The following is a 142959-nucleotide window of genomic DNA, read 5'->3' on the forward strand; positions in this document are numbered from 1 at the left end:
CCCGTAATGCAATGGGAACAGTTCTGGCTGGGCAAAATTTCGGCTGAGCATTGTCTTTCAGAGTAATAAGTGCAAGAAAATTGTTAGCTTTGCCTAAACCTTCAGAAAAAAGTTCTATGAATTCTTTTAGCAAGCTAACCACACTGTCTTTTGCATCAAATGCACACTGACAACTCACTTTCCTGAATATTAAAGCCAAACAGATCTAGTGAATAAAGACCAAAGATGGTCTCACAAACGCGTGACTGAAGCACCGTAAAAGTCACTGTTCGCATATGTGAGCGGTACATGACAGGCGAATCTTTGTAGGTTACGTGGTGTGGAGAGGTGTTTGTGCTGCGAGGCGAGTGCAAGATGTTGCTGAATGGACCGGTCGCAAACAAGGGACTCAAATTTATCAGCAGACAGGGCACAGGAATCATGCTGATATAGTATTTGCACTACTTGCTGAAATGATGGATCGGACTGTTTCAAAATCTGTTCTCTGATTCTGACATCAGGTACATTGTACATCATCGCATCATGCAACATAACATCTGAATATAAAGCACCACGAGCCCAGTGGAATTTGAATTTCCTTTTCATACGCTGCAAATATCTTGCCCAATTATCGTGATAAGTTTGTTCTGACCGTTTTTTGCAATTAAAGAACTGATACCTAGTTGCTACCACATTCACCTGTTGATCACAATCTACAACCAGATCGTACAAAAGTTCACTCGGAGTAGCGTTAGAGATCAGTTTATGGGTTAGGATTAACACTGCACTTCCTACTGTTGAAAGAAAATAATGGCTTTCCACAGTACCTGGTACATTGTGAGCGATGATGTGGGCTTCAAACTGTTGCAACCACTCGAGCCATTCCTCCTCTTGTTCACCAACCTGGCGAAAAGGCGGTTTAGCTGTAGGTGGTGGGGTAGGCATGTTGGAAGAGACCTACGCAATAAACAGACAAGGTAAGCAAGAAAAATAAGTGTAAAATCAAAGAAAATTTCTGCAACGCTCACCTGAAGACGCCGATTAGCAAAAGAGACTGTTAAAGCAAGTAAACGCCCCAGAAAAGTAAAAAAAAAGATAGAATTATGGCACCAACAAAACACAAAAGAAAATTCCGTGGCTGTCGGGCACTGGGTTCTTCTTATAACTTGTCTCCAATGTGGGATCCTGCCCAGTCATCAAACATAAGGTGCCTAGGGAGCTGTTTTCTACGATATCTAGACAACATTCAGTTGACAATACTTTGGGTGGCAAGCAAATGGCGACAAGCAAATAATCACTGTCCATCGATATATACAATTTCCATGCAAGCAGATCACCCAAGTTTATAAGTCACTGCTATAGAGTTTATATCTCAGCTAGTCTTCTGCTGTGGCTCTTCTAGTACCCGTCTTCTAGTGCGTCTTCTTGTGCGGCCGAGGCTATCTGGAGTGGCTCTCCTCGCAGGAGAGCTTCTGTAAAGTTTGGAAGGTAGGAGACGAGGTACTGGCAGAAGAAAAGCTGTGAGGACGAGGCGTGAATCGTGCTTGGGTACCGCAGTTGGTAGAGCACCTGCCCGCGATAGGCAAAGGTCCCGAGTTCGAGTCTTCGTCCGGCACACAGTTTTAATCTTCCAGGAAGTTTCAACGCTTCATATTGCTGATATCCATTACAACTTCGACATACTTCCCCACACTCTTTTGTCATGGATGAGGTTAAAACCGCTCTCAGATCACAGGTGGAGGAGCAAACTCCTGATTTGTTTCAAACTGGTTTTGGTGTATGGGTACAACGGTAGCGGAAATGTTTACAAATGCACATTGACTGTCTTTGACGGCAGCATTGTGTAGAGGAGAGTTCACGCTTTTATATGAGCTAATTCTGCTGTTATACGTGCATTGCTATTATCAGAAGGCATACTTTTTGATCTACCCTCTTATGCACTGATGAACTTCGTCACGGACAATACTCTGCATAAAGTGGCACCCATCTTCATGCTCAGACACAACATCCTCCCCCCTTCTTCCCCTCTTTCCTTTTAGGCCTAAGTACTTTCTCCGCTACCACTGGGACTATAAATTTCCCTTTTAATCTAGCTCGTGAAAGCGAAACACATCAGATGTTAATCAAGACGAAAAGACTATTAATATTATCAATACAATGAGTTATTTGTACCCTCTCTTCAAAGAAATCGAGTGGACAGCGAGACTGATAACCACATTGTTAGCCCCCTTTAAAACATAACCGCCATAATCAACAAATAGAACAACGAGCAAGCTTAACACAAAGCAAACTGAAGCATACATAAAGCGTTCGGTAAGGTATCATGCAAGTATTAGCTGATGCTGGCAGTACCACAGTCCTGCAGACCTGATCTCTACTGGTATTTTAGGCAATTACAGTCCAGAACGGCCCCCATCTAAAATGGCTGCCTTAAAATGTCAGAACAACAGTACGATGCTGTCGTCAGTAATGAAATTATTCGGACGTTTTCTGTTGTGGTCTTGAGTCCAAAGGCTGGTCTGATACAGCTCCCCGTACTATTCTATGCAAGCCTTCTCGTCTTCAAATAACCACTGCATCCTACATCCTTCTGCCTCCTTCTGAATATCTTAAGAGGGGACCCTCCATACTGTAAATCACGGATTTTGATGCGCTTCAAATAAGTTGTAGAGGCACGTATCCTGAATATCTGGCTGCCCGGTTTTTTAGCGACGGGCCTTGGTTTTTGAGAAAATCGATTTTGAAGTTCTTTGCGCACTGTGTATAACCGTAACATTACACACAGAAGCAAGTCAGCGTAGCGCAGTGGTAAAGTTTCACTGCTACCGCGGTGGAGGTGCCGTGTTGGAATACTGCTCCCATATGTGTTTTTATGTATACAAGAACCGTCCGGAAAATTTGGTGCTGACGTTCAAAAACGAGTAGACGAATTAACTACAGATATTTAGTCGTGTCCTGCACGAAATCCGGGAAGTTCACTAAACTGGTGTACGAAGAACTTTGGCGCTGTGTAATTCTTCCGTACGTGGCACAGAAAAACTTTTTGTGCATTATCGATTCGTGTAGAGGGCAAACCGATTCCACTTTTTACGATCGTCTATTCACTGATGAAAGGAAACAGAGCACTTGCACCCTAAAAGTGGTCCCACCAAAGTGCACTCCTTATTGTCAGCACTGCGGTGTTATTTGTACCGACAGGTGAAAATCTTCACGAAAATTATTGAGAATGCTCCCGACTTGATGAAAGACAATAGAGAGATCTCTTCTAGGGAAGATTCGATAACATTACATCAGCTAATCCTACATCAATTCAGGGTACCTAATTTTGAAAGCATGATTAGATACTCATGGTACGCATCGAAATTAGCGGATGAAAGAGAAATCCCTTTGAATGCAAAAGAACTGTGTTTCCCGGCATCGCCCATGAAGAAACCGTCCGCCTGCAAGACGGTTGCTTTCATAAAATGCGCGTGGTGCTGCAAAAATTTGTGCTTTGGAAATTCGGTCGATTTTGAAGAAAAAAGTACACGAGCATGATTCAAACACGGTACCTCCAGGTTGGTACCCGTGAGCCTTCACCGCTGCCGTTCTGTTTCACTGCGATGTGGGGCAGGAATTCTTCGTTCGGTCTGCCGCCAGTTGTGTTAGTTCATTTAGCGTTACCCAGGGTGCACCACGTGGAGGCATCTTTAGTAAACCAAAAGGATTTGATTGCCCTCGCAAAGTTTGGTCAACTCTTAATCGCATCAGAACCAACTGTGGGAGATGTGCCGACTCCTTACACAGATGGGGTAAACTTCCTTCGGCCGCTTGCGACTGTGGCGCTGAGAGACAGACGGTCAAACACATCGTGCAGGAATGCCCACTAAGGGCATACGAGGGTGACCCAAGAGGCAATCGACTATTTACTATCTAAGCTGGACGTCTGCTTGTGACTGGTCTTCTGTGAGTGTAACGTTACATTTGGCGGTGTCCTTATATACAAACTGTTATTTATTGCTCTGTTTATACATATGTGATTTTTTTTTAATCGTGTTGTTTCTGTAATTTTTACTGTGATGTTATGAGCCATACGCTAAATAAATAAATAAATTCACCGCTGCGCGACTCCGACTTGCTCAGAATACGTGTAATGTTATGGGTATACAAAGCACGGAAAAAAAACCAAAAAAACAAAAGACGTATAGCCAGGCACTCAGGGAAAGCGCTTCTAAAACGTATTTGAAGCGCATCAAAATCCATGATTTACAGTATGGAGGGTCCCCTTGTTAGAGTTAGTCTCCCTCCACGGCTTTTACGCCCGACTCTTCCCTACAATATAAAATTGGTGATACGGTTATGTCTCAGAATGTATTCTATCATAGATCCCTTTTTCTAGTCAAGTAGTGCGACAAATTTCTTGTCTCCTCAATTCTATTCAGTACCTCTTCACTAGCTACTCGATCTACCCATCTAATCTTCAGCATTCTTCTGTAGTACCACATTTCAAAAGCTTCTGTTTTCTTTTTGTCCAGACTTTATCACCCACGTCTCACCTGCAGACACAGCTACACTGCTGACAAATACCTTCAGAAAAAATTTACTTCTATATTCAATGTTAGCAAGTATATCTTCTTCAGAAACGCTTTTCTTGTTTTCTTGTCATTGCCAGTCTTCCTTTTATATTTTCTAGTTTGCCCATCATCAGTTATTTTGCTGCTCAAGTAGCAAAAACCTGTTACTACACTACTGGCCATTAAAATTGCTACACCACGAAGAGGACGTGCTGCAGACGCGAAATCTAACCGACAGGAAGAAGATGCTGTGATATGCAACTGACTAGCTTTTCAGAGCATTCACACAAGCTTGGCGCCGGTGGCGACACATACAACGTGCTGAAATGAGGAAAGTTTCCAACCGATTTCTCATACACAAACAGCAGCTGACCGGCGTTGCCTGGTGAAACGTTATTGTGATGCCTCGTGTAAGGAGGAGAAATGCGTACTATCAAGTTTCCGACTTTGATAAAGGTCGGATTGTAGCCTATCGCGATTGCGGTTTATCGTATCGCGACATTGCTGCTCGCGTTGGTCGAGATCCAATGATTGTTAGCAGAATATGGAATCGGTGGGTTCAGGAGGGTAATACGGAACGCCGTGCTGGATCCCAACGGCCTCGTATCCCTAGTAGATGACAGGCATCTTATCCGCATGGCTGTAACGGATCGTGCAGCCACGTCTCGATCCCTGAGTCAACACATGGAGACGTTTGCAAGACAACAACCATCTAAACGAACAGTTCGAACGACGTTTGCATCAGCATGGACTGTCAGCTCGGAGACCATGGCTGCGGTTACCCTTGACGCTGCATCACATACAGGAGCGCCTGCGATGGTGTACTCAACGACGAACCTGGGTGCACGAATGACAAAACGTCATTTTTTCGGATTAATTCAGGTTCTGTTTACAGCATCATGATGGTCGCATCCGTGTTTGGCGACATCGCGGTGAACGCACATTGGAGCGTGTATTCATCGCCATGCTGGCGTATCACCGGCGTGATGGTATGGGGTGCCATTGATTATACGTCTCGGTCACCTCTTGTTCGCATTGACGGCACTTTGAACAGTGGACGCTACATTTCAGTTGTGTTACTACCCGTGGCTCTACCATTCATTCGATCCCTGCGAACGTTACATTTCAGCAGGATAATGCACGTCCGCCTGTTGCAGGTCCTGTACGGGCCTTTCTGGATGCAGAAACTGTTCGACTCCTGCCCTGGCCAGCACATTCTTCAGATCTCTCACCAACTGTAAACGTCTGGTCAATGGTGGCCGAGCAACTGGCTCGTCACAATACGCCAGTCACTACTCTTGATGAACTGTGGTATCGTGATTAAGCTACATGGGCAGCTGTACCTGTATACGCCATCCAAGCTCTGTTTGACTCAATGTCCAGGCGTAACAAGGCCGTTATTACGGCCAGAGGTGGTTGTTCTGGGTACTGATTTCTCAGAATCTATGCACCAAAATTGCGTGAAAATGTAATCACACGTCAGTTCTAGTATAATATATTTGTCCAATGAATACCCGTTTATCATCTGCATTTCTTCTTGGTGTAGTAATTGTAATGGCCAGTAGTTTATAATCCCACTCTGGCCTTTCATTCCCATTGATACGGCGTTATTGTAAAACGCGAACATTGGCAAAGTGTTGACGACTAGTTCCCATTGTTGGGCAGCACTAGAAAGAAGGGCGGGGAGATCCGATAGGAGAGGAACGGTTACGCCGTGGAGGAGTTCACTTGGTAAACAAACCCCGACGTTTGACGGGCAGGTCCCGCGCCACGTGGCACCCCCGAGAGGACAGTGGCCCGGGCGTGGACTATTTATCAGCGCGCGGACAGGTGTCTCCGCCGTGATAGATAACGCACCCGCCGCACAAAGCGCGCGCACCTGTCGCATAGAGCGCGCCGCGCACCGACGCACACCACGGGCGCGAGATTTATTCGCAGCAGGCGCCGGGATTCCTGCGGCCGACGGAACGCGCTCCAATTGCGGCACACAGGAGGATCGCTGTCGAAGGAGAGCCGTCTCAAAGAACAGCCGCCACGGGAGCTCTTACCGCGAACAAAGCGCGCCTGGGGGCGCGGGCGGGGCACTGCTCCCGGACACTGGGACGTGAGGCATCGTCCCGGCAGACGCTGAATGCGCGACAGCCCGCATTACTCACCGAGCTCTCACAGAAATCCCGACGTAATCATCAATTCCAATGCAGATCTCCGCTCTCATTCTTCCCTCTCGCTGATAACTTCATAATGCAATCAGATTGCTGCGTCTGTTCCGTACGTACACATTTACGTCCTGCACACTTGGTTTGCCTGCCTTTGAAAGTACATTCAGTATACTGTATGTCTTGCTACGTAGCATTGTAGGGCTCCATAATCACTGCATGGAGTTGTCACTGTAATGCTAATCTCAAGGGCGGATGTAACCTCACCACGAGAAGCGAAATTAAAATGAAATTTTAATTTTTTTGTAAGCTACGCTGAAGTTAAACATAAACGTTTAGAGCCCAGGTCAATAGATTTACTTTCAGTATATCCATTGTGTATGACGAACTGGGACTGTGATTTAAACTGGGGTATTCTCGCCAGCAGCACTAGCACAGCATCTAGCTACACTTGGTCCACAACATGATGTTCTTGTAACACCTCCATCTGATGGTGAGCCTGCAGTGGCTCGAAAACATTTTCATGGTTGAATAAATCGTAAAAAAGCCACTTTTTGCATACTTGTTACCAGATAAATCGCCAAGCAGATTTACTTACATATTCCCCAACCTATCTTACTTTGTGTGCCTGGGATAGCGTACTTCTTACCGTACCAGTGTCTCGTGCTCCCCCCCCCCCCCCCTCCCCCGACTCACCTCTACCATTTCGGATGATTACGAGCGCCAGATATTTAGGGTACGGAGAAACAATTTGAACAAAATTGTAGGGCAGAAAGACAGTAACAAATGAAGGAATTTGAGTATAGGAACTAGTGGTCGCAGTTGAATATTAACGACACAATGTCAGTGTGAAAACGGTGGTCAGTTTGAACACTTGCTACGACATACTTATGTTAATTAAGCGGTGGCAAGTACGAGGGTCACTCCAAAAGAAATGCACACTATTTTTGTAAAACTACAGTTTTCATCCCCATGTGTGAAAGTTTTATGGTGTGTAGATACATCCTTCCTGCTTGTTTTTAAACTTAGTTTAACCTGTTCCTGTGAGTGGCGCCGTCACAGCATGTCTTCAAGGTCGCTGCTACACTTGACTTTCGTCAGAAGCAACGTGCTGTCATAGATTTCCTGTGCTGTGGAAACGAGACAGTGGGAAACATCCACAAGAGGTTGAAAAAGGTGTATGGAAATGCTGCTGTCGATCGCAGTACAGTTAGTCGGTGGGCAAGCAGGTTACGTGATGAAAGCGGGGACGGCAATATTGAGGATTGTCCTCGCAGCGGCAGGCCTCGTACTGCACATACTCCAGACAATGTGCAGAGAGTTAACGAATTGGTGACTGCTGACAGACGCATCACAGTGAACGAATTGCCACGCTACGTTGGGATAGGGGAACAAAGTGTTTGCAGAATACTGCAAGTGTTGGCGTTAAAAAAGGTTTGTGCCAGGTGGGTTCCCAGGATGTTAACAGAGGCTCACAAAGAAACAAGAAAAACGGTATGCAGCGAACTTTTGGAACAGTACGAGAATGGTGGAGATGAATTTCTCGGAAGAATTGTGACAGGTGATGAAACATGGTTCCATCATTTTTCACCAGAGACGAAGAGGCAATCAATGGAGTAGCATCATGCAAATTCACCCAAGAAAAAAAATTCGATGCACACCTTCTGCTGGAAAAGTTATGGCTACGGTGTTTTTCGATTCCGCAGAACTCTTGCATGTGGACATCATGCCAGGTGGAACCACCATAAATTCTGATGCATATGTGATGACACTCAAGAAACTTCAAGCTCGACTGAGTCGTGTTCGACCACATCGGCAAAAGCAGGATGTTTTGCTGTTGCACGACAATGCACGGCCACATGTGAGTCAAAAAAACATGGAAGCGATCACAAAACTCGGATGGACACCACTGAAACACCCGCCTTACAGTTCTGACCTTGCTCCGTGTGACTATCATCTCTTTGGGAAACTGAAAGACTCTCTTCGTGGAACAAGGTTTGAAGATGATGATTCCCTTGTGCAAATTGCCAAACAGTGGCTCCCACCGGTTGGTCCAGAATTTTACCGTGCGGGTATACAGGCGCTGGTTCCAAGATGGCGTAAGGCAGTTGAGAGGGGTCGAAATTATGTGGAGGAATGAAAATATTGTTCCTAAAGGATGTATTTACACACTGTAAAACTTTCAAACATGTAGAATAAAAGATGGATTTTTAAAAAAAAGTGTGCATTTCTTTTGGAGTGACCCTCGTATGTGTACAAGAGCATACACTTTTTGCATTTCCTATAACCATTTTAGGACACAGTGACACGTGAAACGTAGACTTGTGACTGTTTTCATTTCTAAAGAAGCGCTGTATGCTATCTAAGTACCGCACACGTGTATGTGATGCTTTTTTAAGTTTTTCTTGTTCTCTTTCAGACGATTGATTAGTCCAAACATTTTGTTTACATTTTCTGTGAATTGTATTTCATTTTGAGTAAAGACATCCGTAAAGATATCCACAGATTAGGTTTCAATTGCGTTTCTGTAGCGGCGAAAATATACAACCGCTACCCCTAGTCCCTATATTCAAATTCCTTTGTCTGATTCTGTCTTCCTGCCCCTCATTTTTGGCCAAATTGCTCTTACCGCACTCTGTATAAGGGCGATCAAAAAGTTCTCGTTAGAGACAGTGCAGACCGTAATCAGTATACTAATGAGGAAAACTCGCCGTAAGCAGTGAGGCAATCATCCCGTTGGTACACCAGGTTGAAGATACGCTTATGATAAAACACTGTGTCCTGCCACGCATCTTCTTCCGAATAGAATCGCCGAGTCTCCAACGGGTTTTTACGGGACCTAAGGCTTGATAATCGTATGGATAGAGACCAGGACTGTAGGACGGGAACGCTGGTTTCACCCACTTCATTTGGCTGACCTTCCAGATTGATGGGCGCCTTGTGTCGAATCGTGGCCAGCACCGATCTTGGCGCACCATTCCATAACGGTGTTTTTCAACAGGAATGCTGTCCTATCAACAACATAGTATGTGGTGCCTGTGTTTACTTGTTTTATGAGTGTTGTGTTATTTGTGGCTAACATTGTGGTAATAAGGTGATGTCGCTTGGTAGGAGAAGGCTCGAAGAACTTTTATTTTGAGACTCCTCCTCCCCAATGACATCCCGCATAGCGTTTAAAGTATACTGCACACAAGCAGTAATGTATTGCTCGTCTTATTGTGTGCAGACAGAAGTATGTTCTCTTCTCTATTCAAAGCTACAATCAATGAATTTTATATATCAGAAATGTATTATGTTATTTAAGGAATAATGCATTCAAGTAGCAATGAACTATATTCAGTTTCCACTAACAAGCTACAAACATAAGTGTATTCCTCATGTAAAGCTAAAATTCATGTATTCCATGTATGAAGTGCTCAATCAGCATTTAATCTGTATAATCTGTGTAAACATACATTAGCACAAACCATTTCAGATGAGAATACCTCGAGATTGTACCGAGACCTTCTCATCTGAAATAGGTAGAAATACGCCATTATTAACCAAGATGCTACTTAGACTGTATTACACATCCAAATACAGCATATCACTTCCCTCTACACACTACAAATTATTTTCACCACGCTCATTGTGTTACATTTTTTTTATATTTTTCTTTGACATTTGCATTATATAAATTATATTCTCATCAACTAGGTAGTAACATATTATAAGGAACCATTTTAACGAATTTTAAGCATTCAATTCACTGTAAACTCAGAAAAATCTTTACATATAATGTTTTTATTATATAAAAAAGGGATTAATAACTATATACCAATAAGATTGTAACGATGAGAAGTCTTTGCTATTAGATTCAGAAGCATCCGACCCACATTACATTTCAAGGCGGTGGCTTACTCTGTACTGTTAATGAAATAAATAAATAATAAATTCTTCATTTTCCGATGGATGTCTATTGCTGTTTGTCCTTCTGCAGCCAAGAAAAGAATATCAGCACGCTGGTAGGGTTATCAGATTTCCCGGTTTATCTGGGTTCCATCCGGTTTTTAATGCCCTATTTCAACTCGTGGTGGCAAATTTATAAGACAGTAAAAAAAAACTAAATCTTGGACTTTTATGTCAGGTTGTTGTTCAATGATGTCAAATGGCTTCTGGTGGACTGAAATTGAAATTGGCCATATATTGTCAGAGATAAAAGCAGGTTGGTAACATTTCAGTCGATCGTTGAATGTCGTGGCATGTTAATTTGATGGTGTAATTTCGTGAACAGTCGTTCTGGAGATGAGTGTTTTGAACTGGTGAAAATTGTGTAATAAGTTTTTGTAATCCCTGCTCACAATTCAGCTATGGAAAGGATATTTTCGTATTACGTATGCACTAAACTGATGAAAGAAATAGGCTTTCTGTACAGTGTGTAAGTAATTTGTTAAAGATCTCGCTTGTCCTCAATACTATGATAACATCAGATCCAACAAAGAGGTACTTAAGAATGTCGAAAAGGGTGAAATATCTTTTCGCAAAAAAGTAAGCGGTTGTTTTTCACATAAAGATTGTTTGTGATACCCTCCGGTTTTTTCATTTGGGAATGCGGTAAACCTACAGGCTGGTGTGTTTTGGACGCATTTGGTAATAACATCGCCGTTGTCTGAGTCTCCGCATTTATAGCAAGCACGTTAGAAAGACACTAATGCCCCACTGATCCCCTGCCTGCATCTCATTTCTTATACACCCGTATCGAAGTCGCATCGTATTGCAGCTACGCTCACAATCGGAAACTTTTTGACCGTCCCTTACATTAGGACGGTTTCCCGATTTGCCACAGCAGAGAGCGTTTCGCGTCGTCCGCTTTGCCCAGTTGTTGCCATTCTGTTATTGTTACACTCTCGCCCAAAATTCATAGCCCATCGAGTTTTTCAGTTTCGTGGGTGATGAAACGATTTTGAAAAATAATACCTTTATTCTCTAAAAACCAGAGGACAAGATGTAAGTTGATCCTCGCATATTATGTGGGCCAGTTTTATTTTATTTATTTATTTTGTTGTCTGTTTTACTCCATTTCGGAATTAAGATTAATAAAGTAGCATAGCAGCATTATTTGAGAGTGAGATTAAATTATTTGAGCTTCTTCACCAGTTCTCGTCCATATTCGACTGTTTTTGACACTGCAGCTGTAATGTTAAATTACAAAGTAGAGAGTGTATCTGGGTCAGTCGCTTTACTTGATAAGCACAACGTAATTTGAAAGTCATCCATCATCTTCAGGTGGTAAATGGAAGGCACTGATTAATCTGACTAAATTAGTTTCATCTTTTTAAGCAACGAGAAGTGACATTTTATGGGCTGCCGTACTTGTTGATGTAATGAAAACTCTTGAGCCAATGACAGCGCATCTGTCATCGATTTTTTTCGAAATTCTGTATGCCCGTGCATCGTTTGGTGTGGCCCTTCTATGTCATTTTGTTTATATAACCGTTATAAATTCAGCTGCACATGCTTATGTAAAGCAGAGGCACTTTTCTTGAATGTTTCCCCATTTTTGACATTTTTTTTTCTTTCATATCTATGCGCAAATTTTCTGGCACACCTGTGACTGGGTACACGTATTTGCATGTGACATTTAGGCATGTCATGCCGATGTCACTCTGCAATGGAACGAGTCTCGTTTTACTGGTAACCTCGGATTCTTTAAGGAATCGTACTCCCACGTACAAAACAGTTTATAAACGAGTCAGTATATTAAATATTTACTTAAGCATGTATGGCAGAAAAGGTTTGAAATTATGCTTCAGGTTTGTTGGGGTCGCGAAGTGCTCTCATTATGCAACACTGCATGAACACAGTAAGGTAACCAGTGGTTCATTTTAAGAAGAAACTAGTTTTGCACACATCTAAATGTCTGTGACGCTATATCTCCTGAACTATATGTCGTAGGGTGATATAATTTTTGGAGATACATTCAGTGGTACATGCAGATATTGTCTGCAAACTGTGTTGCGAATAGAGTCTGTAGTAGCGAAATAATAAATTAAAACGTCATATCTGTTGCATGAATAGTGAAAACTTAGTAAGCGATAAACTCCTTTCCTTAAAGAAAAGATTTGAAATTATGCGCAAAGTTTGTTGAAAGTCGCTAAGTACTTTCATTCTCAAATACAGGATGAATAAAGTTTGGGTATCTGCTCTCCGTTATGCTGCCACAAGAAAAACACACATTTTTTAACTGTAATACTTGTCTAACTGCACTAAACGTTTAACATAAGATTACACCTCTTACTGAAAAAATTAAATATTTAATTTCGGTCAGTAGTCACGCCGAATGTTGGAAACCAAATTTTGTTGCCGTTAGAAGCCGTTAGACAGGCAACCAGCTACTGGAATTGGGTCCCGGAATAGTCGCTTTCTAATGTTGATCTCTTACATTAAATCTGTTGTTGTTTCATTGGATATACATATTACCAGTTTTACCGTTGGTCTTGAGTAAACAGATTACCCACATTTTAATTAGAATTCAGAATTTTAAATGAAATTACCTCCGGCATTTTTTATCCTAAAAAAGAAACCTTAAGTAGTCAGATATTTTCTTTAGAGAAAGCGTAATGTTCTCAAAAATTGCAACGAATCCAGCGTATTTTTTTAACTTCATACACAGGAAAAAATTCATTGTGAGTCTTAGTTATTGGTAATAAACTCTGGGGCGTTCACGCAGGATCGTAGCCGTCTGACTCGGCCAGAAGCTTGGGTGCGCCAACTGTGATGTCCGGCAAAATGACCTCCCTTGTTTGCACACGCCACTGTGTGACTTATGGCGGAGATACTGATTTGAAGGGGGTAACGATCGGAAGCGGTGTTGGTGCCATTTTCAGTAGGCTCAATGGTTTGGCTAGGTGAACATCGTGCATTTGTTGTGGAGGAGGAAAATCGTAATGATGGTTCTGTGAAAATGCGAGAATGTCACATTCGGTTGGAACATGGCTGACATTATTCTGTTCCTGATGGAAAAACTATTATAGGCTGGGTATGAAACTTAGAAACTTCTAGGTCTACAGTGCAGAGAAAATCTACTGGACGACATCGGACTTTACCAACGCCGGAAAATGTGGTGCGTGTGAGAGTGTCCGTCCAGCAGTCTCCAAACCGTTCAGCACTTAAACTGAAGCTGCCCTGCGATAGTGTTGCAAGAAGAATACTGTGCAGAGATCTTCGCATGCAGCCATGAATTATGTGAGACAGATTTTGAAACTCGCACAGTTGTGTGGAGGAAATTCTTCAGAACATTCCTCTTGGTGCTCTTTTGATTTCTTCTGATGAGGCCCACCGCTACTGTAAATAAATAAAACTCCGCTGCAGGGAACAGAAAGCCCTCAGGAGCCCCGCGAACGACTATATCACATCTATCGTGTGGCTGTTTGGTGCGGCGGTTATTTCAGATCACTACTGTCCTATGATAAAGACCTTCCTCCGACCTAATTCGAACCACTTTGTTAGGGACCATGAAGAGGGAGAAGTGTGGTTCCAACAATATGGAGTCACGACTCACACTTTTCGGCGTCTCTGGAAATTTTGAGGGAACTGTTTCTTGGACGTGTCCTCTCGTTACGAGGAGGGAAACTTAAAAGGACCAGTGTACAAATATCGCACCACACCCCTGGAAGCCCTTAAGCAGGCAGTCACCCACGAAGTGGCTGGCATTCCCCGGAAATGACACGAAGAACTATGGGCAACTCCACGGAAAGGCTTTGTCATTCTGTCAACATTGGAAGACACCATTTGCCGGACGTAATTTTTGAAACGAACTAACGTGAAATGGCACAGTATTTGCTGTTCAAAAGTAAAAGTATTTTCCCTGTATCTCTCTTTGTTTGCTTGTAACTATCTTTGGAAATACGACAGGTCTTTTTGCCGGACCTTGTATATGTTTATACGGTGAAAGTGTATACACATAGCATTAACGACTACAGTGCTGCGTATGCTTTTCAGGTTACGGACTAGAGGGACATGTTGCCAGTTCAAACGCTCCGTTGAGCGATGCACCGCAGGTCCAAATTGGTCAGATTAGCAATGCTTCAGCTTCATTACCTACTGATTACGCTTTACCTTCAAAAATTAATTACGAACTTGGTCTACATACTGGAGCTAAACTTTCAGACAAAGGACTTGACACCATACTTCAAAGTCAGTGGGAACCTCCTGCTGAATACAAAATTTCCATATTCATATCGCAATAAGGAAGGGAAAGTTTAAAAGCGGTATTCGAAACAAAGGGCACTTCAATACATACAAATCATGGTTAGCATTGTCATCGTCACACAAGGATTAGTTTGCAAAGTATCACAGAGGAATGAAGCTAAACACACTACTGATCGTACTCACGACAAAATTCTCTAAGGTCATTAGGAAAAGACGGTGACTTGAAATACCATAGCAAAATGCTGTATCCTCGGGAAGCTTTTGAACGTGATGACAAATTTATAATTTCCCTATATACACTGCTGGTCATTAAAATTGCTACACCACGAAGATCACGTGCTACAGACACAAAATTTAACCGACAGGAAGGAGATGCTGTGATATGCAAATTATCTGCTCTTCAGAGCATTCACACAAGTTTGGCGCCGGTGGCGACACATACAACGTGCTGACATGAGGAAAGTTTCCAACCGATTTCTCATACACAAAAAACAGCAGCTGACCGGCATTGCCCGATGAAACGTTGTTGTGATGCCTCGTGTAGGGAGGAGACATGCGTACCATCACGTTTCCAACTTTGATAAAGGTCGGATTGTGGCTTATCGCGATTGCGGTTTATCGTATCGCGACATTGGTGCTCGCATTGGTCGAGATCAAATGACTGTTAGCAGAATATGGAATCGGTGGGCTCAGGAGGGTAATACGGAACGCCGTGCTGGATCCCAACGGCCTCGTATCACTAGCAGTCTAGATGACAGGTATCTTATCCGCATGGTTGTAACGGATCATGCAGTCATGTCTCGATTCCTGAGTCAACAGATGGGGACGTTTGCAAGACAACAACCATCTGCACGAACAGTTCAACGACGTTTGCAGCAGCATGGACTATCATCTCGGAGACCATGGCTGCGGTTCCCCTTGACGCTGCATCACAGGCAGGAGAGCCTGCAATGGCGTACTCAACGACGAACCTTGGTGCACGAATGGCAAAACGTCATTTTTTGGGAAGAATCCAGGTTCTGTTTACAGCACCATGATGGTCGCATCCGTGTTTGGCGACATCGCGGTGAACGCAAATTGGAAGCGTGCATTCGTCATCGCCATACTGGCGTATCACCCGGCGTGATGGTATGGGGTGCCATTCGTTACACGTCTCGGTCACCTCTTGTTCGCATAGACGGCACTTTGAACAGTGGACATTACATTTCAGATGTGTTACGACCCGTGACTCTACCCTTCATTCGAGCCCTGCGAAACCCTACATTTCAGCAGGATAATGCACGACCGCATGTTACAGGTCCTGTATGGGCTTTTCTGGATACAGAAAATGTTTGACTGCTGCTCTGGCCAGCACATTCCCCAGATCTCTCACCAATTGAAAACGTCTGGTCAATGGTGGCCGAGCAACTGGCTCGTCACAATACGCCAGTCACTACTCTTGATGAACTGTGGTATCGTGTTGAAGCTACATGGGCAGCTGTAGCTGTACACGCCATCCAAGCTCTGTTTGACTCAATTTCCAGGCGTATCAAGGCCGTTATTACGACTGGAGGTGATTGTCCTGGGTACTGATTTCTCAGGATCTATGCACCCAAATTGCGTGAAAATGTAATCACATGTCAGTTCTAGTATAATATATTTGTCCAATGAATACCCGTTTATCATCTGTATTTCTTCCTGGTGTAGCAATTTTAATACACTTCTAGCCATTAAAATTGCTACACCAAGAATATATATATATATATATATATATATATATATATATATATATATATATGAAACTTTCTGAAAATGAAGTGGACACCCACAGAATGAAAAGAGCAAAACGAAACCGAAAAGATTTGTAATTTTCTTTGCAAACCTTTATTTTCTTGGGAGGCAGAACATACCTTGTAGAGAGCATCGTGACGATGACGCTGTTTTCTCAAAATAAATCTAATGTAGATAACATAAAGAAACTGATGAAACTGCGTGTCGAAAAATGTGAAAATACGGCATTAGCGACACAGTACAACACTGATAGCAAAGGAGAACTATTTCTTAGTAAAACTGCACAAAATTACTTGATTGAACGCCTTGGAGAACAAATTGTTATGCAAATACAACCCTAGAAAACGGATTTTACAATGTTGGGATTGATGGCACCAGTAGTCACAAAACTCGGCGACAATTTTTCTGGCATATACACTCCTGGAAATGGAAAAAAGAACACATTGACACCGGTGTGTCAGACCCACCATACTTGCTCCGGACACTGCGAGAGGGCTGTACAAGCAATGATCACACGCACGGCACAGCGGACACACCAGGAACCGCGGTGTTGGCCGTCGAATGGCGCTAGCTGCGCAGCATTTGTGCACCGCCGCCGTCAGTGTCAGCCAGTTTGCCGTGGCATACGGAGCTCCATCGCAGTCTTTAACACTGGTAGCATGCCGCGACAGCGTGGACGTGAACCGTATGTGCAGTTGACGGACTTTGAGTGAGGGCGTATAGTGGGCATGCGGGAGGCCGGGTGGACGTACCGCCGAATTGCTCAACACGTGGGACGTGAGGTCTCCACAGTACATCGATGTTGTCGCCAGTGGTCGGCGGAAGGTGCACGTGCCCGTCGACCTGGGACCGGACCGCAGCGACGCACGGATGCACGCCAAGACCGTAGGATCCTACGCAGTGCCGTAGGGGACCGCACCGCCACTTCCCAGCAAATTAGGGACACTGTTGCTCCTGGGGTATCGGCGAGGACCATTCGCAACCGTCTCCATGAATCTGGGCTACGGTCCCGTACACCGTTAGGCCGTCTTCCGCTCACGCCCCAACATCGTGCAGCCCGCCTCCAGTGGTGTCGCGACAGGCGTGAATGGAGGGACGAATGGAGACGTGTCGTCTTCAGCGATGAGAGTCGCTTCTGCCTTGGTGCCAATGATGGTCGTATGCGTGTTTGGCGCCGTGCAGGTGAGCGCCACAATCAGGACTGCATACGACCGAGGCACACAGGGCCAACACCCGGCATCATGGTGTGGGGAGCGATCTCCTACACTGGCCGTACACCACTGGTGATCGTCGAGGGGACACTGAATAGTGCACGGTACATCCAAACCGTCATCGAACCCATCGTTCTACCATTCCTAGACTGGCAAGGGAACTTGCTGTTCCAACAGGACAATGCACGTCCGCATGTATCCCGTGCAACCCAACGTGCTCTAGAAGGTGTAAGTCAACTACCCTGGCCAGCAAGATCTCCGGATCTGTCCCCCATTGAGCATGTTTGGGACTGGATGAAGCGTCATCTCACGCGGTCTGCACGTCCAGCACGAACGCTGGTCCAACTGAGGCGCCAGGTGGAAATAGCATGGCAAGCCGTTCCACAGGACTACATCCAGCATCTCTACGATCGTCTCCATGGGAGAATAGCAGCCTGCATTGCTGCGAAAGGTGGATATACACTGTACTAGTGCCGACATTGTGCATGCTCTGTTGCCTGTGTCTATGTGCCTGTGGTTCTGTCAGTGTGATCATATGATGTATCTGACCCCAGGAATGTGTCAATAAAGTTTCCCCTTCCTGGGACAATGAATTCACGGTGTTCTTATTTCAATTTCCAGGAGTGTATTTGCCAAGATACGATCAGAGAAGATATCATAGGTTTTATCAGTACACGAGAGCTAGAAAAAAAATTATGTAAATCAACTCCCAAAGTTCACCACAAACGAAAAGTAGGCAAAGGACTTCTAGTGACAGTGATCAACAGGAGTCTGTTGAATACGACAAAGATGGCAATATTTGTGACAAATAGGAAACAGACGAAGAACATAAAGGTCCCTGAATGGCAGGAGTAAAATTAAGTAAAGCTGTGTTAAACTCTCTGCATTGGTATTGCAACAGATGAATGCTCTGTCATGAGTTCCAAGGTTGTGGTAGCAGTCACTATAACGAGGAAAGAATGCAATAATGCTGAACGAAAACCTTGTTTTTTATCATTCTTTAAACCTTTATATTTTCAAGTGCTCTGACATGTAGTTTGTGTAAATATTGCGAAACTCAGGAGAAGGAGGTTAGTGTTTAACGTCCCGTCGACAACGAGGTCATTAGAGACGGAGCACAAGCTCGGATTGGGAAAGGATGTGAAAGGAAATTGGCCGTGCCTTTTCAAAGGAAACATCCCGGCATTTGCCTGAAATGATTTAGGGAAAGAACGGAAAACCTAAATCAGGATGGCTGGAGACGGGTTTGAACTGTCGTCCTCCCGAATGCGAGTTCAGTGTGCTAACCACTGCACCACCTCGCTCGGTAATAAACTTAGCTGGGATGATTACAGAGGTTATCCCTTCACTTATGGCTTCGCGAAAAAGAAATGTACTCGTAAAGCATGTAGGGAACCAGCTAGTGAAACAAGATGAGTAGAAAGGCATCTGTATGTAGACAGAGTTGAAAAAATCGCAGAAATTTTTGCCTAGTAACATAACTGTTCACACCATTAATGAAATATTTGCTCTATGTAGAAGATCTCGTGCAAGTTTCTGAGCTAAATGGCATTTTTTTAAACAATTTACCTAATAGTCAGAAGAGAGTACAACGGAGATTAGGCCTATTGAGACGCTAGAAACGGATGTTCATCTATGCCATGTGTGTAGCTCCGAGTAACGGGTTCAAATAATCTAAATTTTAGTTGGTTGTGATAAATCTGATCCTGAAAATGGTGAGTAAAGTAAACGTATAACTGAAATAATGCAGTATGGACTTAATTTGACGCTTTACTTGTATCTCAACATTTTTGTTGTGCGACTGGCACACCGTACAGAAAGTGCGTCACGTGCTTGTCATAGGAATGCGCAAATGAACCTTTGGTCTTTCTTATCATGTGTTGCAACATCGGTGTAACTAATCGATGTGTCAAGATGCTTGAAGAGGTTTTCAAGATCCTCCTATTTCTCAAGTACCTACTCAATAGTATCTGTTGTTGGTGGTGGGTTTTTACCGAAGGCCAGCCATCTGCTTAAAAAGGTTTGCGATTCGGCGCTCACCTATATAAAGCTAACGGCGCGCCCGACCCGCGCAGTCGCCGCAGCCATGAAGACGCCGCTGGTTCTCGCACTCGTGGCAGCTCTTGTCCTGGTGAGTGCGGCGGCAACGAGCCCGTCATGTCCAACTGTTCTGCAGTCGCTGTCTGTTGAGGACGGCAAATGAAGTGTTTAATGGACAGTTTCTTTTGTCTTAAATCAAACAGTCCTCATATACAATGAAGAGACAAAAAACTAGTTCACCTGCCTAATAACGTGTAGGGCCCACACGAGCAAGCATAAGTGCCGCAACACGTCATGGCATGGACACGACTAATGTCTGAAGTAGTGCTGGAAGGAAATGACACCATGAATCTTGCAGAGCTGTCCATAAATCCGTAAGAGTACGAAGGGGTGAACAGCACGATGCAAGGCATCCCAGATATGCCCAATAATGTTAATGTCTATGGTGTTTGGTGGCCAGCGGAAGTGTTTAAACTCAGGAAAGTTTTCCTGGAGCTGTTCTGTAGCAATCCTGGACGTGTGGGATGTCGCATTGTCCTCCTGAAATTGCCCAAGTTCGTCGGAGTGCACAATGGACATAAATAGATGCAAGTGATCATACTGGATGCTTACGTACGTATCACCAGTTAGAGTCATATGTAGACATATGTAGACATATCACTCCAACTACAAACGCCCCACACCATTACAGGGCCTCCACCAGCTTCAACAGACCCTGCTGACATGCATGGAGTCATGAGGTTGTCTCCATGCCCGTGCAAATCCATCCGCTCGATACAATTTGAAACGAGACTCATCCGACCAGGCAACGTGTATCCAATCATCAACGGTCCAGTGTCGGTGGTGACGGGCCCGGGTGAGGCGAAAAAAACTTGAGTCGTGCAGTCATCAAGGGTCAAGTGTGGGACGTCGACTCCGAAAGCCCATATCAGTGATGGTCCGTTGAGTGGTTCGCATGCTGACACTTGTTGATGGGCCAGCATTGAAATCTGCAGCAATCTGTGAAAGAGTTGCACTTCTGTCACACTGAACGATTATCTTCAGTCGTCGTTGGTCACGTTCTTGCAGTATCTTTTTCCGGCCGTAGCGATGTCCGAGATTTGATGTTTTACAGGATTCCTGATATTCACTGTAAACTCGTGAAATGGTCGTAAGGGGAAGTGCCCATTTCATCGCTATCTCGGAGATGCTGCGTCCCATCGCTCGTGCGCCGAGTATAACACCATGTTCAAACTCACTTAAATCTTGATAACCCGCCATTTCAGCAGCAGTAACCGATCTAACAGCTGCGCCAGGCACTTGTCTCACATTGTCTTTTCGTACTGAACCCACATGAAACAATTAACCGGAAATCCAGAACAGGGAAACATGCTCTTTCGTAATTACTTTCAGACACAACGATTGTACTCTGCATCAGAAGCAAAATGTTTTATTCTTAAAACGTAAAAGCATCTGCATATGTAAAATAGGAAAAAGCCTGAAAAGTATTTTCCTCACTACAACAACACAAAGACGAAGTTTTAAACGTACCAAATATATCATTTAATATATATCAGAATGAGAATCAGAAACTCCGTATGAGCAGGGTATGGAAGGTCTAACGGTAGCGACGACTGCCGTGTCCTCCTCAGACAACAGTCACCACAGGATGCGAATATGGATAGGCGTGTGGTTAGCACACCTCTCTCCGGGCTGTTGTCAGTTTTCGTGACCAGAACCGCTACTTCTCAGCCAAGTAGCTCCTCAAATGGCCTCACAAGGGCTGAGTGCAACAAGCTGGCCAACTGGACCCGGCAGACCTGGACAGTCACACGTTTAAGTTTTAGCCCAACTCCACAGCACTTAGCTTCCATGATCTGATAGGAACTGGTGTCACCACTGCGGCAAGGCCATTGATATAAGAATCAGAGCAACATATTACACTAATCGCCATTAAAATTGCTACACCAAGAAGAGATGCAGATGATAAACGGCTATTCATTGGAGAAATATATTATACTAGAACTGATATGTGATTACATTTTCACGCAATTTGGGTGCATAGATACTGAGAAATCAGTACCCAGAACAACCACCTCTGGCCATAATAACGGCCTTGTTACGCCTGGACATTGAGTCAAACAGAGCTTGGATGGCGTATACAGGTACAGCTGCCCAAGCAGCTTCATCACGATACCACAGTTCATCAAGAGTAGTGACTGTCGTATTGTGACGAGCCAGTTACTCGGTCACCATTGACCAGACGTTTTCAATTGGTGAGAGATCTGAAGAATGTGCTGGCCAGGGCAGGAGTCAAACATTTTCTGTATCTAGAAAGGTCCGTACAGGACCTGCAACATGCGGTCGTTCATTATTCTGCTGAAATGTAGGGATTCGCAGGGCTCGAATGAAGGGTAAAGCCACGGGTCGTAACACATCTGAAATGTAACGTCCACTGTTCAAAGTGCCGTCAATGCGAACAAGACGTGACCGAGACGTGTAACGAATGGCACCGCATACTGTCACGCCGGGTGATACGCCAGTATGGTGATGACGAATACACACTTCCAATGTGCGTTCACCGCTATGTCGCCAAAAACGGATGCGTCCATCATGATGCTGTAAACAGAACCTGGATTCATCCGCAAAATTGACGTTTTACCTTTCGTGCACCCAGGTTCGTCGTTGAGTACACCATCGCAGGCGCTCCTGCCTGTGATGCAGCGTCAAGTGTAACCACAGCCATGATCTCCGAGCTGATAGTCCATGCTGCTGCAAACGTTGTCGAACTGTTCGTTTAGATGGTTGTTGTCTTGCAAACGTCCCCATCTGTTGACTCAGGGATCGAGACGTGGCTGCACGATCCGTTACAGCCATGCGGATAAGATGCCTGTCATCTCGACTGCTAGTGATACGAGGCCGTTGGGATCCAGCACGGCGTTCCGTATTACCCTTCAGAACCCACCGATTCCATTTTCTGCTAACAGTCTTTGGATCTTGAGCAACGCGAGCAGCAATTTCGCGATACGATAAACCGCAATCGCGATAGGCTACAATCCGACCTTTATCAAAGTCGGAAAAGTGATTGTACGCATTTCTGCTCCTTACACGAGGCATCATAACAACGTCTCACCAGGCAACACCGGTCTACTGCTGTTTTTGTATGGGAAATCGGTTGGAAACTTGTGCTCTGACAAAGCTAATCATTTGCATATCACAGCATCTTCTTCCTGTCGGTTAAATTTCGCGTCTGTAGCACGTCATCTTCGTGGTGTAGCAATTTTAATGACCAGTAGTGTAAAAAGCATTGTCGCCAAACAAAGTGCAGTTATGAGCAGTAGCTTCGCACCACGGCGGTACACACTGTTACACAGTTACACACACACAGATATATATGCTGTGTGTATTCTTAGTTCCTTAAATAAGTGCCTGCAAGATGATTTTGGCTGGGTTCCAGCTATTATTCTGATTGCAAACTTTTATTCAATGAACACTATTTTTCCTCACTGATGAATAATCCCAAAATGTGATACCATAAGAAAGTAGCAAGTCAAAACTGGCATAGTAAACTAATTTACTGATACGTTTCCCTCCAAAATTTCCAATAACCCTAACAACGCAAGTAGCTGAACTCAAGTGTTTCAGTAGATCATCAGTCTGCTTCTTCCAGTTCAATCTCTCATCAATGCACACATCCAAAAATTTTGGATTGCATTGCCTAACCTACAGACTTCTGTTGTCGCTCTATATTTATTAATGGTGTTACGCCATTTACTTTAAGAACTGTTTTTCATTAAAATTCAATCAAAGTCAATTTGGAAAGAATCACTTAATAATTTTCTGAAATACATTATTTACAATGTCCTTGGGTGATTCGGTGATTCTTGTTTCTGACTGTGATTACTATACTTGTATCATTACCAAAACGAACTAGCTTTCCACCTTCGTGAATATAGAGCGGCAAGTAATTAATGTATAGTAGTTAGTGGGAAAGGGGTAATAAATTGAAACGACCTATATGATGCGCTAGTTTTTTCACGCGTCTCAGTATTTGGCGTCGTATCTCCTGAAGAATGTATCGTACAATGACATATTTGTGTAGGTATATTTAGTGGTATATGTGAATACTCTTTGCATAATTTGTCGCTAATACAGTCAACAGTAAAGAATTAGTAGCTGAAAAGTCAGCTTCAAGCAATAGTTTCACTGTATGAACAGCGCATATTTAGTATGCGATAATCGTTTTTTTTTTCTTTCTAATGCGCTACCGCTCGTTTCTTGTGTGTGTTTTGTTCAAGTGTGGTTTTCACGAGTACTTTACAATCTCTCAATGTGGAGTTTCGAGGTAAGTGGGTAGGGAGACCTATCAGTGTTAATGTGTGCAACGGAGTGACTCATAAATACCCCCTGTGGCTAGTGTTAGAGCAGATCTTAAAACAATCATCTTGTCAGTAAAAGAAATGAACAAAGGAACAAGGATAAACTGACACCGCCAGGTGCATGGTAGAGGATTCATAACGTTGTACTTAGTAATTGGGTTGGTTGGTTTGTGGGATTAAAGGGAGCAGACTGGTAATTGGGTCTCTGCTCGTTCCATTTATGGATGGTGCACGGGAAGAGTGACTCCTAAAATCGCCCTATGCTTCCTATAGTATGTCATGTGCTTTGGTACGTTCCTAGATTCCTCAATCAATAGTGCTCCATGAAACATTTTAAAGGAAGCTTTCTGGGGACAGCTGCCATCTAAGCTGAAGCATCTACGAGACCAGGTTTTATAGCGTTTTCATGACGCTCTCAATCGAGTAAAACAAACCCTTGACTATTCGGTGAAGCGGGGTGGAGTGGGAGGGGGGAGGACTGATTCCCTACAGTTTATGGCCCTACACTGTTTCCGCCGTTTTCTCTCTGGTGTCCAGCTTGCTTGCATAGTGGCCTCTCATTTAGCTATGCATGAAATTCAACATAGGAAATTGTATTCGAGGTAGTTAAGTATTGGTAATCACTGAAACTGACTCACATTTCATTATTCAGTGGGGATTAATTTATTCCGAATACATCCAATTTTATCTAAGTTTGGAAATAAAGGTCACTTAACAATATGTGTTATAAAGTATTGAACATATTACTGTCTTAAATTCTGGTGTTCTTACCGAAATATTCCACATTTAGAACCAGTAACTATAATGTGCTAATAACTTTTGTAAGTTACAGAAGGCATTGGACCATATCTGCGTCTGATGTGGCGTCAATCTTGAAATCGCTCTCCGTATTATTTCTTCGAATAAATAATATTTCGTCATTTGACTAACTTGGTTTTTGAACAGTCTCCTCTCACAGTATCCCCTCTCAGAGTACCAATTGCCACTGTACTTTCAAACTATCTGCTATGTACAAAAAGGAAAGATTGTTACCAAGATGCTGGTTTGCATGAAGTAATTTCTTGGAACCGTAGCGCAGAAACTACCATTTTCGCCTCAGTTATTTTCCTTTCTTCTGAGCTATTTGCGTTTAATGATGTTTAGGTATATCATGGAAAACAGTGTAGCCTCTTATGAATTAGACCACAATATATTGGAACACTCATAAGTTAGTTAACCGCGAAAGACTCCTAATGAACAACGTGTTTTCACCTGTTACGAACAGACGATGATCACTTTGCGCAGTGAGAGAAAGGATATTGTTTTTGTGGATTATTTGCACGGTGAGAGAGGGAAGATTGTTATTTGTGGATTACCTGCAGTGTCCTGTGCTGACTGATAACTCCTGGGTTGCAGGCCTCCGACGCCAGGAGACTGGAGGCAAATGCACGTCCCAGGAAGCTCCCGTTTTCTGCTGCCAGGAAGGCCCCAGGTAACAACACACTTTTCGCACATAACATGGTTCATACCTTGTCTCGTGCAGTTATCTCTAGACATCTAGATACGCTGCCTCACAGATGATAAAAATTATTTCTGCAAGATTTAATCATATACTTGGAGGCATGTTTGATTATTTCATCGAAGTCGAGGTTTTTAGAGAACTGGCGCTCTGCCTACGGTGATTTATGGAAATCCCAGAAGCCAATAATCTGTTTGGCCAGACGATGATTCGAATACCACTTCTACCTAATACGAGTTCGGTTTTCCAACTACTCCAACACATTTAGATCACAGCACCTATAGAACTCAAATGACTTTCTTTCTTTATGTGAAAAACCATTTCTTGCTCACTGTTTTCAGGGAACAACGTGAAATTTGGAATGATGTCTTCTCCTTATAATTTCAAGGCCTAGTAGTCATTAAATTATCATCCGATAGCTCTGGCCGACCTTAGGCCAGCAGTGTATATATTGTAGTTTCTTATAGGCCTGACCTTGAACTTTACTAAATATTTTACGTTTAACCCGTTTTTATGAAACCAATGTGTGTATTAAACAGGTCAAGAACATGAATTATTTCTTCCCAGACTAAAACATAGCTTCCTCTGCGACCTCGTCGACATGACCGACAGTAACTGTTGTCAGGATTATTCAGAATAAACGGGAATGATAAATTACTGAAAACGCGCTGCATTTGATATCTGTAACTGAGAAAGGAAACTGAATGCGAGAGAACCGGTTGGCTTGCGCGGGAATGCATTAGAAGTAGAGAATAAACGAAAAGACTTAAGGAACGTAAGTTCCAGATTAGAAGAACGAATGACGAGAAATGTGGTACAGCATCACTACGATAAAATAAAGTGGTAACAAATTTTATTTCATTTTACACAATTATAAATAATCATTCTCGATGGTGTTAGAAGTTTTTTATTTAAGAGGACGTACTGGAAAGTCTCTGATTTTTTTATGGGAAAACTCTTAAAAATATTTAAAGAAAACAAATTTTGTTGAAATTCTACAATGTCCTTCATGACTACGAATTTGTTTCTCAACATAGTCACCGTAGCGACGAACACATTTCTATCAACGAGAGGCCTGTTGACCCCGTCAGTGTAGTGTTTGACTTTCATAACGGAACCACAATCTCACGTCTGGTTGCACCACTTCATCACTATCAAAGTGAAGTCCTCTAAGGTGTGTTTTAAGTTTTGCAAACAGAAAAAAATCGGATGAGGTCAAGTCGGAGCTGCAAGGAGGACGATCGATTACAGTGACCCCAAGGCGTCGTCTGTTGCAGATGTCACAGGGTTCTTGTGCGGTCTGGCTTAAGAAGACGGTGCTCCACGTGTGGATGAACTCTTCGAATTTGTATTTCCGTTTTCTGGGTGTCACGTAGTACAGCACTGACATAGTTGCTTTACACACCGCCATGTTACACGCTACAATTCGGAGCCCTCTATCAGTAGTGGGTTGCATCTTGTCAACGAACTAGGAAAGTTCATCGAGCAATAGGCATGACACGCGGTACCTCAACTGATACTGAGAACACAGCAAAAACGTTGGAGTCATTAGTATTTACCGCACTTACTAATAGTAACAAGCTTTTCATTACGTATTAGCAATGCTCTCGGAAACAAAGCAAACAAAGTTATGCTCGCTTAACATCGACAATATCTACATTTTTTTTAAGAAAGTCGAACTGATTACTAGCATATCTTCAGTGTAGATGGATCTAGTGAAGTGGAGCACAGTAAGGCACTCGCGAAAACCAGTGTTCAGATCTACACACATCGAAAAAAGTTTTGCATTACATCCGTTACGAGAGTTCCGGAACCTGTACAGAAAATTGGAATAGAGATCGACATAAACATCATTTCCGCCCTTTTTATTGCTCAAACCACACATTGCATGTTGTACCACCATACAGTGAGACGTTCAGAGGTGGTGGTCCAGATTGCTGTACACACCGATACCTCTAATACCCAGTAACACGTCCTCTTGCATTGATGCATGTCTGTATTCGTCGTGGCATACTATCCACAAGTTCATCAAGACACTGTTGGTTCAGATCGTCCCTCTTCTCAACGGCAGTTCGGCGTAGATCCCTCAGAGTGTTTAGTGGGTCACGCCGTCAGTAAACAGCGCTTTTCAGTTTATCCCAGGCATGTTCGATAGGGTTCATGTCTAGAGAACATGTTGGCCACTAATCGAGCGATGTAGTCATCCTGAATGAAGTCATTCTCATGATGTGCACGATGGGGGCGCGAATTGTCGTCCATGAAGACGAATGCCTCGCTAATATGCTGCCTATAAGGTTGCACTATCTGTCGGAGGATGGCATTCACGTATCGTACAGCCGCTACGGCGGCTTCCATGACCATCAGCAGTGTACGCCGGTCCCACATAGTGCCACCCAAAAAAAAAGCAGGGAACCTCCACTTTGCTGCACTCACTGGACAGTGTGTCTAAGGCGCTCAACCTCACCGGGTTGCCTCCAAACAGGTCTCCGACGATTGTCTGGTTGAAAGCATATGCGACACTCATCGTTGAAGAGAACATGATGCCAATCCTGAGCGGTCCATTCGGTATTTTTTGGACCCTCCTGTACCGCGCTGCATGGAGGCTGCAAAGATGGACCTCGCCCTGGACGTTGGGAGTGTAGTTGAGCATCATGCAGACATTGCACACAGTTTGAGTCGTAACACGACGCCTTATGGCTGCAGAAAAAGTGTTATTCAAGATGGTGGCATTGCTGTCAACGTTCCTCCCAGCCATAATCCGTAGGCAGCGGTCATCCACTGCAAAAGTAGCCCTTGGGAGGCCTGAGCGAGGCATGTCATAGGCAGTTCCTGTCTCTCTGTACCTCCTCCATGTCCGAACAACATCGCTTTGGTTCACTCAAAGATGCCTGGACACTTCCCTTGCTGAGGGTCCTTCATGGAACAAAGTAACAATGCGGACGCGATGTAACTGCGGTGTTGACCATCTAGGCATGGTTGAACTACAGACAACACGAGCCGTGTACCTACTTCCTGGTGGAGTGACTGGAGCTGATCGGCTGTCGAACCCCCTGCGTCTAATAGGCGCTGCTCAGGCATGGTTGCTTACATCTTTGGGAGGGTTTAGTGACATCTCTGAACAGTCAAAGGGACTGTCTCTGTGATACAGTATCAATAGTCAACGTCTATCTTCAGGATTTCTGGGAACGGGGGTGATGCAATATTTTTTTTTATGTGTGTATGAATTACTCTACTTGAATTTAGGAATTATTCAGTAGTTGCACCGCCGAATTCCTTATTTCTCTCTACAGTTATATTCTACCCCCTAAAGCCAATGTGTCTAGTGCAACTTAAACTCGAATTTTCATTCCATCGTCTGTCCAATAATCAAGATCAACTGGCACTGAGAGATGCTTCCGCTGGAGCTGTGGCATCAGATGGGATGAGATAAACTACCATCAAAACTTTTGCCCAATTTTGATAGTTGGTGCCTTAAACTCTAATATTACGATCGTCTTAGTAGCATGGTGGTCACTACTAAAAAATGAAGCAGCTGTGTCCGGTGCCGTTTCGTTGATTAAACCTTCAGTGACACCTTGTCTACATGTACATCTACATGGATACTCGGCAAATCACATTTAAGTGCCTGGCAGAGGGTTCATCGAACCATCTCAACAATTCTCTATTATTCCAATCTCCTATAGCGCGCGGAAAGAATGAACACCTATATATTTCCGTACGAGCTCTGATTTCCCTTATTTTATCACAGTGCTCGTTCCGCCCTATGTAGGTCGGTGTCAACAAAATATATTCGCATTCGGAGGAGAAAGTTGGTGATTGGAATTTCGTGAGATGATTCCGTCGAAACGAGAAACGCCTTTCTTTTAATGATTTCCAGCCCAAATTCTGTATCATTTCTGTGACACTCTCTCCCATATTTCGCGATAATGCAAAACGTGCTGCCTTTCTTTGAACTTTTTCGACGTACTCCGTCAGTCCTACCTAGTAAGGATCACACATCACGCAGCAGTATTCTAAAACAGGAAGGACAAGTGTAATGTAGGCAGTATTCTTAGTAGGTCTGCTGCATTTTCTAAGTGTCCTACTAATAAAACGCAGCCTTTGGTTTGCCTTCCCCAAAACATTTTCTATGTGTTCTTTCCAATTTAAGTTGTCCATAATTGTAATACCTAGGTATTTAGTTGAATTTACGGCTTTTAGATTAGACTGATTTATCGTGTAACCGAAGTTTAACAAATTCCTTTTAGCACTCACGTGGATGACGTCACACTTTTCGTTATTTAGGGTCAATTGCCTCTTTTCGCACCATTCATATATTTTTTCTAAAACTTTTTGCAGTTTGTTTTGATCTTCTGATGACTTTATTAGTCGATAAACGACGGCATCATCTGCAAACAAGCGAAGACGGCAGCTCAGATTGTCTCCCAAATCGTTTATATACACCACTGGCCATTAAAATTGCTACACCAAGAAGAAATGCAGATGATAAACGGGTACTAATTGGAGAAATATATTATACTAGAATTGGCCTGTGATTACATTTTCACGCAATTTGGGTGCATAGATCCTGAGAAATCAGTACCCAGAACAACCACCTCTGGTCGTAATAACGGCCTTGATACGCCTATCCATTGAGTCAAACACAGCCTGGATGGCGTGTACAGGTACAACTGCCATTGCAACTTCAACACGATACCACAGTTCATCAAGAGTAGTGACTGGCGTATTGTGACGAGCCAGTTGCTCGGCCACCATTGACCAGACGTTTTCAATTCGTGAGAGATCTGGAGAATGTGCTGGCCAGGGCAGGAGTCGAACATTTTCTGTATCCTGAAAGGCCCGTACAGGACCTGCAACATGCGGTCGTGCAGTAATGTAGGGTTTCGCAGGGCTCGAATGAGGGGTAGAGCCACGGGTCGTAACACATCTGAAACGTAACGTCCACTGTTCAAAGTGCCGTCAATGCGAACAAGAGGTGACCAGGACGTGAAACCAATGGCACCCCACTCCGGATGATACGCCAGTATGGCGATTACGAATACACGCTTCCAATGTGCGTTCACGGCGATGTCGCAAAACACGGATGCGACCATCAACCGAAAAAATGACGTTTTGCTATTCGTGCACCCAGGTTCGTCGTTGAGTACACCGTCGCAGGCGCTCCTGTCTGTGATGCAGTGTCAAGGGTAACCACAGCCATGGTCTCCGAGCTGATAGTTCATGCTCCTGCAAACGTCGTCGAACTGTTAGTGCAGATGGTTGTTGTCTTGCAGACGTCCCCATCTGTTGACTCAGGGATCGAGACGTGGCTGCACGATCCGTTACAGCCATGAGAATAAGATGTCTATCATCTCGACTGCTACTGGTACGAGGCCGTTGGGATCCAGCACGGTGTTGCGTATTACCCTCCTGAACCCACCGATTCCATATTCTGCTAATAGTCATTGGATCTCAACCAACGCGAGGAGCAATGTCGCGATACGGTAAACCGCAATCGCGATAGGCTACAATCCGACCTTTATCAAAGTCGGAAAGGTGACGGTACGCGTTTCTCCTCCTTACACGAGGCACCACAACAACGTTTCACCAGAAAATCTGCTGTTTGTGTATGCGAAATCGGTTGGAAACTTTCCTCATGTCAGCACATTGTAGGTGTCGCCACCGGCGCCAACCTTGTGTAAATGCTCTGAAAAGCTGATGATTTGCATATCACAGCATCTTCTTCCTGTCGGTTAAATTTCGCATCTGTAGCACGTCATCTTCGTGGTGTAGCAATTCTAAAGGCCAGTAGTGTAGATAGGGAACAGCAAAGGGCCTAAATCACTACCTTGGGGAACGCCTGAAATCACTTCTGTTTTACTCGATGACTTTCCGTCAGTTACTACGAACTGTGACCTCTCTGACAGGAAATCGCAAATGCAGTCACATAACTGAGACGATATTCCATAAGCATTTAATTTTACTACGAGCCGCTTGTGTGGTACGGTGTCAGAAGCCTTACGGAAATCCAGGAAGCTGAAGCCTTTCGAATACGTGCACCGCCTTTAGACGGAAGGGGACATTCACTGTGACGTTCTAGTTTTGATGGTCATGTCACCTTGCATAATGCCGAAGAACGCCGTATTCGTACATGAATAAGGTAGGCGCCTTTGGGATGAGCAGACAGTGACTCAGTCATGCTGATCAACAGCCTTCGCACTGTGATAGTTACTGCATCTGAGATGTAACTTTTAGCTAAGGAAGAGGATAGTTCGCGGAATGCCTTTTCAAACTGATACGTAATGAGAACTAGATTCACTGCATCGACGCTATCAGCAAACTTGGTCTAATCAATTCCAACGTATCGACACACAAAAGTATCAGCTTACTCATTATCAGCCCGTTTGTGACTGCCATGTTCCACATCTTGGGGTACCTCTTGCTCAGTGTCGGTTCATGGCTCAAAACACAAAGCATCTTGACATTTGGATCCCATGATTCTTTCTAGTTTGCACAGTCTTCCATCGCTATACTGTATATCTATTTTTAACTAAATTGGTATCTATTGCATGCCTGTGTGTACAGCGACCATTGAATATTCAGATTTAAAGGAGGACAGCAGGCAGCCGCATAAATCCGTAATTTATTGCAGTTCTAATTTTCACTATATCATAGTCGTCATCGGTTCGTTATCAGAGGATTCATACAGGTACCAAAATGCCAGAGCTTAAAACTGTGACAAATTTCACTAGGCAATACACAGCAGAAACAAAACTCTGCCATGCAAAAGCTAATTTCATTTGCCACCAGTTTACGTTCCGAAATATTGGTAACTTTACATGGCTGAAAAACAACACTGTCATGTGAAACCTAGTTTCATCTCTCACACGTTGGTATCTACTCACGTTGGTATATATTCCTCTGGTAATGCACCGATGATGACCACGCTATAATTGAAAGCTAGATCTGCAATAAATTATGGATTTTTACAACTGACTTTTGTCCTCCTTTAAATTTGATTTATGCATTTGATACCAATGGTACCTTTTGTTGCCGCTTTTATTAGTGCAATGTACTGTCATCTTCAACTTTTGTAGTCCTTTCTTCCTCAGTTGCGTTTAATATTACGGCATATTGATAATTTTTACTTGTGGACCGTCTGACAGCAACTGAATAAAACACAATTTTAGTGCCATACGCGTTTCGCCTTTATTTTCTGGAAGGCATCATCAGTGGCCTGGAATATATACATATGTTAGCTATTTAATTTACATTTTCGTCACTGTGCCTATGGGTTATATACAGTTCTGGTGGTTGGTATTTCCTATTAAGTAGTAATGTTTTGAACTGTACTTATAGGTTGCGTGGACAATTTACATATTACGCTCCTGTTGCAATTTTGGTGTTATTATTCTTCTTATGAATGCCAATTTGCGGTTTCTTCCTACATTCCACAGAACTATGAACTGAACGGTTGTTTCAATGCAGTGTTTTGGTTTCTGTTGCCGACTGTCGAATGTTTTTGCCAAAGATCGAATGTTATTGCCAAACATTCGAGTGCGTGTGTGTGTGTGTGTGTGTGTGTGTGTGTGTGTGTGTGTGTGTGTGTTTGCGTGTGTGTGTGTGTGTGTGTGTGTGTGTGTGTGTGTGTGTGCATGTTTGTGTGCGTGTGTTATGGTGTGGTATATTTTTTTTTTTTACTCTGCTTATGTGTGTGTGTGTGTGTGTGTGTGTGTGTATGTGTATTTTGATGTGGTATAATTAATTTTTTTTGGTGGGCTCTGAGTGTGTGTGTGTGTTTGTGTGTGTGTGTGTGTGTGTGTGTGTGTGTGTGTGTGTGTGTGTGACTGTCCACATGGTGTGGGGAAGAGTTTTTTTGTTTTAAGTTATCATTTCCTTTATTAAGTGTAGTAGGGAGCCTGTGCTAATGTGTGTTTGTTCATTTATCACATGTCTGTTTTCTGCTATGGCTTTCTGGATGTGGAATTTTTCTTGCGTTTGTATAAGATACACAAATGCACATACAAATGCATACACGAACAGATCACAGATACTTCATTAATTACACTCGAAAGTTTGGCAATAACATGCGATCCTTGGCAAAAACATTCGACAGTTGGCAACAGAAACCAAAACACTGCATTGAAACAAACGTTCAGTTCATAGTGCTGTGGTTGTGGGGGAAAAAAAACCGCAAATTGGCATTCATAAGAAGAAGAAGAACAATAACACCAAAATTGCAATAGGAGCGTAATATGTAAGGAATTGTCCACGCAACCTGTAAGTACAGTTCAAAACATTACTACTTAATAGGAAATGCCAACCACCAGAACTGTTTATAATCTATAGGCACAGTGACAAAAATGTAAATTAAATAACTAACAAATGTACATATTCCAGGCCACTGATGATACCTTGCAGAAAATAAAGGCGAAACGCGTTTGGCACTAAAACTGTGTTTTATTCAGTTGCTGTCAGACGGTCTTTAAGTAAAAATTATCAATATACCGTAATAGTCAATGTAGTTTTGACTAATGCCGCACGATATGTACACAAGAGGGTCATTAACCTTTCCGTAGGTGAAGAATTGCTCGCATCATTCCACTGCTCAACTGCCGGCACAAGGCAAAGAATAAAATCTAAATATAGAAAGGAAGACCGATATTTCATAGACACCACGGCACGGTAATGTGGAAGGCAGGTTTATGTAGTTAACTAATCGTGGCAAATCAGTAAATTCCCATGCTACCCAATCGTTGACAATGAATCGAGCACATAATTCTCACAAGACCGAAAGGTAGGGTAAATGTTGATACCCTTCGTCATCATTGTAGTCATTATAGGCTGCAACGTATCATATTGACACAACAAGCAGTACGAAATTGCAGTGCCTGTGTCGTGAAGAAGTTCGATGCGATGTTCCTTCGAACACGTGATGGGTTTAGCCATGAGCCGTGGTCGGGTAGCCGAGATTAAAGCGACCGCGACTGCTCGCGTAAAGCGGGAAATCCGGTTTCGAGTCCCGGACCAGTACAGTTTTTCACTTTTGTCATTCCGTTATACAGCTGGAGGTGGCTCATACTCGCAACTGCTAGTACATTTCAGACAGGTTGCAAGGTATCAGAGTCAGGCTGTGTGCTGTGTACCGCACTGACACTTGCCTTGCCCACACTGAGACTCGGCCTGCCTGCAGGGGGTCGCATTGTTGGAGGCTCCGACGCTGCCGAGGGCCAGTTCCCCTTCCAGGCGGGCCTCATGATCGACGGCTCCGGTTTCTGCGGCGGCTCCCTCATCTCCACCACCGCCGTCCTCACCGCTGCGCACTGCGTCGACGCGTAAGTATACACATTTTTCTTTATTTTTTATATTTTCCTCATGAATATTCTCAGAAATTTTATACTCAAATTAAGGCCTGTGTTTCATACCAGTAGACTTCTCTTGGCCAGGAATGACCACTTTGTTTTGTATAACCTCCTTGCTTCGTCCGTCGTGGGTTACTTTGCTTCGAAGAATTCCTTACTTTCATCTAGATCGTGACCAATTTTGATGTAATGTGTTTCGCTATTCTCATTTCCACTGCTTCTCACTACATTCGTCTTCCTCCAGTTTACTCTCAATCCATTTTCCGCACTCATTAGGCTGTTATTTAGATTCCACAGATTCTGTATTTCTTCTTCACTTTCACCAAGGATAGAAATGGCATCAGCGAATCTTATCACTGATATTCTCATCATCATCATCATCATTTAAGACTGATTATGGCTTTCAGCGTTCAGTCTGGAGCATAATCCCCCTTATAACATTCCTCCACGATCCTCTTTTCAGTGCTAACATTGGTGCCTCTTCTGATGTTAAGCCTATTACTTCAAAATAATTCTTAACCGAATCCAGGTAGCTTCTCCTTGGTCTACCCCGACTCCTCCTACCCTCTACTGCTGAACCCATGAGTCCCTTGGATAACCTTGCTTCTCCCATGCGTGTAACATGACCCCACCATCTAAGCCTGTTCGCCGGCCGGGGTGGCCGAGTGGTTCTAGGCGCTACAGTCTGGAACCGGGCGACCGCTACGGTCGCAGGTTCGAATCCTGCCACGGGCATGGATGTGTGTGATGTCCTTAGGTTAGTTAGGTTTAAGTAGTTCTAAGTTCTAGGGGACTGATGACCTCAGAAGTTGAGTCCCATAGTGCTCAGAGCCACTTGAACCATTTTTTTGCTCAGAGCCATTTGAACCATTTTTAAGCCTGTTCGCCCTGACTGCTACATCTATAGAGTTCATTCCCAGTTTTTCTTTGATTTCCTCATTGTGGACACTCTCCTGCCATTGTTCCCATCTACTAGTACCTTCAATCATCCTAGCTACTTTCATATCCGTAACCTCAACCTTATTGATAAGGTAACCTGAATCCACCCAGCTTTCGCTCCCATACAACAAAGTTGGTCGAAAGATTGAACGGTGCACAGATAACTTAGTCTTGGTACTGAGTTCCTTCTTGCAGAAGAGAGTAGATCGTAGCTGAGCGCTCACTGCATTAGCTTTGCTACACCCCGCTTCCAGTTCTTTCACTACGTTGCCATCCTGTGAGAATATGCATCCTAAGTACTTGAAACCGTCCACCTATTCTAACTTTGTTCCTCCTATTTGGCACTCAATTCGTTTATATCTCTTTCCCACATTACTTTCGTTTTGGAGATGCTAATCTTCATACCATAGTCCTTACATTTCTGATGTAGCTCTGAAATATTACTTTGCAAACTTTCAATCGAATCTGTCATCACAACTAAGTCATCCGCATATGCGAGACTGTTTATTTTGTGTTCACATATCTTAATCTCACCCAGCCAGTCTATTGTTTTCAACATATGATCCATAAATAATATGAAGAGCAGTGGAGACAGGTTGCAGCCTTGTCTTACCCCTGAAACTACTCTGAACCATGAACTCAACTCTAACGTATCTTGACTTCGTTTCAGTATTAGTTCCATTATGGAGCGCCAAGTGAAAACTGCCTCTCTGGCTCTTTTATCTTTCTTAGACCCAAACTGATTGTCATCCAACTGAACCTCATTTTCCTTTGCCCCTCTTCAGCATATTATTGTTGTCAGCAGCTTGAGTACATGAGATGCTAAGCTGATTGTGCGGTAGTTTTCGCCTCTGTCTGCCTTTGCTATCTTTGGAATTGGGTGGGTGATATTTTTTCGGGAGTCTGATGGTACGTTGCCGGTCTCATAGATTCTATACAAACTTGAATAGTCGTTTGGTTGCCATCTCCATAATACTTTTAGAAATTCCGATGATACGCTATCTACCTTTTCTTAACTTCAGGTCTTCCAGACCTATTTTAAATTCCGTCTGTAATATTGGATCCCCTATGTCTTCCTTATCGACTCCAGTTCCTTCTATCACGTCATCAGCTTCGCCCTCCCGTCATAGAGGCCTCCAACGCACTCTTTCCATCTATCCGCTCTCTCCTTTGCATTTAACAGTGGAATTCCAATCGCACCCTTAATGTTACTATCCATGCTTCCATTGGATCCCCTATGTCTTTCTTATCGACTCCAGTTCCTTCTATCACGTCATCAGCTTCGCCCTCCCTTCATAGAGGCCTCCAACGCACTCTTTCCATCTATCCGCTCTCTCCTTTGCATTTAACAGTGGAATTCCAATTGCACCCTTAATGTTACCATCCATGCTTCCAATCTCATGGAAGTTTGTTTTGAATGTTCTATATGTTGAGTAAGTCCTTCCGACGATCGTTTCTTTTTTTAATTTCTTCTCATTTTTGGTAGCCATTTCGCCTTGGCTGCCCTGCATTTCATTGCTAAGTGTTTTATATTGGTATATCGCTGTCTTTCCCTGAACATTTTTGTACTTCGTCCGGTCGTCGTTCTTCCTCTGTTACCCTACGTTTCTTCGGAGATACCTTTGCTACACCTATGTCTGACTGTCCAACTGGACTGCCTTCAGTGACATTACTCATCACAGATCCACGTCATTAGCGAAATGCATCTCATCATTCCTCAGTACTTTAGTATCCCACTTCATGCCATACTGATCTTCTGTACAATTCTGTATCACTGCAGTCTTGATCATTACTAAATTGCGATCTGAGTCCATAGCCGAACGTGGGTATGCCTTAAAATCCAATAACTGATTTCGAAATCTCTGTCTGACCACGAGCGCAGGAAACTTCCCGTGTTTTTTGGTATTTTCCTCTTCTGCTCTTGTGATTCTTGAACAGAGTTATTTGCTATTAACATCTGAAATTTATTACAGAGTTCAAATAATTTTTATCCTCTCTCATCCCACATTCTCCCATAAACCTTCCTTCTATTCATTCCCCAACAATGGCGTTCAAGTCACTCACGAGTACATCACCAGTTGCTCTCTCCCAAACTACTGTGCAAAAGTTCAGCAGTGCATACAGTATCAATTACTGAATGATTTCATCAGGTTACAAAGAAGGGTCTGCCCTTTACATCGTCCCCTAGAGTTATACTACACCAATGCTTGTTAAGCTCAGGCAAAATTGGGACATGACATGAGCACCAACACTTTGCGCACATTATAAATCACTTAGCTCCGGTATAATGCACCCACAACCACGCAGACACTGTTCTGACCATGACTGACACTTGCAAAGTACTGAGAACATTGCGCAGTGTGCCATTTCTGGTCAAATACAACAGGGCAGCCTGTACGCTTGGCTATCATCTAAAATAGTGTTGAAGCTTGTATTTCCATATTTTTGTCCAACACTTCGAGATGATAGGGGGGCGCTGTGCTTCGCTTTTGAAGGATGGAGACTTTTGAAGGATAGTACCAGGGCACTTGTAGGATCAACAGAAATTGGACTGAAGACAGAGCCATGAAACAGGACTTAGGCAACAGCTATGACGTTCACTTCAGTATCTCCATATACACTATTCCGTCGATGGCGCAGTTCGTTTCTGTATCACAGTAAAGGTGGAGTAATCACAATTTTCTGGGTATCTTTCGAGTTTGCATACTATTCTTTTTCATTGTACACTACACTACTTACCTAGATCCGTGGATGCGGCCAGCCACGAATTCTTCTCCTCTGCTAGCCTTTTCATCTCAGAGTAGCAATCTACGTCCTCAATTATTTTCAATCTCTGTCTTCCTCTACAGTTTTACCCTCTACGGCTCGCGTTGGTACCATGGAAATTATTCTCTGATGTCTCAGAAGATGTCTTATCTCTCTTCCCTTCTTCCCGTCAATGTTTTTGCCACATATTCTTTCCTTCGCCGATTCCACGGGGATCCTCTTCATTCCTTACCATATCAGTACATCTAATTTTCAACATTCGTCTGTAGCACAGTTTACAGTATTAAGTCTAAAAGCCTGAGGAATCCTTTCAACATCTATAATACGGAGTACAACGTGTTCCTAAAAAAGCTCTCTTTTCTCATGTATTACTCGTGCTACACGAAAGCGTGAGGCCTACAGTGTATGATGGATGAGAATATGAACTGGAATAAGCTCCGTGTGCCACGATCAAAGTACGTAAAATGTTATGCCACGTTATCCTAAAATTACCCATATCGTTAAATGGCATTTAACGTGTCCATGTCCGTCGCAACAGTACTGCGTTAGAGGTGGCCTAGAGGCAGATGTTAATCCTTAAAACCTCATCGCTCTGTAGCGTCGTTAGGGGAAGTTTCTGGACATGGGTTCATATCCTTAATTTGCTCCTCAGAATATCTCTTGTACTCCTTCGATATTTGTCGGTGTCATTTTGTTACACCGTGTACGTTTCGTACAATGGTCATGAAATTACTAGTAGAGAATTTTGGGTTCATACAGAGGGGTGCGCCGGCCGCCGTGGCCGATCGGTTCTAGGTGCTTCAGTCTGGAACCGCGAGACCGCTAAGGTCGCAGGTTCGACTCCTGCCAAGGGCATGGATGTGTGTAATGTCCTTCGGTTAGTTAGGTTTAAGTAGTTCTAAGTTCTAGGGGACTGATGACCTCAGATGTTAAGCCCCACAGTGCTCAGAGCCATTTTTGAACAGAGGGGTACGGATGATCTTTTCCCACATACAATCCATGAATGGAGTATAAGAGGTGGGAATGTTATTGTACACTACGAGGATTAACCATGAAGTTTTAATTACCATCCGGGAAAAAGTTACGTAATCAATTTTTTGTACGAAAGACAAGGAAGTCTCTGCGCCACAGCACCGTGGAACGCCGCTAGAGAGCCCAAAACTAAATGACGAAGCCCATTGATAAAAAGTAGCACCGTGCAGTTTTCGACAGCAGAGGGAATGACAGAGCTGTGTCAGGTCAGTACAGAAGGTCGAAGAAGTCGTACTACGGGCACGGGGTTTGAATTTGTATCACGACTGCAGACATATACCAGCTAACAAACAAGTATTAATTATGTAGCAATTTTTTCCAAGTTATATTTCACCTTTATGATTAGTCCTCATACGTTCACTCCGTCACGCGTCTTATGATGGCGCGTCGAGTAAAGTGGAGCTGTCCCATTACAATACGTAGGACTGTTTGTCGTTATGAACCTAAGCGTAAACAAATACATAATTAGTGGCTCGTAATCCCGCGGAGAGCAGCGTGCGTGTTCTGACGATGCCACGTTGCAGCGGCAGCTACTTCACGGTGCTGCTGGGCTCGACGTACTCGCGCCCCACCTCAGGAGACAACAGCCAGTCGTTCGCGACGACTGACACCGTCAGGCACAGCGGCTTCTACACGCCAGACGACAACGCTGCCTTCTATGACGTCGGCCTCATCAGGTGGTCGCAGCCCATCACCATCACGGGTGAGTACGCGGGCGCACCTGTTGACGATGCAGCTGCATTATGTGGAATCATCCCAAAGTATTAGTTGCCAAGCATCGAGGCACTGCCTAGGACACAACGAAAATAAAATGTACCTACGAATGACACTGAGTATTGAAAGTTTGTTTGGCCTTTCTTGTACTGAAATACACTCTATCTATCTATCTATCGCTTTCGCCCTTATCCCGCGGTTGCGCAGGGTCTGCGTGCTTAGGTACGGATTTGGCAATGTTAATGGGTTCCTGCCGCCACCCCATACCCCCCCCCCTCCCTCAGAAAGAATGTACCTCAGCTGTCAGCGTCGAGTGTAATCCATGGAATAGTGCAAATGTGTTCAGATGTCTGCGAATCGTGTAATTGAGGCGGGACGCGGGGACCAGCCCGGTATTCACCTAGGGGGATGTGGAAAACCACCTAAAAACCACATCCAGGCTGGCCGGCACACTGGCCCACATCGTTAATCCGCTGGGTGGATTCGATCTGGGGCCGGCGCGCCTACCCGAGACCACAAAGCAGAAAATTAGCGCTAGCGGCTAACCTGGCGGGTACTGAAATACACTCTAAGCAAATAGAAAGGATTCACCGCGAAGCAATTGTCCGATTGGCACGGAAATCGGTAGAGGTGTTGTGCAGACAAACAAATGATTACAGTTTCAGAAAAATTGAATGACTTATTCAAGAGGAAGAGCTTCATAAATTGAGCAAGTCAATATTCCATTAGCCCACCTCTGGTCCTCAATTAGGCATTTATTCGGCTTGGGATTGATTGACAGAGATGTCTGAGTCCATTTCAGGGATGTTGTATCAAATTCTGTCCAACTGACGCGTCAGATCGTAAGGTCCCTGAGCTGGTTGGATGGCTCTGTCCGTAATGTACCAAACGTTGTCTATTGGGAAGATGCTCGGCAACCTATCTGGCCATGTTAGGGTTTGACAGGCACGAAGACAAGCAGTAGAAACTATCGCCGTGTGCGGGTGGACATTACCTAGATGAAATTTAAGGCCGGGATGTCTTGTCTTGAAGTGCTACAAAACAGACTGCAGAATATCGTAAGCGTGCAGCTTTATTGTGCTGGTGCCGTAGACGTCGACCAAAGGGGTCCTGCTATGAAATTAAATCGCACCCCGGACCCTCACACCTGGATATTGCGCCATATAGCGGGCGATAATCAGCTTGGTATCCCCAGGCACGTCTTCGGCCTACATTCTTACTGACTGGAATAGAACTGCCTTCAGTGACGAAATCCCGCTTCGAACTGAGCCCCGACGACCATCGAAGACATGAAACTTCCTGGCAGATTAAAACTGCACGGCGGACCGAGACTCGAAGTTGGGACTTTGCCTTTTGCGGGTAAATGCTCCTCCATCGAGCTACTCAAGTGCCATTCCCACAGCTTTACTTCCGCCAGTACCTCGTCTCCTACCTTCCAAACTTTACACAAGCTCTCCTGTGAACCTAGCAGAACCAGCACTCCTGAAAGAAAGGTTATTGCGGAGACATGGCTTACCCACAGCGTGGGGGATGTTTCCAGAATGAGATTTCCACTCTGCAGCGGAGTGTGCGCTGATATGAAACTTCCTGGCAGAGTAAAACTGTGTGCCAGACCGACACTCGATAGGCGGCACACAGTTTTAATCTGCCAGGAAGTTTCATATCAGCGCACACTCCACTGCTGAGTGGAAATCTCATTCTGGAAACATCCCCCAGCTGTGGCAAAGCCATGTCTCCCCAATGTCCTTTCTTCCACGAGTACCAATTCTGCAAGTTTCGCAAGAGAGCTTCTGTGAAGTTTGGAAGGTAGGACACGAGGTAATCGCGGAAGTAAAGCTGTGAGAACGGCTCGTGAGTCGTGCTTGGGTAGCTCGATGGTAGAGCACTTGCCCGCGAAAAGCAAAGGTCCGAGTTCGAGTCTCGGTCCAGCACACAGTTTTAATCTGCCAGGAAGTTTCATATCAGCGCACACTCCACTGCAGAGTGGAAATCTCATTCATCGAAGGCCTGTCTGGAGATGCCCCAATCACCGGTGGGACAGCTGCCTCACTGTCGCCCGCCATATGGCGCGACAGCCAAGAGTCATGGTCCAGGCTGCGTTTTGATTTCATAGCAGGGCCCCTTTGGTCGACGTCTACGGCACTTTCACAGTACTGTGGTACGTCGACGATATTCTACAGCCTGTTTTGTTGCTCTTCAGGACAAGCCATCCCAGGCTTATATTTCATCTAGATAATCTATTGGACAGAATTTGGGACGATATCCCTCAGGAGGACTTCAAAGAATATCAATCAGTGCCAAATCGAATAACCGCTAGCATAAGTGCCAGAGGTCAACCAGTACGTTAAAGACTTGCTCAATTAGTGAAACTCTTTCTCTTGAATAAATCGTCCAGTTTTTCTGATTGTGTAATCATGTGATGGCTGTACATGTCCATCACATCTACGGATTCGTGATTTCCCTAACTCACTCCAGGCAAATGCCGGGACGGTTCCTCTGAAAGGGCACGGCCGACTTCCTTCCCCATCCTTCCCTAATCCGATGAGACCGATGACCTCGCTGTCTGGTCTCCTTTCCCAAACAACCCCAACCCTCTACGGATTCCCGTACCGTTCGAATAACTCCGTCGTGGTGCATCATTCTTTTTGCCTTAACGTATATTTCACAAGAGAGCGGGAACCTTCACATCTTCGGACTGGACGCATACATCTTCATCCACATTCGTACTCTGCAAATCACTGTGAAGTGCCTCGCAAAGGATACTTCCCATTGTACTATTTGTTAGGGTTTCTTCACGTTCTATCCAAGTAAGGACATCAGGAAGAATAAATGTTAAATGCCGCTGTGCATGTTTTAATTATTCTAATATTTTCCTCACGATACCTACTGCAGCTGTGCATAGGGAGCAATAGTATATTCCTAGATTCACAATTTAAAGTGCCTTTCTCAGGATATAAGAAATATATTCGCGACTGCGAATATTATCAGACTCCAGCTGCACAATGAACTGATAAAGATGAATGCATACATACACGTCTAGCAGACATTATAGAGTACATCTTAAAAACACATGCACTGTAAGATGGTATTTCATGCCACGACAAGGCCACGACAATAATCACAAGTTGGTATGTAGTATGTAATTTACAACAGAGAACTATTTATATACAACTGTTTATACGTGGTAAGAGACACAGCAGAAAATAGATCATTATTTTTAATCGGTTATATTATGTAATAAAATATTTTCATAAAGCTAAATTTCATAAGATGTAGCTCCTTAACGATTGATATTGAAATGTGTCACTTCTCACTAGAAGTAAATTGGTATCCACATTCCTTATAATTCTCTTAATTCCAATGCTTTATCATTATCTGTAAAAAAAGCCCAATATGCACTGAAGTCTAGTAATGTTAAAATTGTTTATATCATATCACATTGGTACATCATCTATAGAATTCTATTGCAACACTCTCATTTATAGATTAATTGTGTCTAATATGTTTGTTATACAGTGATCAGTCTAAGTTAATACTCTACTACGAATATGCGTTTACGTAACAAAATGACAGTATCTGGTGACGTTTAGTAATCAGAGGTATCTTATATTTTAATAGGTGAATGAGAAGCAAACATCACTTCAGGAAACTGAAAACAAATTATTAACATTATAGAAGTCCTTTCTGTGTGTGGAGTTTGTTTAACATCAGAAATGGCGACTACTGAAGTAATAATTGAGCTGGAAGCACAATATTACTACTCTTACTATTCCTGTACAAGCCATTAGTATGTGGCCTAATGGTTGCTCAGTGCAACGGTCGGGAAAAGTATATTTCATTTAATTAAATTGACGAAAGAAACTTAATGTAAATAAAGGTATGAGATTCTCTTTTTACTTGTGAATAATGAAGGACAAAGAATACAGATGTTTTACATAGAAACAATAAGATAATTCTACATGAGCCATTTGGAATATGAGCCACTACCATACAAAGACCTGCTCTACTGGCTAGTAGTGAAAAATACAAATTGCAGAACGCCTTTGATTAATGAAATACTGACTTTCTGAACTGGATTGCTATCGAAAACAGCATGTAAAGAGAATGTAAACTGCACCACATTAATCATAATCACATACCACTCTGCAGTTCGTTCTATTTTATTACCCTTGCAATTTTCCTTTCAAAATTTGGCACACGTAATTCGTAAATTTAGAAAACATTACCTCGTCCTCCAGTACAGACACTTTTTTTTTTTTTTTGTCATCAGTCTACTGACTGGTTTGATGCGGCCCGCCACGAATTCCTTTCCTGTGCTAACCTCTTCATCTCAGAATAGCACTTGCAACCTACTTCCTCAATTATTTGCTTGACGTATTCCAATCCCTGTCTTCCTCTACAGTTTTTGCCCTCTACAGCTCCCTCTAGTACCATGGAAGTCATGCCCTCATGTCTTAGCAGATGTCCTATCATCCTGTCCCTTCTCCTTATCAGTGTTTTCCACATATTTCTTTCCTCTCAGATTCTGCGTAGAACCTCCTCATTCCTTACCTTATCAGTCCACCTAATTTTCAGCATTCGTCTATAGCACCGCATCTCAAATGCTTCGATTCTCTTCTGTTCCGGTTTTCCCACAGTCCATGTTTCACTACCATACAATGTTGTACTCCAGACGTACATCCTCAGAAATTTCTTCCTCAAATTAAGGCCGGTATTTGATATTAGTAGACTTCTCTTGACCAGAAATGCCTTTTTTGCCATAGCGAGTCTGCTTTTGATGTCCTCCTTGTTTCTCCGATTTACTCTCAAACCATACTGCGTACTCATTAGACTGTTCATTCCGTTCAGCAGATCATTTAATTCTTCTTCACTTTCACTCAGGATAGCAATGTCATCAGCGAATCGTATCACTGATATCCTTTCACACATAGGGAAATGTTAGGTACAAAACTCAGTATTACTTCTTGCGTAGAAAAGTTAGGCGGCTTTCATACATCACTCTCCATATTTGTCAGTATAATTCAATGCAGCCCACTCTGATTAGCACATCATATCACTCACAAGCAAAAGCACACATTCAATCTAGAACAGAGTCAAAAGGAAAGGAATGATGGAGGTGGTTTGCTTTTGCTTCGCACTTGTATTCCATGTGAACCTTAGGAGTGCTCTCAGTTACCAATGACTGTGCCCGCTCTTTCCGCAAAGGTCTTGACCAAGACAAACTAGTAGAGCAGAAGCACCAGTAAGTACACGGGAAAATGATCAGTAAGTGGCGCTATGGTAGCAAGGATTGCTTGCGAGTAGAAGATTATGGAAATCGACAAATTATAACAACTTTCAAGGTCTCAGCATAATGAAAGCCCAACCAATCGTACATGTGTATTAGTGAATGCCCACGCAAAATATTTCCCTGTCACTACCGTTAGGCATAAAACAAACAAAGAATTTATGTAGTTAGAGAAACAATTAATTTTTTCAGTGGAAGGCAATATTTAATTTTTTCCTACTTTTGGGAGTCACCGTCATACGGAAATATCTAAATTATGACTTAATCGCCGTTTGACTTGTTTTATTTCCTTTTCGGCAGTATTCCAGCTATTTGTCAAGTGCTTCCTTATTTTCAATAGGGTAGTATGAAGCACATGAGAAATGGCTGCATAGCCAAAATTTCAATAGTGGCTGAAAGGGAACAAATTATCATTTAGATAACATTTCAATAAGTCAACTAGCCTCAGTTATAGTGATTGCTGTTTCCCTGCCTTAAAATTTTGTTATTGAGATTGATAGTCTAACAAAAGCAACGACTAAGGAACGAAATGATGAATTTGAAGTATTAAACGTTCGGCAATACATGATTATTACAGACACTCTGTTGCATTACATTTTTTGACTAGAATCTGTCTGAAAAGTTCGGACGTACACAAAATTACCTATCATCAGCAAGAGCACTCCACTACTTTCTCTTACAAATTTCTTTTGTTGAAAAGGATATGTGCCTATGTGCCTATCTGACTGCTCACCTCAAGTGGATGTTTACAAAAGTATTGTGACAAATAAAAGTTTTCTAACTGTTGCAGTTATAAATGTCTCAGTCTTAGAAGCATTGAACAGGGGTTTGAAATTTGATCCACTGCCTGCATGTATACTCACGAGATCAGATACGATATCCTACCATCTCATCTTCCCTTTCCCGTGAAATAAAGACACTGAAAATTGTTTCCACCACTTGAAATGACTATCGCCTTATCAATGAACACCGTACTTTTGACAGTTAGCACTCAGTAAGCCTGACATAGTATCTTACTGATACTGTGATAGAATGAAGTGGCATAACCACAGAGTATCAGTTATATACAATGCGAATTGTAGCTCTCGATTCAGGAGTAGGGCTATAATACTTATAAAAAATTTGTCTCAGCTAGAATGGAATACTACTAATATCACTTAGATCCATAACAGCTTGGACTGATACAGTTCAGGAAGATTGTATCAGGACAGCGTCAGTGTTAACAGGCTTGCCCGGTTTTGCGAGAGGGCATTAGAGGTAATACTGAAAGGCAGAGACTTGAAGAAGGAGACTGTATACTCGTATATCACGAAAATCTGCTACGAAAGGCCGCTGGACCTGATGGGATACCGTTCAATTTTACGCAGAGTACGCGAAGGAACTTGCCCCCCTTCTTGCAGCGGTGTACCGTAGGTCTCTAGAAGAGCGTAGCGTTCCAAAAGATTGGAAAAGGGCATAGGTCATCCCCGTTTTCAAGAACGGACGTCGAACAGATGTGCAGAACTATAGACCTATATCTCTAACGTCGATCAGTTGTAGAATTTTGTAACACGTATTATGTTCGAGTATAATGAGTTTCTAGAGACTAGAAATCTATTCTTTAGGAATCAGCATGGGTTTCTAAAAGGACGATTGTGTGAAACCCAGCTCGCGCTATTCGTCCACGAGACTCAGAGGGCCATAGACACGGGATCCTATGTAGATGCCGTGTTTCTTGACTTCCGCAAGGCGTTCGATACAGTTCCCCACAGTCATTTAATGAACAAAGTAAGAGCATATGGACTATCCGACCAATTATGTGACTGGATTGAAAAGTTCCTAGATAACAGAACGCAGCATGTCATTTTCAAAGGAGAGAAGTCTTCCGAAGTAAGAGTGATTTCAGGTGTGCCGCAGTGGAGTGTCGTAGTACTGTTGCTATTCACAGTATATATAAATCACCTTGTGAATAACATCGGAAGTTCGTTGAGGCTCTTGCGGATGATGCTGTAGGTTGTAACAATGAAAAATTGTACTGAAATGCTGGAGGATCTGCAACGCATTGACGCATGGTGCAGGGAATGGCAACTGAATCTCAATGTAGACAAGTTTAATGTGCTGCGAATACACAGAAAGAAAGAACCTTTATCATTTAGCTACAATTTAGCTGGTCAGCAACTGGAAGCATTGAATTTCATAAATTATCTGGGAGGAGGCATTTAAAATCAGTACCCGTGGTCTAGGGGTAGCGTCTTTGATTCATAATCAAAACCTTTTCGGTCCCGGGTTCGATCCCCGCCACTGCCTAAATTTTGATAGATAATCAGCATTGGCGGCCGAAGACTTCCGGCATAAGAAGTCTGCCTCATTCTGCCAACGGTCTTGTCAAAGAGGGCGGAGGAGCGGATAGAGGTTCAGGGCACTTTCCTGCCCTAGGGGTGGGAAATTGCCCCTAAAGGCGGAAGAATCAGCAATGATCAACGACATGAGGATGCAGAAGGCAATGGAAACCACTGCATTAAAGACACGTAACGTGTATCCACAGGACATGTGTCCTGTAATTGAAGAAGTGTCATGATGATCTCTCCATTGGCAAAAGATTCCGGAATAGTCCCCCATTCGGATCTCCGGGAGGGGACTGCCAACGGGGAGGTTACCATGAGAAAAAGATTGAATAATCTACGAAAGGATAACGTTCTACGAGTCGGGGGGTAGAATTTCAGAAGCTTGAACGTGGTAGGGAAACTAGAAAATCTGTAAAGGGAAATGCAAAGGCTCAATCTAGATATAGTAAGGGTCGGTGAAGTGAAGTGGATGGAAGACAAGGATTTCTGATCAGATGAGTATCGGGTAATATCAACAGCAGCAGAAAATGGTATAACAGGTGTAGGATTCGTTATGAATAGGAAGGTAGGGCAGAGGGTGTGTTACTGTGAGCAGTTCAGTGGCCGGGTTCTTCTAATCAGAATCGACAGCAGACCAACACCGACAACGATAGTTCAGGTATACATGCCGACGTGGCAAGCTGAAGATGAACAGATACAGAAAGTCTATGAGGATATTGAAAGGGTAATGCAGTGTGTAAAGGGCGACGAAAATCTAATAGTCATGGGCGACTGGAATGCAGTTGTAGGGGAAGGAGTAGAAGAAAAGGTTACAGGAGAATATGGGCTTGGGACAAGGAATGAAAGACGAGAAAGACTAATTGTGTTCTGTAACAAGTGTCAGCTAGTAATAGCGAATACCCTGTTCAAGAATCACAAGAGGAGGAGGTATACTTGGAAAAGGCCGGGATACACGGGAAGATTTCAATTAGATTACATCATGGTCAGACACAGATTCCGAAATCAGATACTGGATTGTAAGACGTACCCAGGAGCAGATATAGACTCAGATCACAATATAGTAGTGATGAAGAGTAGGTTGAAGTTCAAGACTTTAGTCAGGAAGAATCAATACGCAAGGAAGTGGGATACGGAAGTACTAAGGAATGACGAGATACGTTTGAAGTTCTCTAACGATATAGATACAGCAATAAGGAATAGCGCAGTAGGCAGTACAGTTGAGGGGGAATGGACATCTCTAAAAAGGGCCATCACAGAAGTTTGGAAGGAAAACATAGGTACAAAGAAGGTAGCTGCGAAGAAACCATGGGTAACATAAGAAATACTTCAGTTGGTTGATGAAAGGAGGAAGTACAAACATGTTCCGGGAAAATTAGGAATACAGAAATACAAGTCGCTGAGGAATGAAATAAATAGGAAGTGCAGGGAAGCTAAGACGAAAAGGCTGCAGGAAAAATGTGAAGACATAGAAAAAGATATGATTGTCGGAAGGACAGACTCAGCATACAGGAAAGTCAAAACAACCTCTGGTGACATTAAAAGCAACAGTGGTACCATTAACGGGAATTCCACTGTTAAATACAGAGGAGAAAGCAGATAGGTGGAAAGAATACATTGAAAGCCTCTATGAGGCTGAAGATTTGTCTGATGTGATAGAAGAAGAAACATGAGTAGATTTAGAAGAGATAGGGGATCCAGTATTAGAATCAGAATTTAAAAGAGCTTTGGAGGACTTACGGTCAAATAAGGCAGAAGGGATATATAACATTCCATCAGAAGTTCTAAAATCATTGGGGGAAGTGGCAACAAAACGACTATTCACGTTGGTGTGTAGAATATATGAGTCTGACGATATACCATCTGACTTTCGGAGAAGCATCATCCACTCAATTCTGAAGACGGCAAGAGCTGACAAGTGCGAGAATTATCGCACAATCAGCTTAACAGCTCATGCATTGAAGCTGCTTACAAGAATAATATACAGAGGAATGGAAAAGAAAACTGAGAATGCGCTAGGTGACGATCAGTTTGGCTTTAGGAACAGTAAAGGGACGAGAGAGGCAACTCTGACTTTACGGATAATAATGGAAGCAAGGCTAAAGAAAAATAAAGACACTTTCATAGGATTTGTCGACCTGGAAAAAGCGTTCGACAATATAAAATGGTGCAAGCTGTTCGAGATTCTGAAAAAAGTAGGGGTAAGCTATAGGGAGAGACAACAACCAAGAGGGAATAATAAGAGTGGACGATCAAGAACGAAGTGCTCGTATTAAGAAGGGTGTAAGACAAGACAGTAGCCTTTCGCCCCTACTCTTCAATCTGTACATCGAGGAAGCAATGATGGAAATAAAAGAAAGGTTCAGGAGTGGAACTAAAATACAAGGTGAAAGGATATCAATGATACGATTCGCTGATGACATTGCTATCCTGAGTGAAAGTGAAGAAGAATTAAATGATCTGCTGAATGGAATGAACAGTCTAATGAGTACACAGTATGGTTTGAGAGTAAATCGGAGAAACACGAAGGTAATGAGAAGTAGTAGAAATGAGAACGGCGAGAAACTTAACATCAGGATTGATGGTCACGAAGTCAAGGAAGTTAAGGAATTCTGCTACCTAGGCAGTAAAATAACCAATGACGGATGGAGCAAGGAGGACATCAAAAGCAGACTCGCTATGGCAAAAAAGGCATTTCTGGCCAAGAGAAGTCTACTAATATCAAATACCGGCCTTAATTTGAGGAAGAAATTTCTGAGGATGTACGTCTGGAGTACAGCATTGTATGGTAGTGAAACATGGACTGTGGGAAAACCGGAACATAAGAGAATTGAAGCATTTGAGATGTGGTGCAATAGACGAATGTTGAAAATTAGGTGTACTGATAAGGTAAGGAATGAGGAGGTTCTACGCAGAATCGGAGAGGAAAGGAATATGTGGAAAACACTGATAATGAGAAGGGACTGGATGATAGGACATCTGCTAAGACATAAGGGAATGACTTCCATGGTACTAAAGGGAGCTGTAGAGGGCAAAAACTGTAGAGGAAGACAGAGATTGGAATACGTCAAGCAAATAATTGAGGACGTAGGTTGCAAGTGCTACTCTGAGATGAAGAGGTTAGCACAGGAAAGGAATTCGTGGCGGGCCGCATCAAACCAGTCAGTAGCCTGATGGCCAAAAAAAAAAATGGCGTTAGAAGTGATTTAATATGGAAAAGCAGATGCCAGACTGAGATTCATTGGAAGAATCCTAAGGAAATGCAGTCAGAATACAAAGGAAGTAGGTTACAGTACACTTGTTCGCCCACTGCTTGAATACTGCTCACCGGTGTGGGATCCGTTCCAGATAGATTTGATTGAAGAGATAGAGAAGATCCAATGGAGAGCAGCGCGCTTCGTTACAGGAACATTTAGTAATCGCGAAAGCGTTACGGAGATGATAGATAAACTCCAGTGGAGGATTCTGCAAGAGAGACACTCTGTATCTCGATACGGGCTTTTGTTGAAGTTTCGAGAACATACCTTCACCGAGGAGTCAAGCTGTATAGTGCTCCCTCCTATGTATATCTTGAGAAGAGACCATGGGGATAAAATCAGAGAGATTAGAGCCCACACAAAGGCATACCGACAATCTTTCTTTCCACCAACAATACGAGACTGGAATAGAAGGGAGAACCAACAGAGGTACTCAAGGTACCCTCCACCGCACACCGTCAGGGGGCTTGTGGAGTATGGATGTAGATGTATATGTAGAGAAGCAGTTTCAGTCCCTGGTATACAATGTTGTCCAGAATCCCTCCATATTACTCCCTCGAGACAGTGAGTAAGCTTAATTATATGTCGCACAGAGATAGGGTAGGGTAAACATAGTCATGTGTAGGGACTGTGGTTGTTGTGAGCGGACGCAAGGAGAATTGGCCACTCTTCGGGGGCAGGTGGAGGCTTTGTCTGTTAGGCTCATCGAGCTCGAGGCGCAGGCGTCGGCTCGTAGTGGCGTTGGGGCAACTGTGGTGAGACCTATGCCTACTTCGGTGGCCTTGGAATCACATGGAACCCCTGATGTCGCTGCGTCTTCCGGCAGTGAGCATCTTACCGGTCAGCCATCACTCCAGGGTGAATGGCGGACAGTGGTGGGCTCTCGCGTGCCTGGCCGAAAGGCGAAGGTGGGATCTGGCCGCGTGGCAGCTGCCTTACCCCTTTCCAACAGGTACGGGGTGCTTCCTAGTGGTGATGACATCGTTTCCGAGCCACCACAGGATGCCTCGCCTGTTGGGCCAGTGGCCGATTCTCCGGCAAGGTCCCGACAGTCACAGAGGGCGGGCCTATTAGTTATAGGGAGCTCCAACGTTAGGCGGGTTATGGAGCCCCTCAGGAAAATAGCGGGTAGGTCGGGGAAGAATGCCAGTGTGCACTCGGTGTGCTTGCCGGGGGGTCTCGTCCGTAATGTGGAGGAGGCCCTTCCGGCAGCTATTGAACGCACTGGGTGTGACCGGCTGCAGATAGTAGCACATGTCGGAACGAATGACGCCTGCCGCTTGGGTTCTGAGGCCATCCTTGGTTCCTTCCGGCGGCTGGCTGATTTGGTGAAGACAACCAGCATCGCACGCGTAGTGCAAGCTGAGCTTAATATCTGCAGCATAGTGCCCAGAGTCGATCGCGGTCCTCTGGTTTGGAGCCGTGTGGAGGGTCTAAACCAGAGGCTCAGACGACTCTGCGACTATAATGGTTGCAAATTCATCGACCTCCGTTATTGGGTGGAGAACTGTAGGGCCCCCCTAGACAGGTCAGGCGTGCACTACACACCGGAAGCAGCTACTAGGGTAGCAGAGTACGTGTGGCGTGCACACGGGGGTTTTTTAGGTTAGAGGGACCCCCCCTTGGGCGAAACGATAAAATACCTGACGGCTTACCAGAGAGGACATTATCATCGTTGATAAAGAACGTCCGTCCTCAGAGACCAAAAACAGGAAAAGTTAACGTAATATTGATAAACTGCAGGAGTATCCAGGGCAAGGTTCCTGAATTAGTATCTCTTATTGAAGGAAATAGTGCGCATATAGTATTAGGAACGGAAAGTTGGTTAAAACCGGAAGTGAACAGTAACGAAATCCTAGACACAGAATGGAATATATACCGCAAGGATAGGATAAACGCCAATGGTGGAGGAGTATTTATAGCAGTAAAGAATTCAATAATATCCAGTGAAGTTATTAGCGAATGCGAATGTGAAATAATCTGGGTTAAGCTAAGTATCAAAGGTGGGTCAGATATGATAGTCGGATGCTTCTATGGACCGCCTGCATCAGCAACCGTAGTAGTTGAGCGCCTCAGAGAGAACCTGCAGAACGTCGTGAAGAAGTTTCGTGATCATACTATTGTAATAGGGGGAGACTTCAATCTACCAGGTATAGAATGGGATAGTCACACAATCAGAACTGGAGCCAGGGACAGAGACTCTTGTGACATTATCCTGACTGCCTTGTCCGAGAATTACTTCGAGCAGATAGTTAGAGAACCAACTCGTGAAGCTAACGTTTTAGACCTCATAGCAACAAATAGACCGGAACTTTTCGACTCCGTGAATGTAGAAGAGGGTATCAGTGATCATAAGTCAGTGGTTGCATCAATGACTACAAGTGTAATAAGAAATGCCAAGAAAGGAAGGAAAATATATTTGCTTAACAAGAGTGATAGGGCACAAATCGCAGAATATCTGAGTGACCACCAACAAACGTTCATTTCTGAGGAAGAGGATGTGGAACAAAAATGGAAAAAATTCAGAAACATCGTCCAGTACGCCTTAGATAAGTTCGTACCGACTAAGGTCCAAAGCGAGGGGAAAGATCCACCGTGGTATAACAATCATGTACGAAAGGTACTACGGAAACAAAGAAAGCTTCATCATAGGTTTAAGAGTAGTCGAATCATAGCTGATAAGGAAAAGCTGAACGAAGCGAAAAAGAGCGTAAAGAGAGCAATGAGAGAAGCATTCAACGAATTCGAACATAAAACATTGGCAAACAATCTAAACAAGAACCCTAAAAAGTTTTGGTCATATGTAAAATCGGTAAGCGGATCTAAATCCCCTATTCAGTCACTCGTTGACCACGATGGCACCGAAACAGAGGACGACCGAAGAAAGGCAGAAATACTGAATTCAGTGTTCCGAAACTGTTTCACTGCGGAAAATCGTAACACGGTCCCTGACTTCAGCCGTCGCACGGACGCCAAAATGGAAAATATTGAAATAAACGATATCGGAATTGAAAAACAACTGCTATCACTTAGTAGCGGAAAAGCATCCGGACCAGACGAGATACCCTTAAGATTCTACAGTGATTATGCTAAAGAACTTGCCCCCTTTCTATCAGCAATTTATCGTAGATCGCTGGAAGAACGTAAAGTACCTAGCGACTGGAAGAAAGCGCAGGTCGTTCCCATTTTCAAGAAGGGTCATAAATCAGATGCGAATAATTATAGGCCTATTTCGCTTACGTCAATCTGTTGTAGAATAATGGAACATGTTTTGTGTTCTCGTATTATGACGTTCTTAGATAATACAAATCTCCTTCATCATAACCAACATGGATTCCGCAAACAGAGATCATGTGAAACTCAGCTCGCCCTATTTGCCCAAGAAATTCACAGTGCCGTAGACACTGGCGAGCAGATTGATGCCGTATTCCTGGACTTCAGGAAGGCATTTGATACGGTTCCGCACTTACGTTTAATGAAAAAAATACGAGCTTACGGAATATCGGACCAGGTTTGTGATTGGATTCAGGATTTCCTAGAAGAAAGAACACAACATGTCATTCTTAACGGTTCAAAATCTGCAGATGTAGAGGTAATTTCGGGAGTACCGCAAGGAAGCGTGATAGGACCTTTATTGTTTACAATACACATAAATGACTTAGTTGACAACATCGGTAGCTCCGTGAGGCTATTTGCAGATGACACGGTTGTCTACAAGAAAGTAGCAACATCAGAAGACTCGTACGTACTCCAGGAAGACCTGCAGAGGATTAATGCATGGTGCGACAGCTGGCAGCTTTCCCTAAACGTAGATAAATGTAATATAATGCGCATACATAGGGGCAGAAATCCATTCCAGTACGATTATGCCATAGGTGGTAAATCATTGGAAGCGGTAACGACCGTAAAATACTTAGGAGTTACTATCCGGAGCGATCTGAAGTGGAATGATCACATAAAACAAATAGTGGGAAAAGCAGGCGCCAGGTTGAGATTCATAGGAAGAATTCTAAGAAAATGTGACTCATCGACGAAAGAAGTAGCTTACAAAACGCTTGTTCGTCCGATTCTTGAGTATTGCTCATCAGTATGGGACCCTTACCAGGTTGGATTAATAGAAGAGATAGACATGATCCAGCGAAAAGCAGCGCGATTCGTCATGGGGACATTTAGTCAGCGCGAGAGCGTTACGGAGATGCTGAACAAGCTCGAGTGGCGGACACTTCAAGAAAGGCGTTACGCAATACGGAGAGGTTTATTATCGAAATTACGAGAGAGCACATTCCGGGAAGAGATGGGCAACATATTACTACCGCCCACATATATCTCGCGTAATGATCACAACGAAAAGATCCGAGAAATTAGAGCAAATACGGAGACTTACAAGCAGTCGTTCTTCCCACGCACAATTCGTGAATGGAACAGGGAAGGGGGGATCAGATAGTGGTACAATAAGTACCCTCCGCCACACACCGTAAGGTGGCTCGCGGAGTATAGATGTAGATGTAGATCTATGCAGTTATTTTTTCCAACGTTACTTCGATGAATGGACTTTTAACGCATAAGTAACTTCTTCCATGCATCACACAGTAAACGTATGTACAGGCACGATCTGTGTTGCAGTTCGTCTGTTGTAGAGCTGGTTATAAGAAAGTGGTATGATAACTTGTAAAGTTCACCCACAATAATTAGCGACCCATATAAAAGAGCACGCTGGTCGCTGTGGAGCGCTGTGGTGGTGTAGAATTGATACCAGAAGGTCATGTGACCCTCCACCTTGATGTGCCATGGCAGTGAAGCAGTGTGTATGTACCACTCGATTGCATGACATCAGACGAGACGGCGTTGGAATCATTGCAGACTGGCAGAAAGGAGACACCGTGATTGTACATGCCATAATCAAACAGTGAACAAATGTTCCCAATTTGTTTATGTATCAATGCGAAATTTTTAGCAAGTGCTCAAGGAATGATGCGCTAATTGCAGCGATGTAGCATTTCCTAAGATCAATGGTTATAGAAACATCCTAACTGGCAGGGGCTGGTTATTAATGTCAGTAGCAAAAAGTTCCTAGCCCGACTAACATTCTGTTGTCAGTAAATGCAGGTCCATCTCAACCAGTTCTTAAGCAAATACTCTGAAGCAACTCCATGCAACAGACATACGAAGTCGGGAACCTCGCAGAAGGGACTATTGCTCACTCTGGTACCTAAAGCTTCACTGGCAGGGGCTGGTTATTAATGTCAGTAGCAAAAAGTTCCTAGCCCGACTAACATTCTGTTGTCAGTAAATGCAGGTCCATCTCAACCAGTTCTTAAGCAAATACTCTGAAGCAACTCCATGCAACAGACATACGAAGTCGGGAACCTCGCAGAAGGGACTATTGCTCACTCTGGTACCTAAAGCTTCATGTTTTCAATGGGCTAAAAACACATAAACTGGACAGAGGCCGACTGAACTGTTTGGTCCTATCTAATAAAAGTTAATAATACCAAAAGAATCGCTGTTTAAGTCCTGCTGCGTCTACGTTTCTACATCTACATTTATACTCCGCAAGCCACCCAACGGTGTGTGGCGGAGGGCACTTTACGTGCCATTGTCATTACCTCCCTTTCCTGTTCCAGTCGCGTATGGTTCGCGGGAAGAACGACTGCCGTAAAGCCTCCGTGCGCGCTCGTATCTCTCTAATTTTACATTCGTGATCTCCTCGGGAGGTATAAGTAGGGGGAAGCAATATATTCGATACCTCATCCAGAAACGCACCCTCTCGAAACCTGGACAGCAAGCTACACCGCGATGCAGAGCGCCTCTCTTGTAGAGTCTGCCACTTGAGTTTGTTAAACATCTCCGTAACGCTATCACGCTTACCAAATAACCCTGTGACGAAAAGCGCCGCTCTTCTTTGGATCTTCTCTATCTCCTCCGTCAATCCGATCTGGTACGGATCCCACACTGATGAGCAACACTCAAGTATAGGTCGAACGAGTGTTTTGTAAGCCACCTCCTTTGTTGATGGACTACATTTCCTAAGGATTCTCCCAATGAATCTCAACCTGGCACCCGCCTTAGAAACAATTAATTTTACATGACCATTCCACTTCAAATCGTTCGGCACGCATAATCCCAGATATTTTACAGAAGTAACTGCTACCAGTATTTGTTCCGATATCATATAATCATACAATAAACGATCATTCTTTCTATGTATTCGCAATACATTACATTTGTCTATGTTAAGGGTCAGTTGCCACTCCCTGCACCAAGTGCCTATCCGCTGCAGATCTTCCCGCATTTCGCTGCAATTTTCTAATGCTGCAACTTCTTTGTATACTACAGCATCATCCGCGAAAAGCCGCATGGAACTTCTGACACTATTTACTAGGTCATTTACATGTATTGTGAAAAGCAATGTTCCCATAACACTCCCCTGTGGCACGCCAGAGGTTACATTAACGTCTGTAGTGGTCTCTCCATTGAGAACAACATGCTGTGTTCTGTGTAATGTCTATACTCCTATTCCTGTACTGTATTGTGCTTAATTTTGGTGGCATTTATTTATGAGGCTGACCAGATTACGCGATACACAGTGATGGCAGTGATCAGTGTGAAAGAGAAGTAAGTGATTAACATACGGTCAATTGTTACATGGCACTTTTTCTCCAAAACTGTCACAGAACATATTTCATGATGATATATGCCATCCTCTTTGGCCAATATACTAGATATCTTGTGCCGCAGGTAATTGCAGACAGTATTTAGTACTACCAGTGGCTGCCCAGTCAATTGCTTCTTCGCTTCCTTTCATTTATTATGATGAGGTCTTTGTTATTTTTTCTGCAGACCTGAAAGATGGGGCAACATAGAACTTCACTTACGGCCGCTAGGAGAAATGTGTTCCGTGCTGAGAGTTAACTTTCAGTGCAGGCAGTCGAAAGTGGAATTCGCTATATCTGCCAAAAAACAGTATTGGTCGAGAAACAGCGAAGAATCCTTATAAAACAGATAAAAATCGAAGCCAAGTGCAGCCCTTCAGAGGGGGTGCAGCATGAGAATCACCATTTGCCTTGGCAGCCATGCCACGGAAGAACGTTCATTTTACTTCATTGTAACAGGATTTCTGACTGGCTCATAGTGTTTATTTCTGTTGAGGGCACGATTTCTCCTGTGTGTCTTCTTGTATGCCTTTGAATTCATCAACTTCAGAACTTTGCCATACAGTGGGAGAGTTTTTCTGGCTTCCCCATCACACCACAACACCATTGGTTAATAATAGTAGCAAGGTCAGACCTCAGGAATTCTGCTGCTAGGCGTCTGCGAGATTCCTATTTTGCCAGAAATAACTAAGTTTCAGAGTGTTAAGTCAGGGAACAATTATAGGCCACTGATCAAAGAGTAATGATTTGCTGCCAGAGGAGACTATCTTTAGTACAGAAGGATGCCTTCACTTTAGTAGTGAATACACAGAGTGAGCTCGACAGAATTCGCAGTCGTTGCTGTCACTGCCTTCCACCTTCGCACTGCTTGAGTGTACTAAAAATGGTTGCCAATACGGTAGGGGCACGATCTTAGTTAATTGCCATCAGTGGCTAACTGCGCAGTTTTAACATTTCGCAGCCAGTACGTTGCTTCCACCAAGCACATTGCCGATCTTACTGGTGTTCGTATTTGTCTTTCCGGGTTCATTCTCTAAACCAATAACCATTGTTTCAATCATTGACCATATCGACGATTTATTCTCGTAATCATATTTTTATCGTACTCATTAACCTGTACCAAAGTTAGATTCCACAGTTACAATCCCTTGTCCGTTTTTGAAATCTTCGTTTGCTTATCTCAGTGGGTAATTTATTTGTGGATGATTTATGAGCCGGCCGGAGTGGCCGTGCGGTTCTAGGCGCTGCAGTCTGGAACCGAACGACCGCTACGGTCGCAGGTTCGAATCCTGCCGCGGGCATTGATGTGTGTGATGTCCTTAGGTTGGTTAGGTTTAATTAGTTCTAAGTTCTAGTCGACTGATGACCTCAGAAGTTAAGTCGCATAGTGCTCAGAGCCATTTAAACCATTTTTTTGATGATTTATGATAATAAAGATGATTCTGTGCCTATTATAGACAGATGATCCCTTCCCCTCTCATTTATACATACATGACATCAAACTCAGAAGACTAATTGGAATTCGTCAGTCTGCTACATTTTGTTCGATGCAGCTGAACGTCAAGAGCAATCACCTTCTAAGAGCCTGTCATTGGCCTCGAGTCACGTACCAGTACACGTTTTTTGACTAAGGAAATAATTGGGGGAGGGAGCTAACATTATAATAGTAATAACAATAATAATGATTTCATGATTCGCTGATGTGTCACCACCTGTGAACAATGACGTACACCAGTGGGCCAGACGTAAGTAGCTTTCGCATGATATGTCACTGCTTAATAGCATAGATTGACCAAATGTGGACAGCGCATAGAGAGAACTGCTACAATATGATGTGTAAGATATCTGAAAGAAGTACGCGATGAGACGAACAGAAATTACACTTTCATTCTAAGACAATAGTTTCACTGATCTACCGCGATTCATGATAGTTCCCTGGAAACTACAAAAGGGGGGACATGGTTCTTAATAGGGTGTATGATCACCAATGGCAGAAATGAATGTCTGCAACGTGCTCTCACGCTAGTCGTAAGGTTGGTAAGAGGTTCTTCTGGCCGGGCGTTACTTTTCCTCAACCACCACGATTGACAACTGCCGGGCGGTCGTTGGTCCATGTGGAGATGCTGCAGTAGATTGTTCCTGCGTGCAATAAATGAGGATACGTTCATCACTGTCAAATTCAAATGGCTCTGAGCACTATGGGACTTAACATCTGATGTTAACTATTTAAACCTAACTGAAATAAGGACATCACACACATCCATGCCCGAGGCGACCGTAGCAGTGTCGCGGTTCCGGACTGAAGCGCCTAGAATCGCACGGCCACCAAGGCCGGCTCATCACGGTCGACCATGATCGTTTTGGTGGTACAGGTGTTAACGGTGTGGGGATGCATAATGTTGCGTGGGGGTACTGACCTCCAAATCTTTAAACACTGTACATTCCCCAATTTACTTTATTGTGACCCTGTACCCCATCCCCATGTCCGTATTTTCAAGAGTGCAGTCTACCTTGAATTCATTTTTATGAATGACAACGTGCGACCGCGCCGAGCTACGCAGGTTGAGGAGCTCTCAGAAAGAGAAGCTACTCTCTGACTGGACTGGCCTGACCGTTTCCCTCAAGCACGTGTGGGATACATAGGGGAGACACTTTGCAGCATGTCCACATGCACGAACGACAATCCAGCCGTTGTCAGTCGCGCAGATAGAGAAACGGAACGCCCGGTCACGAGACCCCTTTACCAACCTTGTGGCCAGCAAGGGAGCACGTTGAGGAGCATGCACTGCTGTCATCGATTATCACACACGCTATTAATAATGATGTTCCGCCTTTTTAAATATCCAGCGGTCCGTCATGAGTCGCGATGACATCAGTAAATTATTGTATTGGAAAACAAATGTAATATTTGTTCCTCTCATTGCGTATTTCTTTCAGATACTAATAAATGAAAAGCACTAGTTTGCTTTTGTTCTACAATAATACTTTTATTGTGTTAACCTGTTTTTGGCTTACAAGGCCATCTTCAGACATTTACTGAGATCTGTCAGCAAAGAAGTTACAAAGTTTGTGAACAACATTGGAAGAGAAGTTACACGTCTAAATTGAAGCAGAAACATACAGTAAGTAACATCTTTGACAGTCTGATGGTAATAGAATATAAAAAGTAAACTATTTGAACTATAAATAAATAAAAATAAAAACGTATCAGACAGGTAAAAAACTTTAACACAAAGTAGGAACAATATGCCAACATAACAGTTTCTATCAATAAACAAAACTAATAAAATAAAATTAGTGCTTGACAAGCCTACTTCACACATGGAGAGCGGTACACAAAACAATTAAAAGAAAAAAGAATTATCAATGTAACTACAGAATACATATCTTTGAGAGTGTGGCGGTACTGCATTAAAAAAAAGAAAAAAAGAAAAAAAAAAGAAAAAAAAGAAGCTGAGCAATACGCAAATACAAAAGGAGCAAACAGGAAAAAGATTAACATTACACTCAAAACTGTGACTATGTAACAGTTTGCATTAAATAAATGAGCCAAGTAAAATAAAAACAGTGTTTGATGAGACAACTGCAAGAGGTATTAAACATGGAAAGATTAACAGTTACCATTTAGAAGGAACCTTAACAATTGGCATGGATGACGTAGAAAGTTTCAATAAATTAAAAGAACTTAATCAAGACTGGAAAATGGGAATATGTAGGAGCAGACAGTGTGGGAAGTAATTAAACACAGAGATGATTATGTGAAGTTGCAGGTTCGAATCCTGCCTCGGGCATGGATGTGTGTGATGTCCTTAGGTTAGTTAGGTTTAAATAGTTCGAAGTTCTAGGGGACTGATGACCTCAGAAGTTAAGTCCCATAGTGCTCGGAGCCATTTGAACCATTTGATTATATGAAGTTTAGGAAAGGGGAAGTGTTGAGCTGTGTCTTATCATTTAGGATTAGATCAGGACTGTGAGTTAGATGTTTGTTAATTTCCAGGGCTTGCAGCAGGTTGAGTTTATGGCCTTTGCTTGCTAAGTGAAGGACATGGCACTCTGGCTGGTAGTTGTGACCCTCACTCAGTACATGCTCAGCAAGTACGGAGTTAGAATTCTGCAACCTCCAGCTGCGTTCGTGTTCAGCCAGGCTAGTTGATATGCCTCTGCCTAACTGGCCAATGTAAAATTTTTCACGATCAGAAAGGGTAATTTTGTGTACCCACTGTTAGTTAATAGCTGGATGTTATCTTTGCTATTGACAATACACTTACGAATCTTATTGCAACAGTTCTTTCTACGCATTTTATCAGGCTATGTTACTTGGCATTGATACGTCATACGAAAATGACTTTCGCTCTTGAGTTTTGCTCATCTCTGCACTTGTAGAGCATTTGTATCGAGGAATATGAGGTCAGCTCATTGCGCTCCTGGTCCGCAATATTCTCATCCTCAAGTCGAAGCCCCTAGTTCTTCAAATATCTCCTGAATTCCAGAATAAATCTTTCGTTCTGCATTGGAGTGAACGCTGTTCTGAAACTTCATGGCAGATTAAAACTGTATACTGGATCAGAACTCTAAATTTTGAGGTTTGCAGCCACCGTACACACAGCTACAGAGTGAACGGTTTATTCTGGAAATAGTATCCTAGGCCGTGGCTATACTATTTCTCCGAAATACCCTTTATTTGAGGAGTACTAGTCCATTAGGGTACGCAAGAGCACCTCGTTAAGTTTTAAAAGTAGGTCGCAAATACTGGCGGAAGTGAAATTGTGGGGGTTGGTTGAGATTCGTGCTTGGATATGTCAGTCGCTATGAGGACTGTCCGCGAAAGACAAAGTAGCGGATATGTGTTCCGGTCTGGCACGCAGTTTCAATCTGCCAACAAGGTCCGACTATGCAGTTTTATTCGTGACGGTCAGTGCAGCTTCACTTAGTACACACACTAACCACAAATCCATCGTACGAGTCGTGCGAATCGAACTCTTGCTTCTTACATGTTATAGTCAAAGACGCTAACTACTCGGCAGGAAGTAAATAGGCTAAGTCACATTAGAAAGGGGACTGCTGAGAAATGTTGACTACGGAACTCCACATAGAACAACTATCAAATATATTTCGATGTTTATGTCCCTGTAGTTTATACACGAAACTGATGCACTTTGTTTTCCGCAGCAAAGCACACCAGAGCCTAATGACAACTTCTTGGTCTCTTCTCTGCAGATTACGTGACACCGATTAGGCTACCGTCGAAGGCACAGGCCAGCGAGAGCTTCGCCGGCTGGGACGCAATCGTCTCTGGATGGGGCCTCACAAGCAACGGTGAGTATGGAGTGCCAGCTGTAACGCCTGGCGCTACGCTACCACTCAACACTTTTCCACAGTTCTTTTAAAAGACATGATTGTCGCCTTCGATAAAATTATTTATTTATAAAATCCACGACTGTATTTACCAACTTTGGCTAAAACACTAAAACTGGACAGTGCTCTACCTGAAATTGGTCAAAGGATCATATTTCAGGCGTCGACTTTATAAACAACTAATTTAGCAGACGAAGGTAACTATGATATCTTGTAGGTGTTGTGCATTCCTGTGAACATGATTCAGTACCAAATAACCACCTCCCTCAAGCTCTAAGCCTAACTGTATAGTTCTCACGATTTGAAAATATCATTCAGTGTGTCTCATGATAAAGGTACATTCATAGGAGGAGCTTGAACCAGCACTCTTGTAAATAGCTAAACAAAGAGACGTATGTACAGATTCCTTTCATGTAAATGGTCCAATTCACAGTGGAACGGCAGGAGCTTGCACTCCAAGCTGAGAGATGTTAGCTGCTTGTAGGATGTATTAGGTTCGTGCATAGGACCGTAGCGTTTCCGTTTTGCGTGTTAATATTCCGCTTACTATGTGTTTATTTATAGTGTTTACATATTGTCAATTTCAGATAGTGAATGGAGCTGTAGGTGCTAGAAAATGGAGTGCCAAATGGAGAAATTGGAACATTTCCGACATTTTCTTCTCATTGAGTTCAGAAGAGGGGTGACAACAGCGGCGGCAGCCACAAATATTGGCGCCCTTATGAGGATAATACCAATAATTTTGTTCATGCACCACAATTTGATGAGGAGTTTCAGTGCCTAACACTCTCACATTGCAATGATTAACCTTTCCAGACAAATGGAAGGCACTTCATCATTGAATATGAGCTTGGAGACTAAATGTTCTGCCTCAAGTGCTACCTGCATTGTGATGAAAACAGAAAGTGCTATTTTAAACTGTTGCATGAGCTGCAGACAGTGCAGTATGAAATGTTACCACCATCAAAGAATCTTCCCCAGAATTTTCTGTGGTATTCCAAGTTCGTGACTTACATGGACCGCTGATTTTTTTAGGACTGCGTAAGAGACTTTTCCTCACTCTCTTCATGGTTGCATCTGGAACACTTGGTCAACTAGAAGTTTTTTGTTTACAGAGACAACCAGTGTCCGTAAACTGTTGATACCAATGCACAGTGCTCTGGTTGCATGACACTTCTTTTCGATAATTCCTTGTGAATGAAAATTGCATTGTTGTAACACATAAACATCACACATATTCCAACAAAAAAACTGTTTTCGTGCTTTGTCATCATTTTGTCAAGACACCGTCATATCGGCAACAGTGGACACAGTGTAAACCCTGTGATTTTACCATTTTACTCATGAATCAATCATATTTGAACATTTAATATTTTAGAAAATTGTGAACTTTGTAAAAAATGAATAATTTATTACATCTGTACATTACAGATATATGTATCTAAACTGAATGATTACTTTCTCTCTACAGTACCTGTTCAAAATGTCAACAGTCTAGTGATCTCAACAAATTTTATAGCAATGTATCATGAACTGAATCTACCATTACAGGATATTCGCGTAACTCTTTGGCAAATTTTGAGCTCATATCTCTGAACAGTTCCTATAGACATGCTAGAGGGGCAATAACTTACTAATTTGAAACGATTTCCTTTATGAACGGTGTTGAAACGTTGGAACTACGTTGGAGCGCAAGAGACTGTCACCATTTGCCAGTGACGGTACAGGTAAAAGGACCAATAGGACTCTTCTCCTCGAAAACATACGGTCCTACGGTAAATACCCGCACCACACAGTCGCCTTCGCAGAATGAAGTACTACCGTTCGATGTGTGAGAGGTTTTTCCGTTGCTCACATTCTGCAATTCTGCATATTGACATTCCCTTGGAGATGGAAATGGGCTTCGTCTGTCCATGGATATTCATTGTCCACTTCAATGCAAGCAAGAAAGTCCTTAAAGAATGTTTGTAACGCTGGTAGGTCAGCAAAACGGAACTCTGAACATGGGTAATTTTGTATGACTAGCAGTGCCGAATGTTTCGTTGGATTTTATGTACTGTGCTCCAAGGCATTTCCAACGTTGGGCCATAACCTCGTGCACCACATGTTTGGAAATAAACTGCAAAGCTGTGGGCACATCTTTGACTGACATCGGATCAACTGCTTTTTTCCCTCTGTCACATGGACTTGAAGAGAACCTCTCATTTCGAATTTTGTAATCATTTTCTCAAGACTTCAGCAGACATCAGACCAATACCTGTTTTCATGTCCTTGAGTGTCCGGAACTTCTGCCGCGCAACCACTGACGCACAATCACCGTTCTCGTAAAAGAACTTTACCAGCAGCGAGCGGTGCTTCATGGGGACAGCCATGTTGGGCGTCTCGCACGCAAATTGAGCACAAACAGAGGAACGGAATTACAATGAAATCCAGGCCTTCATCTGCTTACAGGCGTTGATAAATATCAACGGGGACAGTTGGAATTGTGTGCCACGACCGCGACTCGAACCCGGGGTTTCCTGCTTACATGAGAGATGCTCTATCCGTCTGAGCCACCGAGGACACAGAGGATAGTGCGGCTGCAGCACCTTATCTCTGGCACGCTTCGCGTGAGACCCACATTCTCAGCTTACTGTCCAGACACTACGTTTGTAGTGACCCTGCCACTACACTCATCAATCACGGCAGTCAATCTTCAGATTCCCGTAAGAGTTCGGGCAATGTGAGTGCATCCGCACTGAAGAAGATCATAGGCCGGAAAGCCTTATCTACACTACTGGCCATTAAAATTGCTACAACACGAAGCTGACGTGCTACAGACGCGAAATTTAACCGACAGGAACAACATGCTGTGATATGCAAATGATTAGCTTTTCAGAGCATTCACACAAGATTGGCGCCGGTGGCGACACCTACAACGTGCTGACATGAGGAAAGTTTCCAACCGATTTCTCATACACATACAGCAGTTGAGCGGCGTTGCCTGGTGAAACGTTGTGATGCCTCGTGTGAGGAGGAGAAATGCGCACCATCACGTTTCCGACTTTGATAAAGGTCGGATTGTAGCCTATCGCGATTGCGGTTTATCATATCGCGACATTGCTGCTCGCGTTGGTCGAGATCCAATGACTGTTAGCAGGATATGGAATCGGTGGGCTCAGGAGGGTAATACGGAACGCCGTACTGGATCCCAACGGCCTCGTATCACTAGCAGTCGAAATGACGGCATCTTATCCGCATGGCTGTAATGGATCGTGCAGCCACGTCTCGATCCCTGAGTCAACAGATGGGGACGTTTGCAAGACAACAACCATCTGTACGAACAGTTCGACGACGTTTGCAGCAGCATGGACTATCATCTCGGAGACCATGGCTGCGGTTACCATTGACGCTGCATCACAGACAGGAGCGCCTGCGATGGTGTACTCAACGGCGAACCTGGGTGCACGAATGACAAAACGTCATTTTCTCGGATGAATCCAGGTCCTGTTTACAGCATCATGGTGGTCGCATCCGTGTTTGGCGACATCGCCGTGAACGCAGATAGGAAGCGTGTATTCGTCATCGCCATACTGGCGTAGCACCCGGCGTGATGGTATGGGGTGCCATTGGTTACACGTCTCGGTCACTTGTTGTTCGCACCGATGGCACTTTGAACAGTGGACGTTACATTTCAGATGTGTTACGACCCGTGGCTCTAGCCTTCATTCGATCTCTGCGAAACCCTACATTTCAGTAGGATAATGCACAACCGCATGTTGCAGGTCCTGTACGGGCCATTCTGGATACAGAAGACGTTCGAATGCTCCCCTGGCCAGCACATTCTCCAGATCTCCCACCAATTGAAAACGTCTGGTCAATGGTGGTTGAGCAACTGGCTCGTCACAATACGCCAATCACTACTCTTGATGAACTGTGGTACCGTATTGAAGCTGCATGGGCAGCTGTACCTGTACATACCATCCAAGATCTGTTTGACTCAATGCCCAGGTGCATCAAGGCCGTTATTACGGTCAGTGGTGGTTGTTCTGGGTTCTGATTTCTCACGATCTATGCACCCAAATTGCGTGAAAATGTAATCACATGTGGGTTCTAGTATAATGTATTTGTCCAATAAATACCCGTTTATCATCTGCATTTCTTCCTGGTGTAGCAATTTTAATGGCCCGTAGTGTACATAGTGTATATGAAAATGGCATCTGTTCTTTCAAACATGTCCGAAAGAACAGATACCATCTTCATATAAACTGAGGAACAGCTGTGTGCCTCGCGTCTATTGGTACACATATTCTAACATTTACAGCCCCGTCTCTTGGTCACATTTTCGTTAGCTTTTTTTCCCCCATGATGTTTCCACTGCTCCTACAGAGATATCATTCTCAGCAGTGGCTCTCTTTCTACAGCGTTTTGAAACTGACTCTAAATAATGAAAAGTGTGAGGTCATTGGTATGAGTGCTAAATGGAATCCGTTAAACTTCGGCTGCACGATAAACCAAACCAAAAGTCGTAAATTCAACCAAATAAGTAGGAATTAAAGTTACGAACAACTTAATTTGGAAAGAACACATAGAAAATATTGTGGCGAAGGCAAACCAAAGACTGCGTTTTATTGACAGAAAGAAAACGTAACAGATTACCAAAGAGACTACCTGCATTACGCTGGTCCGTCCTCTTTTGGAGCACTGCTGGGCGTTCAAGGATCCTTACCAAATAGGATTAACGAAGTACATCAAGATAGTTCATAGAAGAGCAGCACGTTTTGCAGAATGCCGAAATAGAGGAGAGAGTGTCACTGACGTGATACAGGATTTTGGGTGTACTTCATTAAAACAAAGACGTTTTTAGTTGCGCCCGGATCTTCTAACGAAATTTCGATCACCCCCTTCCTGCACCGAATGCGAAAATATTTTGTTGACGCCGACCTACATAGGGAGAAACGATCATCGTCATAAAATAAGGGAAATCGGAGCTCGCAAGGAAAGAGATAGGTGTTCGTTTCTTCCGTGTGCTGTTCGAGACTGGAATAATAGAGAAGGTGGTTCGATGGATCCTCTGCCGGGAACTTAAGTATGATTTGCAGAGTATTAATGTAGATGTAGAACTGTAATTATGGAAATCCTGTACATTGATATTTATATGTCGTGTGATTAAAGATTTTTATTCTTTTGATTTTAAAACCCATGTGTAAAAGGAAACTTCGCGCGAATTTTAGTTGTGGTTAAGGAAAGAAATTCTACAAGTTATCTTGCGGAAATATACCATCACCACTAGGGAAGACGTCAAGCATGAATTGAAGCAGGTGTTCATCAATTATGTTCACGTACTGCACAGTTGTCACGGTGCCGTCGATTACTACGACGAAGCCAAAGTAAATGTCGCGCACAGCATAATACTGAACCCACTGGCCTACACTTGTGGCACAGCGCATGGTTCATGCAGCCAAATTTCTGGATGACAGCGTGTCCAATTACCATCATCTACGTCTACATGTACATAGATAATGAGCAAGCCACCGTAAGGCGCATGGCAGAAGGTAACCTGTACCAGCACTCGTCATTTCCCGTCCTGTTACACTCACAAATCGATCGAGCGAAAAACGACTATACGCATCAGCCCTAATTTCTCGTATCTTATCTTCGTGGTCCTTAAGCGCGATGTATGTTGGCTGGAACAGAATCGTTCGGCAGCCAGCTTCAAATGCCTGTTCTCTAAATTTTTTTAATAGTGTTGCCCGAAAAAAACGCTGCCTTCCCTGCAGTGATTCCCATTTGAGTTCCCGAAGCGTCTCCGTTACACTTACGTTTTGTTCGAACCTACCGGTAACAAATATAGCAGCCCTCCTCCAAACTGTTTCGATGCCTTAATTCAATCCGACCTAGTACGGATCCCAAACACTTGTGCAGCACCCAAGAATAGGTCGCACCAGTGACCTATATGTGGTGCTTCCCTACCATAGTTTTCACACGCTCGTTGCACTCATATCGCTTTGCAGCGTTACGCCCAGATATTTAAACGACTTTGCTGTGTCAAGCTGGACACTAGCAGTACAGTATCCGCATTAAGTTACATTTTTCCACATTTAAGACTAGCAGCTATTCCTCACACTAACTGTAAATTTTGTCTAAGTCGGCTTGTATCTCAATTTCGACACTATACGCACACCACGACCTGGTATAACAAGAAATGTGATTCATCCAACCAGGTGACAATTTTCTGTTGATCCGCCATCCAATATTGATGATTCAGTACCCACTGCAGCCATAATTGACGATGGCATTGGGTCAATACGGGAAATCGTTAGGGTCGTTTGCTGTAGAGCTGTGGATCCTGTCATGAGATACGCCGCAGAACGCCGCCAATCCTGCTACAGGAGCCGGGAAAGCCTCTGACCCCCATGTTCCATAATGAGAGGTAGACGCCTAATTTACTGTAGCTTATTCGTTGTTGAAACCTCCTTCAACCACTTTGCACAGATGTTCACGACAGTAACGCGCTACTAATGGACCGGCTTCATCCTTTCCAAGCTCCAGGCCCAGTCTGCAGTTTGTCAGAATCACTTACGTCAGTGTATTCCCCATTTACAGCCGTATAGTCCGGCCACAACTGTGTGAAAAGGCTCATAGTACTAGAACAAATGAAATATTAGTTCACTTTAATATATAAATGAATACAAGATTTACTTAACTTTGACACACTTCTTGCAGTAGTAGTACTGGATAATTTACCGATGTCATGGGCTAGCAAAGCATTACTTGAGGCAATAATTAACAAAACTGTTCTCTTTGAGTACAATGTTCAACATTGATAAAGGTATATGTCCATCTGAAGCTTCATGAACACTGTCTACTCGGTGTTGTTGATTCCTAAAGCTGAGGTCTCGAACTGTGCCGAGCACGACACTATATTGACCTCAGTGTGAGTGCGCTGCCGTACTGAGAAGGGAAGCGTGGTCTTGAGGAGCGCCTCCCATACGTCGTTGCAGAATGCATCGAACGATAGCTAAAGTTTGTGGTATCGACGCGCATTGCCAACTTTAGTGTGGCAACACGATCTCTAGACGCTACCAGAATAATGATTAAACCGCTAATTTCTGCTCTTCTTATCTGCTTTCCTCATCTAGCCACGCATAGCTGCACCCACCATCAGTAGACAACTTACAACTCAGCCTGAAAGGGGCAAACAGTTTGATGACCACAGGCACCAGTTATACGGTTACCAAATAAGGCACGAGTAGGCTGAAGTGCCGATTAAGTTTTATGCAAATTACAAAACTTTTAGACGAGCCACCTAAAATACGACGAGAAAATTTATGACGAAACTGTACAAGTAGACGTTAACAAACGCTTGCATCTGTTTATCATCCACCGTTCTCGACATGGAGAGCGCTTAATAACTTGAGAAATGGAGTTACGCGGTGCAATACTAACCTGAGAAAGTAGGGATATAATGAGAGAGATTCCTTTCAGTGTAGTGGAATGCAAGATCATCAACATCTAGTGATATGTCAAAAAATTGGCAAAACTTGCAAGGTAGCAGGTATTATCCAAGAAAATGACAAAGCCATCCATGTGACTAATTATTAGAAATATGCAATATAGTTGATTCCCGTAACAGCACCAGGCGGAATTCAGTCTTGTGGTAGGGTTAGTAGTCGTCATAATGATTTGGCTCATCTGTGTAGTTTTAAGACTACGCTATTGAAGTTTCTGGATGTCGTTTTCTCGTATAGTAGTTGCATGACCATCTCTATGCTTCATCAGTTACGTGTCTTTCCAGTATGTACACGGTTCTGTCTTTGTTACAGATGCGTGGACGGTTAGTTCGTACCTGAAGTACATCAATGTGAAGATCTGGACAAACGCTGACTGTCAAAATATCCACGGTAGCGACCTCGTGGACGACAATGCTATATGTGCTATGGGAACAGAGGGTCAGCTACCATGCAATGTAAGTCCTACATCGATAGAATTTTGGCCTTTTCGTGGCGTTCCTAGTTAAGACAGTGACGCAACCAGATTCATCGTTGGCTAAATACTATCACATAAAAGCAAGTTCATAAGTAATATTGCATTGTAGTATAGGAATTATTCTGAGTAGTCGACATCAACATTAATTTTTATTTATACTTTGCCAAACCCATCTTCAGCAAAAGGTTTTGGTAATAAAACGCTGCAGATAGAGTAACAGTTTGGATCAGTGATATGATCGAAACACATACCGGTTGTGACAATTGACGGTTTGACAGACCATTTGCTTCAACTGACATTATAAGCGCACTTTTCTGGAGTGTGTTTCGTCTACGAACTATAATGAAAATAAAAATATGTTAGAAATGGTCAGGTACAACATAAACTATTCTTCCAGTGTTCGTCCTCCAATCTTGAAGTGAGTTAAGGCCTTCGCTGTAGAAGTATATTTTGTAAGTGGGTCGAGAAAAGCCTATCGAAATGTTCATCCATTTGTTATAACTCAGCAAGTCCATCGAAGAAGTATGAGAGCTAACTTCAGTGTATATTACCGAATATTGACTGACCAGCCATCATATTTTTATTAATGGAAATTCTAAAAGATGAGAAGAATTTAATTTTGAATGCATATATTTTTAATTTTAGATTCCTGATTCAATCCAAGTTACGTGCAGATGAATGTTAGTTTCTATTTTAAGGAATAATAATTGCATCAATATGTCGGTCAATAAGAAAGGAACACAAGTTTTCTGTACAGAAAAATACTGACCCATTTTCGTAATACCAGGTCTCCGAAAATATTGCTTCGCAATTTTGAACAGTTTCAGAAATTCACCATGTTAGTTACAGAAATATCCTTTATGTACTGTCGGTAATTTCTCGAGAGCGCATGTTTTAAGTACCAATTTGGAGAAGTAATGAGAAACGAACCTTTCCCGTCAGAATAAATGACTTGTAACGAACACATGTAAATCACAGCAAGCCACCATTTGTACACACATGTGCTGACAGGAAGACTAAGGGCGTTACATTACACAGATGATCCACCATAATGGCGAAAACCTTTAGAGGACCTGAAGAACAGCTTTAAATTTGAAAGCAATGAAACTTAAGAATTGCATCCTTCCATGGATGCAATGAGAACTCCAGCAAAGCTTGAGAGAGAAGAATATTGTCACAGGCAGCATCTTTTAACGCCATCACAGGAGACAGGGCAAATTCCCAGCAGAAAAAAGGCAATCACGTTATCTGTTCACAGCTGATGCGTTTAGTCATCAACGATCACCTACAGATGCAATAAGCAGCACTGAAGTTCAAATAGTTGTAGGTAAAGAGAGCTGGCTGAAGCCGGAAGTAAGTTCAACCGAAACCTTTTCAAACGATCCTTTACAGAAAGGATAGACTAAATACGATTGGTGATGGAGTATTTATTGCTGTCAGAGGAAGTTTCCGTTGTATTGAAATTAAAGTATATAGTTCGTGTGAAATAATGTGGGTAGAGGTTATACCTGACAATCGGACCAAACTGTTAATTGGATCGTTTTACCGACTACTGATAGCCTTGGGAGCAGCAGCCTTGACAAAACTCCACCATTTGGTGAGCAAGATGTATGAGACAGGCGAAATACCCTCAGACTTCAAGAAGAATGTAATAATTCCAATCCCAAAGAAAACAGGTGTTCACAAATGTGAAAATTACCGAACTAACAATTTAATACGCCACGGCTGCAAGATACTAACACGAATTCTTTACAGACGAATGGAAAAACTGGTAGAAGCCGACCACGGGGAAGATCAGTTTGAATTCCGTAGAAATGTTGGAACACGTGAGGCAATACTGACCCTACGACTTACGTTAGAAAACAGATTAAGGAAGGGCCAACCTACGTTTTTAGCATTTGGAGACTTAGGGAAGGATTTTGACAATGTTGACTGGAATACTCTGTTTCAAATTGTGGCAGGGGTAAAATACAGGGAGCGAAAGGCTATTTACAATTTGTACAGAAACCAGATGGCAGTTATAAGAGTCGAGGGCAATGAAATGGAAACATTGGTTGGGAAGGGAGTGAGACAGGGTTGTAGCCTATCCCCGATGTCATTCAATCTGTATATTGAGTAAGCAGTAAAGGAAACAAAAGAAAATTTAGGAGTAGGAATTATAATCCATGAAGAAGAAATCAAAATTTGATGTTCGCCGATGACATTGTAATTCTGTCAGAGACAGCAAAGGTCATGGAAGAGCAGCTGAACGGAATGGACAGTGTCTTGAAAGGAGGACATAAGATGAACACCAATTAAAGCAAAACGAGGATATTGGAATGTAGTCGAATTAAATCGGGTGATGCTGCGGGAATTAGGTTAGGAAATGAGACGTTTAAAGTAATAAATGAGTTTTGCTATTTGGGGAGCAAAATAACTGATGATGATCGAAGTAGAGAGGATATAAAATGTAGACTGGCAGTGGCAAGGAAAGCGTTTCTGAAGAAGAGAAATTTCTTAACATCGAATATAGATTTAAGTGGCAGGAAGTCTTTTCTGAAAGTATTTGTATGGAGTGTAGCCATGTATGGAAGTGAAACGTGGTCAATAAATAGTTTAGACAAGAAGAGAATAGAAGCTTTCGAAATGTGGTGCTACAGAAGAATGCTAAAGATTAGATGGGTAGATTACATACCTAATAAGGAGGTATTGAATAGAATTGGAGAGAAGAGAATTTGTGGCATAACTTGATTGGAAGGGATCGGTTGGTAGAGCATATACTGAGGCATCTGGTGGGTAAAAATCGTAGAGGGACACCAAGAGATGAATACACTAAACAGATTCAGAAGGATGTATGTTGCAGTGGGTACTGGGAGATGAAGAAGCTTGCACAGGATAGAGTAGCATGGAGAGCTGCAGCAAACCAGTCTCTAGACTGAAGACCACAACAACAACAACCTACTCCCCGACACAGAAGATATAGTTGCTGAACAGTTTAAAGGAAACTTGAGTCTCATTTCAAATAAGTACCCCGCTCATACAATTATAGTCTGTGGTCCCTTCAATCTACCCTCGATATGCTGGAAAAATTATACGTTTAAAGCCGGCGGCAGACATAAAACGTCATCCGAAATTGTACTGAATGCTTTCTCAGAAAATTATTTTGAACAATTAGGTCATGAGCCCACTCGAAGCGTAAATAGTTACGAAAGCATACCTGACTTTTTAGCGACAAATAATCCTGGACAAATAGTGATTATTGTGACGAATACCGCGATTAGCGACCACAAGGCAGTTGCTGCTAGGCTGAAAACCGCAACTCCTACATACATAAAAAAGAAACGCAAAGTATATCTATTTAAAAAAGCTGATAAAAGTGCTCTTAACGCCTTTTTAAGAGACCGTCTTCACTCCTTCCGATCTGATCATGTAAGTGTAGAAAATCTGTGGAATGTTTTCAAAGAGATAGTATCGACAGCAAGTGAGAGATATATACCACATAAATTAATTAGTGATGGTACTGATCCCCCATAGTACACAAAACGGGTATGATCGTTGTTGCAGAAACAACAAAAAAAGCATGCCAAATTTAAAAGAACCCCAAATTATCAAGATTGTCAAAGTTATACAGAATTCGAAATGTGGCGCGTACTTCAATGCGAGATGCTTTTAATAATTTCCACAACAAAATTCTGTCTCGAAATCTGGCAGAAAGCCCAAAGAGATTCTGGTCATACGTAAAGCACACCAGTGGCAAGACGGAATCAATACCTTCACTGCGCGATAACAACGGTGAAGTCACTGATGACAGTGCTACTAAGGCAGAGTTATCAAACACGGTTTTCCGAAACTTCTTCACTAAAGAAGACGAAGTAAATATTCCTGAATTCCAATCAAGGACAACTGCCAAGATGAGAAACATAGAAGTACATATCCTAGGTGTAACGAAGCAGCTTAAGTCACTTAATAAAGGCAAGGCCCCCACTCCAGATTGTATACATCAGGTTCCTCTAAGGGCATGCTGATAAAATAGCTCCATATTTATCAATTATATACAACCACACGCTCACAGAAAGATCCGTACCTAAAGACTGGAAATTGCTCAAGTCACACCAATACCCAAAAAGGGAAGTAGGAGTCATCCGCTGAATTAGAGGCCTATATCATTAACGTCAGTTTGCAGTTGGGTTTTGGAACATATACTGTATTTGAACATTATGAAGTACCTCGAAGAAAACGGTTTATTGACACATAGCCAGCAAGGTTTCCGAAAATATCGTCCTTTGGAACACGACTAACTCTTTATGCACATGAAGTAATAAGTGCTGTCGACAGGGGATGTCAAATTGATTCCATATTTTTAGATTTCCAAAAGGCTTTCGACACCGTTCCTTACAATCGTCTTCTAACCAAACTGCGTGCCTATGGAATATCGCCTCAGTTGTGCAACTGGATTCGTGATTTTCTGTCAGAAAGGTTACAGTTCGTAGTAATAGACGGAAGGTCATCGAGTAAAACAGAAATAATATACGGCGTTCCCCAAGGAAGTGTTATAGGCCCTCTATTGTTCCTGATCTTTATTAACGACAAAGGAGACAATCTGAGTAACCGTCTTAGATTTTTTGCAGATGATGCTGTTATTTACCGTCTTATAATGTTATCAGATGATCAAAACGACTTGCAAAATGATAAGATAAGATATCTGTATGGTGCGAAAAGTGGCAATTGACCCTAAATAAGGAAAAGTGAGAAGTTTTTCACATGGGTTCTAAAGGAAATCAGCTAAATTTCGATTACTCGATAAGTCACACAAATCTGAAGACTGTAAATTCAACTAAATACTTAGGGATTACATTTACAAATAATCTAAATTGGAACGATCACGTAGATAATATTGTGGGTAAAGGAAACCAAAGACTGCCATTCATTGGCAGAACACTTAGAAGGTGCAACAGGTCTACTAAAGAGACTGCTTACTCCACGCTTGTCCGCACTATTCTGGAGTATTGCTGTGCGTTGTGGGATCCGCATCAGGTGGGACTGACGGATGACATCGAAAAACTGCAAAGAAGGGTGGATCGTTTTATGCTATAGTGAAGTAGGAGATATAGTGCCACAGACATGATACGTGAATTGGAGTGGCGATCATTAAAAGAAAGGCGTTTTTCGTTGCGACGGGATCTTCTCATGAAATTTCAATCACCAGTTTTCTCCTCCGGTGGCGAAAACATTCTGCTGGCACCCACCTCTATAGGGAGAAATGATCATCACGATAAAATAAGAGAAATCACAGCTCGCAGAGAAAAATTTAAGTGCTCGTTTTTTCCCGCGCTCCTTTCGAGGGTGGAACGGTAGAGAGACAGCTTGAAGTTGGTTCATTGAAGCCTCTGCCAGATACTTTATTGTGAATAGCAGAGTAATCACGTAGATGAAGCAGCGTGCTGTGACGTCTCGTGTATCTGCAGGTCATGCAGGAATTCTGGTTACAGAAGATATTACGGCATGCTGCTTCCTTCTGCGATCAATTAAAGTAGAAATCTGTCAACTGCAATGAGATAACCGTATGTCACCTTCATCCTCTTAAAGGACTACGCGTTTTCGCCTTTACCCCCTCAGAATTGTTCACGATAACTCTTTAGGGGGCGTGCAACGCTTCTATTTCTGGTTGGGTTATAATGTATATTCTCATTAGGCATACAGTGGACTTGGCCTTCCCAGATGAATCGATAATATAAAGTTAATTATCGGAATATTCCAAGAAGTGCGGTAGGACTATTACGGTTTACAGTGTATATAAATGATCTAGTACAGGGCTTCCCAACCTTTTCAGCTGGCGGACCCCTTCTTCAGTCGAAAATCCATGGCGGACCCCTAGTCACTCAAGAGCACAGTAACTTTAAATTTCAGAGCGAAACCCATGGGAACTGAAAGCTTCTTAATGCAAGTCCCATGTTCCCAATGCCCCCACTGCCCCCAACCCCTCCCCCCCCCCCCACCCCGCCCGAAGTATCAATAGTCTTTGGTTTTGAGATGAATGATAACAACTTGAAATTAACGATCCAATTTGAATTCCTACTGTATCCAGACACTTACTAGTGGATTTACTCTCTTTGTTCAACACACTATAGTCTGATTAAAATTACTTGCTAATTGAAATTTCACACGATGGAGCTGTCTTCCTCCAAGAGCAATCAACGTCACGTCCAAACTGTTCGCTGTTGATAAGTTACCGCTTATGGTCTGTTCACTTCCACTATTTGGCTACTGTTGTGTAAGGAGCATGCATATTTCGTAACAATCGTGTGTGTGTGTGTGTTTTGAAACGTCCCCTTAGAACAATTTATACATGACTGTGCTTAAACTGACACACAATGTTTTTAGCGAAACGCAATCTGACTATCAAAGATCCCTGCAAAAGAACGGCCCTGAGTAACATTAAACTATACCTTTCAGAAATCACTTACCTCACAAAAATCTTCATTACTCGAACTACTGCAATACAGCGAGCGCCACTACTGCCAGCTAAATAAAAGATTCAAACTACGGAAGGCACTAACTACTGATAGGGATAGTTAGCAAATGAAAGATTTTAATAGAGAACAAACAATGCATTTACCTTAATAGTCATAATATATATATATAGCAGTTCATGACAAATTACAAAACTCCGCCATCTCTCTCCCCACATCCACCACTGCTGGCGGCTCACCTCCAACTGCGCAACGCTACGCGCTGTTCACATCCAGCTGCCGCTGCCCAACACTACAATGGCAGACAACAATGCAAACTAGCCACAGACTGCACACAGCACAGCCAGTGATTTTCATACAGAGCGCTACGTGGCATTACCAATACAAAAATCTAAACAGCCTACTTACAGTGTGTGTGTGGTTTTTCGTGAAATCCGAAGTAAAATGTTCAAATGTATGTAAAGTCTTCCTTTTAGTCGTCCTCCCTCCTCATTCATTTCAACCGGAAACTTCCCTTGTTGTGAAGGCAATGGAGAAACTGCAGCCTTCTTCAATGATCCTGACTTCAACCACCGATCCATGTTAGAAGTAAAATCGACTTATGAAATACGTAGTGCACTGACAAAGCAAGTTTAACATTTAATTATGTCTGGGGCCCATACGCGCCAGAGAGCGCTGTGATTGGTTGAGAAAGCTCGCTCCGGCGCACAAACGCCCCCCGTATTGTTGCGAAGCAATCGATCAGAGAAGCTGCATTCTCCGGCACTAAACTGTGTATACGTTCTCACTTAGGAACCGCAAAGGCTGCTTGGGGATACGACCTGTTCACAAGAAAAAAAAAAATAGTGATGAATTTGATTTTTACATTTTTATTCAATAATTTTACTCATTATTTTACACGATTTGGTGAAAGGTGGCCGCGGACCCCGTAGGAAGAGCCGGCTGACCCCTAAGGGGTCCGCGAACCACACGTTGGGAAGCCCTGATCTAGTAGAAAGCGCCGGAAGCTGTTTACCACTGAACGCATACGAAGCGGTTGTCCATAAGAAAGTAGCAACGCCAGAAGACAGCACCGGTTTTCAGGATGACCTGCAGAGGATTGATGAATGGTGCAGGCAGTCATACACGTTGACTGCCTAGCTAAGGAGGAGGAGCTTAAGTGGAATGAGCGCGTAAAACAAATAATAAGAAAAGCAGGTCCCACGCTGAGATTCATACGAAGAATCTTAACGAAATTCATCTCATCCACAAAAGAAGCGGCTTATAAGGTTCTTGTTCGACTGTTTATCTGTATGGGATCCTTACCAGGTAGGATGATAGGAGAGCTAAAGACGATCGAACGAAGAACGGCATGTCTCGCCACGGGATCGTTTAGTCAACGCGAGAGCCTTGCAGGGAAGCTCAACAAACTCCGGTGGCAGACAAGAGAAGCATTGTGCATCACGGAGAAGTTTGTTATTGAAACTTCAAGGAAACACTTTCCGGGAAGAGTCGGACAATATATTAATTCCTGCCACACATATCTCGCGAAATGACCACGGCTAGAAAATTCGAGAAATCAGAGCTAATACAGGAGGCTTACCGATAATCACTCCTTCAACGCGCCATTGGCGAGTGGAACAGGGTAGTAGCCCCCGCCACGCACCGTCAGATGTCTTGAGGAATATGATGTAGATTTAGTGGATGTCGGTATTTTCAATTATATTAGTAAAGCGTTCAACATGTAGTGCTTGTCTAATATCGGCATTCCCTTTACCGTCCAACAACGAATATCTCGCTACAAAGCAGAGGCACTTCTCCGATGATTCGATTAATCGTAATTGATCAGATATTAGGGTAGAACATTCGCTGCCATACTTTTCAGAATTTAATTAATTATTCTTTCCAAACGGCACTCTTAAATGTAAGTTGCGTGGTTCCACAGAAATTTCTGGAACTGGCCAATTTTAGCTCTACGTCATCCAAGTTCTGAAATTTAGAATTGCACCCTAAATATTTAAATTCTCTTACTTGTTCAATGATTTGTCCATCTATAACAGTTTTAGCCCTTATGGGTAACAACCCTTGAAATGCCCCACTTTTGTTTTATCTACCAGTACTCTCATTCCGTATTTAGTGGCAGTTTGACTGAACTTTCATCCTGCAATTTGTGGTTCTTCTGTTATAATCTGATCATCAGTAAACAGCATCATGTCTCATTTAATATGATAAACCATTTATGAATGATATCGTCTTGAAACATCGAACAGTTGACGCCTTGATTAATGTCAACAGAGTCTGTCCTATCTCTTACAGTGCAGATCCTTATTTTATTATTTTATGAAATATGACTGAATTGCCTTAATCAGGGATGCTGGAATTCCCATTTCCTTAAGTGAGTCCTACAGCGTTCTCCGATTTTCCTTCTCAGACGCCTCTTTATAATCGTAAAAGCATCATATGTTCGTGATCTAAATTTTCTTCTTTTCTCACTTACATGTGCAAAGTGAAAAGACAAACAGAACATGATCTACCTCTTCCAAGACCATGTTATATATCTAACATACTTGTTTCTACTATTGGTATTAATTTCTTGTTAATAATTTTAGCAGTGTGTAACAAGGATTTACCAGACTCATTCCTAGGTAATTTGCACATTGTTATTTATCACGTTTCTTGTAAATTCAGCTTCATTTTATTCATGTGGCACACGTCCACTCTGCCAGCAAGCATTCACAAAAGTTAAAAGTCTATGCTTTACTGGATTAGCTATACAGTTAATCATGTCCATGTTTATATTATCAGTGTTTCTCTGTTTCTTGGATTACATTCCCCAGTTGTTATCAGACCTATAGATTCACTAATATTGCTGTTTATTTCTGGTACTTCGTTATCAGTTCATAAAAATTTGAATTACTTTAACCATTTCTTTTCGTATATTATATTTAATTGTAAAGCACCTCGTGCTTGCTCATTCAAGTCCTTAATAACTTTGTATGCTTTGTTTTATCTTATATGAATATCACGCTCTATTTCACATAGCATATCGATCCGAACTTTACCGTTTAATTTTTCGTATTTCTTTATTTCCTAAAGCAGATTTATTTTTATAATTCTCTCTGTAATTCATGTTATTAGATGATGAAAGGTTGTTAGATGAGTCTCCTTCTTGTCTGTTATTAGCTCGCTAATATGGTCGTTCCAAATCGTTAATTCCCTATTACAATATATCTTTTTTTATTATTCCTAATGCTTCAGCAGGTGTGTGTGATATAATTTCTTTAATAGTACCGGTATTACATTCTCCATTTTATTGTTACTTACCGGTTTCATTTCACATTTCTCATTTTGTTTCTTTCGGTATAACAATTTGATACTATATTCCTGGAGTAGAAGCACTTTATAGATTCTTACGTCCTACTGGGTGTTTATGCATAGTTTCTGTCGTCTTTTTCTTTTTTTAAGAAAAAAAATGTGTCACTTCTTACTAAATAGTGATCTGATAATCCATCCAAGCTTCTGTAGGCTCTTGTGTCTTCTATTCTTAGCCGCACCTTTTATCTGCAAATTCATTATGAAAGGTGTGCTTCGAGATGCCTATGTAAATTTACAGATGTTTAAAGAAGGTGTTTGTTACTCTTCACGAATTACGTATAGCAAATTATGTTACCTTCTTACCATTGTTACTCAGTATATTTTCACCCCTGTACCTGCTATATGCTTAACAGGTTTCTTACCCACTTGGTCTTTTAAGATCTGTTCTCCCGTTCTGCAATAAAATTCAAAACACATTGTATCAATCACGGCTTTCTCCCGTGCATATACGTATGTCAGTACCCCCTCCCCCTTCAGACAAAGCAAATTTCAGAATTTATTTTACCAGTACATGCAGGGACACGAGGTGAAGACGGTACAGTAAATTATGACGACTTCAAGACATCTTGCTCTGTAGATTCAACTAAAAGTTGCGTGAATTCTGACAGTTTTGTACAGAGTATGGTGTAGATGTAACAGTTTCGCTTTATTTGTAGTGTTCACATGATCAGAAACGACTTAGTATGGAAAACTAATCAGCTGCACCTGCTTTCGCTAGTGAGTACAGCGTATGTACACTATGTGATCAAAAGTATCCGGACATCTCCAAAAACATACGTTTTTCATATTAGGTGCATTGTGCTGCTACCTGCTGTCAGGTACTCTATATCAGCGACCTCAGTAGTCATTAGACAACGTGAGAGAACAGGATGGGGCCCTCCGTGCAACTCATGGACTTCGAACGTGGTCGGGCGATTGGGTGTCAGTTGTGTCATACGTCTGTGCGCGAGATTTCCACACTCCTAAACGTCCCTAGGTCCACTGTTTCCGATGTGATAGTGAAGTAGAAACGTGAAGGGACACGTACAGTATAAAAGCGAACAGGCCGACATCGTCTGTTGACTGACAGGGACCGCCGACAGCTGAAGAGGGTCGTAATGTGTAATAGACGGACATTTACCCAGACCATCAGACAGGAAATCCAAACTGCATCAGGATCCACTGCAAGTACTATGACAGTTAGGCGGGAGATGAGAAAACTTGGATTTCATGGTCGAGCAGCTGCTCATAAGCCACACATCACGGCGGTAAATGCCAAATGACGCCTCGCTTGGTGTAAGGAGCGTAGACCTTGGGCAACTGAACAGTGGAAAAACGTTGTGTGGAGTGTCGAATCACGGTACAGGGTGTGGCGATCGGATGGTAGGGTGTGGGTATGGCGAATGCTCTGTGAACGTCATCTACCAGCGTGTGTAATGCCAACAGTAAGATTCGGGGGCGGTGGTGTTATGGTGTGGTCGTGTTTTTCATGGAGGCGGCTCGCATCCCTTGTTGTTTTGCGTGGCACTATCATAGCACAGGTCTAAATTGATGTTTTAACCACCTTCTTGCTTCCCACTGTTGAAGAGCAATTCGGGGATGGCGATTGCATCTTTCAAAACCATCGATCACCTGTTCTTAATGCACGGTCTGCGGTGGAGTGGTTACACGACAATACCATCCCTGTAATGGGCTGGCCTGCACAGAGTCCTGACCTGAATCGTATAGAATAGCTTTGGAATGATTTGGAACCCCGATGTAGTGCCAGGCCTCATCGAGCGACATCGATACCTCTCCTCAGTGCAGCACTCCGTGAAGAATGGGCTGCCATTCCCCAAGACACCTTCGAGCACCTTATTGAACGTATGCCTGCGAGAGTGGAAGCTGTCATCAAGGCTAAGGGTGGGCCAGCACTATATTGAATTCCAGATTATCGATGGAGGACACCACAAACTTGTTAGTCATTTTCACCCAGGTGTCCGGATACTTTTAAATCACGTAATGTACGATGAGAGCGCTGCGGCCGGCATCGCGCAGCAGGTTCCGTCAGTCCCGCACACTCTGGCTTGTTGTTTGGAGAGATGGGTGCCTGGCATATCGATCAGTAGTGCATCGTTAACTATCGTACTGAGTATGCGTTTTCCTCTTTTTTGTTATTGTGTGTAGCTTCGGTTGATTCTGGTCCACAGCCTTTTGGGCGGAGATGGTCTTTTCGTTGTATACTGTATTTCTTAAATTGGGTGAGAGTGAATCATCCTGATTAAATGGGTTACTTTTCCAGTACCGAAAGCATACAAACGATTCGAAATTACGTCCACATACGGGTGCGTGGAAATGTACTTTAGCACTTGCCTGTTTTTCTCAGCGACTGTTGAGGTTTAGTGAGCATGTGATTCTCGACAGACAGAGATATAGCGTATCAGAGACTGGAGCCCTTAGCTAGCTGGAAGAAACTTGTACAAACACTTATGCTTCCTATTATTGAACTTATCCCGAAACGTCTTTCTGAGGAAAACTCACGGTGCCTGGCACTGAATTCGAATACCAGTGGTTCGTTATATCTGTGATGTTCGACTCCTCGATCGCATTTCACCATCGTGTGCACAGCTATCTTGACTGCGAGCACAAAAACACAGAGATTTCCGTACCTTATGTCTTCTCTATCGTCTTATCAATGAACAGTGTCCTTCATATTTCTCACAGACTTCAATCCTCCCAAAAATACGGCAGAAATTCCAATTCCCAAAAGACCAAAATCGTTTTTGTCGCTCCATCCTTTAGCCGCCTCGCCAAAGATCTTCTCAGAGGCACGAACTCCTCTCTGCAGCAGCCCCCGCATTACATTAGAGAACTAAATAACATCTCCAGCTTCAGAAGACCGGCAGAGACACATCTACTGCAGCAACAACAAGGAATACGCTTGCCCCTGAATGCATTCGTTATTCTTGTATATCCCTCTTTCCAACCTGATCTTCCTCATTTCCCACTATTCTTAGCAGATGCAGTCTCTATTTCCTTTCCCCAGAATTCGCTATATAAGAAAACGTGTATTCTGCACACCTATAAATTCCTCTTATATCTGCCACCGCCCTGCACAATGCAAATCCGTATTCACAACCTTGGTGCGCAGAGCATGAGACATACGCGACAAGGATAGTCTGCCTCCGAACTGCTGCACTTGAGAGAAAAATCTTTCGCGGGAACGGCTATCCTAAGACGCAGATAAGACGCGCTTTCCAGCCGAGCAAGAAGACACTAAGCGCTTGGCGGTCCTTCCGTACGCAGGGCCGCCCACGCCAAAGATTTACAGCAAATTATAAAAGAGCAATATTGAAACTCTCTTCCCTCATCGGGCAAAATCGCGAATATGCTGGGGGTGAACGATAATAAAGATACCTGGAGTCTACAGCATCAGCTGCGAGTGTGGCAAACAGTATATCGACCAGACGCAGCGAAGTATATCGCAGCACTGCTCAGAATACGAAAGGAGCGATCGCCTACGCCAAAAGGAGAAATCTGCATTGGCGGAACACAGTCTCAACGAAAACCGTACGTTTCATTTCGAACAAACAAAGCTGCTGTGCAGGGCGAACGGTTTATGGGATTTGATATTTAAAGAGGCTGTGGAGATACGGGTCCATGATAACCTTGTCAACTGAGATAGCGGTTTCCAGCTTAGCACCGCATAAGATGCAGCCATAACAAAAATTTGACAATAATGCTCCGATGCGAAACCGGCGAAGGCAGCGGTTTGAAGGAACAGCGCCCACCAGTACGCGACGCCTCCACCCGTAGGGATTGGCGCTGCCGTCGCAGTCGAGGCAGAGGGCCCTGCAGTCCAGCGACTATAAAGAACCGGACATGAACCCAACACTTCACCTGAAGATGACAAATAGAAAGCTTGTTGAAACGTGTCCGCAGAACGAGGCCTTGACTCGGGTAATAACCCGAGAAGACTTCAACGACTATCTTTAGTGTTGAAACTTCCTGTCAGATTAAAACTGTGTGCCGGACCGAGACTCGCACTCGGGACCTTTGCCTTTCGTGGGCAAGTGCTCTACCAACTGAGCTACGCAACCACGACCCACGTTCCGTCCTCGCAGTTTTACTTCTGCCAGTATCTTGCCTCCTACCTTCCAAACTGCAAGGTTCGCAGAAGAGCTTATGTAAAGTTTGGAAGGTAGGAGGCGAGGTACTGGCAGAAGTAAAGCTGTGAGGACGGGGCCTGAGTCGTGCTTGGGTAGCTCAGTTGGTAAAAAAAAAAGTTGGTAGGGCACTTGCCCGCGAAAGGCAAACGTCCTGAGTTCGAGTCTCGGTCCGGCACACAGTTTTAATCCGCCAGGAAGTGGTTATCACTGTTAGCATTCAACCGCGATTCTTATACATACGTGTTTTTATGGAACAATCAGTACGCCGGGAAAGCTTTAAACATCACTTATACATATACTTTAACAACGCGTTTCAAGAGACAATGTTCTCATCATCAGGTTGTAAAGTCTATGTCAACGTCATCAATATGTGTTCTTTGAGCCATTTTCAACACACAGTGACCACTAGCACGTCTGAAAACGTCTGCAAACTCACTCGCTGCACCGTACTCTGACATGCATCAACACACCTGTGTGTATATGGACTGCTGCCAACGCCACCGTGCGACGACCGCATGTCAAATGCACTGCATGGTCACACCCCGAGGTGATTTAAACCCGCCAACCGCCCACCAGAGCATTGTTTCACCATGTATCAGCATTACCGTTTATGTGCAAAGAGTGTAGAATCATATTGGTGTAACGAGGTGATCAGAACTTATGGAATCTTTTGGCACACAAGCGAATGGGACACAGTCTGTGGTGGATTTTATCGTCAAACTAGCTATTCGTTAAGGGGCAGCTGCAGATAGTGCGCTAACACGTTTAACAGACACAGTAAAAGCAAACATCCAGAGGCTGAATCTGTTTAGTCGTTCCAGGTGGTATGAACTGCAGTGTCACGCGCTGTTCAGGAGGGATAGTTTACTCTAAAGGAGTATGATTTTTATACGCAGACCAGGAATCAAGTAAGAGCAAGTTAACTTTCACCAGCTATTGGCTAAAAGCCGTGCTTATAGCGTAGTTGTAGTTCTGTTAGCCCGATTATCCACTCTTGCTTGCTGTGATAAATATTTCCTACTGCCCTTCCAGGGTCGCGCACACGATGGCGAGCACCTCCAACTTCTTGCAGAACAATAAATAACTTTCCAGCCAACTTGCCATCCAGATTAACGATCGGCATAATTGTATACGAATGCGTTAAGGCACTGACGTTAGTTGATCTTAATACAACTCTCTTGGTACCACTAACGTCCAGGTTTCCTTTCAAATGTATTTCCTCTTCAAATGCAGATTGGTCGGAGTTCAAACAAATTTCTTACTGAATGATGAGATAAGCTTTTTGTCTCATCTACATATTTTCGAGCCGATTCTTCAGTTTGCTGTGCGTCGTCAAGTTAACGCTTTGTTTGAAATGTCATTGCCTTACTTCTCCCAAGTTTGCAGAACAGTATAAAGTTGTGCCACTGCTCCCCTTGAAATCACTGAAATCTATGTCGTACACAGTCTGACATGCAAAACGTAGTAGGTTACTATAATGCGCATCCTGTACGCTGTATCCAGCATCCTTGAAACGCACAAGCTCTTGTTTTTGTAACAAGTGCGTCTTGTCCTTCCTTGAATGTCAGTAATTTTTCTTGTGCACTACATTGTCTTACTCTAAATCCATTCAATTATTTTTTCTTTTTTACAATACTGTACTATACTTCTTTCATGTACAGAAGTATGATTAGTACCTGCTCCTTGGGCAAAGATTTTCCTTTATTATGTTTCACTGGAGACGGAACTTGTGATTCCTTGTCCTACAAGGAGGATGATCTACATGACTAGACACCTGTATCAGTATCACTTTCATTTGTTAAGCACGTATGGTCTTCATTGTAATCCTCATGTACACTGTCCGCACAATCCAATATGTACGACACATTTCTCCGGCTCGTCTTGCAAAAAAGCTAATATGTGGGACATCTGCGACTTCCTTCTAACTCTGCGAAATTCTTTGAGTTTCCCCTACGGAATACGTGTAGTACACGTCACAAAATGGATCACAAAATGGACATCGTCGACATTCAAGAAACGTTCAAACCAATTCATTAACTCGTTTCATGACGAAATGTCAACTTCGGCAACCGTTGTTGCCGATACACTGAAGAACAAAAGAAACTGGTACACCTGCTTAATATCGTGTAGAGCCCCCGCGAGCACGAAGAAGTGCTGCAACAAGACGTAACATGGGCTCGACTAATGTCTGAAGTAGCGCTGGAGGGAATTGACACCATGAGTCCTGCGGCGCTATCCACAAATCCGTAAGAGTATTCGGGGTGGAGGTCGCTTCTGAACACCACGTTGCAAGGCATCCCAGATGTGCTCAATATGTTCATGTCTGAGGAGTTTTGCGGCCAGCGGAAGTGTTTAAACTCAGAAGAGTGTTCCTGGAGGCCCTCGGTAATAATTCTGCTAGTGTGGGGTGTCGCATTGTCCTGCTGGAATTGCCCAAGTCCGTCGGAATGCACAATGGACATGAATGTATGCAGGTGATCAACAGGATACTTACGTACGTCTCACCTGTCAGAACGCATAAGGGGTCTCATATCACTCCAACTGCACACGCCTCACACCATTACAGAGCCTCCACCAGCTTGAACAGTCCCCTCCTGACATGCAGGAGCCATGGATTCATGAGGTTGTCACCATACCCGTACACATCCATCCGCTCTATAAAATTTGAAACGAGACTCGTCTAACCAGGTAACAAGTTTCCAGTCATCAACAGTCCAATGTCGGTGCTGACTTGCGCAGGCGGGGCGTAAAGCTTTGTGTCGTGCGGTCATCAAGGTTGCACGAGTGGGTCTTCGGTTCTAAAAGCCCGCGTCGACGATGTTTCGTTGAATGGTTCGCACGCTGACACTTGTTGATGGCCAGCATCGAAATCTGCATCAGTTTGCGGAAGGGTTGAACTTCTGTCACGTTGAGTGATTCTCTTCAGCCGTGATTGGTCCGGTTCTTGCAGGATCTTTTTCCGGCCGCATCATGTCCGAGATTTGATGTTTCACAGTATTCATGATATTCACGGTGAAATGGACATACGGGAAAATCCTCTCTTCATCGTTATCTCGGAGATGCTGTGTCCCATCGCTCGTGCGCCGACTTCAACACCATGTTCAAACTCACTAACATCTTGATAACCTGCCATTGCAGCGGCAGTAACCTATCTGACAACTGCGACAGACACTTTTTGTCTTACATAGGCGTTGCCGACCGCAGTGCCGTATTCTAACCGGTTTAAGTGTCTCTGTATTTGAATATGCAAGCCTATTTGCACTGTCAAAGGCCTTAGAATATATAGTCCATGACCAGCTCAAGAACTACCTAACTACTAACAACCTACTAGACGAATATTAATCAGGTTTGCCGGCCGCGGTGGCCGAGCGGTTCTAGGCGGTCAGTCCGGAACCGCGCGACTGCTACGGTCTCAGGTTCGAATCCTGCCTCGGGCATGGATGTGTCTGATGTCCTTAGGTTAGTTAGGTTTAAGTAGTTCTAAGTTCTAAGGGACTGATGACCTCAGATGTTAAGTCCCATAGTGATCAGAGCCATTTGAACCATTTGAACCAATCAGGTTTCCGTAAACATCGAAGCACAACATCCGCACTGACAAAGGTGACAGATGACCCGAAACTTGCCATGGACAGACAAGAAGCGCCTATCATTTGCTTCTTAGATTTCAGCAAAGCATTTGATACTGTCGACTTCGACATCTTACTAGCCAAACTTAGCGGTCTGAATTTCTCACCAAGTGCAGTGCAATGGTTTCGCTCATACATGACGTCTCGTCAGCAACGCGTCCTGTCCGGGAATATAAAATCACAATGGCGGCAGGTAGTGTCAGGCGTTCCCCAAGGCTCAGTATTAGGTTCTATACTCTTCTCTCTGTCTGTCAATGATGTGTCATCGGTTCTGACCTATTGCAAATATCATATGTATGCTGAAGACCTTCAGTTGTATCTAAGTGCGAAGCCAAGCAATCTTAAGAAAGCTATTGAAAATTTCAATACTGACCTCGATGCACTATCAAAATGGGCACAGGACATAGGACTGAAACTAAACCCATCTAAAACCCAAGCGGTAATTGCTGGTCACTCTAAGCTCATTAGCCCAAAACATCGGGAATCCGTACCATCTCTTATCCTAAATGGAACAAATATTAACTCCTCTCACTCAGCAAAGAGTTTGGGAGTAATAATAGATGAAAATCTAAATTGGACAGAGCACGTAACTGAAGCGTGCAAAAAAGTATCAGCATCCCTTCATGTCCTACAAAAATATAAAAAACTATTCCCTTTCGATTTGAAAAAGAAATTAGTACTAACGCTTATACTCCCAATCATTGACTACAGCGATATTATCCTACAAGGCCTCTCTCAGGAAAATTCGCGACGTCTGGAACTGGTTATGAATGCCTGCGACCGATATATCTGTGACGTTTGACTTTTTGATCACATTTCACCAGCATATGCAAAATTGTCCTGGCTGCGTGCAGACAAACGCAAAGATTTCCATACACTCTGTCTCATCTACTGCCTTATAAATGTACACTGTCCCTTATATCTCTCCTCGTCCTTAACGCTTATGTCGGAACCACATGACAGAAACACACATTCCCATCATAATAAAATCCTCTCTGTTCCACTGCATCGGTCAGTCACCTTCTCCAAGTCCTTTACAGTAGCGGGAACCCGACTCTGGAATAACCTCCCTCGTTATGTTAGAGAACTTAAAAACATGCCCTGCTTCAAAAAACAGTTAATGACGTATCTACTTAAGCAACAGTAATGCCTTCATCTGTACATGAATGCGCCGGCCGGAGTGGCCGTGCGGTTCTAGGCGCTACAGTCTGGAACCGAGCGTCCGCTACGGTCGCAGGTTCGAATCCTGCTTCGGGCATGGATGTGTGTGATGTCCCTAGATTAGTTAGGTTTAATTAGTTCTAAGTTCTAGGCGACTGATGACCTCAGAAGTTAAGTCGCATAGTGCTCAGAGCCATTTCAACCATTTGAACCATTTGTACATGAATGCACTTCACCTCATTACTTCCCTCTTTCCCCCTCCTTAAATCTCGCTTCCCCAAAACTCGCCATACTAGTAAACATCTACTTTACAATTAATGTACATCTGCACAAATCTTCATTACTATTGCCAATTTTTCTCATGTTTATCATTATTATTTGATTTTTTTTACTGTTATTATTATTGCTTTTATCATTATTAGTATGGATAGCACCTGTTGTAAAAATACTGCCACCATTTACTTTATTAGGTCTTAGTCATTACTCTTTATTCATATTGTCACTAGAGTAATCTAATTTTCTTATTTAAACAATTGTCATGATTTTAGCTCTGATGTGTGAAATGCTGCATGTGTGGAACATTGGTCCGATGTAAGAGAGGGCCTGATGGCCCTAATCTGACCAGGTTAAATAAATAAATGCACCAGTTTCTTTGCCGGTTCAATATGGACTGCAATTTTTCCTTTGTTTATAGTTGCCATTGCAGCGTCAACACTACTAACTGTGTAGCACTGTTGTGAGCAGTTAAATTACGCTTCGCAGTCTCATGCTGCGCTCGCTTTTCGATACCTTCAGTCCTGACCCCTGTTGCCCTATCAGCTAGACAAGATATGGTAGACAAGATGTGGGGCATCGACTACCACAAACATCGTTGGCCCTTTGCGACCTCGCACTCCACGGGTTTCATGTCAGTGATGACTCTGCTGCAGCGCCGCCAGCTGAGCGACGTGTTGGTTGCAGGGCGACAGCGGCGGCCCGCTCAGCGTGCAGGAGTCGGACGGCCAGCGCACAGTGGTCGGAATCGTGTCGTGGGGCACGGCCAACGACTGCGAGTCCGGCGAGCCGGACGTCTTCATGCGCGTCACCGCCTTCCTCGACTGGATTGGAGAAAACGCCGGCATCACCATCTCGTGAGCTGCTTCAGCCGACATCAGCTACAACGTTCGGCTGTCGCCTTGCATCTATGTCTGTCCATGTGGCAGAGTCACTAGCAAGAGGAAACTGTACTATCATGTGAATACTGTTGTCAATTTCAGTAATTTACATGCACCAAAATAAAAAAAATTAATATAAAACGAAGGAAAAAATCAAAATAGAGGAATCCTGAGTCAAGAAATGAAAATGTAGCTCTCATAGGTTGGCTGGTCCTAGTAAAATAATTTCAGAGTGTGTAAGTTATAGGTCAAGATGTGAAATAATTCAAAAGAAAGGAATAGCTGTCATGTATAGTTAGCTTCCTCCACGATCAGTGGCCTCCTTCCTCTTGGCGTGTCAGAGTTGAGTGCTAAGTGCATCTGTTGTCTGTAGATGACTGTGACACATCTATTGTGATGTCTCAATAGGTTAGTCATAACTCACATGCTCCAAAATAATGAAAATTGAGATGCTGACGTATTCTCATATAGCTTTATACAGAGAACATAATTCACGAAACAATTATTCACATTTGGCACAAGATCCTTGAGAAAACCGGTGTTAAACTTCATGGTTAGTTTCAAAAGTCCCATGATCCGAGGGATCTTGTGAGTTTTCTCCCGTACCTCATCTTGACCAATCAGCGATTAGCTCACTCGGCGCCATTTTCTTGTGTAGTAGTAAATATTGATGCCAGTGGAGTGCGTTTTCTGTTCTGTTCAGTTATGTTTGGGAATATAATTGAATAGAGTGGTTGGAATAAAACTGATTTGAGACACAAGTCATGGAAGAAAACGTTTCACTCGTTGGAGAAAGAGGAAGGCGAAGAAAACGTTCACAGCATCCAGAAATGTGGAAGCCAAACGCATGAGATTAGAATATCCTGTTTTCTTCATTGTTTTCAAATGAAACTGATTCTTGTTATTGGCTTGATTTGTTCCCCTATGTAAGTATGTATAGGATTCTTTCTGTGGAACTTAACAGTGATGAATCGCAAATTCAATATTTTAAGTCCATTTTTGAAAAATAAACAGAACCTCACAGTGTAGTTTGTTCTATCATTATAGGTATAAACCTTCAATGCTGCCCCAGTATCCGACATGTCAACACCGTTGAGGAGCATTTAATTGCTGTTCAGTTTCTGTGAACGATATTAAAAACTTTCATCATCTGCTTATGGAGTCGCAACACGATATTTCCCGCGAAACCAACATCGTCCAGACAGCTCAGTACCAAAACTCGCAAGATTAAAAATGGGGATTGTGAAAACTTACATGTTCCATAGCTCATTAACAAAACTCACATGATCCGTAATATAACCTTAAATAATTGTAATTTCTCAATAAGCAAACATAATCTGAAATATACATAATGATTTATAGCTATTGTTCTTGCACATACTGATGTCAATATATTGGACATACGCACGACGCATTTAAAACACGTTTTTAGTCATTTGTGAAAATTTATGTTTTTGGAGCATGTGAGTTATGCTTCTAACATACTCTCATGTTTGTGAGATATCACGATGAGAGGAAGAGGCAGTGAGATGCCCAGTACCGCACACGGACTACGCCTCTCGATTAGTACCAAAGTGTCCGTCTGACGATGGATGAACAACCCTCACTCCATGAATCACTCCAGAGGTGCTTGGAATTTAATCTAGCCTACCGATCAGTGATCCAGAACTTTACACCACCAACTCTTCTCCCTCTGCCCACCAAGTACTGGCCATCCACATTTCTTCCATCATCAGGATTGGAGCTGGTGCCTCAGAGTTGAGCGCCACTACACATGCATGCGTTACCAACCTGGGTTATGAAGGTGAGTAATTTGATGCGGGAAAGCATGTGCAAATACTTTGTTTTCCAAGATTGCTTTGTCATTCCTATGTAATACTGTAGCACTGACTTTTGGCTCCCCCTTAAATAAATCTCTGGGCAACCGCTTTGACGCAGTGGTAACCTTAGTTCCCATCATATCACTAAAGTTACGCGCTGCGAGGCTAACCTAGTACTTGAATGGGTCACCATCCAGGTCTCCCTGGTGGTGTTGGTCGCTGGGCTTCGCTCAGGCCTTGCGAGGCCTATTGAGAAGCTATTTGACTGAGAAGTGGCTGCCTGGTCTCAAGAACTGCAACGGTGAGGAGAGCGATGTGCTGACCAGTCATTCCCTCCATACCATACCCACGTTCAGTGATACCTATGGGGATTTGGTGTGTACGTTGGGCCTTTAAGATTTGGCTGGACAAAAAACTTAAATCTCTAAAAGTCGTGAACTTATTCATTTAAACTTATGTCAACAAATAAAATACCTAATGATAAAAGATTTTTCCTATTCACTACAGTCCCACTTGAATATAAGGAATTTCTTACTTACTAGATACTTATTACTAGATGTGCGAGTCTTTCAGATGTAAACACATAAAACTGAAATTCAAGTTAACGTAGTAAACGCTGATCCCTAATTACGTTCTCTGCGGCGAACTTTAAAATACCATGTTCCATTTCAGCAGAGTCGCTTTCCTGAATTTATTAATTTAGGCCTCAAGTGTGTAGCACACCAGGCGGCCCCACTGCTTTACATCACTTGCAGCTATGCTGTGGCTGTAACTCTTTATCTTGCTTGCTTCCTTCTGCATTGGGACCTCAATGACTGAATGCATGTTCCTGTTGAGGTGGTATGCATTTAAAGTGGAATGGCACTCTCGGCAGACTGCCACACGTCACGTGCGCACACCACGGCCCAGCAACAAGCAAATGTTATAATACACCCATCATGCTGGGAGGGAAGTCGGCGTGCCATAATTTATGGCCTCTCCGGTTCGTTTGACGAACAGGTTTCGGGTGTTATCTGTTACTGACGATGTCTCTGAGCCGGCTTCAGTAGTCCACCCTGTTCCAGAGGAAGCTTCTCGGCCCACAGAGGGTGGATTTGCTGGTAGTTGGGAGCTCCAACCTTAGACGCGCAACGGGGCCCTTTAGGAACATGGCTGCCAAGGAGGAGAAGGGAAGCCATTTGCACTCCGTGTGAATACCGGGGGGAGTCATTCCGGATGTGGAAAGGCTGCTTCCGGATGCCATGAAGGGAATAGGGTGCAGCCAACTGCAGGTGGTGGCTCATGTCGGTACCAGTGACGTATGTCGGTTTGGATCGGAAGAGATTCTCTCTGGCGGGTAGCGGAAATGGTAAAGACTGCCAGTCTTGCTTGCGAGATTAAGGTGGAGCGCACCATCTGCATCATAGTCAATAGAACCGACTGTGGTCCTTTGGTGCAGAGCCACGTGGAGGGTCTGAATCAGAGTCTCAGGCGGTTCTGTGACCGTGTACGCTGCAGATTCCTTGACTTGCGCACACCGGATGATGGTTTCCGGGTTCTGCTTAATAGGTCAGGAGTCCAACTCACACAGGAAGGGGCTAGACGGGTAGTGGATGCTGTGTGGAAGGGACTGGGCGATTTTTTAGGTTAGAGGGCTTCAGGGAACCACAGAATAGGCGTCCGTCTAAAAGGGGTCAGGTAAAAAACAGTTAGTTGTAGAAACGATCGGTATTGTAGTTGTAAATTGTCGTAGCTGTGTTGGGAAAGAACCAGAGCTCCAAGCCCTAAGAGAAAGCATTGAATCTCAAATAGTTATAGGTGCAGAAAGCTGGCTAAAGCCGGAAAAAAGCTCAGCAGAAATTCTTTCAACGATCTAACAGTGTTCAGAAATGATAGATTAAATACAATTAGTGGTAGGGTATCTATTGCTGTCGGAAGTAGTTTGCCTTGTAGTGAAATTGAAATAGATAGTTCCTGCGCAATAGTAGGGGAGAGGTTATACTTGACAATCGGACTAAACTATTAGTTGGGTCATTTTACCGACCACCCCGACTCAGAAGATATACACTCCTGGAAATGGAAAAAAGAAGTCTTTAACACTGGTAGCATGCCGCGACAGCGTGGACGTGAACCGTATGTGCAGTTGACGGACTTTGAGCGAGGGCGTATAGTGGGCATGCGGGAGGCCGGGTGGACGTACCGCCGAATTGCTCAACACGTGGGGCGTGAGGTCTCCACAGTACATCGATGTTGTCGCCAGTGGTCGGCGGAAGGTGCACGTGCCCGTCGACCTGGGACCGGACCGCAGCGACGCACGGATGCACGCCAAGACCGTAGGATCCTACGCAGTGCCGTAGGGGACCGCACCGCCACTTCCCAGCAAATTAGGGACACTGTTGCTCCTGGGGTATCGGCGAGGACCATTCGCAACCGTCTCCATGAAGCTGGGCTACGGTCCCGCACACCGTTAGACCGTCTTCCGCTCACGCCCCAACATCGTGCAGCCCGCCTCCAGTAGTGTCGCGACAGGCGTGAATGGAGGGACGAATGGAGACGTGTCGTTTTCAGCGATGAGAGTCGCTTCTGCCTTGGTGCCAATGATGGTCGTATGCGTGTTTGGCGCCGTGCAGGTGAGCGCCACAATCAGGACTGCATACGACCGAGGCACACAGGGCCAACACCCGGCATCATGGTGTGGGGAGCGATCTCCTACACTGGCCGTACACCACTGGTGATCGTCGAGGGGACACTGAATAGTGCACGGTACATCCAAACCGTCATCGAACCCATCGTTCTACCATTCCTAGACCGGCAAGGGAACTTGCTGTTTCAACAGGACAATGCACGTCCGTATGTATCCCGTGCCACCCAACGTGCTCTAGAAGGTGTAAGTCAACTACCCTGGCCAGCAAGATCTCCGGATCTGTCCCCCATTGAGCATGTTTAGGACTGGATGAAGCGTCGTCTCACGCGGTCTGCACGTCCAGCACGAACGCTGGTCCAACTGAGGCGCCAGGTGGAAATGGCATGGCAAGCCGTTCCACAGGACTACATCCAGCATCTCTACGATCGTCTCCATGGGAGAATAGCAGCCTGCATTGCTGCGAAAGATGGATATACACTGTACTAGTGCCGACATTGTGCATGCTCTGTTGCCTGTGTCTATGTGCCTGTGGTTCTGTCAGTGTGGTCATGTGATGTATCTGACCCCAGGAATGTGTCAATAAAGTTTCCCCTTCCTGGGACAATGAATTCACGGTGTTCTTATTTCAATTTCCTGGAGTGTATTTGCTGAACAGTTCAAAGAGAACTTGAGTCTCATTTCAAACAGGTACCCCACTCATACTATTATAGTCGGTTGTGACTTTAATCTACCCTCGATATGCTGGAAAAATTATGCGTTTAAAGCCGGCGGCAGGCATGAAACGTCATCCGAAATTGTACTGAATGCTTTCTCAGAAAATTATTTTGAACAATTAGTTAATGAGCCCACTCGAAGCGTAAATAGTTGCGAAAGCATACTTGACTTTTTAGCAACAACTAATCCTGGACAAACAGTGAGCATCGTGACCAATACAAGGATTAGAGATCACAAGGCAGTTGCTGCTAGGCTGGATACCGTAACTCCTACAACTATCAAAAAGAAACGCAAAGGATATATATTTTAAAAAGCTGATAAAAATGTTCTTAACGCCCTTTTAAGAGACAGTCTGCTCTCTTTCCGATCTGATCACGTAAGCGTAGAAAAGTTGTGGAATGATTTCATCAAGATACTATAGACAGCAAGTGAGAGACATATACCACATACATTAATAAGTGATGGTACTGATCCGCCATAGTACACAAAACGGGTAAGATCGTAGTTGCAGAAGCAAAGAAAAAAGCATGTGAAATTTAAAAGAACGCAAAATCTCCAAGATTGGCAAAGTTTTACAGAAGTTCGAAATATGGCGCGTACTTCAATGCGAGATGCTTTTAATAATTTCCACAACGATGTCTCGAAATCTGGAAGAAAACCCAGAGATTCTGGTCATACATAAAGCACACCAGTGCAAGACGCAATCAATACCTTCACTGCGTCGTAACAACGGTGAAGTCACTGATGACATTGCCACTAAAGCAGAGTTATTAAACACGACTTTCCGAAACTCCTTCACCAAAGAAGACGAAGTAAATAGTCCTAAATTCCAATCAAGAACAACTGCCAAGATGAGAAACATAGAAAGAGATATCCTCGGTGTCGCAAAGCAGCTTAAATCGATAAAGGCAAGGCTGTACACCAGTCAGGTTCCTCTCATGGTATGCTGATACAATAGTTCCCAATTTAGCAGTTAGATACAACCGCTAGCTCACGGAAAGATCCGCATCTAAGGATTGGAAAATTGCTCAAGTCACACCAATACCCAAAATGGGAAGTAGGAGTAATCCGCTGTATTACAGACATATATCACTAACGTCGATTTGCAGTAGGGTCTTGGATCATATACTGTATTCGAACATCATGAAGTACCTCGAAGAAAACGATTTATTGACTTCTTGTCAGTACGGATTCAGAAAATATCGTTCTTGCGAAACACAACCAGTTTTATACTCATGAAATAATGAGTGCTATCGACAGCGGATGTCAAATTGATTCCACATTTTTAGATTCCACGTAGGCTTTCAACACCGTTCCTCACAAGCGTCTTCTAACCAAACTGCGTGCCTATGGAATATCGCCTCAGTTGTGCGACTGGTTTCGTGGTTTCCGGTCAGAAAGGTCACAGTTCGTAATAATAGACGGAAAGTGATCGAGTAAAACAGAAGTAATATCCGGCGTACTCCAAGGAAGTGTTATAGGCCATCTATTGTTCCTGATATTTATTAACGACATTGGAGACAATCTGAGTAGCCGTCTTAGATTGTTTACAGATGATTCTGTCATTTATCGTCTTGTAAAATCATCGGAGTACCAAAAAGAATTGGAAAATGATTTAGATCAGATGTCTGCATGGTGCGAAAAGTGGCAGTTGACCCTGAATAAAGAAATCCGCTAAATTTCGATTACGCGGTAAGTCACACAAATCTGAAGGCTGTAAACTCAACTAAATACTTATGGTTTACAATTAAAAAATCCTAAATTGGATCGATCACATAGATAATGTTGTGGGTTGAGCTAACCAAAGACTGCGATTCATTGGCAGAACACTCAGAAAGTGCAACGGATCTACTAAAGAGACTGCTTACACCACGCTTGTCATCCCTATTCTGGAGTATTGCTGTGCGGTGTCGAATCTGCATCAGATGGGACTAACGGATGACATCGAAAAAGTACAAAGAAGGGCGGTTCGTTTTGTATTATCGCGCAGTATGGGAGATAGTGCCACAGACATGATACGTAAATTGAAGTGGCAATCATTAAAAAACAAAGGCGTTTTTCATTGCGACGGGGTCTTGTCATGAAATTTCAATCACCAGATTCCTCCTCCGATTGCGAAAACATTCTGTTGGCACCCATCTATATGTGAGAAATGATCATCACGATAAAATAAGAGAAACCACGGCTCGCACAGAAAAATTGAAGTGCCCGTTTTTCCCGCACGCCGTTAGAGAATGGAACGGTAGAGAGACAGCTTGAAGGTGGTTTAATGAACCCTCTGCCAGATACTTTATTGTGAATAGCAGAGTAATCATGTAGATGTAGTTATAGATGTGAATATGCTCTTAACACTAAATTCACCTGTTTACTAATTGACATTCTAATTTTCTGACATCTTTCTAACTAAGCACTTAAACTGTCGTCCATTGTCGCAGATAACCGTGTCCACAGACATATACCTTTCAAGAAACCCATCTGGTCATTACTCTCCACAACGCAGTGTACCAGGAGATATTTCTACAGCGACCAGTGCAAACCACAACCAACACACGGTCTGAGACAGACATTCACAAAAATCAGCAACAGCTGATTCATGCAGTTCTACCGGAATTATCGAAAACAGAGCCCCATTTTGCAAGATTGGTCTGGCATTGTGACATGCCTTACACTTCACCAAACACTTCCGTATTCTCTTCTCTATACTGATGGGGGGGAAAAACGTGCTGTATGCAACTTGTTAAAGCATTTCTTTGGTCCAAAATAGGAATAGGTTGAGCAGCATACTATTTTCTAACGTGTAATATTGACCAAGTTTTGTATGCGTCTCAGCCTTCCACTTTTCTTTCAGTTTCCTTAGGACCAAGAATCTTATACCTGTACATTGGTCCAAGTGCTCTTTACTTGGTAGGAGGAGGTAGGCACAGTCTTCATACTGTACATTACATTGAGGAAACATGAAAAAACCGAAAAAGTCTACATAGAGAGCGTTGATGTGGGAGCAACATGAAAAAGAAAAGAAATCCATCGCTTACGATTGTAATGAGGATCAGCGTGTTCACCAACACTCAGAAAACCAAAAACAATTTTTCAAACACAACATAAGAACTGACAATGCAAAAAATTGAAATAATCATAGTTCATTAGTAATATGACATCAATGATACAGATTGTACTTTATTTAGTACGTCATTTACCATAATGCAAAGACTTAAGCTCCAATAACAGCAAGTGAGAGGATATCCACTTCATAAGTATTATTTGGTCAAGTTTTCCAGTTCCAGCAAACAAATGGATGGTAACGGCTGAAGTCATTTTCATAGCCTGCATAAGTCCAAACCACTGGGTCCACATACGCTTACACACCAAATATTTCAGCACAACCAATTAGTTTACAGCACACAGAAATCACACACAGTAGATGATCAAGAAATAAAGCGGAAACGGTATAGCTCTCCTGGAAATAAAGCAGAAAAGTGGCAGGGGTAGGCTTCCCCTGCTTCTTACTTACCACTACATGGTGGTGTGGCTTTAAACAAAGATGAACCAATTTTGATCATTAAAAGAACTGTTCACCTATTTAATGTATGGCTATAACAGTGAGTGTAGAAGAGAAGAAAAGGACAAAGCTATTCACAGGGAACAAGAAATACTATTTATATGGAGTAGTGTACTGATTCTTCAAGTGTCAGACACACAGAACGCAAATCAATGTCTCCATTGTATCTGATTAAAGACTGATAGACTAAAAAGTATACAATAAAAAAAGAGATGGTCACAACCTCAACCTGAAATTTAATACAGTAGCATTTCATTACGGTGAAATAAAGGTAGCAGCTGAAGTCAGTACAAGTGCATCACTTAAATATTAACGAATAAATCAGCTACTGACCTTGAATAAGCAAGTACATCCATTGCAGTTTGGATATCCTCACTGTATATAACCTCATTACAAAGGATAGCTGGCTACAAAGTTTTAATAAATCAAACCCGTATCTTCTCGGATATCACTGAAACATGTATCACTAACTATTGATGTTCCAGCAAAATGACACATAGATGTGACGCTTGATTACAAACCGTATGTTGCATAAGGCACCATAACCAACACCATATGAGATCACTCTCTCAGCTCTATGCAAATGAAGAACAGCAAACAAATAGAAGTAGCTTGGTCATTATGGGTAAGTTAATTGATTTGCAACAGAAACAATGAAGACTTGCACTGAGAACCCAGGTCAAAATTCACACATCTGAGACATGAGTGTACGCAATCAAATTTTACCAGAAGTTTCAAATATGAACAAAGAAATTTGACTTTAATTGAAATGGTTCACGCAGGTGGTAGAATTATAATGAAGGTAGAGCATCCCCACTAGATACTGTATTATATCAGCACCAAAGGAGAGACATGCAAAAAAACAGGACCCCCACAATATCAGATAGAAAACAATACACATCTTGAACATAACAAGAAAATAAAATGCAAAAAATTGTTACCAATTTCAATATCAGTGTAATCAATTTTGTACTGAACTTCATCATATTTAGTAATTACGCTTGTGTAGTACATTATTGTTGTGGTTTTCAGCCCAAAGACTGGTCTGATGCAGCTCTCTTTGCTACTCTATTCTGTGTGACCCTCTTCATCTCCAAGTAACTACTGCACACCGAAATATTTTTGAATCTGCTTACTGACTAAACTTCATAGTACCTAGTAATTATGCCTGCATAGTATAGAGCAATACATTATCCTTCCATGACAGAGGATGGCAGCACACGAGTGCCAATATTAATCAAAAGACTTATGAAACCTTATCATAGGGATTTCCACGTGAAATACTGTTGTTCATATTTACTTACTGCTTTACGTAACTTAGGTTAGTAAAGAAACATTTAAGATCTAATACACGCTTGGCCTTTTTTAATAATGAAACACACAATGACTTACTTTGAAACACACAATGACTTACTTTACTTATTTTCTGTTCACCACTTCGTATATACTGCCTCCTTGACTTACCAGGAACATCATGAAAATGAGAAGAGAGAAGAGTGCCATAAAAGGCACAATGCATTTTGATGATCTATTAAAGTTTGCTTAGGCATACAAGGCGCAATGGAGCATTGCAGTCGCAGCGTAGATAAGCACAAGACACTACAGCATCTGACATGGAAAGGATAATATACATATTCTGTCATGGACCCGTACCGAATAACGTGTTGAACTAATTATAGCTAGCAAATGCATGTATCAAAAATTAAAAGCAGAAGTAATCACGTTTTGCAAGGAAATGTAATACACAAACCACATGACTATTTCTCCGTGTTGTCCTCATCATTTCATCATCATTCATGAAAGTGGCGAGATTGGGCTGAGAAAAGGCGCAGTTGAGCGCTCCACAAACCAAACATCATCATCATCATTATATCTCCGTGAAAAGCAAGTGATTTATGACACAGCAAATCCTCAAGCACATTGTGCGTGATTTCCGCATTGATACACGAACAAACGCTTACTAGTAGATGGATATTAACAGGAGATCAAAAATTTGAATAAAATTACAACAAGAAACTTAAGAAACAATTAAACTGACTTATGATCCAAGACTTAAAAATTATTCACCTACCAAATGCAACTGGATCCAGAAAAAAAGATGAAAATTGACCATTTTGTACGGATTAGATTCCATTCAGTCAAATATCTCAGCACAATCACAGACAATACTGATGTACCTTAATGAAGCTCAGATAGAGAAACGGAGAAAGTAAGGGAACAATAAGGTTACAACTTTATTAAATTCGTATGCAGATAATGAAAGGAATTATATGGATTCTGAAAGAATTTAAACAGACTGCTTTCGGTTTGTATATGTTAGTTGTGATATATTGTTTACGCACCTTTGTGTTGCAGACAAAATGACTACAACTTATTTGTGCATGTGTGACAGCGGTAGAAAAGCTACTTAAGTTAACTAGAGCTAGTTGATCAAGTGTGGTGACGGCATCCAGAGTTTATTGGAAATTTTACCCGTTAAACGTGCTCCTGGAGGAGAAACTAATTTTATTGGCAGTAACAGGACATTATAAGAAGACTACTGCCAAGGAAGCAACTTGGGAGACTAAAGTACTTCAGTAAATACATTGCCAAGAAATGCTGTGCGAAGAGAATTGCGTAAAACACAACGCTATCGGCAAGAGCTGTTACTGTCGAACCGTTTGAAAACTGCGTCAACATAAATTCGAGATTTCAGTCAAGCGAGTTGTATTACCAGTCGGCGAAAACAAGTAATGTATTATGTATGCCTGGAGAATACCACGGAAACTCTGAAATTTACACCTTTATCCACCTGTGGAACATGATGGATGTACTGTGATACTCATGTCTGTGATACACATTTTGGGATGCCATATCATGGTCTTTACTACGACGTATGACCACAGTGAAGGAAACTATATGTTTTTGGCACATGAAACTGATTCATATGACTACATTCATTCGGGGAGATGTGTAATAAAATTTTTAACAAAATAGTGCCTCAAATGAGCTGGGAGTGCCAAGATTGATTTGATGGACGTATGAATGAAACATCGGCTTTCCTTTAAGCGACAGTAAAATGCATAAAATGAAAACGAAGGCAGACGAAAAAAGTGAACTCTTTTTAATTCAGAAGTAATCGCCATAACGGTTATTACATTTATGTCACTGTGAGTCAAGGCGGTCAGTGCTTTCATGGAAATACGTTTTCGGTCGCATATGGGATCATGACTCTACCAATGCGTGCACCTCTTCGTCTGAAGCAAATCTAATATTCTTCTTCACGTCTCCAAAAATATAGAAATCGTATAGCGAGAAACTGTGAGTGTATTGCAGATGTTTAAGGGCTTCCCAACGAAACTACTTCAGCATACTCGAAAAAGCAAGCACTCCTGCTCCGGGATAGTCACGATGATATTTTTTTTCTTAGAGCAAGGGTTCACTGTTGATTGACTTTCTGGAACACAGTGCTACAATTAACGCACAACGGCATGTGGATACTCTGTAAAAATTGAAGCACACCACCAATTCCCAACGCCGAGGTATATTGACGGATGGGATCATGCTATTGCAGAAAACCCCGCCCATGTGTTGGCAAGGTTGTTTCGACTACTCTGCAGAAGTTCTCCATATAGTGCCGATCTCTCCTCACGTGATTTTATGTTTTTAGAGCCATTAAGCAAAACGTTCGTGGTCGTCGATTTTCTTTGGACGAGGAGATGCACGCATGAGTTCTGCAGGCAACAGAAAACGTTTTCCCATGAAGACACTGACCACCTTGTCTCACAGTGGGACAAGTGTATTAACAGCTTTGGTGACTACTTTTGAAATAATAAAGAGTTCACTTACTTTATTTCATCTGTCTCGTTTTCATTTGACTGCGCGTTATACTTTCCTTAATTGGTGGATTATTCGTCTGTATTTGAAGAGACAAAATCTAATCCCTTCGTCTGACTTCCTTCAAAAACAGAACAAAATCGTCGCGAGATATAGCATGCAACTTCACTGACTAACATTATGATTCATATTATTGCCAAGAGGACTCAGACTTTTCTTGCCCCTTATTAGGTAGATGTTCCCCGTATTTTATGGAAGTCCTTCATTTTGGTGATGATGATGATGAGCGTTTGGCGTCATTGGCCGGGAGGCCCCTCGCGGGGCAGGTCCGGCCGCCTTGGCGCAGGTCTTATTACATTCGGCGCCACATTGGGCGACCTGCACGCCGGATGGGGATGAAATGATGATGAACACAACACAACACCCAGTCCCTGAGCGGAGAAAATCTCCGACCCAGCCGGGAATCGAACCCGGGCCCGGAGGACGGCAATCCGTCACGCTGACCACTCAGCTACTGGGGCGGACCTTCATTTTGGTAAAATAATGTTTGTAAATTAGATAGTATCCATGCTCGAAAGAAGTATGGGAAATATGTGACATGCGTTCTGTCCGTATGTGATTTATTCAACATGCAAGGTACTGAACAGCCGCAGAGAATTTCGGAAGAACAGTTTCCCACATACATAATCTGACATTAAAAGCGTAAATTACAAGAAAAGAAAGAGCATGGACTGTGAAGAGCTCTTTTGGAGACCTCAGAATGGTTTGTAATCAATTGTATGTGTAATCTGTACACATAATAGATTGACATCCGTCAGTTAAGGAGTTCCTGACAACCAAAAAGCATTGTCCGTGGTGAGACCATGTGGATTGAGCTATGGCCGTCTATAAGTTGACGTGTCTCGCTAGTACACATCTACAGCCACCAGTTAGTTCCATCGGCATAAATCAGACTAAATATGCTTGGAATGAACTAAACTGAAAGACTACGGTCCTAACATGTCTATCAGGGGTCATTTATGACGTCCACAGAATAAGTATCTAGAAGTGGAAGGCATTACCAAAAGTCATTGCTCCACAGTGCAGTTGTCAGCACGTCCAGTACGGGAAGCCATTGTGTGTGATGTGCCAGAAATGAATCCGAAGTCTAGGGGCAGATGGCCTTTGGCTGTGGTGAGGCGCGCACGCCTTGTTTGTGTCTCGCCTGTTGTGTTGCTTGCGAGCGAGAGCGCGTTTGTTTACTTCCGCATAGCGGCTTGTCTCAGAGTCCGACTTCATCGACCATCATGGCGTTTTCTTATCGCCAAGCCGCAACTAAATTAACTTCTCCCTTAGATCACAAACGACCGAAGGCGTTTGAAGTAGAACGTTTTATACGCGATGAACTGCCTCCCCCGCCAGAACAAATTCTCGGAATTCATTTTTCGATCCTCAGTACTACTACCTACACAAAGGTGGATATTGACGAGCTGTGCTCTGGAATTGTGCTGCTCACGCTAACGATCTCAAGTTCCGATACTCTGACGGACATAATAGGTACTATCGTGGTTGATCACGCTGGTTTTGGCCCCCCCACGTTGCAGGTTTTCGAACTCCTGTTTGAAGTCGGGAACCGTCGGAGGATGTTGTGGCAGCATTTAAACCTTCGGCTACACCGTCAGTCACTGGCTGAAAAGTGGAGGACGTTCGAAACGTACCGTATCCTCAGTGGTGTCCTCAGATAAGAACTGAACTACGGAAACACGTGCTTTGCTCCTGCTTATTGCCGGCTGCAGGGCAGTCGTCATGCACGATGGCCAGCCACGTACCTGTTTCGGTGTGGTCGGGACGGTCATGTCCGTTCTGAATGTCTCCGACGTAGACTGGTTCAGATACCGATTATCTACCTACGCTCTTCTGCCAATTAGCCACATGTCGGTCGATAGCCGGCCGCCATCCGACACGGGACAGCGCGTTAGGAAGGAAAGGTCGCCGACGAAACGGAAGAGACAAAGTCGTTCACCTTCCGATAACTGCCTCCATCAGATGTCCGCACACAATAACGACCCTGCTACTGATGACGTGCAGTCCTCAGACGCCCTTGCACATGATGACCCGACGTTCTCCCCGGCCTCCACCTCAAGTCAGCTTCCACCTGCGTCCAATGCGGTTGCCTCCCTTTCTGTGTCTGACGCTACCTGTGGGCGCTTCTCTAATAATGCTCCACTGGTTCAAATACTTCTAAATGGCTCTGAGCGCTATCGGACTCAACATCGGAGGTCATCAGTCCCCTAGAACTTGGAAATACTTAAACCTAACTAACCTAATGACATCACACACATTCATGCCCGAGGCAGGATTCGAACCTGCGACCGTAGCAGTCGCGCGGTTCCGAACTGAAGCACCTAGAAACGCTCGGCCACCACGGCCGGCAGCGTTCCACTGAAATGGCCCAGTGAGAAGTCTCTCTTCTGGGCGGATGACGTCGATGCAGAGGATGGACACTCTGGAACTGCAAAGAGCGATGGACCCACTTGGTGGGGTCTGATCCCTCCCCGTCACAGTGATGTGCCCGTCCACAGGAGCCTAAGCGGGAGTTCACTGTGCTTCCCCCGTGTTTTAATCGCCTGTTCTCCTGGCGATGGCAGCTTTCCAGACTCATCACATAGCCACGGTCAATATCAACACCGTTCAAGTACGCCACAAACTGGCTTTACTCCACGACATGCTGTGTGCCGCAGACGTTGACATTGCTCTCGCTCAGGAGGTGCACGTTGCAACCTTCTGTGCTTCCCCTGGTTTTACAGCACATGTCTCTCATGCATCTGCTGTTGGTAGTGGGGTGGCGATCCGCTTACGTGACGGTATCTTCGATGAAGCAGTTGCCTTTCTCCCTGATGCCGGACGTATGGCTCTTACGTTTAGTGGCGTCAGGATCGTCAATGTCTTTGCGCCATTTGGTTCGGGTGGCCATCGAGAACGTCTCATCTTCTTCTCAAATACAGTAACGCCTCTCTTCCTGGGGCGACAGGATGCATTTATCATGGCAGTCGATTTCAACTGCACCCAGGCACCTAAAGATAATTACCACGTCACTCTCTGTGAGCGGCGTTAGCGATAATTCCCCAGCACCTCAGCCTAGTGGACTCTTGGGAGCATGTTTATGGCTATCGTCCGTGGTTTACGCGTTTCACTAGCCAATCTTCCAGCCAACTCGATCGCGTTTACATCTCCCGCTATATTATCAGTGGGGTGCAAGCTGCTGAAGTCTGAACCCTCGCTTTCTCTGACCATGACGCATACATCTACGCCATCACGAAGGTGTGGCACGGTCGTGGTCCATGTAAACAGAACACGATCCTCCTTACTTCACCCGATTGCCGGCAGCTCATCGAGACCACGTCGACAGCTTGTCGTCGACGCCGTGAGGTCTGTCAGTGTCTTGATTGGTTTCGGAAGGGAGGTTGCCGCGTGGCGGCGGCGGACTCAGGAATTCTGTTTCACCATTTTCCTGCAATGTATTATGATGCCGTATTCGCCAGAGCGCCAGGCGACGGTGAATCGTGCTAAGGCGCAGCTCACATCCCACTCTCGGGGCCCCCTTGAAAGAGTTACAGTTAGGGCGCGCACACATGATGGGTTAGTGCTAGTGCGTCCATCTGTATATCACTCATAGCGGAACGCCGTCACTGTCAGAGAACTTCGGTTAATGTTTTCAGCAACTTTCTCTTCCGAATGCGAAAATAATTTGTTGAGCCCATCCTACATAGGTAGGAATGATCATCAAAATAAAATAAGAGAAATCAGACCTCGAACAGAAAGGTTTAGGTGTTCGTTTTTCCCGCACCCTGTTCGGGAGTGGAAATGGTAGAGAGATAGTATTATTGTGGTTCGATGAACCCTCTGCCAAGCACTTAAATGTGAATTGCAGAGTAATCATGTAGATGTAGATATAGACCGACGATGGACAGTATCAAAACGCTGATACCCAACCGGATATCGGGTCTGCCCTCCATGCACGTTATGTTATGCTGTACTCTGAACAATGTATCACCCTGCCACCATTATGGCTGTCTCCGAACTCTCCTTTCGCACTGTCCTGTGGATGTGATGATGGATCTGCTTGCTAACGTCACAGAGGACGGAGTCCATGATGCTATCCGGGTGGGTTCTACGAACAGGTCGTATGGCCCTAATCGCTTCCCAATGAATTTTATCGGACGTTTCATGCCCTTCTGGACCCAATGTAGACGGAAATTCAGAAATACAGAAGTACAAGTTGCTGAGGAATGAAATAAATAGGAAGTGCAGGGAAGCTAAAACGAAATGTCTGCATGAAGAATGTGAAGAAATCGAAAAAGAAACGATTGTCGGAAGGACTGACTCAGCATATAGGAAAGTCAAAACAATCTGCGGTGAAACTGAAAGCAAGGGTGGTAACATTAAAAGTGCAACGGAAATTCCACTTTAAATGCATAGGAGAGAGCGGATAGATGGAAGGAATACATGAGGGGGAAGATCTGTCTGATTAGATAGAAGAAGAAACACGAGTCGATTTCGAAGAGATAGAGGCTCCAGTATTAGAATCAGAATTTAAGAGAGCTTTGGAGGACTTAAAGATCAAATAAGGCAGAAGGGATAGATAACATTCCATCGGAGTTTCTAATATCATTGGATGGAGTAGCAACAAAATGAATATTCACGTTGGTGTGTAGAATGTATGAGTCTGGCGATATACCATCTGACTTTCACACAATTCCGAAGACTGCAAGAGCTGACAAGTGCGAGAATTATCGCACAATCAGCTTTAAAACTCGTGCATCAAATTACTTACAAGAATAATATACAGAAAATGGTTCAAATGGCTCTGAGAACTATGGGACTCAACATCTGAGGTCATTAGTCCTCTAGAACTTACAACTACTTAAACCAAACTAACCTAAGGACATCACACACATCCATGCCAGTGGCAGGATTCGAAACTGCGACATTAGCGGTGGCGCGCTTCCAGACTGAAGCACCTAGAGCTGCTCGGCCACAGCGGCCGGCAATGATATATAGAAATGGTTCAAATGGCTCTGAGCACTATGCGACTTAACTTCATAGGTCAGATATATATAAAAACGGAAAAGAAAATAGAGGATGTGTTAGCTGACGATCAGTTTAGCGTTAGGAATGGTAAAGACACGAGAGAAGCAACTCTGATGTTGCTGTTCATAATGTAAGCAAGACTAAAGAAAAATCAAGACACTTTCATAGGATCTGTCGACCTGCCAAAAGCGTTAGACAATGTAAAATGGTGAGAGATGTTCGAAATTCTGAGGAAAATAGGGGTAAGCTATAGGGAGAGACGGGTAATACACAATATGTACAAGAGCCAAGACGGAATAATAAGAGTGCACGACCAAGAACGAAGTGCTCAGATTAAAAAGGGTGCGAGACAGGGATGTAGTCTTTCGCCCCTACCGTACAATCTGTACAAAGAAAAAGCAATGATGGAGATAAAAGAACGGTTCAGCACTGCAATTAAAATTCAAGGTGAAAGTATATCAATGATTCGATTCGCTGATGACATTGCTATTCTGAGTGAAAGCGTAGATGAATTACATGATCTGATGAATGGAATGAACAGTCTAATGAGTACATATTATGGATTGAGAGTAAATCGAAGAAAGACGGAAGAAATGAGAAGTAGCAGAAATAAGAACAGCGAGAAACTTAACATCAGGACTGATGGTGACGAAGTAGATGAAGTTAAGGAATTCTGCTACGAAGGCAGCAAAATAACCAATGAAGGACGGAGCAAGGAGGACATCAAAAGCAGACTATCAATGGCAAAACTGGCATTCATGGCCAAGAGTAGTCTACTAGTATCAAACATAGGCCTTGATTTGAGGAAGAAATTTCAGAGAATGTACGTTTGGAGCACAGCATTGTATGGTAGTGAAATATGAACTGTGAGAAAACCGTGACAGAAGAGAATCGAAGCAATTGAGATATGGTCTACAGACGAATATTGAACATTAGGTGGACTGATGAGGTAAGGAATGCGGAGGTTCTGCGCAGAATCGGAGAGGAAAGTAATATTTGGAAAACACTGACAAGCCGAAGGAACAGGATGATAGGACATCTTTTAAGACTTCAGGCAATGACTTCTATGGTACTAGAGGGAGCTGTAGAGGATAAAAACTGTAGAGCAAGACAGAGATTGGAATACAGCCATCAAATAATTGAGGACGTAGATCGCAGGTGCTAATCTGAGATGAAGAGTTTGGCGCAGGAGAACAATTCGTGGCGGGCCGCATATAACCAGTCAGAAGACTGATGACTTAAAAAAAAAATGCCGGGGAATCAAACATTATTCTCACGTTCTACACGGCATCAGCAGAGATACACCATACACGGTATGGAATTACTCGTGAATCATGAATTACGAATGGTTTCTGGCGAACCTTGTGTGTGCATCACTGTCACGATGTTTCCAGACCAGCCATCCGATCGTCCGCGCCATACCTCAAGCTGTTTCAGGAAGCTGTTTCAGGGATGTCAAACATCCCTTACCTTTCAATTACGAATGTGAGTGTGCACGTGTCAAGCATTCTTTTCCACACTACGCAGGTGGCCCACAAGTCTTTATATCAGTATGTAGTTGGATAAACTTGAAGATAACGTCCTTAGAGATGAGGCGCAGACCTCGCTGCAACTGTTCTACTGGGCTGTGGATAAATGGAACTCTACCCATTCTGTAACTGCTACAACATATGGAGAGCTGTGCTTAGAGCCCATGAGTTAGGCCAGCTATTTCCAACGCTACCAACATTTTCTCATTTTCTTTTAGATGACGAACACGCCTGTTGACAGCGTGAAGCAGAATCGTTTTTCGGGTACATTGTAATACGTAGGTATCAAGAACTTACAATTTAAATGTAAAGGATTTTTTGTATTATTATGAATTTTCTAATCAGAGGTCTACTTCACTCAAAGGTTTGCAAACGACAATTTTCGAGATTCTTTTCTGGCATTTACTCATTCTAACGTGTGCCTCCTGTCTTAACTGTCGGCAAGGCCGTCCTTCGACTATAAAATTTAGTTTTTGTGGCGTGACACGTCTCGAAATTATGAAATTTTATTACTTCAGAGTCTTCTCTTCCCTTTCACCCCTCCCCCTCCCTCCCGCCATGGACGTGCATGCCCTGTATGGACATTATTTCCTCGGTATTGCATACCGTATCAGTACTCTCAATATGTAGTTGTAGCAACACACTCATAACGCAGGAACATAGAAACATCACCATCGAACAGAAGTAGGATGTTTATTAATGTTAATACAGTTCCAAGATCTAACTGTGTTGTTGAAACTCAATAATCATTAAGATTCTACATAAAAATGAATTTAATGTCTTAACTAGCAAGTATGAACGTTTAAAATTAATTACGGACCTACTCTTTATTGAAATCTTGCTCTGATCGATTTCATGAATATCCCACACTTTACCGAAATTTTGCTTCGATGAACTTCATGAATTTTAGAAAAAAATATTTTTATATCTGATTATCAGTTTCTCCATTCGCAAGACACTAAGATTTACGAACAGGATACGAAAAAGAACCTACCGCAGGGAGCGTTAAATAGGCAGTCAAGGGTACACATTTGATGTATCAGATTTTGTCGACGTGAATGATTAGTGGTGTGTTTTCGGGTGTACAGCCGAGCCGTTCTTTCTACTTTTATGCACAATGTTTACACAAAATATTGTGCATAAAATGTAATCAACAATCGGTTGTACACTCGAAAACATACCATTAATAGGATACACGTAACTGAAATTTCACATGTAAGAAAATTAACCCTTAACACCATATACTGATCCATTCATTTATATTTGCAAATTTTACGGTACCTGGAGGCGATGCGATGCTGTATCGAAACAGCAGTTATTGTACACATCGTTCACACAGACTTTATTCGCACGTGGCTCACACACATAACATCTGACCCGATTTTGAATCTGCTTTCCAGTTTAACTTGTCGATCATCTAAGACCTTTGACAAACAGTTTACTACCATCCGAATCTAATTCATCAAGTTGCTTGTACCTTTCGGGTTTGTGTTCACACTTTCACGCCAACCTCTTTTCCGGCTAAATTAGTGCTCACTAAACTGGAAACTTACACCTTTCGAATATTCATTTACACCATTTATTCATAAAAAATTGAAATAAACATAAGTATGTAGTATATAGGTAGCACAAAAAAATGTCGCGTGACTACGGCCTCCCGTCGGGTAGACCGTTCGCCGGGTGCAAGTCTTTCGATTTGACGCCAATTCGGCGACTTAAGGCGTCGATGGCGATGAAAAAATGGCTCAAATGGCTCTAAGCACTATGAGACAATATCTGAGGTCATCAGTCCCCTAGACTTAGAAATACTTAAACCTAACTAACCTAAGAACATCAGACACATCCATGCCCGAGGCAGGATTCGTTTCGGGAACACTCCAGCAGAGTATAACTAACAGTAAACAGGTGGTTCAGCAACAGACGTTCTCCCAGCATAAAAGCAAGTTGTAACATTACATATTAAGGTCGATCGCCAGCCTAATTAGGCATTCTTGTGTCAAACTAAATAATGAAGCAGAAGGCAGTGCTAAAGCTAACCTAACGTTATTTGGCACACACACACACTAAACTCTTTGGTTACATCTGTTTCTACTCCAACACAGTAACCCAACGTTGCAGATAAATGTGCTACTGAAAACAAATGGCCAATGAGATAGTAAACAGCAACATACGTCTCTCAACAACACGTACCTTAAATGAACTAGGTCCAACAGTTTATAAAACCAATTAACGCACCATGAAACTAGTAGCAATACTGAACAGGAAAAAGTTTGAAATGGTTCTGAATTTAAATCAAGAGCTCTGCTAATGATCATACTTTGTTACTTCTTTGCTTCGTACAGGGCGTCTATGCCTGTGCATTAACCAACTTTCATTACAATCGATAACACAGTACATAGTTATTTCTTAAACTCGGATTTAAGCAACCAACCAGAAAAGCTCATCTAACTACCGTCGCTCTGAAGGAGCCTTTGTATTGCTCCATTAACTAACTAATCTAGTACTTGAGGACGCTTAGACTTTCATGGTTTGAAGAAACATGCTCATTAACAAAGCTACACCAACATGTATGAGAAATGGTAAGTATTCTTATCATTAATTATTAATGAATTAAAGCACAACAAACTGTACCTCATTGAATAACAAATATGATGACATGAGCATCTTTTGACCTACTCAAAAGTATAACTGGCTGTGCAAATGACAACACAACATTACATTCAGGTTCAACCACTTTCTCATAATAAATTAAATTCACTAAAATAGGATTCCTGTCCAAGTTTGTGATTTGGGATAGTCACGGGTGTAAGATAATTTTTAGCAACACCACGATTATTATAAAAATAAACTAAATTTCACAAATACCTGGTCCATTTACAGAGTGCCAAATATAAACAATTTAGTGGAAGGCTGCAGTGGCTATTAACCTGGCGGCGATGCAGTCAGGGCAATACTTTTGACTTCGCCCTGTTACATATCTTCTTGGCGTCGGAATTATATTTATAGTCCCAAATACCATGCCACGATAATGGTATAATAATAATCCGAGGCCCATAAATATTGCCCTTAAGATCTTCTGGTCTCAAAACTCCAGGAATATGAGCCACAATGATCCGTTACTGCTAGCGAGGTGTTAACCACAGCCCTGCTCGGCCCAGACTCCTTACCCATTACAGAGGACAAGTTGCCACTTGAGCGGCAACTACATCTTTTCCACTTTCCCGGGGTACTTCCGTAACTGCGGGGCTTCCCCATATCTTTTACATATAACCCTACGTTACCTAGTTATGGACCAAGTCATTTATAATACATTACATAACAATCACTTCAGTAGTTACTTAAATTCAGTAGCACAGTTTAAATAACATTGTTCAAAAAATCCCATAACTTAAACATGTATACATAGTCAAAGAATTTCCATGATAGATACAACATAAGCAGTACTACAAATTGACACAGAAATGTCGATACAGATACAAAATAGGTCAAAAATAGGTGTTACTAGCTGACACTTGTTGATGGCCCAGCACTGAAATCTGCAGCAATTTGCGGAAGGAGGAATATGATGATGTTTAGTTTGTGGAGCGCTCAGCTGCGTGGTCATCAGCTTCCCTTCCAAAGTCCCATTTTTACACAGTCCAATTGTTTTTAACCAATCCAATCTAGCCACTGTCACAAATGATGATGACGATATAATGATGAGGACATCAGAAACACCCAGTCCCCGGGCAAAGAAAATTTGCGGAGAGGTTGCACTTCTGTCACACTGAACGATTGGTCGCATTCTTGTACGGTCTTTTTCAGGCAGCAGCGATGTCGGAGATTTGTTGTTTTACAGAATTCGTGACATTCACGGTACACCCGTGAAATGGTCCTACAGGAAAATCCCCTCTTCATCGCTACTTCGGAGATGTTGTGTCCCAACGCTCGAGCGTCGACTATAACGCCACGTTCAAACTCACTTAAATCTTAATAACCTGCCACTGAAGCAGCAGTAACCGATCTAACAAATATGCAACAAGAATGCGTTCAGGCTACTCATCGGATTTTGCCATATGGCAAACGTAACTAGTTACCGCAGATTCCCACTGTGCCACTATGCTGGCGCTGGCAGTCACAAGTTCGTGACAGAAACGTATTCTGTTGGGTTTAGTGTGTTAATTTATGTGATAAGTTTAAAAATTTTCATAGTTGGAAAATTTCGATTAATTTATGCAGTAACTTTGAAGAAGTCTTTGTGAAACCATTGTTGTTGTTGTTGTTGTTGTTGTCCTCAGTCCTGAGACTGGTTTGATGCAGCTCTCCATGCTACTCTATCCTGTGCAAGCTTCTTCATCTCCCAGTACCTACTGCAACCTACATCCTTCTGAATCTGCTTAGTGTATTCATCTCTTGGTCTCCCCCTGCGATTTTTACCCTCCACGCTGCCTTCCAATACTAAATTGGTGATCCCTTGATGCCTCAGAACATGTCCTACCAACCGATCCCTTCTTCTGGTCAAGTTGTGCCACAAACTTCTCTTCTCCCCAATCCTATTCAATACTTCCTCATTAGTTATGTGATCTACCCATCTAATCTTCAGCATTCTTCTGTAGCACCACATTTCAAAAGCTTCTATTCTCTTCTTGTCCAAACTATTTACCGTCCATGTTTCACTTCCATACATGGCTACACTCCATACAAATACTTTCAGAAATGACTTCCTGACACTTAAATCTATACTCGATGTTAACAAATTTCTCTTCTTCAGAAACGCTTTCCTTGCCATTGCCAGTCTACATTTTATATCCTCTCTACTTCGACCATCATCAGTTATTTTGCTCCCCAAATAGCAAAACTCCTTTACTACTTTAAGTGTCTCATTTCCTAATCTAATACCCTCAACATCACCCGATTTAATTCGACTACATTCCATTATCCTCGTTTTGCTTTTGTTGATGTTCATCTTATATCCTCCCTTCAAGACACCATCCATTCCGTTCAACTGCTCTTCCAAGTCCTTTGCTGTCTCTGACAGAATTACAATGCCATCGGCGAACCTCAAAGTTTTTATTTCTTCTCCATGGATTTTAATACCTACTCCAAATTTTTCTTTTGTTTCCTTTACTGCTTGCTCAATATACAGATTGAATAACATTGGGGAGAGGCTTCAACCCTGTCTCACTCCCTTCCCAACCGCTGCTTCCCTCTCATGCCCCTCGACTCTTATAACTGCCATCTGGTTTCTGTACAAATTGTAAATAGCCTTTCGCTCCCTGTATTTTACCCCTGCCACCTTTAGAATTTGAAAGAGAGTATTCCAGTCAACATTGTCAAAAGCTTTCTCTAAGTCTACAAATGCTAGAAACGTAGGTTTGCCTTTCCTTAATCTTTCTTCTAAGATAAGTCGTAAGGTCAGTATTGCCTCACGTGTTCCAGTATTTCTACGGAATCCAAACTGATCTTCCCCGAGGTCAGCTTCTACCAGTTTTTCCATTCGTCTGTAAAGAATTCGTGTTAGTATTATGCAGCTGTGGCTTATTAAACTGATTGTTCGGTAATTTTCACATGTGTCAACACCTGCTTTCTTTGGGATTGGAATTATTACATTCTTCTTGAAGTCTGAGGGTATTTCGCCTGTTTCATACATCTTGCTCACCAGATGGTAGAGTTTTGACAGGACTGGCTCTCCCAAGGCCGTCAGTAGTTCTACTGGAATGTTGTCTACTCCGGGGGCCTTGTTTCGACTCAGGTCTTTCAGTGCTCTGTCAAACTCTTCACGCAGTATCGTTATACTTCCTGTATTTTCGATTTCGCGATCTCTGGTAGGGAGGTTGCCAACGTGACCTGAACATCCTCGCTTCTCCTGTACTGGGTTTGTTCTTTTTCTTAAATACAGACTATAAAGGATATAATTTGTGGTTGCATTGAGATCAGAGGCACTTTACTCGTCAGTTTAGATACGTCTGCTCCTAGGAGTTAGAGATGTACATAGATTAAACTTCCACAATTTTGGCACCAAATCGAGTAAGGAGAACAATTAGATAGTAACATCTATGGAGTACAACTACCAAAGTACCACGTTTCACGCCTTATCCAACCCACCCCAAGCAATACATATTATATCTTTGAGGGTTCTATGGTTAAGACATGTAAATTTTGTCCTATGCCACCAACAACACTGGATACAGGCGTCGTCTTTTAAGGCACTAAAAGACGTCAGCCTATAGTTGGGCAGATACTTTTCAATTTTTTGTACCGATTTCTGGTAATGTGTGTATTTTTGAGCCTATTTTCAATTGTTTAGTGGTTCCTAGGTAGTTATAATGAATGCTAAGATCGAGCCACTAACATCCATCTCATTTCATTTTCTTACCTAACGGTCTAGTTGCTTGTTTCCTTAATAAGTGGATCTTCAGAAGACGTGCACGAATGATGGAACAAGCCGTCAGAGGGGCCTTTTTAGGGCAGCAGTCTTGTCCCTAGGGATGTGATGAGCTCTGCAGTGAATGATGATGATGATGATGTTTGGTTTGTGGGGCGCTCAACTGCGTGTTTATCAGCGCCCATACAATTACCCAATCTTTTGCACAGTCCAATTTCGCCACTTTCCTGGATGATGATGAAATGATGAGGACAACACAAACACCCAGTCATCTCGAGGCAGGTGAAAATCCCTGACCCCGCCGGGAATCGAACCCGGGACCCCGTGCTCGGGAAGCGAGAACGCTACCGCGAGACCACGAGCGGCGGACTCTGCAGTGAAGGCAGGCCACACCAAGAGAGGCCGATGTCCTGACCACTTAGCGGGAGGTATTCTATGTCGGCGTCACCGCTTTGTTTCTGTAGTATATGCACTCGCATAGGGCATCAGGTCCTTTCTAGAAAGCCAAGTTTGATAACAATGCAGCGTGTCCGACTAATGCAAACATGCCCATGGAGGGAGAGTGGAACGGTGGGGTTGGATGGTTTTAGTAGGAACATGGGCCTCTAAGGTGTCAGTAAGGAAGGACGAGGGGTGGATGATGTCATTGGGATGGTGATAGATAAGAGATTGGCGTTTAACCTGGGTGGCGATGGATTCCTGGTAGGCATCCCAGTCGGCATGATGGTTCTCATAGACTACCTCGGGAGGGGCTGCAGGGTACGGAGCCAGAGGCAGGTGGTGAGCAGACATTATTGTGAGAAGGACAGGAAGGTGTTCACTACCTGTGGGGGCAAGGACATCGATGGCCATACGCGCAAGGAGTTTGGCAGAGGCTAGGGCAACGTTGGTGGTGATATTGCTTTTGGAACGGTGTGCTGGGGAAAAGGAACAAGGTCACTGTGGATTGTGGGAAGCAACTGATGCCATAATGCCACTGCCAAAGGGCATCAGGGAAGCGACTATCGATGTTGATGTCGGTGGCAGTCACATAGGTGGAGAAGGTGCACTCACTGTGGGAGATGATGTCGTAGGGAATAGGAGCAGTGGAGCAGAAATAGTTGACGGTACAGGTGATGGTGAGGGAGGGGAAAAACACGCTGAGGATAATGTGCTCAGTGGGGTCATTGACAAGGGGTTGTGGCTGGACTAAGGTGGCCAATGTCATCTGCACTCAGGGACCAGGAGCATCGGTTCAGTGGAGGATATAGGGAGAGGTGCAGACAGTTTGGTGGGGCTGGAGAAAAGTTTCATTCGTGAGGAAGGTGTCGACCCAGTGTTGGGATAGAGGTGTTCATGAGGAGGTATCTGTTGGTGTGGAAGGAGCGGATGTTCTGGAAGATGATGCAACACTTGTGCCGTGCCATGACAGGAAGAGAGAGGAGTGATGGAGGGGTGATGAGAGGATTAAACTAGGGTGTCGAGGTTGGTGAAGTGGGCTTGGTTGTGGGAGTAAGTGGCGAAGGTGTTGAGGTGAAAGACAGAGCAATGGGCGAGGGAGATCTGTTGGAGGGTGTGGGTACACTGGAAAGGGTGAATGTTTTGGAGGACTATTATTAAGAAATGGATGATGTCTTCAGTTGTTGGGGTGGACAGAGGGAATTGTTGGGGTGGATAGCGGGGTGGATGGGACAGATGGAGACAGTAAACTGAGGGGTGGCAGGACAGGATTTGCCTTATATTTGTGGGAGTAGCTGGGATGAGATCCAATGCAGGTGTTACAAGAAGTAGGGGGGGAACAAGGTTGGCGCAGCTTTTGAGAAAATGGGAGGCCTTGCAATTGGGATAGGTGGGGGGGGGGGTGTTACAGTCGGGAGTCAGGTGATCGTTATACATGAGGCAGCGCTGGCATAGTAGGATTAGGGAGGGGTTTGGAGGATTCAACTGGGTGGTAGTCGTGAAAAATCAGGGCACCCTGGGTGAGGAGGTGGTCGATGGAAGACCCGCATGAGGTAAGTGGGACCGGCGGCATTGTGGATATGGTGGGTAGAGCAGATTTCAAGGTCAGGGTGAGAGTTTAGTTCAGCCAGCACCTCATCCCCCTGGTGATCATGACAGTGTAGTTTGGGGGGTGACAGGGAGGCTGGTGCTGGCAAGGAGAGGAAGAGGATAGGAACAGTGTCAGGGATGTGTGTGTGGGGGGGGGGGCAAACATGATGCACAGGAGTTTATGGAGGAGGTCCATATAAAAGGAGGTGTAGAGGGACTTGATGAGGACTTAGTCCCTGTGGGGAATCAGTTGAGAGGTGGGAGCACCTGGGAGATACTTTTGTATTTCCATGGTGAGGGTACAGGCATGAAAAGACTTGGGGTCTGGGATGGAAAGCATAAAGTGTGTAGGCATAGTGGAGGTGTGTAGGCGTACTGGAGATGCAAGGAGGTGCTGTTGCTTCTGTGGAGGCAATCGTGGCCGGGCGTGACATGACGCAGGTGAGAGAGGCAGACGATGAAGTGACAGGAGGAGGGACAGAGGGGAAGCTGACCTTCTGAGGAGTGACAGCGAAGGCGACAGTGGAGGCATATGTGAGGGCAGGGGATGTATCTATTGCAGGTGTGGAAGGTGGGGGAAAGGAGTAGAGGTGGGGTAGACAGCAGGGTAGGGGATGGGGGAAAGGGTGAATGGGGGATGGGAGGAGAGGTGGTAGGTGGGAGACCAAGGGTGGCACTCCAGGAAGTGGTAACGGAAGTGAGGGAGGGGGAGGTGTAGATGACAGTGGAGGTTGGAGGGCTCATGGCAGGTGGTGACAGACAGATGCTGACGGATGGACTGATGGACGGACTGAATGACAGCAGGTGGTGGCGAGCACCAGTCGGCGACATCAGCGTCTTCGGCGGTAACGGCGAGCACCGGTCGGTGGCGGCGAGCACCGATCGGCGGCAGTGGCGGAACCGGACAGACGTCAGTGACGGGGGGCTCTTCCAAAAGCGTCGATAGCACCCTGAGTGTAGCCCACGCAGCGTAATCCTCCGAATCGGAAGTGGTCTACCCGTATACTGTCGAATACTGAACGGATACTGAGCAGCCGAGGCTGGTAGAAGCAGCGCTTATGTTCTCCTCTTGTAGAGGCCACTTCTGTCGTGGTGCGGTCCTCGTCCGTGTGCCATTGGCTGATGTCGTTTCATCGCCTTTTCCTCTCTTGCGTTCTTCATATTTATCCAGCGCTTGTGGTTACGCCAGAACAAGGTGGTAATTTGGAACTCAATTTCTTTGAACGAACATTTTGGAGGAAGGTTGGCATGAACTTTGTGCGAAGTACCTGGGCTGTGACTCGCATTCGGGAGGACGACGGTTCAATCCCGTCTCCGGCCATCCTGATTTAGGTTTTCCGTGATTTCCCTAAATCGCTTCAGGCAAATGCCGGGATGGTTCCTTTGAAGGGCATGGCCGATTTCCTTCCCCATCCTTCCCTCACCCGAGCTTGTGCTCCGTCTCTAATGACCTCGTTGTCGACGGGACGTTAAACACTAATATCCTCCATCCCTCCTCCTCCTGGGCTGTGAGGAAACGTAAAATTTTTAGTCAGACGTCAGAGATGAAGTTAGAAGTGGTCAGAGTTGAAGTGGGAATTACGGAGGCACATACATAGTTCGAGAATTAGTATGTTACTCCATGACTCATAGCTCGATGCTGCTAGCTGGTCTGGTGCTGAACCATCAATTCTGCTGAGAATAGCATGCAGTGTGGGTTGTCATGCGGTGAGACTGGTTAGATGTTTCTGATCCGTTTCTTTTAAATTTGGTCAATAATCAAGATGATATTTTGGCCTACAGCTGTCAGTTCATCCATGACTGAGTGCGTTTATTTTTTCATACAGAATCTATGTCAATTTTCTTGGTGCGATCGGAACAGTCATTACATACTTTGTATGGCTTAAAAGTTTCAAGGAGGGAACCAATTGAAATGGTGGTCACTTTTGCTTATCTATTCCCTGTGGTAATGTCTGTAATACTGAATCGAAATTTACTAATTGTATTACCTTTTTTGTTTTTCTTGTATATGCTGCCTTGTTTTAGTGTATGTGCTCGCAAAGATTAAAAATAATTTGTTTACTCTGGACAGAGAATAACTGTTCAGTAGATAAACTTTTTTCAGCGTATACCAATCAGTAATCATTATTGATTTCGAAAGAAGTGACACCCATAACTGACTTACAACCAATAACCTTTTTTTTTATTATTCGATCCACTGCATGACGAATTCCATTACGTTTCTGAGTTTATGAGGAGCAGTCTGTCTCTCGGTGAGTCCAACAAGAACAGATCACAAAAATGACCTAGAGGTTCGTTAGCTAAAGTCGGCGTCTTGCTACCCGATTACGAGCACAACACCACGATTGACAAACCGATATTTCGAGGTTCTGAAGAGAATGAACGTTGCCAGATCATCTTGTGGACTCGGCCTCTGGCGTGGCGCTATGGGATGGCGTTGGATGTACAGGATCACCTCTGGTTCACATAGCCGGTAATTTGAGAAAGTTCCGTCACATTAGATGGCCACACATGAGCAGATTTCCGAGACTGGCCAGAACAGCTGGCCAATTCGGCGGATATCTCTGAACGATCTGGTACGCTAATATGAGGCCCATCGTTTCCCACTAACGTCCAGCCGCTGAAGCTAGCTGTCTGCCGGCTCCTGTCTGCAGGCTGGGTCCTTTCGTGGAGGCAAATCGGTGGATTTTCGTGGTTTATTGGCGGTTCCACGACTGCCGTGCTCGCTCGACAGACTAGAGGACACGGGCAGCGGATTTTAGGAATTGCGACTGTGTCTCAATACCAGTACGCCGTACAGTACGGCGTTTTATAGGCAATTTATTGTTTGCAGTTGAAAGTAGCTTATGTTTTCGAGAGACGATAAGATACGGAGGAGATATTCAATGTAAATTCATTATGTGTAGGAAAATGAAAGAAAGGTAAAGACAAGTGCTGCAGTAAAGTTCAGATGGAAATAGCTGGTACATTGTTGGAAAACAAGAAGGGGAGGAGATATACGTACTTGGAAAAGTCCTGGAGACAAGAGAAGACTCCATTTGTTTTACACTGTGATTGCACGACGAATACATAAACCAAGTGTTGGATCGTAAGTCGTACCCGGCAGCAAATATAGACTCATATCACAATTTCGAAAGAATGAGTAATAGACTAAAGTTTAAAAGAATCACCCGAAACAATCAATGAGGGATGAAGTGTGATACTCAGCTACTGAGACATGGGGATTTTGTAAGGCTGCAAACACTGCGATCGTGACTAACACAACAGGAAGGTCAGTTGAAGAGTAATCCTATCCCCAGAAAGGGTAATGGGATAAGTTGGACAGGTAAATATTAGCACACGAAAGGTAGCTACAAAGACACCTTGGGTAATAGAAGAAATATTTCAATTCATCGAAGAAAGATGGAGGACTGATGGAGGACTGAATATAACAGGCCTTCCGAAGACTTTCTATCAAACAGTCCAGAAGACATAAACAACATTCTTTCGCAATTTCTAAAACCATTGCGAATAAATGGCAACCAAGTGACTGCTGGTTGGTTTGCAGGAACTACAAACTCGAATATAGATAAGTACGAGAAATATCACACAATAAGCTTACTATCTCGTGCATCGAAGTTGCTCACAATAATAACAGTCGTATACAAAAGAATCGAAACAGAGATTGTGTATCTGTCGGATGACGATCGGATTTGTTATAGACAAGGTGAGCGCTATTTTGATGTTGCATTTGATAATGGAAGCAAGACTTAAGAAATACCAAGATACATTCACAGGATCTATCTATCTATCTATCGCTTGCGCCTTGTCCTGTGGTCACTCAGGGTCGGCAATGGTTAACCGGATTTGGCATGTTAATGTAAAGGGGTGGCCGGATGCCCTTCCTACCGCCACCCCATACGCCCCAGGACGGAATTAGTGTACCCCAGCTGTCTGCGTCGAATGTAAATCGTGAAAAAATAGTGTGAATGTGTTTCAAATGTCTGCAAGTCGTGTAACTGAGGCGGAACGTGGGTACCAGCCCAGTATTTAGCTAGTAAGATGTGGAAAACCACCTAAAAACCACATCCAGGCTGGCCGGCACACCGGTCGTCGTCGTTAATCCTCTGGACGGTTTCGATCCGGGCCCACAGGAAGCAGTGCGTTAGCGCTCTCGGCTATCTAGTGGGTTATACGTTCACAGGACCTGCCTACCTAGAAAACGATCCTACAGCGTAAAATGGCGGAATCTGTTCGAAATTCTCAGAAATATGGGTATAAGCTGTAGGAAAGATGGGTAATATACAACATGGCAACATGTGCAGCAACCAAGAGGGAACAATAAAAAGGGAAGAAGACTAAGAACGAAGTGCTCGGATCAAAGTGGGTTTAGTACATGGATGTAGTCTTTCGCAACTGCTATTCAACCTGTACACCGACGAAGCAGGAACGAGAATTAGAATGTCTTTGAGGAGTGGGATTATAGTTAAAGGCGAAAGGACATCGATGGTAACATTCTCTGAGGACATTTTTGTCGCTGAGGGAAAGTGAAAATGGTTTGGATTAATGATAAACCAAAGAAAGATGAAAGTAATTACGACCAGCAAAAAAAGATTTGCGACAAACTTCACATTAAAACTGGGAGTACAGAGTAGGCGAAGTGAGCGAACTCTGCCTTGTTACAAGGGAAACAGCACGTGACGGACGAAGCATCAGTATAGTAAACTTTTTGCAAACCAGGAAACTGAATCGTTCAACCGTTAATAGGACGTCATCAACCGACTATAATGGTGGAAAAAAGTTGCAACACCAAAAAGGAGTTGTGTGACCTAAATGAAAGTTGGTAGTCGTGTTTTTACATCGGAAAAAAGATGTCTACTCAAATTTCTCGCTAGTAGCGCCACTATGAGGAAACAAATCAGGTTTCTTTTGAATATACGCTGTAACGGCCACGACCGTTAGTTACTTTTGAGATTGTATGTGATACGCTGATGTAGTCCATAATGCCTTTAAGACGACAAACACGCCATTACGAACACATCCCTATGTTTGAACGAGGTCGTGTAATAGGGCTATGAGAAGCTGTATTTTCCTTTCCGATACTGCACAAACAAGTGCCAGGAATGTAGCCACTGCACGTGATTGCCGACAGTGGTGTCGTGAGAATGTATAGTCACAAGAATGCTGGGCTCCGTGCGGCCAGGTGCCATTACCGAGATGGAAGACCGTCGTGATGGCAGTATGGCTCTGGCACATCGTACAGCGTCTGCATCAGTAGTTAAGCAGCGGTTTACACCACAGGGGGATAATCAACAGTTAAAAATCGGTTACTTCAAGAACAGCTTCGAGCCAGATGCTCCGGAGCGTGCATTCCACTGACCCAAAATCACCTCTATTTGCAGCTTCATTTGTGTGAAGCTAGAGCTCATTGGAAGATAGGGTGGAGGTCTGTCGTGTTTCCTCATGGAAGCTGGTTCTGCCTCCGTGCTAGTGATAGCTGTTTGTTGGCTTGCAATCAACCTGTGTTGGGTAATATGTTTTCTATGCTCGTTACGGTGATAACATACTCATAATATTTCAAGGAAGTGACAAAGATCTGCAACTAATGTTTCATGTTTTTAACGGTTTTCACGAAAAAATGAATTTCACAAGAGAAATGCAAAACGATGAGAGAGAACTCAATTTTCTTTATCTGAAGCTTAAGTTAATTGACAACACAATTCGCTTCGAGATTTTTTGATAATATTATCCCAGCAAATACTTGTCACCCACAAACTCACAAAATTGCCTTCTGTCACTCTAAAGACCATCGTGCTGTGAACACTCCTTTAGAACAGGATTGTTTAGAAAACGAAATATCTTTAATAAATCCATAGCTGTTTTCAATGGATACGACTCTATGTTAATTGACCAAATTGTTAGGAAAAAAGAAACAGTTGTAAAATGTTCAACCTTAGGAGATAACAGGGCGACGAACAGTGAGGGTAATAACTTTATTTGTATTCCATTTTTGGGGAACGTATCATACAAGATAAAGAGACTTCTACCGAAGCAGTACGGTTACAAGAGTTGCCTTTTCCGTAAACAATAACTTAAAACGACGAGCAATTCATACTATTGGGGCACGGGAAGAACTTGACAGTAAATCCGAAGTTTACAGAATTATTTGTAACTATTGCCTCAACTATTACGTTGGACAGACAGGTAGACCCATTAAAGTAAGATATAAAGAACACATACTAGGTAAAAACGGAGAAAACGTGTACAGTTCCACGTTTGCTGAACATCTATTGCTCTTACAGTATACGCCACGTAAACTGGATGACGTATAATTGCTACACGAAGTGAGTAATGGTTACGAACTGGACTTGCTCCAGGAATTAGGAATAGTCAAACATCTATCTCAAAAAGATGGATTTATTCTTAACGAACAGATGCAGCTTAAAAACAAATTTTTTTGGATAGTTTCAAACCCCTTTTTGCTCTAACGTAATATAGTCTGGCTGACTAGAAGCTAGTTTTCTTGTCTGTTGATCCCGGTGAGATGCTCCTCTCCTGTCGTGTTGGTATTTTACGTATTTTTGATGATTGTTGTTTGCAGTTTTCGATGTGTATGTGTGGTTTAAACGATCTGTTATGTTTTGTATTCATGACAATAGATGGTTTCGAGTTACTAAAACATTTTGTTCGTTTTCGCTAGTATGTATCCTACTCTTTAATTTACCCGAGATTCTCGCTCATAACACTAGTGCCCTTTCTCGTTGGATATGTTCCTTACCGCAAGCTTCACCTGCTTGACACTAGGACACAGGTAAATTGGTTTTCATATTTTTATTGTACGTAGGTGTTTTAATTGGTTCTGATAAGTTTTATTTATTAAGACAGAGTTGAATTAGTACAACCTTCAAAAATTTTGATGCGCATGAGTATGTATCCCTGGGTTTTAATGTGCGCGAGTGTCTCGCGCACACCATAAGTGCCCTCTCTCGGTGAAACTGTCTGCCCTGGTGCTTCCACACCCTCTTCACGCTAGTTCACAGGCTAAGTACTGATAGTATGCCGGGTTCGCATCGACCATCTCTTTATAATTATGCTGTAGAGATGGAATTATTTTAATTTTAACTACTGACGACACCTTTGGCACGATTGTTTTATGCATGTTCACTGCAGGATGAGATTCTAGTAAGTGACTAAAAGTTTTGTGATTGTAATACTTTGGTAATTTTCATGGTTACTTAAAGCTTTAAGTGGTTGTTTCTTTTCTTTCTTTTATCTCAGTTATGTTGTTAAGTTTTTTGCTAATGAAGGGGTCTTCCCGTTCAGGTGTAGTTTTGATTCTGATGAAGGTATATTTAGATATACCTAAACCATGGTCAAGAATTTCAATAAATCTTTATCCTGCAACTGTTTGGCTGTTATCATTTACTGTGAAGATCTTCAACAGTTGCTGCTTAAGCCATGTTTAAAATTTTGTAGTATAGTAATTTCGAAACTAATTGTCGAATGCTTAACGAAATGTAATCTTACTTTGTAACGTTCTATAAATTCGCTAAGATTCCAAAAACATTGAAAGCTGGCTGTGTAGCCTTCAGGACAAAAGCCTAATATTAAGAAAGCAAAGGGAACGCAAATACACTAGCTTCGCCAAAGAGGGCATTCCTGGCTAAAAGAAATCTACTAGTATCAAACGTCGAGTTTCATTTGAGGAATAAATTTCTGAAAATGCACATTTGTAGCACTGACTTGATGACGTAAGGTAAGGCGCAGTACCCTAGCTTGCGAAACCAGGAGGTGGGTAAAACCAGATTGCAATCCGCGCGGCGGATTACCGAGCTTTTAGAAGCTTTTTCACGCTATTTTAGACGAATGCTAGGCTAGTACCCAAATTCCACCTCACATAATATGATACACAAAGAGCTAAAATACGATATCACATTAAACAATGCTTACACGAGTCATAGAGAGGTGGTGCACTAGGCTCTTCTCCCTTAGTTTACTAGTGGTTCTGGCGCTGCAGTCCGGAACCGCGGGACTGCTACCGTCGCAGGTTCGAATCCTGCCTCGGGCATGGGTGTGTGTGATGTCCTTAGGTTAGTTAGGTTTAAGTAGTTCTAAGTTCTAGGGGACTTATGACCTAAGATGTTGAGTCCCATAGTGCTCAGAGCCATTTGAACCATCCCTTAGTTTACCATACTATTATAGTGTCAGGATGGGAACCTGGTCACAAAGTTAAATACTAATAGAATGACGGAAAAAAAACACAGCACCAAAAAGTAATTAACGTAGAGTAATGGAACTTCGCGAGTAAATTTTTCTAGGTAACATATTCCAGCGATTAACATTGTAAGATCACATGTTATTGTAAACCCAGATAAGCCATTGTAAATGTGAAATGCTCATACATTAATGTAATGGAAATCTCTGGAAAGGGAATCACAGACGTTGGGAAGAGGAACATACGTGAAAAAGAGGTAATTGATAAGAAACCATGGGTGACAGAAGAAATACTTAACTTGATCGATGAAAGAAGGAAGTACAAAAACGATCAGGGAAATTCAGGAATATAGAAATACAAGTCGCTAAGGAATGAAATAAATAGGAAGTGCAGGGAAGCTAAGACGAAATGGCTGCATAAAAAGCGTGAAGAAATCGAAAAAGAAATGGTTTTCGGAAGGACTGACTCAGCATATACGAAAGTCAAAACAAACTTCGGTGAAATTAAAAGCAAGCGTAGTAACATCAAGAGTGCAACGGGAATTCCACTGTTAAACGCGGAAGAGAGAGCAGATATGTGGAAAAAGTACAGTGAAGCATTCCATGAGGGGAAGATTTGTCTGATTTAATAGAAGAAGAAACATTAGTCAATTTAGAAGAGATAGGAGATCCAGTATTAGAACCATAATTTAAAAGAGTTTTAGAGGTCTTAAGATCAAATAAGGCTGAAAGGATAGATAATATTCGAATTTCTAAAATTATTTGGGGAAGTGGCAACAAAACGATTTTTGACGTTGGTGTGTAGAATGTATTACTCTGGCGACATACCATCTCACTTCGGAAAAAATATCATCCACACGATTCCGAAGACCGCAAGAGCTGGTAAATGCGAGAATTATTGACAACCAGTTTAATGCTTATACATCCAAGTTGCTGACAAGAGTAATGTACAGAAGAATGGAAAAAATGAGGATTTCTTCGATAAGGATCAGTTTGGCTTTGGGAAACGTAAAGGCACCAGATAGGCTATTCTGACGTTGCGATTAATAGCGGAAGGAAGACTAAAGAAAAATCAAGACACGTTCACAGTATTTGTCGACCTGGAAAAGGGTTCGACAATGTAAAATGGTACAAGATGCTCGAAATTGTGAGAAGAACAGGTCTAAGCTATAGGAGAGACGTGAAATATGGAATATATACAAGAGCCAAGAGGGAATAGTAAGAGTGGACGACCAAGGTAGAAGTGCTCGGATTAAAAAAGGGTGTAAGACAGGAATGTAATCTTTCGCCCCTACTGTTAAATCTGAGCATCGAAGAAGCAATGATGCAAATAAAATAAAGGACTGGGATTAAAATTCAGGGTGAAAGGACATTAATGATTAGATTCGCTGATGACATTGCTACCCTCAGTGAAAGTGAAGAACAATTACATGAACTGCTGAATGGAATGAACAAATGAACAGTCTAATGAGTACAGAATATGGGCTGAGAGTAAATCGGAGAAAGACGAAAGTAATGAGCAGTAGCAGAAATGAGAAGTGCGAGAAACTTGACATCAGGACTGGTGGTCACGAAGTAGATGAAGCTAAGGAATTCTGTTACCTAGGCAGGTAAATAACCAATAACTAACGGAGCAAGGGGACCATCAAAAGCAGACTAGCACTGGCAAAAAGGGCATTCCTGGTCAAGAGAAGTACTAATATTAAACACAGGCCTTAACTTGAGGAAGAAATTTCCAAGAATGTACATTTGGAGCACAGCATTGCATGGTATCGAAACATGCACTATGGGAAAACCAGAACGGAAGAGAATCGAAGGATTTGGGATGTGGTGTTACAGATGAATGATGAAAATTAGATGGACTGATAAGGTAAGGAATGAGGAGGTTATGCGCAGAATCGGAGGGGAAAGAATCACTGACAAGGAGAAGGGTCAGAATGATAGGACATCTGTTAAGACATCAGGGAGTGATTTCCATGGTACTATAGGGAGCTGTAAGGGGCAAAAACTGTAGAGGAAGACAGAGACTGGAATATATCTAGCAAGTAATTGAGATGAAGAGGTTGTCACGGGAGAGGGATTCGTGACGGGCCGCGTCAAACCAGTTTGAGGACAGGCGACTCATACAAAAAAAAAAAAAAAAAACCGCCAGAATGTTCAATGTAAGCAGGCAAACTTGCATTCATTGTGTTTTACGGGTGTCGTATGTGAGTTTTTGGGATGGACTTCCATGCCTTTTGCATTTGACCGGTCAATAGAAGGACTGTTAATCCTGGTTGCGAACGACGCTTCAGTTGTCCAGTGATGTCCCCCGTGTGTTTGACTGGAGAGAGAGCTGGTGATCGAGCAGGCCAAGGCAATATGTTGACGCTCTATAGAGCATGTTGGGTTGCAACGGCGCCATGTGGACGCGCATTATCCTGTTGGAAAACACCCCATGCAATGCTGTTCATGAATAGCAGCACAACAAGTTGAATCGCCAGATTAACGTTAAGTTTTGCAGTCAAGGTGCCTGGAATAACCACGAGAGTGCTCCTGCTGTCATACGAAATCGCACCCCTGACCATAGCTGTAGGTGTAGGTTCAGTGCGGCTAACACACCGATAGGCTTTTTGCAGGCCCTCAAGTACCCCCTTTCTATCCAACACACGGCCATCACTGACACCGACACGGAACCAGCTTTCTTCAGAAAATACAACTGCCCTCCACCCTGTCCTCCAATGAGCTCTCGCCTGACACCACTGAAGCTGCGCTTAGTGGTGGTTTGGGATCAGTGAAATGCACGTTACAGGACGTCTGGCTTGGAGCTTTCCTTGAAGATAGCCGATTTGTAATATTTCATTATGTCCGTGTGACAGTTCGTTGAGTCTTTGTAGTTGCAACTGCTGCTCAAATTGCTGTTGCACATGCAGTAGGAGGCGCGAGAGCCATAAGCCGAACATGATCGTCTTCCGTCTTGGTAGTGGCTCTTGCCCATCCGGAATCCAGTCTTCTTGTGACCAAAAATTCTCGTGACCACCGATACCAGCAATAACGTACAGTGGCAACAGTCCTGCCAAGTCTTTCTGCGGTATTGCAGAGAGAACATCCAGCTTGTCATAGCCGTATTACACGACCTCATTCAATTTCTGTGATGTGTTGATAATGGTGTCTTTGTCGCCTTAAAGGCATTCTTGACTACAACGTCCAACGCTCTGTCCATCTCTTCCTTTTCTCTGTCCACTTCCTCCTCTCCCTCTCTCTGTTCCCTCATCCATCTTTCTCTCGTCATCTTCTCCTCCGCACTATCTGTGTGCATCTTCTCCTCTCGCAAATCCCCCCACTGTCTGTCCACCTCTCTCTCCACCTTTCTCTGTCCACGTTGCCATGCTAACCCCAACAAGACGCTTGGTGTTCTTACCCCCTATAGTATTTCTTCTCAGAGCGTGGCTAATATGTACCAAATTTGGTTGTAAACATTCCGGTGGTTTAGGATGCGCTTTTTACCCGCGGCTTTGCCCGCGTACGCACGTGTTAAATATCTATTTAACAATTATTTACCATATTTCACGACTGTTAATACACATATTTCACCTGCATCTCTAGCGAATTTCGTCCTGCAGTTTTATTTTCACGCAGCTTAATATATATGACGTCATTTCTCCTTAAATATCGGCTGTATAATTTTGCAGGTACATCCAATGATCCAGTGGTATGTGAGGCTACCGTCTGCGAAATATGTTGTGAATAGCGTTAGTAGTAAAGAAGTAATAATTTTAAACGTCATGCAGGATGTGGTAGTTTTTCATGTATGCCGTTCAAAATGGTTGAAATGGCTCTGAGCACTATGGGACTTAATTTCTGAAGTCATCAGTCCCCTAGAACTTAGAACAACTTAAACCTAACTAACTTAAGGACATCACACATATCCATGCCCGAGGCAGCATTCGAACCTGCAACCGTAGTGGTAGCGCGGTTCCAAACTGTAGCGCCTAGAACCGCTCGGCCACCCCGGCCGGTCATGCATGCCTTTGTTTATGACGCAGTAGTCCTCAGAATGGTGTACAGTGATATAATTTTGCTGCTAAATTCAGTGATTTATGTCAATACTGTCTGAAAAATGTGTCTCGAATGCAATTAGTAGTGAAGAAGTAATAAATTAAACCGTCATTCTCCGTGCGGTTGTTTCACTGCCTGAGCAGCGAAAATATAGTAAGCGATTAAAAAATTTTTCCTTTCATCATTTTGCGGAGATTCTTAGCAAGAAAAAATCATGTATAGGTTTGAAATGGTGTCTAAAGTTCCTTCGAGGTTACTAAGTACTCTCATTCTTAAATTCTGGATGACTTAAAGTATGACTGTTCGCGCGGTATGGGATTAATTGGTTTTCCACCCCCAAGGGTTGGGAATCCCTTTTATAGAGATAGGAGGTTCTTACGCGCAAAACATGATTTCAAGACAGCAAGACAGTAAGTGACATGTGTATCAAGTTTGGCTGAACTCAGTCCAATGGTGTAGGAAGAAATGTGACGTATATACACACCTATTTTGATAATGTGCTTGGATGCTTCTAGCAACTAACAGCAGGATCCAAATACGTCAACGAACTTTAAGAGCTTCTTAAGAACGTATTTTTCTTGCCCAGTAACAAACAAAATCACATACAGAGACAGTAATATTTTAAGATGTGCTTAATTTGAATTGATCTTGGTGAATTCAGCCGAGAGCTAAATTTACTGCTTACGTCATGGACTGAGTGCTATGTCGAATGAGGTGTTAATAAAGATGGAAGGGGATTTTTTTTTCGGTCTTCCAATGTTGAAAACTCACGAACGCGCTCAGTTAACACCGACATGCTGCTCTGGTATGAATTTCAAATGGAAGTAACGTGAATACGCATTACAAGGACGGTCATCTTCAAATGTGGTACATGTTCCTAACAAGTAATATGAACTCAAATTAAGGATGCTGTAGTACTATGCAATGAGTAAACTAAAAAAGGCATTCAAACATTTAATAAATATTCGTAACCGCGTCACACATTGCACTTGCTGTTATTAAGTAGTATAACGTGCTAATTTATACCGGTTCCCAGTTAATAGTAAGATCGCTGTCGAAAGTGTAGTAATGTGACAAGACGGGAAAAGTGTTCATTGTATTTTTTTTCTTGTGTAGGGTATGTCATTTACATTATTCTTGTTACTTCACTTGTATGAAAAGCTATAATTTTGTACAATTTCGTGCTATTCCAACGGTTTTTCGCTTGCAGATGTAGTTCCTAGTTATTTATTTCGGTTTGATAGTGGACCAATAACACAGACATGGCGTCCGATCAGGAAAGGAGGGCACACTAATCGTCGGGAAAAGTGGCCGAGGTTGTTCATCCAAGTAAGGTCACTTACCTCAAAAACACGCAAAGTACAACAGATAAAACTGACTTCCAAACACTTTTATATACAAAGCTATCAAGTGCCAGTCTATCCCTCTACGGCAGTTGTAACCTCCCCCTCACTTACCGACCTTAATGACAGTGAAAAATGAAACCGCGTGTACCTAATGGGAGTTTTGGAAAAGCAATCGTCACCGAAGTTAACCTGTCGGTAAAGAGGGAGGAAAGGGTTACATCTAAATGAAAGGAAATGTGCTAATGAAACTGGTGGAAATTCATTTTGAAAAGGGGTAAAGTGAATAAAGAAAGTAAATGTGCAGCCGTTACGTTAACAATTAACTAGCGGTAATTAGGTATTTGAGATTTGGGGGAAATCACGGTCGCCAGTCCTAAGGACAATTACTATAGTAACTGAAAAAGAAAGGTTATTACACATATAATTAGCCCTAGAAGCGTGGCAACTGACGGTTGACACGCGTAGTGTGAAAACTGAAAGTTTGTCAGAAGTAATAAATTTCGCTACACCCTGACTTAATTTGGCAAAAGAATTAATAAAACCGGAAAATCGAAAGTTAATTTAGTGACTGAAGTTAATAGTGAGCTTTCTTTCTGAAGCACATCGAAATTCGGTAAGATACAGTTAGTCTTGGACTACCTCAACAATCATTTCAAAAGCTACTTGAATCTACGCAATTTAGAAAGAAGAGATTTAACTTTGAGCCTGAATTAAATGATTCTGAACAATTAACAATAGTAAAATTGTAGTACGTACCAAGCTGAGCTGCAGTCACAGGTAAGCTAAAATACGGTAACAAAGATCGCACTCTTAATTCGTGCTTGTGTAATCTGAATATTGTAGCCAGCTCTGAGACTTTAACTGAACTTTGAAATTAAAGCAGTGAAATAGAATATTACTTTAATGCTGGCGTTTGAATTTCAATGACACTCGGGTTCATTCCGGAAAAGGAAGGGACTCTGCTTGGTAATGCAATTGGGACAGTGAGCAACAAAAGTTCATGCTAAGTTGCTGTAATTATATTGACGAAAATGGAACAGTTTGAAAAGCTGAGGTCTGCCATACAGTTCTAAAACTTTACTTGCTTCCAGTCTTGTTGGTTGATTGAAGGTTTGAAGCCGTCGATCGAGGAGGTGGCGACAGTCACTCATTGTCGGCCGTCGCTGTTGCAGAAGCTGGATGTTGGCGCGCCTTCTTCTCGACACGGTCACCAGACGAAACGGGCTCTTGATGTGCGCTAGTTAATGTTTCCCGTCCGCTACACCATGTCAGAAACTATCATCGCAAGTTGAGCGCAATTACATGCTGCCAAACCCCGAAAGCGCGGCAACTCGCGGGAGCGTCACACAACGCACCTCCTCCACTCGCTACTCCCGCCACACTCCTTCTCCCAGCCCGCGCTCCACGCGGCAGAGTTAACACTACCAAAGATCCTACACACTTTGATTCTTCACACGACCTATCGACGTAATCGTTCGATAGCAGTTTTCCCTAGGCAAGACCCAGCGTAAAAATACAAATAATATTTACGAAACAAACCAATTATACATCGACATAAATGCATAAATATACAAATAGTAAAACAATTACAATATACAAAGAGACAGAAATGTCATATCTTGAGGTAACAAAGCAAGGAAAAAAATAGTACAATAGATGGAAATAGGAGGATATGCATTTCCGGCGTTACACGTGCCCCACATTGTCTGAGGATGTTCGTGCAACGTAAACAGACTCAGAAAATGTCCCAAAAAAAGAAACAGCGGAAATGCATATGCTCAAAACATAACAAAATTTAGCATTCGTCTAATTAATCGTAAACCAATTTTGAGACGATAATAATTGAGTGGAGACACTCCTAATCTTATTCCACTCTGTCATCCTGCACAAAATAAAACAGGTTGACAACATATCAAAATTCATAGAAAACATAGAAAATGGTTTAGCTATTCCAAAATCATTAAAATTCGTAACACTATAAGAAATGGAATACTATTTGCAAAATTGATCAGAGTACATGGTCATAAAAAACAGGTATATCAAACTAATAATTAATTACATAGAATACACAATTTCATGTAACCTTTTCATAATTAATATTCTCGTCATGTCTAATTAACGCTAAACAAGAAAAGAAACAGCGGAAATGCATATGCTCAAAACATAACAAAATACAGCAGATAAAATAAATACAGCAGATAAAATAAAACATAAATATTGACAGCAGAATCCTTTCACATCAGCTGTCCGGGAAGAAAAGCAACTCCACATTCCGTACTCGCGAGTACAAAGAATGCCGACGGCGGTACAAATGCCGACAGCGACACAAGAGCCGATAGCGGCTTCGCCTCGCAAGTATTGTTGCGCCCGCCTGTGCGGTACGCTTGATCTAACTCGCCTGTGTAACGGCATTTCCAGAACGTCCGTTTCACTGAATTCTTTCGGAAAAACTCACTCCCGAGTAATCTCAAGGAGTCCATAAACACTATCACAGCGGATAACTCAACACTGTCCATCATGACACGCATGTACTAGCCTGAAACTTAAAACAGCGTCTAAGTACATCGGCAATGACTAATAAAAACACACATTCATGAAATATTACAGCAAGTTACAAAATCATATTTACATTGCTTAATCTACTGTGACTCAGCTGAAAACTTAAACTAGCAGCTTGGATTTTTCAGATGATTACTAATCAGTTACTCTTAAATCATTTAGTCAAAATTAATTACTTATTAATTACAACTTCTTTAATGACCTCTAGGTCAGGCAAAAGCATCGTAACATGGCACATCCTTAAATCTTACACTCTATATTTACATACTGTACAAGTTACCCATTGTGTGGTATTAATCGATCCTAGGTTGGTACAATTTCAAGTCTACAATATTCCGTATACCTAATCGTTTTCCAGAGCTTGGATACTCTTAAGCAATAAGCATTTGTGTGAGGTATACCAATGACTTTATATGGTCCATTATAAACAAACTTAAATTTAGAGATTTCATTGTCTATCTCGCTCGATTTCTCATGAGCTTTTACAAGTACTAAGTCTCCGATTGCAAACTTAGCAAAACGCGTTTTAGCGTCATGACGACGTATGCGAGCATCGGCTTTTAGCTTCATTACTTCTCGCAAACGATCTTTTTTCACACCAATACTAATGTCAATCCGTGGAGGGAATTTGATTATCTCTTCCACTAAACTTTTACTTCTGTCATCCAACAGGATTTCCTCTGGAGAAAATCCCGTCGATTCATGTCTCAAGGTGTTCATAATTCTCTCAAATACTGCTACATATTTGCCCCATGCCCTATGATTGTGATGGCAATAGGTACGGCAAAGTCGGCCTAGCTCGCGCATATACCTCTCAGCGGGATTCCCAGCCGGACAGTAAGCTGAAATATGGATCACCTCGACCCCATTACTTTCCATGCCTTCATTCCACAACTTAGAAGTAAATTGTGCCCCATTATCTGATAGAATCGCCTTGGGCTTGCCAATATGAACAAAATAATTGTTCACAAGCTTGCTATAGACCGCTTTGGCTGTAGCTTTCCTAATCGGGTATAGCTTGATGAACTTGGAAAAAGCTTCTAGCACTACTAAAATGTAGGCAAAGTTTCCTGATGACTTGGGCAAAGGTCCGTACAAGTCCACGCACAGTAACTCAAAGGTGTCGTTAGGCCTTATACTTTGCATAGGACCACGACTCGTACAGTTGGTAACCTTCACCTTCTGACATAAATCGCAAGTTTTCACTCTGTCAGTAACGCGTTTTAACATGTTGTTAAAATGCACTACTTCACTCAGCTTTTCCGTACATTTCTTTGGTCCACAGTGACCATACGCCAAATGGTAGTAGTCTATTATTTCCGTGACGTATTTGGTGGGCCAGCATATCCGCCAAATATTACTATCTTCACCCTTACATATGTACAAGATATGATCGTATATCTTGTAATACTTTCTTAATTTCTCTCCTTCTGGACTCCTTTCGTCATATCGGGTTTTCACCATATTTAAACAACCGTCCTCGTTCTGATGACGACGTAGATTCTTACAGATGTTCACTACTAATTTACGTCCCTCAACTTCTTTAAAATGGTATAATTTGACCACTCCATCTGACTCATCTTTCAATACATCTTGATTAGACTCGGGCAACCGCGACAGCGCATCCGCTACGCAATTGTCGGTCCCTTTTACGGAACAGATGTCATAGTTAAATTGCTGTAAATACAGCGACCACCTAGTCAGTCTTTCGTGAAGTAGTTTACAATCCTTCAGATAAGTGAGCGCCTTATGGTCCGTATGAATAATCACCTTACGGTCCCATAGGTAACCCTTGAACTTCTTGAATCCCCACACGATAGCGAGACACTCTTTCTCAGAAATCGTGTAGTTTCGCTCACTTTTTGATAAAGTTCGACTCGCGAACGCTATCGTCCGGTGTTCCTTATCCTCTCCTTCACCAACTTCTTGGAACAGTTCTACCCCCACCCCGTAATTGGACGAATCCGTTCCCAGATGGAAGGGTAGCGATAAATCAGGATGAAATAGTATGTTAGATCTTAACAACTCGTCTTTTAATCTCTCGAAAGCGGCCTGACACCCGTCAGTCCACACAAACGGAACGTTTTTGCGTAAGAGGTTATTCAAATTTTCATCATTAAACACTTGTCCTTTTACAAATTTGCGGTAAAATCCTGTTAAACCTAGAAAACTTTTTAACTGTTTCCTAGACTTGGGTGGAGGACAATTCCTTATTGCCTCTAGTTTCTCTGGGTCTTTCGTAATACCAGCAGTGGTAATTACATGCCCTAAAAATTTCAGTTCCTGCTTCACAAATTCGCATTTCTTTAGCTTTAGAGTCATTCCGCAACGGCGCAATGCTCTAAAAACTTCATCTAACAGGTCACAATGGTCATGCCAAGTGGCATTGGCCAACAATAGGTCGTCAACATATACAGTTAATCTTGAACTCAAAGCCGGTCCTAGCACTTTATCTAGGGCCCTGATGAATACGGACACAGATATATTAAGTCCAAACGGCAGTACTCTATACTGATAACACCTGCCCGCAAACAAGAAGGCGGTGTATGGCCTAGATTCTTCTTCGAGTTCTATTTGCCAGTAACTAGCCGTCAGATCGAGGCTAGTCATGAACTTAACGTCATGAAAACGTTGCAAAATCTCCTCCATACTCTCTGGTCTGTCTGTTTCGCGTTGAACGACCCTAATCAACGTGCGTGCGTCAATCACAATACGCACACTACCATCCCGTTTTGCTACAATGACCAAACCGTTATTGTATGGACTCGTACTTCTTTCAATCACTCCCCATTCGATCATCTTATCTATCTCTCGTTGCACTGCTTCCTTTTTGGACAGCGGTATAGCATACGGTCTCACGAAGAATGGTTCGTGCGGAATTACATGCAACTTGCATTTATATCCTTCCACAAGTCCCGGTTTGTCTGAAAACACACTCTTATTCCTCATTATTACTTCATACAGGCCTCGTCTTTGTTCGTGTGTTACGTTTGACACACCGTCTACAATACTTTCCAATTCACTTTCTACACTATTGTCAATTTCGAGATTCCTCACATTACAGTAGTTCAAATTCATACCTACGTCAATAGCATCCGGCCAGTTAACAATGTGTATAGGCTGGTATTGCCTATGCACACCGTCTCCTGCCTCGTCAAAACTAACTACTATTGTTTTATTTTGTGACGTACATGTCAAAGTTTTACTTTCGCAATTAATCACTGCACGGTACTTTAATAGCCAATCTAACCCGATAATTACTTCCGTAGTCAAGTCTGGCACGACGACAAACTCTTGTTCAAATCGTGCCCCACATATTTCGAAGTTGACAAAAATCTGTTTTGTGACCGGTTTACTGGCCTTCCCAGTAGCGCCGATAATTTTCACTCCTGCTACTGGCATAACTACGACGCCAGGTCTGTCTTTCAGTAACTCAAATATTTTCCCAGATAGAGCACTCAATTCTGCACCGGTGTCAATCAACACGTTTAGTTGTAGGTCATGCATATTAACAGACACTACTATCTGTCTACACTTGTCCTCGGCTGTCTCTTTATTTTCCCACAGTAAATCCTCGTCTATATCCAGGTCATTCCAGAAAAAACCATCCGGCTTTGACCCTAAATCCGGCTTATCTGGCGGCTTTTTCAGCCTCTGTTCACATACAGTTTTAATTTCAACACGTTTGTCCTGAGGCTTAGCCTGTAGCTTCGCCTCCAATACCGAAACCTTTTCCTGTAACTCGTCAACTAGTGAGTGTTGCTTTGCTATCAATTCATTAATCGTCACCTTCGTTGATTCCACTTTGGTCAGATTAATCTCATCCGCCAATCTACCTGGAGAAATGTGCCCAGTAGTATCTGCAATTACTTCCTCTGGATCTGCGCAACCCACACTGCTACCGTCTGACCGTATAACGTCAGCTCTAACCTCATACACGTTGTAATCTATGTGCTTTTCTACCAATCGTGTCCGGCTATCACTAAAATTTTCGCAATCTTTCTCCTTAATACTCTCGCAATGTTTAAACTGGAGGTTTGCGTCGGATGGGTCGGCTACTTCTACCACTGAAACTTTCGGTAAGGTCTGCCGGTTAGGGCCAGAACTTTCCGTTACTACTTCAACATCCAACCCTTGCGGGACGAAACACGACGAATCTTGCTCGTGCTCCCCCTTAACATCAACTATTTCTAGTAAAGTCTGCCGATTAGGGCCAGAACTTTCTATCATTTCACAAACACTATCTTCCTGCGGGACGAGACGCGGAAAATCCTGCACGCGCTCCCCATAAACGCTTCTCCCATACAGACCCCTATAATCTCTTAGTTCGTCGTATAAGCGACCGAACTGCCTTAACCAGACCTCATCCCTCTCTGCATCCCCTCGCTCGATGACGGACGTTTTATCCGACATCTGATCTTCTCTCAACACTTGTGAATCATTATTAAACTCAATCTCCAGTTCCGCTGTGGGTATTACAGCTGCCACTTTATGATCGATTTCCGGAACACTACTTAAATTGTTCTCACTGACAGCGAATGTATTTTCTACTGCCGTGTATACAGCTGATCTACTACTTGTGGGCGCACTCTTTTCTCTTAACACTGGCACACTCTCCCGCCGTTGATTATTCCATACGGAATTTTCATAACGGCGACACCTGGGTTTTCTCTTGTTATTGGGCCGCCAAAATTTCTCCACGCCCGCTCGGCCCCTCACCGGCGCGGCTAATGGTTTCCCTGTCTCGTCCCAGCAGATACGCTCCCCGGATGCTGCTGAGGCGGCTGATCGCACCATCTGGGGTTATTACTATTCTGTGAAGCCCGTATCACGTTAGTATGATACTGGTTTCTGTCATTCCTGTTATTATTTGCATTGTACCGATTGTTATTACGGTCCGAACCATTATTGTTATTGCTGCCATGGTTGCGGTAACCATTATTTCCATGGTTATCGTTGTTGTGGTTGCTGTGGTACCCGTTGTTGTTACCACGGCCTCTACCACTGTCGCGATTTTTGCGCCAATTGCCCTCGTCCTCAACTCTGTCCAGGAAATCATTGATTGTCCTGTGATTGCTTCCTACGTAGCGTTTTGTGTCATCTGGAAGCTTCCTGTAGAGTTCCCAGACTATTTCGGATTCCGTGCGGCGATCACGCAAATATTCCAACTTGCGGATCCAGCCCTCACAAAACTCCCTCATCGAGCCGCGCGAATTCGCATCGAAAGGCCTCGATACGACAAATTCGCGCCAGACACTTTGCTGTTTTTGCTCTGACCAGTATTCAGCCAGAAACAAATTTTTAAACTCGTCAAAAGTCAGGTTCGTAATGTTGAGGTTTAAGCCCCAACGCTTGGCATCACCAGCCAGCACATCAATAACCGCATTAATTTTTCTCTCATTAGTCCATGATCTGGGTAAAACTCTTTCACAATTTTTAATGAAATCCGTCGCGTGTATACCGCCTTTTTTCAAGGGGTCGAACCGCTCCTCTTTCGTCAACAATTCCGAACTATGTGCACAGATTGGCACATAGCTCTGTTTTTCGTCAAGTTTCTTTTCTAATTCCGACACTCTCGTAATTACTTGGCAAATGGTTGTCGCAAGCGTTTCCACTTCCCTCTTTTTCTCTTCGCAGGTATTAGCCTGCTCCCTCACTTTAGTGTCTACTTCGGACACTAAAGCCTTTAAAGTTTCCACCTTCTGTTGATCCTCTTTTTTCACTAATTGAATTTGTTCCGTCACCTTATTCTCGATGATCGGAGCAACTGCTTCTCCTACACTTTTCTCGATTCTGCTAATTTCGGAATCAAAACGAGTACTTATGCTCGCAATTTCCGCCTGAACGCCTATCATATCCTGTTTAAGATTACCGATTTCGGTATTAATTACAACAATATCTTCTTTGATTTTATCAACTTTTGTATTAACAACTCCAACATTGTTGTTAACAACGTTAATAGCTTTGTTCTGATTGTCTAGCTTGGCCGATTGACTCTTGATTTCGTTAATCAAAACATTCAATAAATCAGTTAAATTCCCGGAAACTACCGGTTCCACTTCTGTAGCGGCTTCCTCTTTAATTGTCCCCCCGCATTCGTCATCAAGGGATTCACATTTGATTTTCACTTCCGATTCCGAAACATTTTCTAAAGTGTGGAATTCCATTTCTGCTCTTTGTTGCGTTTCGGCGGTCGCGTCTTTCATGCTAGCCGCCTGCCCCTGAACAATGGGTACCGCGGTGCGCGTTTCCCACTGTTCGACCGATTGTTCCGTATCCAAGTCTACCAAATTTTGGCAATTGTTGCCTTCACTCATTTTAATAATTTTCAATATAAATGCCAAATCTCAAATATAATTAGGATTACTCCCACTACTTATTCTCGCTGACGTAACGGCCTGTACGTAACCAATACTTTGTTACGAGATTTGCACAATGCAAAATTCGTGTCCAGAACAACCTCAAATCTGAAGATTGTCCTGTCACCAGGTCGCCACGTGTAACCTCCCCCCCACTTACCGACCTTAATGACAGTGAAAAATGAAACCGCGTGTACCTAATGGGAGTTTTGGAAAAGCAATCGTCACCGAAGTTAACCTGTCGGTAAAGAGGGAGGAAAGGGTTACATCTAAATGAAAGGAAATGTGCTAATGAAACTGGTGGAAATTCATTTTGAAAAGGGGTAAAGTGAATAAAGAAAGTAAATGTGCAGCCGTTACGTTAACAATTAACTAGCGGTAATTAGGTATTTGAGATTTGGGGGAAATCACGGTCGCCAGTCCTAAGGACAATTACTATAGTAACTGAAAAAGAAAGGTTATTACACATATAATTAGCCCTAGAAGCGTGGCAACTGACGGTTGACACGCGTAGTGTGAAAACTGAAAGTTTGTCAGAAGTAATAAATTTCGCTACACCCTGACTTAATTTGGCAAAAGAATTAATAAAACCGGAAAATCGAAAGTTAATTTAGTGACTGAAGTTAATAGTGAGCTTTCTTTCTGAAGCACATCGAAATTCGGTAAGATACAGTTAGTCTTGGACTACCTCAACAATCATTTCAAAAGCTACTTGAATCTACGCAATTTAGAAAGAAGAGATTTAACTTTGAGCCTGAATTAAATGATTCTGAACAATTAACAATAGTAAAATTGTAGTACGTACCAAGCTGAGCTGCAGTCACAGGTAAGCTAAAATACGGTAACAAAGATCGCACTCTTAATTCGTGCTTGTGTAATCTGAATATTGTAGCCAGCTCTGAGACTTTAACTGAACTTTGAAATTAAAGCAGTGAAATAGAATATTACTTTAATGCTGGCGTTTGAATTTCAATGACACTCGGGTTCATTCCGGAAAAGGAAGGGACTCTGCTTGGTAATGCAATTGGGACAGTGAGCAACAAAAGTTCATGCTAAGTTGCTGTAATTATATTGACGAAAATGGAACAGTTTGAAAAGCTGAGGTCTGCCATACAGTTCTAAAACTTTACTTGCTTCCAGTCTTGTTGGTTGATTGAAGGTTTGAAGCCGTCGATCGAGGAGGTGGCGACAGTCACTCATTGTCGGCCATCGCTGTTGCAGAAGCTGGATGTTGGCGCGCCTTCTTCTCGACACGGTCACCAGACGAAACGGGCTCTTGATGTGCGCTAGTTAATGTTTCCCGTCCGCTACACCATGTCAGAAACTATCATCGCAAGTTGAGCGCAATTACATGCTGCCAAACCCCGAAAGCGCGGCAACTCGCGGGAGCGTCACACAACGCACCTCCTCCACTCGCTACTCCCGCCACACTCCTTCTCCCAGCCCGCGCTCCACGCGGCAGAGTTAACACTACCAAAGATCCTACACACTTTGATTCTTCACACGACCTATCGACGTAATCGTTCGATAGCAGTTTTCCCTAGGCAAGACCCAGCGTAAAAATACAAATAATATTTACGAAACAAACCAATTATACATCGACATAAATGCATAAATATACAAATAGTAAAACAATTACAATATACAAAGAGACAGAAATGTCATATCTTGAGGTAACAAAGCAA

The 142959-nt window shown here is 43.1% G+C and overlaps 1 protein-coding gene across 1 annotated transcript; it reads left to right on the top strand.

Annotated features, from left to right (window-relative positions):
- The first annotated feature begins 19934 nt into the window (after positions 1 to 19934).
- On the top strand, positions 19935 to 91322 carry LOC126146382 (brachyurin-like). Its single transcript, XM_049915617.1, has 7 exons — positions 19935 to 19990; positions 25653 to 25728; positions 34928 to 35069; positions 40358 to 40536; positions 63283 to 63381; positions 71226 to 71368; positions 91066 to 91322. The coding sequence occupies exons 1-7, from the start codon at positions 19946 to 19948 to the stop codon at positions 91237 to 91239; spliced, it is 858 nt and encodes a 285-aa protein (XP_049771574.1). The 5' UTR covers positions 19935 to 19945; the 3' UTR covers positions 91240 to 91322.
- Positions 91323 to 142959: the final 51637 nt, after the last annotated feature.

Source organism: Schistocerca cancellata, chromosome 2 (genome assembly GCF_023864275.1).
Source record: "Schistocerca cancellata isolate TAMUIC-IGC-003103 chromosome 2, iqSchCanc2.1, whole genome shotgun sequence".
In the NCBI taxonomy this organism is placed as follows: Eukaryota; Metazoa; Arthropoda; class Insecta; order Orthoptera; family Acrididae; genus Schistocerca; species Schistocerca cancellata.

Coding starts and splice junctions, on each gene's coding strand:
- LOC126146382 (XM_049915617.1), top strand. CDS start 19,946: ATGAAGACGCCGCTGGTTCTCGCACTCGTGGCAGCTCTTGTCCTG. Junction 40,537..63,282: donor GCAGCCCATCACCATCACGG/GTGAGTACGCGG, acceptor TCTTCTCTGCAG/ATTACGTGACACCGATTAGG. Junction 71,369..91,065: donor AGGGTCAGCTACCATGCAAT/GTAAGTCCTACA, acceptor TGTTGGTTGCAG/GGCGACAGCGGCGGCCCGCT.